Source organism: Oncorhynchus clarkii, chromosome 4, assembly GCF_045791955.1.
Source record: "Oncorhynchus clarkii lewisi isolate Uvic-CL-2024 chromosome 4, UVic_Ocla_1.0, whole genome shotgun sequence".
Classification (NCBI taxonomy): domain Eukaryota; kingdom Metazoa; phylum Chordata; class Actinopteri; order Salmoniformes; family Salmonidae; genus Oncorhynchus; species Oncorhynchus clarkii.
Genome location: NC_092150.1, coordinates 83459180 through 83603358, shown reverse-complemented (window position 1 = coordinate 83603358; position 144179 = coordinate 83459180). Strand labels below are relative to the sequence as shown.

Below are 144179 nucleotides of genomic sequence, written 5' to 3'. Positions count from 1 at the left end.
CTAAAGTTTCACTTCATTAATAAATTATGTAGAACTCAAAGTACGCTGCGCCTTGGTCTCATCCTTCATCCGATGACAACCTTTACAACTGTGGGACCTTATTTACATAGACAGGCGTGTGCCTAAAAGGGGAAAAAAAGTATGTGTGTGTGTGTAGGTAAGTAAAGAAATAAAACAACAGTAAAAAGGCATTTGAAAATAAGAATAGCAAGGCTATATACAGACACCGGTTAGTCAGGCTTATTGAGGTAGTATGTACATGTAGGTATCGTTAAAGTGACTATGCATATATGATGAACAGAGAGTAGCAGACACGTAAAAAGAGGGGTTGGTGGGTGGTGGGACACAATGCAGATAGCCCGGTTAGCCAATGTGCGGGAGCACTGGTTGGTTGGGCAAATTGAGGTAGTATGTACATGAATGTATAGTTAAAGTGACTATGCATATAAGATAAACAGAGAGTAGCAGCAGCGTAAAAGAGGGGTTGGGGCGGCAGACAATGCAAATAGTCCGGGTAGCCATTTGATTTTCTGTTCAGGAGTCTTATGGCTAGGGGTAAAACTGTTGAGAAGCCTTTTTGTCCTAGACTTGATACTCGCTACCGCTGCCATGCGGTAGTAGAGAGAACAGTCTATGACTGGGGTGGCTGGGGTCTTTGACAATTTTCAGGGCCTTCCTCTGACACCACCTGGTGTAGAGGTCCTGGATGGCAGGCAGCTTAGCACCAGTGATGTACTGGGCCGTACGCACTACCCTCTGAAGTGCCTTGCGGTCGGAGGCCAAGCAATTGCCGTACCAGGCAGAGATGCAACCGGTCAGGATGCTCTCGATGTTGCAACTGTAGAACCTTTTGAGGATCTCAGGATCCATGCCAAATCTTTTTAGTTTCCTGAGGGGAAATAGGCTTTGTTGTGCCCTCTTCACGGCTGTCTTGGTGTGTTTGGACCATTCTAGTTTGTTGTTGATGTGGACACCAAGGAATTTGAAGCTCTCAACCTGCTCCACTACAGCCCGTCGATGAGAATGGGGACGTGCTCGGTCTCCCTTTTGCTGTAGTCCACAATCATCTCCTTAGTCTTGGTTACGTTGAGGGATAGGTTGTTATTCTGGCACCACCCGGCCAGGTCTCTGACCTCCTCCCTATAGGCTGTCTCATCGTTGTCCAATAGGGGCAGGCAAAAGACAGGTCAAGGGAAGGCAGGGTTCAGTAATCCAGATAGGTGGGGCAAAGGTACATGACGACAGGCAGGCTCAGGGTAGACAGAAAAGGTCAAAACCAGGAAAACTAGAAAACAGGAACACTCAAGAGACAGGAACAGAGGGAGAAACGCTGATAGGCTTGACGAAACAAAATGAACTGGCAACAGACAAACAGAGATCACAGGGGATAATGGGGAAGAATGGTGACACCTGGAGGGGGATGGAGACAATCACAAAGACAGGTGTAATAGATCAGGGTGTGACATAGACAGAATATCAGCTGACTGCTTCATCCCTAAATAGTTCTTGCATATTTTGGAGCTGTGCTTTGAGTCATTGTCCTGTTGTAGGAAGAAATTGGCTCCAATTAAGCGGCTTCCACAGGGTATGGCACGGCAGTGCAAGATGGAGTGATAGCCTTCCTTCTTCAAGATCCCCTTTACCCTGTACAAATCTCCCACTTTACCACCACCAAAGCACCCCCAGACCATCACATTGCCTCTGTAACAGTATAAGTTTAGACCGTCCACTCGCCCATACCCGGGTGCGAACCAGGGACCATCTGCACACATCAACAACAGTCACCCACGAAGCATCATTACCCATCGCTCCACAAAAGTCGCGGCCCTTGCAGAGCAAGGGGAACTACTACTTCAAGGTTTCAGAGAAAGTGACGTCACTGATTGAAACGCTATTTAGCGTGCACCACCGCTAACTAGCTAGCCGTTTCACATCCATTACACCTCCAGCATCTTTTTTATTTTTTCTGCGTCTCACAAATGTTCTTCTTTGTAATCCGAACACCTCAAACTTAGATTCGTCTGTCCTTAACACTTTTTCCAATATTCCTCTGTCCAGTGTCTATTTTCTTTTGCCCATCTTAATCTTTTTTTTTTATTCACCATCTGATTAATGGCTTTTTCTTTGCAACTCTGCCTAGAAGGCCAGCATCCTGGAGTTTCATCTTCACTGTTGACGTTGAGATTGGTGTTTTGGGGGTACTTATTTCATGAAGCTGCCAGTTGAGGACTTATGAGGCGTCTGATTCTCAAACTAGACACTCTAATGTACTTGTTCTCTTGCTCAGTTGTGCATCGGAGCCTCCCACTCCTCTTTCTATTCTGGTTAGGGCCAGTTTGTGCTGTTCTGTGAAGGGAGTAGTACACAGCGTTGGATGAGATCTTCAGTTTCTTGGCAGTTTCTCGCATGGGATAGCCTTCATTTCTCAGAACAAGAATGAACTGACGAGTTTCCGAAGAACGGTCTTTGTTTCTGGCCATTTTGAGCCTGCAATCGAACCCACAAATGCTGATGCTCCAGATACTCAACTAGTCTAAAGAAGGCTAGTTTTGTTGCTTCTTTAATCAGAACAGCAGTTTTCAGCTGTGCTAACATAATTGCAAAAGGGTTTTCTAATGATCAATTAGCCTTTTAAAATGATAAACTTGGATTAGCTAACACAACATGCCATTGGAACGCAGGAGTGATGGTTACTGATAATGGGCCTCTGTACGCCTATGTAGATATTCCATTAAAAGAATCTGACGTTTTCAGCTACAATAGTCATCAACAACATTAACAATGTCTACACTGTATTTCTAATCAATTTGATGTTATTTTAATAGACAAAAAAAGTGCTTTTCTTTAAAAAAACAAGGACATTTCTAATTGCCCCCAAACTTTTTAATGGTGTTATATATGCCACAGGGCTCCACCATAGGCAAACTGCTATGTATCACAGGTCTCCACCACAGGCATACTGCTATACAGGGCGGCAGGTAGCCTAGTGGTTAGAGCGTTGGGCCAGTAACCAAAAGGTTGCTGGATCAAATCCCCTAGCTGACAAAGTAAAAATCTGTTCTTCTGCCCCTGAACAAGGCAGTTACACTGTCATTGTAAATAAGAATTTGTTCTTAACTGACTTGCCAAGTTACACGTACCACAGGTTTCCTGCAACACATGATTAGTCTCCACAACAAGGAAAGTGCTTATTTTGTACTTTGGGGTACTGTGTTCTTGGGGACCTTTAATCCTGTCTCAGAGAACTACAGACAATTAGCTTTTTATTTTGCTCTGACACAAAGCATATCCAATCAATTGAATTTACCACAGGTGAACTCCAATCAAGTTGTATAAACATCTCAAGGATGATCAATGGAAACAGGATGCACCTGAGATCAAATTTCAAGTTTCATAGCAAAGCGTCTGAATATTTTTATAAATAAGGTATTTCTGTTTATTATTTTTTATAAATTGACAAACATTTCCAAAAATCTGTTTTCGCTTTGTCATTATGGGGTATTGTGTGTAGATTGATGGGGGGTTTTAATTTAATCCATTTTCGAATAATATAATATAACAAAATGTGGAAAAGGGTAAGGAGTAACTTTAAAAATGTTTCACTATTTTTATTTTTAGGAAATTCACTGAGGATGGTCCTCCTCTTCATCCTCTTCCTCCTCTGAGGATCATTCACTGCTGTAGACAGATAAAATAGTTAACAGTTTATTGTAGAATGACCAGAATAATATATGCGTGACTGTATTAGTGAGTGAAATAATGTCCAAGGACTAAACCACTAAGCAGTGAGTGAGTCAGAACAGCAGAATTGACAAAGTCAGAGTCAGTGAAATGATGAGTGATTCAATAAACGAGCAACAGGGCACTGAAGAGAACATGCTCCTCTCTCTCATCCCTCTCTTCTCCTCCCTCTCTCATCTCTCTCCTCTCCTCCCTCTCTCATCCCTCTGCTCTCATCTATTCCCTCTCTCATCCCTCACTCAACTGACTGCTGAGTGATGTTGATTTTCTGATGATGCATCAGTGACACGATGCGTCGTATGGCCCGTCACTCATCCATCCACACACCTGCTAGATTACCCTCCCATCTCCACTCCTCCCTCTCTCCCCCCAACTGGCTGTTGTTACGTTGTGTTGCATGGTGGTGGTGTGTGTGTGTGTGTGTGTGTGTGTGTGTGTGTGTGTGTGTGTGTGTGTGTGTGTGTGTGTGTGTGTGTCTCAACTCGCCTGCTCATTCCTCTTAATTAAAGGGCCGGCTGGGTCTGAGGGAACTCATTAATTATAGCAGGTGCAGACGCATGGACACAGATGGGCCCCAGTGCACACACACACATACCATACATACAGTGTGGTCGGAAAGTATTCAGACCCCTTGACTTTTTCCACATTTTGTTACCTTACAGCCATATTCAAAAATGTATTTTTATTCCTCAGCAATCTACACACAACACCCCATAATTTCAAAGCAAAAACAGAGTTTTATACATGTTTGCAAATGTATACAAAATTACAAACAGAAATAGCTTATTTTCATTCGTTTTCAGACGCTTTGCTATGAGACTTGAAATTGAGCTCAGGTGCATCCTGTTTCCATTGATCATCCTTGAGATGTTTCTACAACTTTATTGGAGTCCACCTGTGGTAAATTATATTTATTGGAAATTATTTTTGAAAGGCACACACCTGTCTATATTCATAAGGTCCCACAGTTGACAGTGCATGTCAGAGCAAAAACCAAGCCATGAGGTCAAAGGAATTGTCCACAGAGCTACGAGATAGGATTGTGTCGAGGCACAGATCTGTGGAAGGGTACCAAGACCCTTCCTAGAGTCGGCCACCCGGCCAAACTGAGTAATCAGGGGAGAAGGGCCTTGGTCAGGGAGGTGACCAAGAACCCAATGATCACTCTGACAGAGCTCTAAAGTCCTTCGGTGGAGATGGGAGAACCTTCCAGAAGGACAATCATCTCTTCAGCACTCCACCAATCAGGTCTTAATGGGAGAGTGGCCAGATGGAAGCCACTCCTCAATAAAAGGCACATGACAGCCCGCTAAGACTCTCAAACCACGAGAAACAGGATTCTCTGGTCTGATGAAACCAAGATTGAACTCTTTGGCCTGAATGCCAAGCATCACGTCTGGAGGAAACCTGCCACATCCCTACGGTGAAGCATAGTGGTGTTAGAATCATGCTGTGAGGATGTTTTTCAGCGTCAGGGACCGGGAGACTAGTCAGGATCGAGGCAAAGATGAACAGAGTACAGTACAGAGATCTTTGATGAAAACCTGCTCCAGCGTTACCTTCCAACAGGACAACAACCCTAAGCACACAGCCAAGACAACGCAGGAGTGGCTTCAGGACATATCTCTGAATGTCTTTCAGTGGCCCAGCTAGAACCCAGACTTAAACCTGATCGAACATCACTGGAGAGACCTGAAAATAGCAGTGCAGCGACGCTCCCCATCCAACCTGACAGAGCTTGATACGATCTGCAGAGAAGAATGGGAGAAACTCCCCGAATACAGATATGCCAAGCTTGTAGCGTCATTCCCAAGAAGACTTGAGGATGTAATCACTGCCAAAGGTTCTTCAACAAAGTACTGAGTAAAGTTTCTGAATAGTTATGTAAATGTAATATTTCAGTTTTGAATCTTTTATAAATTAGCAAACATTTCTAAAAACCTTTTTTGCTTTGGCATTATGGGGTATTGTGTGAAGATTGATGAGGATTTTTAGTTGTTTTAATCCATTTTAGAATAAGGCTGTAACCTAACAAAAAAAGGAAAATGTCAAGGGGTCTGAATACCTTCTGAAGGTACTGTACATACATACACAAATGCATACACACACCACTTTGAGGAGAAAATGGAAAACATCCACTCCATGGAATGTCTGACAGGACTATCATGGGGTTGGGGAAGTTGATTGGGGATGTTGTGTGTTGATGTTCAATAGACGAGAGAGAGTCTATTTGTGTTAAATCTCTGCTGTCTCACCTGAATACTTCTCATCTTCCTTCCTCTGAGACTTCTCCAGGAGATCAGTGAGTGTCTGAGAAACTTTGCCCATTCTGAACTACCTGGTCCCAAATACAGCTCTAAGTCTCACCAACACTGTACACTTGGTGAAATCAAATAGATTGTTGTGATTGCTGCTCCGTTTGTCTCCCTGCTTCATCAGTGCTGCCTGTTGTCTAGCCGAGCTGAGAGCTTGGGAGGCTGGCTGGGCTGGGAGGCTGAAAGGTTGGCTGGTCTGGGAGGCTGGCTGGTCTGGGAGGCTGGCTGGGAGGGAGGGAGAGAGCTAGCGCCAGACATACTCTGGCAGTCTAAATGGGCCTAAAAGACAACGGGCTATGACTGAAAGTCACCCTCTGTTTAATCTAAATCTGTAGAAGTCAGTTACTGAGGCAATAACTATAATCCAATGGCTATCTACCACAGACACTAGCCTATGTTTTAGTGAAGATGGGAAAGCTATGCCGAAAAAGAAAGTATGCCGAAAACTTCCTCAGATCAGTACTGCGGTAGTGTTTTAGTTAGAGAGAAATGTTCACCAGGCCAGATAACTTCAGCAACCGAAAACTTCCACAGAAAAGTACCACAGCAAAGTTTTAGTAAGAGGAAAAAAGTACACCGGCAACAACCTTCAGGAACCTTCAGCAAATGAAAACTTTGAAAATAACTTAGGATGATCAAAGACTGGATGGGAGTGGACCCAGTGACACTAGGTAGAAGAAATACTCATATCTAATGTATTGCAGTTCGTTCCTAATGAGAGAGCATATTTTCCAGATGGGCCAAATTTGTTTTCTGTTGTTTTGTGCCAAATCCCTCCAAAGATAGACCACAGACAGTTACCAGCTTCTTTCCCAAGAGTGGGGTTAGACAGCGTCATTATTAGGGTGTCTGGGCTCCACAATGCCCCGCTGTTACAGCCTCTGTGTGTGTGTGTGTGTGTGTGTGTGTGTGTGTGTGTGTGTGTGTGTGTGTGTGTGTGTGTGTGTGTGTGTGTGTGTGTGTGTGTGTGTGTGTGTGTGAATGTGAAAGTTCCAGGCACACACAACACATCTGAATGAGACTACAGGCTGATTAGGCCCCTGTCTTTCTGTCTGTCTGCCTGCCTGCCTGTCTCTGTGTGAAGACATTCCGGAGGGAGACAGAATTAGACTGAGATTCATGGCTGCTTGTTGTGATGAACCATGGTGAACCCTGAACTAACTCATTATCACAAGTTTAGTTTAGAAACTAAGAGAGAGAAGACAGCTTTCCTGTGTGGATGTGATTATGAGTAGAACTTACAGAAAAGTGAAATTACACTTGCATCACGAGACACAAATTAACATACAATCATAGACACACACACAGAGACAGAGAGACAAAAGAGAGAGAGAGAGAGAGAGAGAGAGAGAAATATCACTCCCATAATGATCCAGGCTTTATCACATCTGTCCGTGTTCCTAGGCCGTCATTGTAAATAAGAATTTGTTCTTATCTAACTTGCATGTCAGGCAAACAAAAGTGATTTATACTGTTCCGGAACAGAACCATTATTATAAAAGCATGGGAAACGGTTAATAACATTCTTTTAAGTTCCAGGCATTTTTTACAGTCCCACAAAAAAATGCAACAAAGTGACTATGCAAAGCCCTCACCGTCACTCAGAAACGTATTCTAGAAAAGATGGCACCGACAGATATGGCAGCTCTGCTTCTAGGTCCTAAAAATTCTAGTCTGACTCAGGAGGCATGCACGCCATCCATCACTTCCTGGTATATGACTGGATAATGTTTAGTCTCTGGACAATAAAGTAGACAAGCTCAGGGTGAGGATCTCCTTCCAGAGAGACATCAGAGATTGTAATATACTCTGTTTCACAGAAAAATGGCTCTTTCGCGATATACTGTCCCCATCCATACAACCAGCTGGGTTCTCAGTACATTGCGGAGACAGAAATAAAGAACCTTCCAGGAAGAAGAAAGGCGGGCGTGTATGTTTTATGATTAACTACTCATGGTGTGATTTTGGTGACATACAGAAACTAAAGGCCTTTTGTTCACTCGACTTAGAGTACCTCAAAATCAAATGCCGACCGCTAGTCACAGCCGTGTATATTCCCTCTCAATCCAATACCACGACGGCCCTCAAAGGACAGCACTGGACTTTATGCAAACTGGAAACTACACATCTTGAGGCCGCATTTATTGTAGCTGGGGATTTTAACAAAGCAAACATGAGAAAAAATGCTACCGAAGTTCTATTAACACATTGGCTTGTAGCACTCATGCTGAGAAAACACTGGACCATTGCTACTCAACTTTTCAAAATGCCTACAAGGCCCTCTCCCACCAAATCTGATCACGACTACATTTAGCTCTTCCCTTCCTATAGGCAGAAACTCAAACAGGAAGTACCTGTACTAAGGTCAATTCAACGCTGGTGTGACCAATCGGAACCCATGCCTCAAGATTGTTTTGATCACGCGGACTGGGATATTTTCCATCTAAGAATAACATGGACGAATACACGGATACGGTGAGTGAGTTCATCGGGAAGTGTATAGGATCTGTGGTACCCACTGTGACTATTAAAACATACCCAAACCAGAAACCATGGATACAGTATATGGCAGCATCCGCGCAAAACTGAAAGCGCGAACTACCGTATGTTAACCATGGCAAGGTGACCGGGAACATGGCCGAATACAAACAGTGTAGTTATTCCCTTTATAAGGCAATCACACAGGAAAAACATCAACACAGAAACAAAGTGCAGGTGCAATTCAATAGCTCAGACACAAAATGTATGTGGTCTACAGACAATCATGGTCTACAAAGGGAAAACCAGCAACGTCGTGGACATCAACGTCTTGCTTCCGGACAAGCTAAACTCCTTCGCCCGCTTTGAGGATAACACAGCGCCACTGATGCAGCCCACTACCAAGGTCTGTGGGCTCTCCTTCTCCGTGGCCGACGTGAGTTAGACATTTAAGCATGTTAACCCTCGCAAGGCTACCGGCCCCGATTAATCAGTCCCCATGTTTGTCTCAGAGCAGTGCAAAACGGTGCTGAAATAGTTGACTACACCCGGGTAGGCTATTGCTTCAAATCCTAATGTAACAATTGGATGATGGTGGGCCAGAACATAATAAGTATATAATATTAGCAAAATGATTTGGCCAACACTACAAATTTAACATGTTTAACACATATGATTAGGACATAATAAATTCAGTGACAATAAGATAATAACTTTGATCTGATTATAAAATCACTATGTCTCTATTAAATTATTATTTTTGTCTATTTCTCTGGGCGTTGATTGGTGGTCTCCATAACCTACTGTAGTCTATACTACTTTTGTTATTGTCAACATTCGTTCAGAACAATTTGATTGAAAACAAGATAAAATGTCGCTCTCAAAATGTATCAAGAAGAAAGGTGGAAAATCAAAATCAAAGATTCAGAGAATTTACAGAGATATGCATTCATCTCTCCATATTTTCCCAATGACAAGCAAGTATGTATTATTTACAATGAAAATATTGCTGTTTACAAATAATTCAATCTCAGACTAATTATGAATCTAAGCATAGAACTTTCAGTGGCCTTCCCGCCCTATATAGAGGCCCGATGCAGGAACATTGAATCGTTAACTGCAAGCTGCACACACAGCTTTTTTCGCAGACATATTCTGTAACTTAAACGAGTTAAATTTGCAGTTACAAGGTTTTGATTTTGACTTGTCATCTGGATGGCTACTGCACTTCATCACATTGAAGAAACGACGGGCAGAGGTACCAGGCTGCAGCATTGTCACAGAGGTGATGGAAGATTTCATCAAGCAGCTGAGGGACATCTTCTCCACCAGATTTGAAGACAACAGCATGCCCAAGGATATCATTGCATTTGTACATGATCCTCTCACAGTCTGCACAGGTGGAGAATTCTCTTCCCCTGCTAAGAAAACAATACCTTCCCTGGATTAGGTTTTTTCAATTTCAACAATTTTAACAAAATGCCTCCAGCTGTCCATCACTACTGTGAATAAAAACAGGGACTTTTATAAGGGACTTTTATATAATTATAATGCAGGGTTAATAATAATAATAATTTTTCCCCCTTCCGCTTGTTAAAGGTATCAATTGATAAAGTTTTTTTTAAATCAATTAGTATATCTGAGTTTAACCACAAAATGTGTTGTATTATTTGTTCTGTCTTTTCTGGTGGATTAAACTGGAATTGCAACCAGCGTTCTATGGCTTGTTAAAAAATAACCATATTTTGGAAATGATTTTGTTTTCAAATAACCGAAATTGAGTAAGAAAAAGACCATTCTTGAACATGGGGTGAGACATTGTTACTCATTTGTAAATAAAGAGTTTGTTATTACTGGAGCGACGAACCACCCTTGCAGTCTCTGCCTGGCCCGTTCCCCTCTCTCTACTAGGATTCTCTGCCTCTAACCCTATTACGTAGGCTGAGTCACTGGCTTTCATGCCATCCCTAGGAGGGGTGCATCACTTGAGTGGGTTGAGTCACTGATGTGATCTTCCTGTCCGGGTTGGCGCCTCCCTCAGATTTGTGCCGTGGGGGAGATCTTCGTGGGCTATACTCCAACGTTGTCTCAGGGTAGTAAGTTGGTGGTTGAAGATATCCCTCTTGTGGTGTTGGGGCTGTGCTTTGGCAAAGTGGGTGGGGTTATATCCTGCAGGTTGGCCATGTCCGGGGCCACAGTGTCTCCCGACCCTTCCTGTCTCAGCCTCCAGTAACTATGCTGCAATAGTTTATGTGTCGGGGGGCTAGGGTTAGTCTGTTATATGTGGAGTATTTCTCCTGTCTTATCCGGTGTCCTGTGTGAATTTAAATATGCTCCATCTAATTCTTTCTCTCTCTTTCTCTCATACTTTCTCGCTCTCTCTTTCTCTTCACTCGGAGGACCTGAGCCCTAGGACCATGCCTCAGGACTACCTCGCCTGATGACTCCTTGCTGTCCCCAGTCCACCTAGCCGTGCTACTGCTTCAGTTTCAACTGTTCTGCCTGCGGCTATGGAATGCTGACCTGTTCACTGGACATGCTACCTTGTCCAGGACCTTCTGTTTTCAACTCTCTCTCTCTACCGTACCTGCTGTCTCTAACTCTGAATGATGAGCTATGAAAAGCCAACTGACATTTACTCCAGAGGTGCTGACCTGTTGCACCCTCTACAACCACTCTGATTTTTTATTATTTGGTCATCTATGAACATTTTAACATCTTGGCCATGTACTGTTATAATCTCCACCCAGCACAACCAGAAGAGGACTGGCCACCCCTCAGAGCCTGGTTCCTCTCTTGGTTTCTTCCTGCCTTTCTGGGGAGTTTTCCCTAGCCACCGTGCTTCTACATCTGCATTGCTTGCTGTTTGGGGTTTTAGGCTGGGTTTCTGTATAGCACTTTGTGACATTTGATATAAAAAAGTGCTTTTTAAATAAATTTGATTGATTGATTTATTTCTGTTTTTAGAGGGAGAGGAACCAAAAGCCCACCGTCGCCTCATGGGTCTTCCGTTCGCGGCAGGCACGGGTATCGAACCAGCATCTGTAGCAACACAGTTTGCACTGCGATGCAGTGTCTTAGACCACTGCACCACTCAGGAGGCCCCAGCCACAAAGTTTTTAATGTTTATCAATTGGCTTGCACAAATTATCTACAGTAGTGGCCAAAAGTTTTTAGAATGACACAGATATTAATTTTCACAAAGTCTGCTGCCTCAGTTTGTATGATGGCAATTTGCTTATACTCCAGAATGTTATGAAGAGTGATCAGATGATTTGCAATTAATTGCGAAGTCCCTCTTTGCCATGCAAATGAACTGAATCTCAATAAAACATTTCCACTCCATTTCAGCTCAGGACCAGCTGACATCATGTCCGTGATTCTCTCATTAACACAGGTGTGAGTGTTGATGAGGACAAAACTGGAGATCACTCTGTCATGCTGATTGAGTTCCAATAACAGACTGGAAGCTTCAAAAGGAGGGTGGTGCTTGCTCTTCCTCTGTAAACCTTGGTTACCTAGAAGGAAACACGTGCCGTCATCATTGCTTTGCACAAAAAGGGCTTCACGGGCAAGGATATTGCTGCCAATAAGATTGCACCTAAATCAACCATTTATCGGATCATCAAGAACTTCAAGGAGAGTGGTTCAATTGTTGTGAAGAAGACTTCAGGGCGCCCAAGAAAGTCCAGCAAGCTCCAGGACCATCTCCTAAAGTTGATTCAGCTGCGGGATGGGGGCACCACTAGTACAGAGCTTGCTCAGGAATGGCAGCAGGCAGGTGTGAGTGCATCTGCACGCACAGTGAGGCAAAGACTTTTGGAGGATGGCCTGGTGTCAAGAAGGGCAGCAAAGAAGCCACTTCTATCCAGGAAAAACATCAGGGACAGACTCATATTCTGCAAAAGGTCCAGGGATTGGACTGCTGAGGACTGGGGTAATGTTATTTTCTCTGATGAGTCCCCTTTCCGATTGTTTGGGGCATCCGGAAAAAAAGCTTGACCGGAGAAGACAAGGTGAGCGCTACCATCAGTCTTGTGTCATGCCAACAGTAAAGCATCCTGAGACCATTCATGTGTGGTGTTGCTTCTCAGCCAAGGGAGTGGGCTCACTCACAATTTTGCCTAAGAACATAGCCATGAATAAAGAATGGTACCAACACATCCTCCGAGAGCAACTTCTCCCAAACATCCAGGAACAGTTTGGTGATGAACAATGCCTTTTCCAGCATGATGAAGCACCTTGCCTTAAGGCAAACGTGACTAAGTGTCTAGGGGAATAAAACATCGATATTTTGGGTCCGTGGCCAGGAAACTCCTCAGACCTTAATCCCATTGAGAACTTGTGGTCAAGAGGAAAATGGCGCCGGAGGAGATGGCCGCCGTTTTACGGTCTTCTAACCAATTGTGCTATTACGTGTTTTTTTTCGCGATATTTGTAAATTATTTTGCACATAATGTTTCTGAAACCGTATTTTACGGTAGAAAAGAGCTTCTAGAAATCAGAACAGGGATCACTCACCTCGGATTAGACAAAGAGCTTCTAGATATCAGAACAGCGATCACTCACCTCGGATTAGACAAAGAGCTTCTAGATATCAGAACAGCGATCACTCACCTCGGATTAGACAAAGAGCTTCTAGAAATCAGAACAGCGATAACTCACCTCGGATTAGACAAAGAGCTTCTAGAAATCAGAACAGCGATCACTCACCTCGGATTAGACAAAGAGCTTCTAGATATCAGAACACCGATCACTCACCTCGGATTAGACAAAGAGCTTCTAGATATCAGAACAGCGATCACTCACCTCGGATTAGACAAAGAGCTTCTAGATATCAGAACAGCGATCACTCACCTCAGATTAGACAAAGATTTTTTCAACAACAACAACAAACAGCAGCAAGCAGGACTAGCCACTTTAAACAATGCCACTTAATATAATGTTTACATTCCCTACATTACTCATCTCATATGTATGTAACTGTACTCTATATCATCTACTGCATCTTGCCATCTTTATGTAATACATGTATCACTAGCCACTTTAAACTATGCCACTTTTATGTTTACATACCCTACATTACTCATCTCATATGAGATCTTGCCTGTGCCGTTCTGTACCATCACTCATTCATATATCTTTATGTACTGTATGATGAACAGAGAGTAGCAGTAGCGTAAAAAGAGGGGTTGGCGGGTGGTGGGACACAATGCAGATAGCCCGGTTAGCCAATGTGCGGGAGCACTGGTTGGTCGGGCCAATTTAGATAGTATGTACATGAATGTATAGTTAAAGTGACTATGCATATAAGATAAACAGAGAGTAGCAGCAGCGTAAAAGAGGGGTTGGGGGGGGACACAATGCAAATAGTCCGAGTAGTCATTTGATTACCTGTTCAGGAGTCTTATGGCCTTTTTGTCCTAGACTTGGCACTCCGGTACAGCTGACATGCGGTAGTAGAGAGAACAGTCTATGACTGGGGTGACTGGGGTCTTTGACAATTTTCAGTGCCTTCCTCTGACACCACCTGGTGTAGAAGTCCTGGATGGCAGGCAGCTTTGCCCCAGTGATGTACTGGGCTGTATGCACTACCCTCTGAAGTGCCTTGCGGTCGGAGGCCGAGCAATTGCCGTACCAGGCAGTGATGCAACCGGTCAGGATGTTCTCGATATTGCAGCTGTAGAACCTTTTCGGGATCTCAGGACCCATGCCAAATCTTTTTAGTTTCCTGAGGGGGAATAGGCTTTGTCGTGCCCTCTTCACAACTGTCTTGGTGTGTTTGGACCATTCTAGTTTGTTGGTGATGTGGACACCAAGGAATTTGAAGCTCTCAACCTGCTCCACTACAGCCCCGTCAATGAGAATGGGGACGTGCTCGGTGCTCCTTTTCCTGTAGTCCACAATCATCTCCTTAGTCTTGGTTATGTTGAGAGATAGGTTGTTATTCTGGCACCACCCGGCCAGGTCTCTGACCTCCTCCCTATAGGCTGTCCCGTCGTTGTTGGTGATCAGGCCAACCACTGTTGTGTCGTCTGAAAACTTAATGATGGTGTTGGAGTTATGCCTGGCCATGCAGTCGTGGGTGAACAGGGAGTACATGAGGAGACTGAGCACACACCCCTGGGGAGCTCCAGTGTTGAGGATCAGCATGGCAGATGTGTTGCTACCTACCCTCACCATCTGGGGGCGGCCCGTCAGGAAGTCCAGGATCCAGTTGCAGAGGGAGGTGTTTACTCCCCGGTTCCTTAGCTTAGTGATGAGCTTTGAGGGTACTATGGTGTTGAACACTGAGCTGTAGTCAATGAATAGCATTCTCACATAGGTGTTACTTTTGTCCAGGTGGGAAAGGGCAGTGTGGAGTGCAATAGAGATTGCATCATCTGTGGATCTGTTTTGGCGGTATGCAAATTGGAATGGGTTTAGGGTTTCTGGGATAATGGTGTTGATGTGAGCCATTACCAGCCTTTCAAAGCACTTCATGGCTACGGACGTGAGTGCCATGGGTCTGTAGTAATTTAGGCAGGTTGCCTTTGTGTTCTTGGGCACAGGGACTATGGTGGTCTGCTTGAAGCATGTTGGTATTACAGACTCAATCAGGGACATGTTGAAAATGTCAGTGAAGACACCTGCCAGTTGGTCAGCACATGCCCGGAGCACACGTCCTGGTAATCCGTCTGGCCCCACAGCCTTGTGTATGTTGACCTGTTTAAAGGTCTTACTCACGTCGGCTACGGAGAGCATGATCACACAGTCATCTGGAACAGCTGATGCTCTCAAGCATGCCTCAGTGTTGCTTGCCTCGAAGCAAGCATAGAAGTGATTTAGCTCGTCTGGTAGGCTCGTGTCACTGAGCAGCTCGCGGCTGTGCTTCCCTTTGTAGTCTGTAATAGTTTGCAAGCCCTGCCACACCAGAAGAGTGTCGAAGTCGGTGTAGTATGATTCAATCTTAGCCCTGTATTGACGCTTTGCCTGTTTGATGGTTCGTCGCAGGGCATAGCGGGATTTCTCGTAAGCTTCCGGGTTAGAGTCCCGCACCTTGGAAGCGGTAGCTCTACCCTTTAGCTCAGTGCGAATGTTGCCTGTAATCCATGGCTTCTGGTTGGGTTATGTACGTACAGGTACTGTGGGGACAACGTCCTCAATGCACTTATTGATAAAGCCAGTGACAGATGTGGTGTATTCCTCAATGTCATCGGAAGAATCCCGGAACATGTTCCAGTCTGTGATAACAAAATAGTCCTGCTTCATCTGACCATTTTTTTATAGACCGAGTCACTGGTGCTTCCTGCTTTAATTTTTGCTTGTAAGCAGTAATCAGGAGGATAGAGTTGTGGTCGGATTTACCAAATGGAGGGCGAGGGAGAGCTCTTTACCCATCTCTGTGTGTGGAGTACAGGTGATCTAGAATTTTTTTTCCCTCTGGTTGCACATTTAACATGTTGATAGAGATTTGGTAGAACTGATTTTAGTTTCCCTGCATTAAAGTCCCCTGTCACTAGGAGCGCCGCCTCTGGGTGAGAGGTTTCCTGTTTGCTTATTTCCTTATACAGCTGGCTGAGTGCGGTCTTAGTGCCGGCATCTGTCTGCGGTGGTAAATAAACAGCCACAAAAAGTATAGCTGAGAACTCTCTAGGCAAGTAGTGTGGCCTGCAATTTATCATAATATACTCTACTTCAGGCGAGCAAAATCTAGAGACTTCCTTAGATTTCGTGCACCGGCTGTTGTTTACAAATATGCACAGACCTCCTTGTCTTACCGGAGTGTGCAGTTCTATCCTGCCGGTGCAGCGTGTATCCCGCTAGCTGAATATCCATGTCGTCATTCAGCCCCGATTCCGTGAAACATAGGATATTACAGTTTTTGATGTCCCGTTGGTAGGATATTCATGGTCGTACCTCATCTAGTTTATTGTCCAATGATTGCACGTTGGCGAGTAGTATTGATGGTAACAGCAGATTTCCTAGTTGTCTTCTGCAGGTCTGGACGAGGCATCCGGCTCTTCCTCCTCTGTGTCGCTTCCTTTTGAGAATAATTGGGATGTCTGACCTGTGTGGTGTTTGGAGAATATCGTTTGAGTCAAATCAAATCAAATTCTATTTGTCACATACACATGGTTAGCAGATGTTAATGCGAGTGTAGCGAAATGCTTGTGCTTCTAGTTTTGGCAATGCAGTAATAACCAACGAGTAATCTAACCTAACAATTCCACAACTACTACCTTATAGACACAAGTGTAAAGGGATAAAGAATATGTACATGTATATGCATAGTCACTTTAACCATACCTACATGTACATACTACCTCAATAGTATAAAGACTTTTCTTCCTATTGTGTTATTGACTGTACGTTTGTTTATTCCATGTGTAACTCTGTGTTGTTGTTTGTGTCTAACTGCTTTGCTTTATTTTGGCCAGGTCACAGTTGTAAATGAGAACTTGTTCTCAACTGGCCTACCTGGTTAAGATAAATAATCAAAAAAACGAATCCCAAAACATCTCAATTGGGTTGAGGTCTGGTGATTGTGATTGTGGAGGCCAGGTCATCTGATGCAGTACTCCATCACTCTCCTTCTTGGTCAAATAGCCCTTACTCAGCCTGGAGGTTAGGTCATTGTCCTGTTGAAAAACAAATTATTGTCCCACTAAGCACAAACCAGATGGGATGGCGTATGGCGGCAGAATGCTATGGTAGCCTTGAACTAAAAACAAATCATAGACAATGTCACCAGCAAAGCACCCCTACACCATCATAGCATCACACCTCATCAATCTGGCGTTGTTCACAAAACATCTTAGTTAGATCTTAGTAAAATTGCACGACTATGATCTCCTCAGCAAAAACGTACAAATTAATGACAGATTTCTTGAGTTATCTATTTTGAGGAAGTGGCTACGGCGTCTCAAAATGGGCAAACGGTGTTATTGGAATATAATATTGGTATAGGTAAAGTGTGTGTACGGAATAGGTAAAGGTTCAAATGTATGTTTGGAATAGGTATGTGTGTGTGTGTGTGTGTGTGTGTGTGTGTGTGTGTGTGTGTGTGTGTGTGTGTGTGTGTGTGTGTGTGTGTGTGTGTTTTTGTGCATTACCTTGAGTTTGTCCTGTGAGTCCTTGGGGAGTGCTCTATGTCCTATCCTACAGAGGTGAGGATGGACTCCTGTTCTGTTTTTAGATGAGACTGTCTGTCCTCTAGGCCAGCTACAGCCTCCTCAGACCCTCTACTACACTACTCTCTCGCAGCCACACACTTCACCTGGAGAGAAGAGAGAAAGAGTGAAAATGTGCACCCCTTTGGGACCCCAGGACCAGGATTGAGAAACACTGTTCTAGACCAGCCACAACTTTCTCTGACCCCCTCCTTTAGTCCTCTCCTCTGACCCCCTCCTTTGGTCCTCTATTCTGACCAACTCCTTTGGTCCTCTCCTCTGACCCCCTCCTTTGGTCCTCTCCTCTGACCCCCTCCTTTGGTCCTCTCCTCTGACCCCCTCCTTTGGTCCTCTATTCTGACCCCCTCCTTTGGTCCTCTCCTCTGACCCCCTCCTTTGGTCCTCTCCTCTGACCCCCTATTTTGATCCTCTCCTCTGACCCCCTCCTTTGGTCCTCTCCTCTGACCCCCTATTTTGGTCCTCTCCTCTGACTCCCTCCTTCGGTCCTCTGATCTCACCCCCTCCTTTGGTCCTCTCCTCTGACCCCCTATTTTGGTCCTCTCCTCTGACCCCCTCCTTTGGTCCTCTCTCTGACCCCCTATTTTGGTCCTCTCCTCTGACCCCCTCCTTCGGTCCTCTCCTTCGTTCTCTTATAGAGCCATGCACTTCACATGGAAGGAGGAGACAACAGCATTATCAGTCAGAACAACTCTATGGCAACAGCATTATCAGCCAGAACAACTCTATGGCAACAGCATTATCAGCTGCTGTTCATTATCTAAAGCTACTAATCCAAGGCTTTGTGACTATTTCATTGTGTTCAATATCTCTATCGGTTCAAAACTGTGAAAGACAATTCAAGAAGAGGTTAGGCTATGCTCACACTTACACTAATGTTCCAGTCATAATAGACTCCAGGGACTGACCATCTTACCGAGAGCTAGACACACAACCTTAAACGTCTGACCTCTCTCTCTTTTTCCATTTAACCCCCTTCTGAACCGTTCTACTGTCAACTCTTCCTCCCCTCCATAGTGAATGGAGTCGATACTCTCAGGGTCTCTATGGGGACACATGAATCAATACAGCCATGTGTGTGAATCTATCTGGGACAATACATGGAGTGTGGTAAGGGCTAATAAGGTCTGGAGCACTCAGTCAATACATTGACCTTGAGTTAGTTCAGTCAGATAAATAAACTGAGGCCCTGACAGAGGGGTTATTTTGTACACTGTATAAAACAGAGGTCATCAAGGGTGTGCAACCCAGCACGGACACACCTGATTCAGCCACTCAGCTGATGGTGTCAGGTGTGTTAGTGCTGGGCTGGAAGAAATGACTGCACACCATGTGGTTCTCTAGGGTCCTCATTTAGAAACATTTTGCTACGTACAAAATGTGCCCCCAAAAACATGCGTGCGCCAGTTCACGCAAAAGTTGTCATCTATTAAAACTGAACTTGACGTGAGGATGTACTTATCCTCCCGCTAACCTTAGACCATGCATGCACACCGCTTCCAGTGGTTGAACTATTGCATTGCAAGATGTGCAAAATCAGCCCAAAAGCCTTGAGCAGGACTATATGGTGACACTCTACATATATACAGAACAAAAGGACAGGAATCCTAACTAAATATAATAACAAGATGCAGTCATTTGCCGTTATCGAGAAGAGCAAGCGTTCTAAAATAACTAAAAACATGCATCTATTTCCTATCGTTTATTTAATTCACATGATCATTGCAGAATAAATTCCGTTTCTGACTGTGATGGTTCAATCCTGGGTGAAATAGCCTATAGCGACCATTCATCCCACCTGTCGTTTATTTAATTCACATGATCATTGCAGAATAAATTCCTCACCGTTTCTGACTGTGATGGTTCCATCCTGGGTGAAATAGCCTATAGCGACCATTCATCCCACCTGTCGTTTAGTTGGACCCACTTCTCAGATCTCAGATAGATCGACTATTTCAAGCAGCCTATTTTGCTCGGTGCGATTCGATCCGAAGTACCGTTTGAAGGTAGAACAGACGGTTCAGCTTTTCCATAGACGTTTGTAGGCTACATCTGAATACAGAAGTAGTCACACGAGAAATCACCATCAGCATCTCTCCTTTAATTGGGGCGGCAGGGTAGCCTAGTGGTTAGAGCGTTGGACTAGAAACCGGAAGGTTGCAAGTTCAAATCCCTGAGCTGACAAGGTACAAAGGCAGCTCAGCTTCCTAGGCTGTCATTGAAAATAAGAATTTGTTCTTAGCCTAGTTCTATAAAGATAATTGGGCCCATTATAATATCAAGCTTTTTCTCTTTGCAGATGACAGGGTGAGCAGTTTATAACACACAGTAGAATTTAACAGGTGAACAGAGTTGATCTTTTGCATTGAGTTGTGTAGGCTACCACTACAAGCAGACCTACTGTCGTACAACATTTTCAGAGTAGACAATGTTTCGGAATTCATGCGCAGTTCATGCGCAGTTCTCATTCTCATCGACGGGGTTGTAGTGGAGCAGGTTGAGAGCTTCAAGTTCCTTGGCATCCACATCACCAACAAACTAACATAGACCAAGCACACCAAGACAGTCTTGAAGAGGGCACGACAAAACCTATTCCCCATCAGGAGACTGAAAGGATTTTGCATGGATCCTCAGATCCTCAAAAGGTTTTACAGCTGCACCATCGAGAGCATCCTGACGGGTTGCATCACAGCATGGTATGGCAAATCGCAAGGCGCTACAGAGGGTAGTGCGTACAGCCCAGTACATCACCGGGGCCAAGCTTCCTGCCATCCAGGACCTCTATACCAGACGGTGTCAGAGGAAGGCCCTAAAAATTGTCAAAGACTCCAGCCACCCTAGTCATAGACTGTTCTCTCTGCTACCACACGGCAAGCGGTACCGGAGCGCCAAGTCTAGGTCCAAGAGGCTTCTAAACAGCTTCTACCCCCAAACTATAAGACTCCTGAACAGCTAATCAAATGGCTGAATGCAAAACATTGCATTAAACAATCTGTTTACTGGTCCACAACAATTTGTCTTGGCCTAATTCCAATATTTCCAAGTATTCAGCAAATAAGGGCGTACGGTACGTGTGGAAAAGGGCGTGTGTGTTCTGTGCTGTCCATACATGTATACATACCTTGTCTTCCATTTCCTGTTAGAGCAGTGTGTACTTCCTGTTGAGGTGTGAGTGTTATTCCTGTCCTCCGCTCAGTTCCACTGTCCAGCTGTCCAGCTTCCCACGCAGAGCCCTCACCAGCTCCTTGTCCCCCTGAGAGAGGACAGCGCAGGGCCATACCATAGATGGAGGATGGGAGAACACTATGTCCAGATAGTGTTTGATAACCCTGGCTAATGTTGGCTGAAGGGGGGTCCATTAATTCACAGAGATGTGTTCACATTTAACCACTTAGGATGTGAACATGAACCAATTTAAACAGAATAAAAGGAAGGAGTTCTCTTACAGCTAAGAGATTGAAGAGATTGAATGAGGCTCATTGGACAATAGAGAGATGTGTTTAAATTGGATGAGGTGGGCCACTGCGTCTGGAGTGGACCATGAAGATGGAATTGTTTTATCTCTATGGTCTGGAAATCTGTCTTCTAAGGCGTGTTCTATGGAAGATTTCAGACTCATTCTAGGGGAGATTTCAACCTTGCCCTGAGGGAGATTTTAGCCTTTTTGTAAGGGACATTTCAGCCCTGTTCTAAGGGACATTCCAGCCTTATTCTAAGGGACATTCCAGCCTTGTTCTAAGGGACATTACAGCCTTATTCTAAGGGACATTCCAGCTTTACCCTACAGGAGATTTAAGCTTTGCTCTAAGGGAGATTTAAGCTTTGGTCTAAGGGAGATTTCAGCCTTGCTCTGTGTGTGTGTGTGTGTGTGTGTGTGTGTGTGTGTGTGTGTGTGTGTGTGTGTGTGTGTGTGTGTGTGTGTGTGTTCAGGGTACCCAAGCCCCTATCTGAGCAGCCTTGCCCTGATAAGCCAGTCACACTGAAGGGAAGGGAGATAGAAGTAGTGTTTAAATATTCAGGCCTGGAGGGAGCCCCCTGTCCATCTCTAGCCTGTAGGAGCCTACTGGGTTAGCTAACCACATTAGGAGAGAGGGGAGGCTGTCCTAGATTCACCCTAGCTAAAAGCACTTTGAGGTCTGGGACTGCATGGGTAGAGGAGTAAATTGAAATGACAATAAAGGAAAAGGGAGCTGAACATTTTACTTGAGAAATTCCCACTTCCACCTCATGGAACCAATGCCAGATAATTATTAAAAACGTTATAGTTACTGACCTTTACTTTTTCATTAAAAAAATGTGAAACATCAAGTTCCACCAAGGTTAATTACATGGACTCTTAGATGTTAAAGACAAATAGTGTTGCATACAACCCAAATCCCAATGTACTTGAAAATTTATCAATTAACCAATTAGGCACATTTAGGCACATTTAGGCACATTTAGGCACATTTAGGCAGACTTGATACAAAATATTGTCCAGTATTGCCATGCTTCACTGGATCGAGCTGAAACTTTGCACACACACTGCTTCCATCTAGTGGCCAACATCTATATTGCGCCTAAACTGAAATATATTATGGCCTTTCTCTTGCATTTCAAAGATGATGGAACAAAACATGTTTTGTTTGTATTATCTTTTACCAGATCTAATGTGTTATATTCTCCTACATTCATTTCACATTTCCACAATCTTCAAATGGTACAAAGAATATGCATATCCTTGCTTCAGGTCCAGAGCTACAGGCAGTTACATTTGGGTCATTTCAGGCGAAAATTGAAAAAAAGGGTCCGAACCTTAAGCCTAATTTCTGCTCTGAAAATTGACCCCTGAGCATAAGCTCTCAGAAATATCCACAGCTATTATAATCTAAAAAGGAGAAATGGAGAGTAAAGTATACATGAACTATGAGATTAACCCCTACCTCTATCACATTCCTCTCCTTGTTACAGAGCCGTAGAGTCTTCTGTATCTCTCTGTCCAATTTTGGCCCTGCTATCCTGCATCCTGGCTCTGAGACTGGCCAGTTCTCTCTGGTGCACCTCCCACTCCTATGCAGCTCCCTATAGGTCAGTTGGGCGCAGGCCGTAGTTGAAAATGGGGGGAAAATGCAGAGGCAGGGAGAAAGGACTTGGGATCTTCTCTTCCAATGCGATTTTAGAAATTGTATAAGAGATGGGCGCAATGAATCGAGGAAAGATGAATTGAGAAAAAGCAAGTACCTCCTCGTGCCATGGCCTCAGCTGTCTCCTCCCGCGATGAAGAGAGGAATGTGAAGAGGATAAACACCAGATTGAACATAGATAGTAAAAAGCCAGGGCTCAGTTCAGCTCAGTATTAAGGATATAGTCCAGGTTTGTTTAAGGCAGATTGGTTCTCATTGCCTTTGCTGATACCACTCTAAGCTCATGCTGTCTAGCCTACGAGGGACTGATTTCGCAAGGCTTTGTCCCAGCTCAGAGCTCTACACCTAATCAGTTAATTGAGCACTTAATTCTTTGCATCCTAATTTATTATTTTAGAGGATACATTTTGGGGGGTATTAATTCACATCACATAGTCAGAGAGCCAGGTGTGAGTCAGTCAGTCAGCTGCTGCTGATGGGAAGAGAGTTTGGAGGTGACAGACTCATTTAGCAGAAACAACAGGGAGGTGACTTTCACACTAATAATGACTGGATGACTGACTACAGCTAATCACTTGTTAACCTTTTTATCAGTCACCGAGAGGAGTACATTTTATCACTTTTCAACTCGGCAACAAGTCACCTCCACAGTACATCTCTCCATCATCTTACACTCTTCCCTCCACTGTCTGACTGCTTCCTGGTCTTCCTTCAGTTCCTCTCTCCTCCTGGTGCTGTCTTGGAGCTGGGCTTCTGTGTCCTCAGCCCTGAGTAGGGCATGGGCCCTCTCCGCAGCACCCTTAGCAGGGCATAGGCCCTCTCCGCAGCACCCTGATCAGGACATGGGCCCTCTCCACAGCACCCTGATCAGGACATGGGCCCTCTCCGCAGCACCCTGATCAGGACATGGGCCCTCTCCGCAGCACCCTGATCAGATCATGGGCCCTCTCTGCCTCCGAGCGACCCTGGGTCTCCTTCAACTGCTCCAACATCCTCAAATGCTGCTGCTCGCAACTCGCCAGGTCTGATGATAATGCCTGGGGGAGAGGAGGGAGTGAGGGGGAGAGGAGGGAGTGAGGGGGAGAGGAGAGAATGAGGGGGAAAGAAGGGAGTGAGGGGGAGAGGAGAGAATGAGGGGGAGAGGAGGGAGTGAGGGGGAGGGGGAAGGAGCGAGAGGAGGGGAGTAAGAGAACTTATAAACTGATCTTCAGTGAAAGTACTATCAGAGCACAGATATTTCACTACAACTTATTTAAACAGTATACAGTGTATTCGTAAAGTATTCAGACCCCTAGACTTTTTCCACATTTTGTTAGGTTCCAGCCTAATTCTAAAATTTGATTAAATTGTTTTTTTCCCTCATCAATCTACACAGAATAAAATATTGTTTTTCCAATGTTTGTAAGCAAAATAAATGTAAACAAACACTGTAAACTATAACTTTCATATCATGATGGTCAGTCCCTGCATCCATAGCTCTGTCTATGAATTTGAGTTTGGTTACATTTCTCAAGCCCCATCCCTCAGCTTCTTACTGAAACCGTGGCGGCGATGGTCCTTTGTTATCAATTTCAACAGCAGACTGCTGCTTTACAGCCTCAGGTTTTTCAATCTGGCTCTAAATGTATTTGTGTGCTCTTAGATTTTTCAATTTAGGAGCACGTATGCTCATTGTAAAAAATGCCACTGTAGAGCTCTGCATTTGCAAATACACACACACACACACACACACACACACACACACACACACACACACACACACACACACACACACACACACACACACACACACACACACACACACACACACACACCTTAATCTTCTCAGTCTCTGATCTCAGCAGTTTGTTCTTGAGGGCCTCCTCAGTTTCCGGGGCCTGAGCATCCTGTCTCATCAGGGAACACACAAAGACACACACATACAGAGTAATGACTGATACATACACACACCCCAGCCTGCAGCCCTCTACATGTAGTATGTACCACATTCAAACTACATGAGTCTTTAGGTTAGTTTATAAGCGAACACAGGAGGAGAATATGACTAATGGTGTGACAGTAGCTAGCGGCAGATAGCCTAGTGGGTAGAGGGGGGCGGCAGATAGCCTAGTGGTTAGAGGGGGGCGGCAGATAGCCTAGTGGTTAGAGGGGGGCGGCAGATAGCCTAGTGGTTAGAGGGGGGCGGCAGATAGCCTAGTGGTTAGAGGGGGGCGGCAGATAGCCTAGTGGTTAGAGGGGGCGGCAGATAGCCTAGTGGTTAGAGGGGGGCGGCAGATAGCCTAGTGGTTAGAGGGGGGCGGCAGATAGCCTAGTGGTTAGAGGGGGGCGGCAGATAGCCTAGTGGTTAGAGGGGGGCGGCAGATAGCCTAGTGGTTAGAGGGGGCAGATAGCTTAGTGGTTAGAGCATTGGGCCAGTCATCAAAAGGTTGCTGGATCGGTTCCCCGAGCTGACAAGGTAAAAATCTGTCGTTCTGCCCGTGAACACAGCAGTAAACACACTGTTCCCTGGTAGGCCGTAATTGTATATAAGAATGTGTTCTTAACTGACTTGCCTAGTTAAATAAAGGTTACATTCCATCTCCCCTGGATGCTAAACCGCTATTAGGGTTTAGAATCCAATCCCACACACTCCTGTTACTGGTCCTATTAGGGTTTAGCATCCAATCCCATACACTCCTGTTACTGGTCCTATTAGGGTTTAGCATTCAATCCCACACACTCCTGGTCCTATTAGGGTTTAGCATCCAATCCCACACACTCCTGTTACTGGTCCTATTAGGGTTTAGCATCCAATCCCACACACTCCTGTTACTGGTCCTATTAGGGTTTAGCATCCAATCCCATACACTCCTGTTACTGGTCCTAATAGGGTTTAGCATCCAATCCCACACACTCCTGTTACTGGTCCTATTAGGGGTTTAGCATCCAATCCCACACACTCCTGGTCCTATTAGGGTTTAGCATCCAATCCCACACACTCCTGGTCCTGGTCCTATTAGGGGTTTAGCATCCAATCCCACAAACTCCTGTTACTGGTCCTATTAGGGTTTAGCATCCAATCCCATACACTCCTGTTACTGGCCCTATTAGGGTTTAGCATCCAATCCCACACACTCCTGTTACTGACCCTATTAGGGCTTCGCATCCAATCCCACACACTCCTGTTACTGGTCCTATTAGGGGCTTAGCATCCAATCCCATACACTCCTGTTACTGGCCCTAATAGGGGTTTAGCATCCAATCCCACACACTCCTGTTACTGGCCCTAATAGGGCTTAGCATCCAATCCCACACACTCCTGTTACTGGCCCTAATAGGGCTTAGCATTCAATCCCACACACTCCTGTTACTGGCCCTAATAGGGCTTAGCATCCAATCCCACACACTCCTGTTACTGGCCCTATTAGGGCTTAACATCCAATCCCACACACTCCTGTTACTGGCCCTAATAGGGCTTAGCATCCAATCCCACACACTCCTGTTAATGGCCATAATAGGGCTTAGCATCCAATCCCACACACTCCTGTTACTGGCCCTAATAGGGCTTAGCATCCAATCCCACACACTCCTGTTACTGGCCATAATAGGGCTTAACATCCAATCCCACACACTCCTGTTACTGGCCCTAATAGGGTTTAGCATCCAATCCCACACACTCCTGTTACTGGCCCTAACAGGGGCTTAGCATCCAATCCCACACACTCCTGTTACTGGCCCTAATAGGGTTTAGCATCCAATCCCACACACTCCTGTTACTGGCCATAATAGGGCTTAACATCCAATCCCACACACTCCTGTTACTGGCCCTAATAGGGCTTAGCATCCAATCCCACATACTCCTGTTACTGGTCCTATTAGGGGTTTAGCATCCAATCCCACACACTCCTGTTACTGGCCCTAATAGGGTTTAGCATCCAATCCCACACACTCCTGTTACTGGCCATAATAGGGCTTAACATCCAATCCCACACACTCCTGTTACTGGCCCTAATAGGGCTTAGCATCCAATCCCACATACTCCTGTTACTGGTCCTATTAGGGGTTTAGCATCCAATCCCACACACTCCTGTTACTGGCCCTAACAGGGGCTTAGCATCCAATCCCACACACTCCTGTTACTGGCCCTAAAAGGGCTTAGCATCCAATCCCACACACTCCTGTTACTGGCCCTAATAGGGCTTAGCATCCAATCCCACACACTCCTGTTACTGGCTCTAATAGGGCTTAGCATCCAATCCCACACACTCCTGTTACTGGCCCTATTAGGGGTTTAGCATCCAATCCCACATACTCCTGTTACTGGTCTGTCCTGTAAAGGCTTGGTGATGTATTGCCAGCCTGCAAGACGCCGTCCGTCATTTCCACCCATTCATATCATCACTCTGAGTAGAGTAGACCCACTGGATTGTAGCATCAGAATCAAACTAACCAGGACCTCTCCCTTCAGTAGTAAAAGAGGTGATTTCCTTCTTCATTTCCTCTCCCTTTTTTTATTTAGCCTTAATTTGGGAACAAATTACATTATTTCCCAGAACCCCGAGGGCAGCCTGGATTCTTAATAGAAGAAGAAGCTCCCTGCACAGTGGATAAAGATACAAATGACTTAAACACCTCTCGTGTCACTCCTTCTCTCTGTGGAGAGGAGAGAGGAGGGGATGGCTAGGAAGGAACCTCAGCTAAACGCTGCACCCCGGTGGTAGCATTCTGAACTAGTCCTATAGAACAAAATAATTTGTTGATGTGAGAACAGCTAACGGGTTTGTGTTAATGATAAGAGCAGTGGTGGAAAAAGTACTTCATTGTAATACTTGAGTAAAAGTAAAGATGCCTTAAAAGAAAATGACTCAAGTAACAGTGAAAGTCACCCAGTGAGTACTTGAGTAAAAGTCTAAAAGTATTTGGTTTTAAATTAATTTAAGTATCAAAAGTAAATGTAATTGCTAAAATGTACTTAAGTATCAAAAGTAAAAGTATAAATAATTTCAAATTCCTTGTATAAAGCAAACCAGACTGCACAATTTCTTGTATTTTTTGTTGACAGATAGCCAGGGGCACACTCCAACACTCAGACATAATTTACAAAACCAAGCATTTGTGTTTTAATGAGTCAGCCAGATCAGAGGCAGTAGGGATGACCAGGGATGTTCTCCTGATAAGTGTGTGAATTGGACCATTTTCCTGTCAAAATGTAACGAGTACTTTCGGGTGTCATGGAAAATGTATGGAGTAGAAAGTACATTATTGTCTTTAGGAATGTAGTGAAGTAAAAGTAGTCAAATATATAAATAGTAAAGTTAAGTACAGATTCCCCCAAAAAACGACTTAAGTGATGCTTTCAATGATTTTTTACTTAAGTACCTTGATAAGAGGGTGAGATGGGTGATTATTTCAGAATGGTGGAGGTGGAGTTGGTGGGACGGTGCGATGTGGGAGGAATGAGGGTTATGTCAGGGAAAGTTAGCAGAGGTTTACTGTGTGTGTGGGTATGTACCAGCTAGCGAGTAGGTGGAGGTGGTGTGAGGGTGATAACTACGATGAAGGTTACGTTAGAGAAGAGTAGAAGAGGTGGGGTGTGTGTGTGGGCATGTATTAACCAGAGAGAGAGGGATGGGACTGGAAGTAGTGTCACCTCCTGCAGTTTGTCAGACATGATCCCACACTGTTCTGGTCGTCTCGCTGACACGCTCTGTCGCTCCGAACTCATCTCCCTCTTAATCTCCTGCAGACACTTCTCCACATGAGGCGACACCTGGGGGGGAGTCACTGTAGGTTACAGCACTAAGCTGCCATCTTCAGAGTGCAGCAGCTAAGGTTAGAGTCATGTTTTTATGGAAACTTATGAACTGTAATGTGGAAGTAAAGTATTTCAAGTGATGTAAATAACTCACTGAGTGCTGTCTCTGAAGTCGACAGGTGCTTTGAGTGATTCTCCATGACTCAGACCTTAGAAAGAGAAAAATAGAAATGAGTGAATGAGTGAATACACACACAACATATTTGCACATAGTCTACCTGTTCCTCCTGATGATCTCTGTCCATGTCATCTCCCAGTCTCAGCTGGTCACTGAGGTCTCTGAATGACTGGTGCAGGACGTGGACCTGAGAAGGAGGTGAGGGGCACAGGTAGTACAATCACTACTTGAAACATCAACAAGGACTGAATAACGCTGTTATAAAACAGGCATTACTGTTTTAAACTGTCACTGTGGAAATGGACCCAAAGGGCCCTCTACTGGTTAAAGTCTCTAACTGCACTACAATGGTGAGTTGAACATTTTAAAGATAGCATCGCTTTGACAAGTCTTACATCCTGGTCTGGCAGGCTGGGGTCTCTGAAGCGGACTGTAGCCGATCTGGCCCTCCTCCTATCTCCTCCTCCAGCTGACTCAGAACTCCCACAGACCTTCAGGAGAGACGTGGGGTCTCTATACACAAACCTACACAGATATGTAATAAACTAATGTAGCTGTTTTATAAGTGTAGCCCACCACCATCTCTTGACCATCTGACAGAGGAGCAAGGTGTATGGGTACAGTTGCTTATAGTGTTGAACAACTGACTCTATGCTTTTTATAGTGGAGATCAAGTGTATAACTGCCTGCCTGGGCTGATGAGACAGAGGATTCAGCAGTCAGATGGAACAGAATAAATAGGCATTTAAACTTCATAGATTTAGCCGGTGGTAACTTGTGGATTAGACACCAGCAGGAATGTGCTTTTAACCAATCAGCATTCAGGATTAGACCCACCCGTTGTATAAAGCTTCCAAGACATTACACATTGTATAGGACAGACATGATTACTCTCACCTGATCCATAGCCAGCCTCCAGGTCGCTGGTGTGCAGGGAGGAGGCTGACACCCTATGGGCTCCAGAGGACCAGCCTCTGGCCTCTTAGCTGCGAGGGAGAGAGACGGAGAGGGAAGACGAGCTTGAAATGGGTCTAATTGACTCAACAACCAAAAACACATATCTAAGTGTAGCTTTCTTAATGAACCAGAACATTTCTAGTCATTTCTTCTTCTTTGTTTCTCAAAGTTAGCTGGCTAACTCATTGATTCTGCTTTGTAGTATACCCCTCTGGGAAGAGAACACTAGCCTACCTGTAGTGCTTCCCAGTGGGTTCATTTTCTCTGAGATGCCTGCAGCATCAGGACCTCACAGTTTGAGGGTTGCATCCCTTCCCCATGACCTTGATCTTGATTTCAGCTCGAAACAGAGGCATGCGCTGAAGAAGAATTGTGCAGTTATCATTTATTTATTTTTTTCTACACTCAAACAATTCCTCTCTGGTAAGTCAACTTGAACTGGCCGCCACGAACAGGAAAATACATTACCGCCGTATTAATGACGTTGGGAGTTGTAGTTTTTAAACTGACAGCAGTGATGGAATTATTTGTGAATAAAATGCTTGAGCACTACATTTTCCAAAACTTGCTTCGGGGACATGCATTTCGCGACACTGGGACTACTCTTTGGATTAGAGCGCAGGTGTAAAACTCATTCCACAGAGGACAGAGTGTCTGCGGGTTTTTCGCTCTTCCCTTGCACTTTATTGATGAATGAACTAATTAGTAAGGACCTCCCCGCACCTGGTTTTCTAGGGCTTAATTGAAAGGAGGCCCTCCATGGAATGAGTTTGACACCCCTGGATTAAAGCCAGGCTGTCTAGGGGGTTACTGATAATAAAGAATATAAGAAATACAATTTTGACTTAGTTTATTTTATGTGGGGTATTAGGGCTGATATCTATAGCCTAAAACATGATTATAACTTGACAATATACTAGTTTAATTGAATAATAATACTGATTAGCAACACATTTTATTTAGCTTTATGATGTTAGGAAGTTGGATTTATAGGATACATTTCATAAAATAGCCTACATTTCGTAAACGAGTTAAAGAAAATCCAAAATCTTTAATTCTCCACAAGAGTGCCTCAGAAGTCCACCGTGAATCTCTACTCCTGAAGAAAGACCACCGCCACACCCCAAGCATCTCCTCTCACCACTCTCTCAAACGGTCAGTATAATTGCGCTAGGACGAGTTCATGTGCTGAAGTTTATGACATAAACAAAGTAGCGGGCTTCAACTTCAATTTGCCACGGGCGTCCGTCCGGTGAGAAGGAAGCCGTCAGAATCTCAGCGTTAACAATAGGCGCATCACTGGGGATAGTTTAAAAAAAAAGAGAGATGACTGAAAACGACAGACACAGTTTGCAGGTGATAACATGTGCGCTGTTTACCCTCGTCACGTTACCGATCGAAACCTTGGTTGACTTCGACTCCTGCCCCACAGTTTGTGATTGCTCAGAACGGAAGACCTACACGATCTCCTGCTTTGACATTGATGTCATTCCCACATTTCCTGCAAGCACAGATACACTGTAAGTATATGTTTACTTTAATGACCCTTTGTTGTATGGATTGACATCTGATTAATGTGTGTGTGCGTGCGTGTGATAATTTTTTTTTTCTATAGGCATTCATTCAGTCGATTGTGATGGCTCTTGTAGGCTATGGGTGATGCAAAGAAAACTCCTTGGAACATTTCTCTGTAATGAGTTGATACTGTAACGAATCTTGTCTGAGTGAGGCAAGGGCCCCTTTTTTCTGCCTGTTTATCAGATAGTCTTGGAGCTTTGAGTGTGTTTGTTTTGATGGAACATTATGAGAATGTATGCAGATGCTCTGCTAAATGAATAAGATGGACAAATGGAAATATGTCTACATACATGATGATGAGAACAGGAAAGGCTATGAAAATGACAGTGTAAAACGTTTTGAAACAGAGGCATCCATTGAAAAATTATGAAGTTATCTATTTTTTATGTTCTATACTCAAACAATTCTACAAATGCGTATAGACAAAATTAAGACATTGTTAATTAACAATATTAGGCTAAATATTGCAAGTGCACAATTCAGGTTCTCTGAATAAGCATTATAAAATGGTATTGTTTGTCATCAGAGCAAACATCTCCTAAATGCTGTGACAGTGAACGTCTATCTGAGAGAGAGAGCGAGAGAGAGAGAGACACACACAGACACAGAGAGAGAGACACACAGACACAGAGAGAGAGAGACACACAGACACACAGAGAGAGACACACAGACACAGAGAGAGAGAGACACACAGACACAGAGAGAGAGAGACACACAGACACAGAGAGAGAGAGACACACAGACACAGAGAGAGAGAGAGACACAGACACAGAGAGAGAGAGACACACAGACACAGAGAGAGACACACACAGACACACAGAAAGAGAGACACACACAGACACAGAGAGAGAGACACACACAGACACACAGAGAGAGAGACACACACAGACACACAGAGAGAGAGACACACACAGACAGAGAGAGTGAGACACACAGACACAGAGAGAGAGACAGACACACAGATCTCTGGCTCTGGGCCCCGTTTTTAAATGGCACCCTATTTCCTATAGTGTGTTACTGTTGACCATATGGATTTCTGCCAAAAGTAGTGGACTAGACTTATATAAGGAACAGGGTCCATTTCGGACACAACCCTGGTCCTGACCCAGGTGAGAACCAAATGGCGAACAGTAAGAATGTCCAATTGTCATATTTGAGTAAAAGTAAAGATACCTTAATAGAAAATGACTCAACTAAAAGTTCAAGTTACCCAGTAAAACACTATTTTAGTCAAAGTTTTAAAAAAAATCTAATTCTAATTCCGCAAACCAGAAAACACGATTTTCTTGTTATTTTTAAATTACGCATAGTCAGGGACACACTTCAACACTCAGACATAATTTACAAATGAAGCATGTGTGTTTAGATAAGAGGCAGTAGGGATGACCAATGATGTTATCTTAATAAGTGAGTGAAATGGATGATTTTCCTGCCCTTGAACAAGTACTCATTCAATTTTGAATGCTTAGCAGGACAGAACGACAGATTTTCACCTTGTCGGCTTGGGGATTCAATCTAGCAACATTTCAGGTAATGGCCCAATGCTCTAACCACTAGGCTACCTGCAGCCCCAAAATGATGGAGAGACTATCATCAGGTTCTGAGAGTGGTGGATGTTTCAAGACTTCCACTAAAGGACCCAGAGGGTTTTCTGGTTATAAAATAAACAATACATAAAATAATGTCACGTGATCAGGTTAAATTCATCATAAATTACTGCTGCATTCTGTACTCTCTGTTGGCCGTTAGGGACTGGGCCATCTGTGTATGGGCACGGGTAGGCTTCAGAGAGGGCATGGTGGGTCTACAGCCCTCCTCCAGCTGTAGAGGTTTAACACGTGTGATAATGCACATTCTCCTTCTGTTTGTTCAACCTACTGGGAACATTCCATTACCCTCCCTACCATTGGACATCCCCCCTCCCTCATCCACCGTCTCTTCTCCCAGGACACCCATCACATGGAATTAGCCCCCAATCAGTGCCCCAATTCATCTGCCCAGACGCATCCGCGATGACACCGCATTCTTCAGCCTCACATAGTTTGCCCGGCGCCCACCAAGAAACAAAAGAAAAGGAAAAATATCTCCCCAAAATATCTCAAGTCCAAAACAACCCAGCTCGAAATAGCCATCTGGCATCCTGTATTTTAGGGATGTTCTGATAGTTGAGGTGTGAAGGTGTTGTGCTGTACTGACTGGGGACCAACAGTGGAGCTGAACCCAGCTGACCTGACCTGAGCCTAGGGGCAAGATCCCTGTCTCTTTGTATTAACACAGTGGCTAGATATCTCTCTCTCTGTCTCTTTGTCTATTTCTCTGTGTGTGTGTATGTTTCATAAGCAGACTACCATAGTCCCTGTGCCCAAGAAGTCCAAGGTAACCTAAATGACACTCACTCATCTTTGAAGGGCCGGTCATGCCTCACATCAACACCATTATTTCCAGAAACCCTAGACCCACTCCAATTTGCTTACCGCCCCAGCAGATCCACAGACGATGCAATCTCTATTACACTGCACACTGCCCTTTCCTACCTGGAGAAGAGGAAGTACATCTCTGGATCCGAGCTCCCTGCCATCCAGGACCTCAGAGAAAGGCCCTAAAAATGGTCAAAGACTCCAGCTACCCAAGTCCTAGACTCTTCTCTCTGCTTGCGCAAGGCAAGTCTGGATCTACAGGACCCTGGACTGCTTCCACCCCCAAGACATAAGACTTCTAAATAGTTAGTCTGGGTAGCTATTTGGTTAATTATTTAACTATCTACATTGGCTCTTTTTGAACTAACTTTTTTTTGTCTCATCACATACGCTGCTGCTACTGTTTATCTATCACTTTATTCCTAGTTTTTTGTATGTATCCACACTACCAGTCAAAAGTTTTAGAACACCTACTCATTCAAGGGTTTTTGCAGCAATTCGACCATGAAGGCCTGATTCACGCAGTCTCCTCTGAACAGTTGATGTCGAGATGTGTCTGTTACTTGAACTCTGTGAAGCATTTATTTGGGCTGCAATTTCTGAGGCTGGTAACTATACCTCTGCAGCAGAAATAACTCTGGGTCTTCCATTCCTGTGGCGGTCCTCATGAGAGCCAGTTTCATCATAGCGTTTGATGGTTTTTGCGACTGCACTTGAAGAAACTTCTTATTGACATTTTCTGTGTTGACTGACCTTCATGTCTTAAACGAATGATGGACTGTCATGATGGACTTTGAAGAATCTCAAATATAAAATATATAAAACACTTTTTTTTGGTTACTACATGATTCCATATGTGTTATTTCATAGTTTTGATGTCTTCATTATTATTCTATGTAGAACATAGTAAAAATGAAGAAAAACCCTTTAATGAGTCTGTTCTATCTATCGTTGTCTCTGATTGGGGATCATATATAAGTTGTCATTTTCCTTTTGGGTTTTGTGGGATCTTGTTTTCTGTTTAGTATCTGAGCCTGACAGAACTGTGCGCTTTCATTCTTTTTCTTTTGTTATCTTGTTTGGTGTCGTCAATAAAAATACGATGTACGCCTACCACGCTGCGCCTTGGTCTCCTTCTACGAACCAGAGCCGTTACAGGTCTGCTTTTCAACTCTAACATTTGCAGCATGCACAGTTTACCTTACACACTGTAAGGTGGATGAGTGTCTCTAGGGCAGGCATGTAACCCCTGCACACTGACTGAACTAAACCAGCACAAGGAGACCTCAAGACCTCAACATTACATCCAGGGATTAGTACAGTATGCATAACTGGCCAAAATGGGTATATATCTTATCAGTTGTTACAGATATGATAGAGACTCTGGAGGAGGAAGGTACAATGCTTTTCTTATGAATGGAGTTCAAACAACTACATGTTGATCTGTACACTGTACATAAATCTGTAAACTTTATGTTGATCTGTGAACTTAATCCTCTATCTTCTCTTCCAGATGGCTTCTGGAGACGCGTCTGAAATCAGTGCCAGGAGATGTCTTCTCCAACCTAGTAAACATATCAAGGATGTGAGTGAATCACAATCAGCACGATCACATTCACCAGCTTCTCGTTAAAGTCCTAAAGCTTTGTATACAAATTCCTGTGAATCACACAATCATCAGGATGATACACTTGTTTCTCACTGTTATTCCCTACCTTTGCGCTCTCTCTTCTCCTCTTCTCTTTCTCTCCCCCCTCTCTCTTCTCTCTTCTCCTCTTCTCTTTCTCCCCCCCTCTCTCTTCTCTCTTCTCCTCTTCTCTTTCTCTCCCCCCTCTCTCTTCTCTCTTCTCCTCTTCTCTTTCTCTCCCCCCTCTCTCTTCTCTCTTCTCCTCTTCTCTTTCTCTCCCCCCTCTCTCTTCTCTTTCTCTCCCCCTCTCTCTTCTCTCCTCTTTTCTTTCTCTCCCCCTTCTCTCTTCTCTCCTCTTTTCTTTCTCTCCCCCTTATCTCTTCTCTCCTCTTCTCTTTCTCTCCCCCCTCTCTATTCTCTCCTCTTCTCTTTCTCTCCCCCCTCTCTCTTCTATCCTCTTCTCTTTCTCTCCCCCCTCTCTCTTCTCTCCTCTTCTCTTTCTCTCCCCCCTCTCTCTTCTCTCTTCTCTTTCTCTCCCCCTCTCTCTTCTCTCCTCTTTTCTTTCTCTCCCCCTTCTCTCTTCTCTCCTCCTCTTCTCTATCTCGCTCCTCTCTTCCCCTCTCTTTCTTCTGTTTTCACCACTCTATCTCTCTCCTCTCTTCCCCTTCTCTCTCTCTTTTCTCTTCTTTGTCTATCGCTCTCTCCTCTCTATCTCTCTCTTCCCCCCTCTCTCTCGTCTCTTTCCTTTTTCATCTTCAGTATGATCACATGTTTCTTGTTAAAGCCACAAAGCTCTATAAAGCTATATTTAAATTCCAGCGACTTACTAAACCACCTGTTGCATGTCTCTTATTCTCCAAAGAGGGGGAAAAACATCAGATCCAAGCGTCTCTCTCTCGCTCTCTCTCTCTCCGTCTGATCTGTTTTCTGTTTGGTATCACTGCTGTCTGCTAATCACAGTTAATGCCATCCTAGAATAGGAATGTCGGCATTCCCACCGCAAGAGCATAGGCATCCGCAAGGTAATCCAGTAGAACTGTTCTATGGATTGGTGCTTTTTTTGGATTTTAGTTTTTGGTCAAAAAAGACTGTAATATCAACAGAAATTCAGCTGAAAATAATTCTGGACATCTGTTCCCAAGTATGAAAAAAATTATAATAGACAGTGTCTGAATTTAATCAAATATGTATTTGAAAATAACAATAATTTCAATCTCTTTTTTTTTGGCTTAGTTGTGGTCAATTTGCAGTGTACACATTTTTATCATTACAGTATGTCCCGGTCGCGTCTGTATCTAGTTGCCTACCCCTGGTTTAGTTGATGTGGTAAAATATACACTAGGTACATAAAGGTGGAAAGGGGTATCACCAAGCTAAAACGCTTAAACGCAAGATGAAAATGAGAAACCAAGTTATTTTTTAGACACTTATTCTGAAAATAAACATTCTGCCAAACCTTGATCTTAGCCTGTGAGGCCAATGTCCAAGTCAGCTACGAGGAAAGAGAGAGAAAGCAAAGAAGATTATTATTTTCTTCTGCCTCAGCCAGTACATAGCAGCCCGGTGCTTCTATATTGGCAAATAGGATACTGTAATTGAGACACTTTTTAACCTGTAATCAGTTTTTGAGATCAACCCCCTTAATTAGGGAGCAGTGAAATATCATTGATTATCTACTATAGTATAGTCTACTGAACTTTAAATACTAAGCCTGCTTTCTCACAGAGAACAGACTCATTCATTCCATGTATCATATAGATTCAGTCTAAGTCTCTATTGTATATGCCATTAAATCATGTTAACTACACACTAGTTACTCAGTAATAACAAATGAAAGCAGTGATACTGATGACTAAGGTAAAAGTGTTGCATACTGTACATACTTGTTAATTGATTGTATTTAGAGGCTATGTGAGAGGTGGGTAGTTGAGTATATTGGTTATGTGTGGCCATTAGAATGGAGTCAACAGACAGTAGATTGGTTATGTGTGGACAATAGAATGGATTCAACAGACAGTAGATTGGTCATTAGAATGGAGTTAACAGACAGTAGATTGGTCATGTGTGGCCATTAGAATGGAGTTAACAGACAGTAGATTGGTCATGTGTGGTCATTAGAATGGAGTTAACAGACAGTAGATTGGTCATGTGTGGCCATTAGAATGGAGTCAACAGACAGTAGATTGGTCATGTGTGGCCATTGGAATGGATTCAACAGACAGTAGATTGGTCATTAGAATGGAGTCAACAGACAGTAGATTGGTCATGTGTGGCCATTAGAATCGAGCCAACAGACAGTAGATTGGTCATGTGTGGCCATTAGAATCGAGCCAACAGACAGTAGATTGGACATTAGAATGGAGTCGACAGACATTAGATTGGACATTAGAATGGAGTCAACAGACAGTAGACTGGACATTAGAATCGAGTCGACAGACAGTAGATTGGACATTAGAATGGAGTCAACAGACAGTAGACTGGACATTAGAATGGAGTCAACAGACAGTAGACTGGACATTAGAATGGAGTCAACAGACAGTAGACTGGACATTAGAATGGAGTCAACAGACAGTAGATTGGACATTAGAATGGAGTCGACAGACAGTAGATTGGACATTAGAATGGAGTCAACAGACAGTAGATTGGACATTAGAATGGAGTCAACAGACAGTAGATTGGACATTAGAATGGAGTCGACAGACAGTAGATTGGACATTAGAATGGAGTCGACAGACAGTAGATTGGACATTAGAATGAAGTCGACAGACAGTAGATTGGACATTAGAATGGAGTCGACAGACAGTAGATTGGTCATGTGTGGACATTAGAATGGAGTCGACAGACAGTAGATTGGACATTAGAATGAAGTCGACAGACAGTAGATTGGACATTAGAATGGAGTCGACAGACAGTAGATTGGACATTAGAATGGAGTCGACAGACAGTAGATTGGTCATGTGTGGACATTAGAATGGAGTCGACAGACAGTAGATTGGACATTAGAATGGAGTCGACAGACAGTAGATTGGTCATGTGTGGACATTAGAATGGAGTCGACAGACAGTAGATTGGACATTAGAATGGAGTCGACAGACAGTAGATTGGACATTAGAATGGAGTCGACAGACAGTAGATTGGTCATGTGTGGACATTAGAATGGAGTCGACAGACAGTAGATTGGACATTAGAATGAAGTCGACAGACAGTAGATTGGACATTAGAATGGAGTCAACAGACAGTAGATTGGACATTAGAATGGAGTCGACAGACAGTAGATTGGTCATGTGTGGACATTAGAATGGAGTCGACAGACAGTAGATTGGACATTAGAATGGAGTCGACAGACAGTAGATTGGTCATGTGTGGACATTAGAATGGAGTCGACAGACAGTAGATTGGACATTAGAATGGAGTCGACAGACAGTAGATTGGTCATGTGTGGACATTAGAATGAAGTCGACAGACAGTAGATTGGACATTAGAATGGAGTCGACAGACAGTAGATTGGTCATGTGTGGACATTAGAATGAAGTCGACAGACAGTAGATTGGACATTAGAATGGAGTCGACAGACAGTAGATTGGTCATGTGTGGACATTAGAATGAAGTCGACAGACAGTAGATTGGACATTAGAATGGAGTCGACAGACAGTAGATTGGACATTAGAATGAAGTCGACAGACAGTAGATTGGACATTAGAATGGAGTCGACAGACAGTAGATTGGTCATGTGTGGACATTAGAATGGAGTCGACAGACAGTAGATTGGACATTAGAATGGAGTCGACAGACAGTAGATTGGTCATGTGTGGACATTAGAATGGAGTCAACAGACAGTAGATTGGTCATGTGTGGACATTAGAATGGAGTCGACAGACAGTAGATTGGACATTAGAATGGAGTCGACAGACAGTAGATTGGTCATGTGTGGACATTAGAATGAAGTCGACAGACAGTAGATTGGTCATGTGTGGACATTAGAATGAAGTCGACAGAGAGTAGATTGGACATTAGAATGGAGTCGACAGACAGTAGATTGGACATTAGAATGAAGTCGACAGACAGTAGATTGGACATTAGAATGGAGTCGACAGACAGTAGATTGGTCATGTGTGGACATTAGAATGGAGTCGACAGACAGTCGATTGGACATTAGAATGGAGTCGACAGACAGTAGATTGGTCATGTGTGGACATTAGAATGGAGTCAACAGACAGTAGATTGGTCATGTGTGGACATTAGAATGGAGTCGACAGACAGTAGATTGGCCATGTGTGGACATTAGAATGGAGTCGACAGACAGTAGATTGGCCATGTGTGGACATTAGAATGGAGTCGACAGACAGTAGATTGGACATTAGAATGGAGTCGACAGACAGTAGATTGGTCATGTGTGGACATTAGAATGGAGTCAACAGACAGTAGATTGGACATTAGAATGGAGTCGACAGACAGTAGATTGGACATTAGAATGGAGTCAACAGACAGTAGATTGGACATTAGAATGGAGTCGACAGACAGTAGATTGGACATTAGAATGGAGTCGACAGACAGTAGATTGGTCATGTGTGGACATTAGAATGGAGTCAACAGACAGTAGATTGGACATTAGAATGGAGTCGACAGACAGTAGATTGGACATTAGAATGGAGTCAACAGACAGTAGATTGGACATTAGAATGGAGTCGACAGACAGTAGATTGGACATTAGAATGGAGTCAACAGACAGTAGATTGGACATTAGAATGGAGTCGACAGACAGTAGATTGGTCATGTGTGGACATTAGAATGGAGTCGACAGACAGTAGATTGGTCATGTGTGGACATTAGAATGGAGTCAACAGACAGTAGATTGGTTATGTGTGGACATTAGAATGGAGTCAACAGACAGTAGATTGGTTATGTGTGGACATTAGAATGGAGTCAACAGACAGTAGATTGGACATTAGAATGGAGTCAACAGACAGTAGATTGGTCATGTGTGGACATTAGAATGGAGTCGACAGACAGTAGATTGGTCATGTGTGGACATTAGAATGGAGTCAACAGACAGTAGATTGGTCATGTGTGGACATTAGAATGGAGCCAACAGACAGTAGATTGGACATTAGAATGGAGTCGACAGACAGTAGATTGGTCATGTGTGGACATTAGAATGAAGTCGACAGACAGTAGATTGGACATTAGAATGGAGTCGACAGACAGTAGATTGGTCATGTGTGGACATTAGAATGAAGTCGACAGACAGTAGATTGGACATTAGAATGGAGTCGACAGACAGTAGATTGGTCATGTGTGGACATTAGAATGAAGTCGACAGACAGTAGATTGGACATTAGAATGGAGTCGACAGACAGTAGATTGGACATTAGAATGAAGTCGACAGACAGTAGATTGGACATTAGAATGGAGTCGACAGACAGTAGATTGGTCATGTGTGGACATTAGAATGGAGTCGACAGACAGTAGATTGGTCATGTGTGGACATTAGAATGAAGTCGACAGACAGTAGATTGGACATTAGAATGGAGTCGACAGACAGTAGATTGGTCATGTGTGGACATTAGAATGAAGTCGACAGACAGTAGATTGGACATTAGAATGGAGTCGACAGACAGTAGATTGGACATTAGAATGAAGTCGACAGACAGTAGATTGGACATTAGAATGGAGTCGACAGACAGTAGATTGGTCATGTGTGGACATTAGAATGGAGTCGACAGACAGTAGATTGGACATTAGAATGGAGTCGACAGACAGTAGATTGGTCATGTGTGGACATTAGAATGGAGTCAACAGACAGTAGATTGGTCATGTGTGGACATTAGAATGGAGTCGACAGACAGTAGATTGGACATTAGAATGGAGTCGACAGACAGTAGATTGGTCATGTGTGGACATTAGAATGAAGTCGACAGACAGTAGATTGGTCATGTGTGGACATTAGAATGAAGTCGACAGAGAGTAGATTGGACATTAGAATGGAGTCGACAGACAGTAGATTGGACATTAGAATGAAGTCGACAGACAGTAGATTGGACATTAGAATGGAGTCGACAGACAGTAGATTGGTCATGTGTGGACATTAGAATGAAGTCGACAGACAGTAGATTGGACTTTAGAATGGAGTCGACAGACAGTAGATTGGTCATGTGTGGACATTAGAATGGAGTCAACAGACAGTAGATTGGTCATGTGTGGACATTAGAATGGAGTCGACAGACAGTAGATTGGCCATGTGTGGACATTAGAATGGAGTCGACAGACAGTAGATTGGCCATGTGTGGACATTAGAATGGAGTCGACAGACAGTAGATTGGACATTAGAATGGAGTCGACAGACAGTAGATTGGTCATGTGTGGACATTAGAATGGAGTCAACAGACAGTAGATTGGACATTAGAATGGAGTCGACAGACAGTAGATTGGACATTAGAATGGAGTCAACAGACAGTAGATTGGACATTAGAATGGAGTCGACAGACAGTAGATTGGACATTAGAATGGAGTCAACAGACAGTAGATTGGACATTAGAATGGAGTCGACAGACAGTAGATTGGTCATGTGTGGACATTAGAATGGAGTCGACAGACAGTAGATTGGTCATGTGTGGACATTAGAATGGAGTCAACAGACAGTAGATTGGTTATGTGTGGACATTAGAATGGAGTCAACAGACAGTAGATTGGTTATGTGTGGACATTAGAATGGAGTCAACAGACAGTAGATTGGACATTAGAATGGAGTCAACAGACAGTAGATTGGTCATGTGTGGACATTAGAATGGAGTCGACAGACAGTAGATTGGTCATGTGTGGACATTAGAATGGAGTCAACAGACAGTAGATTGGTCATGTGTGGACATTAGAATGGAGCCAACAGACAGTAGATTGGTCATGTGTGGACATTAGAATGGAGTCGACAGACAGTAGATTGGACATTAGAATGGAGTCAACAGACAGTAGATTGGTCATGTGTGGCCATTAGAATGAAGTCGACAGACAGTAGATTGGACATTAGAATGGAGTCAACAGACAGTAGATTGGTCATGTGTGGACATTAGAATGGAGTCGACAGACAGTAGATTGGTCATGTGTGGACATTAGAATGGAGTCGACAGACAGTAGATTGGACATTAGAATGGAGTCGACAGACAGTAGATTGGCCATATTGGAGTATTGTTTGTTTTTTCCAGATATATATCCGTGGATCTGACGCTGAAGAGGCTGGAGAAGCATTCATTCTATAACCTGAAGAAAATCACCCACATGTGAGTGACTTACTAATATAATATATGCCATTTAGCAGACACTACAGTCACGCCTACATGCATGTTTACGTATTGGTTGCCCTAGGAAACGAACGCACATTCCTGACGTTGCAAGCACCATGTTCTACCAACTATGCTGTACCAACTGAGTCACACAGGACCATCATTACTGACTTGTAAATTCCCTTGATTTCCATTACTGGCTATAACATGAAGCCAATTTCCCCTAGACGAACTAGCAGTTTAAAGGCATTTGAGTATGGCTGTGTCAACTAAATTATTATTAAGTAACTGGTTCCACAGACTTGTTTAATTTTACTTTTTCGGTCAAAGTTTTACCAGAACTTTACATTTTTAGTTGTCCCTAAAAATAAAAGTCTGTGGAACTAATTACACACGCACAGCACTTTTTAACATACCATTTTTTTAACTTACAACTTGATTACATTGTGCATGTTAATTTATTCAGTTATTATTATTATTATTATTATTATTATTAGTACCCACAACCTCTTTATTGATGTCGTTGTGATCTTCCTGCCATGCCACCATGTCTGTGTTAGTTATCAGTTTATTATTATTATTATTATTATTATTTGTACCCACAACCTCTTTATTGATGTCGTTGTGATCTTCCTGCCATGCCACCATGTCTGTGTTAGTGATCAGTTTATTATTATTATTATTATTATTATTAGTACCCACAACCTCTTTATTGATGTCGTTGTGATCTTCCTGCTATGCCACCATGTCTGTGTTAGTTATCAGTTTATTATTATTATTATTATTATTATTTGTACCCACAACCTCTTTATTGATGTCGTTGTGATCTTCCTGCCATGCCACCATGTCTGTGTTAGTTATCAGTTTATTATTATTATTATTATTATTATTAGTACCCACAACCTCTTTATTGATGTCGTTGTGATCTTCCTGCCATGCCACCATGTCTGTGTTAGTTATCAGTTTATTATTATTATTATTATTATTATTAGTACCCACAACCTCTTTATTGATGTCGTTGTGATCTTCCTGCCATGCCACCATGTCTGTGTTAGTTATCAGTTTATTATTATTATTATTATTATTATTAGTACCCACAACCTCTTTATTGATGTCGTTGTGATCTTCCTGCTATGCCACCATGTCTGTGTTAGTTATCAGTTTATTATTATTATTATTATTATTATTAGTACCCACAACCTCTTTATTGATGTCGTTGTGATCTTCCTGCCATGCCACCATGTCTGTGTTAGTTATCAGTTTATTATTATTATTATTATTATTATTTGTACCCACAACCTCTTTATTGATGTCGTTGTGATCTTCCTGCCATGCCACCATGTCTGTGTTAGTTATCAGTTTATTATTATTATTATTATTATTATTTGTACCCACAACCTCTTTATTGATGTCGTGCTGATCTTCCTGCCATGCCACCATGTCTGTGTTAGTTATCAGTTTATTATTATTATTATTATTATTATTAGTACCCACAACCTCTTTATTGATGTCGTTGTGATCTTCCTGCCATGCCACCATGTCTGTGTTAGTTATCAGTTTATTATTATTATTATTATTATTATTATTATTATTATTATTATTATTTGTACCCACAACCTCTTTATTGATGTCGTTGTGATCTTCCTGCCATGCCACCATGTCTGTGTTAGTTATCAGTTCATCTTTATTGATGTCGTTGTGATCTTCCTGCCATGCCACCATGTCTGTGTTAGTTATCAGTTTATTATTATTATTATTATTATTATTAGTACCCACAACCTCTTTATTGATGTCGTTCTGATCTTCCTGCTATGCCACCATGTCTGTGTTAGTTATCAGTTTATTATTATTATTATTATTATTATTTGTACCCACAACCTCTTTATTGATGTCGTTCTGATCTTCCTGCTATGCCACCATGTCTGTGTTAGTTATCAGTTTATTATTATTATTATTATTATTATTTGTACCCACAACCTCTTTATTGATGTCGTTCTGATCTTCCTGCTATGCCACCATGTCTGTGTTAGTTATCAGTTTATTATTATTATTATTATTATTATTAGTACCCACAACCTCTTTATTGATGTCGTTGTGATCTTCCTGCCATGCCCCATGTCTGTGTTAGTTATCAGTTTATTATTATTATTATTATTATTATTAGTACCCACAACCTCTTTATTGATGTCGTTGTGATCTTCCTGCCATGCCACCATGTCTGTGTTAGTTATCAGTTCATCTTTATTGATGTCGTTGTGATCTTCCTGCCATGCCACCATGTCTGTGTTAGTTATCAGTTTATTATTATTATTATTATTATTATTTGTACCCACAACCTCTTTATTGATGTCGTTCTGATCTTCCTGCTATGCCACCATGTCTGTGTTAGTTATCAGTTTATTATTATTATTATTATTATTATTAGTACCCACAACCTCTTTATTGATGTCGTTGTGATCTTCCTGCTATGCCACCATGTCTGTGTTAGTTATCAGTTTATTATTATTATTATTATTATTATTAGTACCCACAACCTCTTTATTGATGTCGTGCTGATCTTCCTGCCATGCCACCATGTCTGTGTTAGTTATCAGTTTATTATTATTATTATTATTATTATTATTATTATTATTATTATTATTTGTACCCACAACCTCTTTATTGATGTCGTTGTGATCTTCCTGCCATGCCACCATGTCTGTGTTAGTTATCAGTTCATCTTTATTGATGTCGTTGTGATCTTCCTGCCATGCCACCATGTCTGTGTTAGTTATCAGTTTATTATTATTATTATTATTATTATTAGTACCCACAACCTCTTTATTGATGTCGTTCTGATCTTCCTGCTATGCCACCATGTCTGTGTTAGTTATCAGTTTATTATTATTATTATTATTATTATTTGTACCCACAACCTCTTTATTGATGTCGTTCTGATCTTCCTGCTATGCCACCATGTCTGTGTTAGTTATCAGTTTATTATTATTATTATTATTATTATTTGTACCCACAACCTCTTTATTGATGTCGTTCTGATCTTCCTGCTATGCCACCATGTCTGTGTTAGTTATCAGTTTATTATTATTATTATTATTATTATTAGTACCCACAACCTCTTTATTGATGTCGTTGTGATCTTCCTGCCATGCCCCATGTCTGTGTTAGTTATCAGTTTATTATTATTATTATTATTATTATTAGTACCCACAACCTCTTTATTGATGTCGTTCTGATCTTCCTGCTATGCCACCATGTCTGTGTTAGTTATCAGTTTATTATTATTATTATTATTATTATTTGTACCCACAACCTCTTTATTGATGTCGTTCTGATCTTCCTGCTATGCCACCATGTCTGTGTTAGTTATCAGTTTATTATTATTATTATTATTATTATTTGTACCCACAACCTCTTTATTGATGTCGTTCTGATCTTCCTGCTATGCCACCATGTCTGTGTTAGTTATCAGTTTATTATTATTATTATTATTATTATTATTAGTACCCACAACCTCTTTATTGATGTCGTTGTGATCTTCCTGCCATGCCCCATGTCTGTGTTAGTTATCAGTTTATTATTATTATTATTATTATTATTAGTACCCACAACCTCTTTATTGATGTCGTTGTGATCTTCCTGCCATGCCACCATGTCTGTGTTAGTTATCAGTTCATCTTTATTGATGTCGTTGTGATCTTCCTGCCATGCCACCATGTCTGTGTTAGTTATCAGTTTATTATTATTATTATTATTATTATTAGTACCCACAACCTCTTTATTGATGTCGTTGTGATCTTCCTGCCATGCCACCATGTCTGTGTTAGTTATCAGTTTATTATTATTATTATTATTATTATTATTATTATTATTATTATTATTTGTACCCACAACCTCTTTATTGATGTCGTTGTGATCTTCTTGCCATGCCACCATGTCTGTGTTAGTTATCAGTTCATCTTTATTGATGTCGTTGTGATCTTCCTGCCATGCCACCATGTCTGTGTTAGTTATCAGTTTATTATTATTATTATTATTATTATTAGTACCCACAACCTCTTTATTGATGTCGTTCTGATCTTCCTGCTATGCCACCATGTCTGTGTTAGTTATCAGTTTATTATTATTATTATTATTATTATTTGTACCCACAACCTCTTTATTGATGTCGTTCTGATCTTCCTGCTATGCCACCATGTCTGTGTTAGTTATCAGTTTATTATTATTATTATTATTATTATTTGTACCCACAACCTCTTTATTGATGTCGTTCTGATCTTCCTGCTATGCCACCATGTCTGTGTTAGTTATCAGTTTATTATTATTATTATTATTATTATTAGTACCCACAACCTCTTTATTGATGTCGTTGTGATCTTCCTGCCATGCCCCATGTCTGTGTTAGTTATCAGTTTATTATTATTATTATTATTATTATTAGTACCCACAACCTCTTTATTGATGTCGTTGTGATCTTCCTGCCATGCCACCATGTCTGTGTTAGTTATCAGTTCATCTTTATTGATGTCGTTGTGATCTTCCTGCCATGCCACCATGTCTGTGTTAGTTATCAGTTTATTATTATTATTATTATTATTATTTGTACCCACAACCTCTTTATTGATGTCGTTCTGATCTTCCTGCTATGCCACCATGTCTGTGTTAGTTATCAGTTTATTATTATTATTATTATTATTATTAGTACCCACAACCTCTTTATTGATGTCGTTGTGATCTTCCTGCCATGCCACCATGTCTGTGTTAGTTATCAGTTCATCTTTATTGATGTCGTTGTGATCTTCCTGCCATGCCACCATGTCTGTGTTAGTTATCAGTTTATTATTATTATTATTATTATTATTTGTACCCACAACCTCTTTATTGATGTCGTTGTGATCTTCCTGCTATGCCACCATGTCTGTGTTAGTTATCAGTTTATTATTATTATTATTATTATTATTAGTACCCACAACCTCTTTATTGATGTCGTGCTGATCTTCCTGCCATGCCACCATGTCTGTGTTAGTTATCAGTTTATTATTATTATTATTATTATTATTATTATTATTATTATTATTATTTGTACCCACAACCTCTTTATTGATGTCGTTGTGATCTTCCTGCCATGCCACCATGTCTGTGTTAGTTATCAGTTCATCTTTATTGATGTCGTTGTGATCTTCCTGCCATGCCACCATGTCTGTGTTAGTTATCAGTTTATTATTATTATTATTATTATTATTAGTACCCACAACCTCTTTATTGATGTCGTTCTGATCTTCCTGCTATGCCACCATGTCTGTGTTAGTTATCAGTTTATTATTATTATTATTATTATTATTTGTACCCACAACCTCTTTATTGATGTCGTTCTGATCTTCCTGCTATGCCACCATGTCTGTGTTAGTTATCAGTTTATTATTATTATTATTATTATTATTTGTACCCACAACCTCTTTATTGATGTCGTTCTGATCTTCCTGCTATGCCACCATGTCTGTGTTAGTTATCAGTTTATTATTATTATTATTATTATTATTAGTACCCACAACCTCTTTATTGATGTCGTTGTGATCTTCCTGCCATGCCCCATGTCTGTGTTAGTTATCAGTTTATTATTATTATTATTATTATTATTAGTACCCACAACCTCTTTATTGATGTCGTTGTGATCTTCCTGCCATGCCACCATGTCTGTGTTAGTTATCAGTTCATCTTTATTGATGTCGTTGTGATCTTCCTGCCATGCCACCATGTCTGTGTTAGTTATCAGTTTATTATTATTATTATTATTATTATTTGTACCCACAACCTCTTTATTGATGTCGTTCTGATCTTCCTGCTATGCCACCATGTCTGTGTTAGTTATCAGTTTATTATTATTATTATTATTATTATTAGTACCCACAACCTCTTTATTGATGTCGTTGTGATCTTCCTGCTATGCCACCATGTCTGTGTTAGTTATCAGTTTATTATTATTATTATTATTATTATTAGTACCCACAACCTCTTTATTGATGTCGTTGTGATCTTCCTGCCATGCCACCATGTCTGTGTTAGTTATCAGTTTATTATTATTATTATTATTATTATTAGTACCCACAACCTCTTTATTGATGTCGTTGTGATCTTCCTGCTATGCCACCATGTCTGTGTTAGTTATCAGTTCATCTTTATTGATGTCGTTGTGATCTTCCTGCCATGCCACCATGTCTGTGTTAGTTATCAGTTCATCTTTATTGATGTCGTTGTGATCTTCCTGCCATGCCACCATGTCTGTGTTAGTTATCAGTTTATTATTATTATTATTATTATTATTTGTACCCACAACCTCTTTATTGATGTCGTTCTGATCTTCCTGCTATGCCACCATGTCTGTGTTAGTTATCAGTTTATTATTATTATTATTATTATTATTAGTACCCACAACCTCTTTATTGATGTCGTTGTGATCTTCCTGCTATGCCACCATGTCTGTGTTAGTTATCAGTTCATCTTTATAAATGTCGTTGTGATCTTCCTGCCATGCCACCATGTCTGTGTTAGTTATCAGTTCATCTTTATTGATGTCGTTGTGATCTTCCTGCTATGCCACCATGTCTGTGTTAGTTATCAGTTCATCTTTATTGATGTCGTTGTGATCTTCCTGCCATGCCACCATGTCTGTGTTAGTGATCAGTTCATCTTTATTGATGTCGTTGTGATCTTCCTGCCATGCCACCATGTCTGTGTTAGTTATCAGTTTATTATTATTATTATTATTATTATTTGTACCCACAACCTCTTTATTGATGTCGTTGTGATCTTCCTGCCATGCCCCATGTCTGTGTTAGTTATCAGTTCATCTTTATTGATGTCGTTCTGATCTTCCTGCCATGCCACCATGTCTGTGTTAGTTATCAGTTCATCTTTATTGATGTCGTTGTGATCTTCCTGCTATGCCACCATGTCTGTGTTAGTTATCAGTTCATCTTTATTGATGTCGTTGTGATCTTCCTGCCACCATGTCTGTGTTAGTTATCAGTTCATCTTTATTGATGTCGTTGTGATCTTCCTGCCACCATGTCTGTGTTAGTTATCAGTTCATCTTTATTGATGTCGTTCTGATCTTCCTGCCATGCCACCATGTCTGTGTTAGTTATCAGTTCATCTTTATTGATGTCGTTGTGATCTTCCTGCCACCATGTCTGTGTTAGTTATCAGTTCATCTTTATTGATGTCGTTGTGATCTTCCTGCCACCATGTCTGTGTTAGTTATCAGTTCATCTTTATTGATGTCGTTGTGATCTTCCTGCCACCATGTCTGTGTCAGTTATCAGTTCATCTTTATTGATGTCGTTGTGATCTTCCTGCCACCATGTCTGTGTTAGTGATCAGTTCATCTTTATTGATGTCGTTGTGATCTTCCTGCTATGCCACCATGTCTGTGTTAGTTATCAGTTCATCTTTATTGATGTCGTTGTGATCTTCCTGCCACCATGTCTGTGTTAGTTATCAGTTCATCTTTATTGATGTCGTTGTGATCTTCCTGCCATGCCACCATGTCTGTGTTAGTTATCAGTTCATCTTTATTGATGTCGTTGTGATCTTCCTGCCACCATGTCTGTGTTAGTTATCAGTTCATCTTTATTGATGTCGTTGTGATCTTCCATGCCACCATGTCTGTGTTAGTTATCAGTTCATCTTTATTGATGTCGTTGTGATCTTCCTGCCACCATGTCTGTGTTAGTTATCAGTTCATCTTTATTGATGTCGTTGTGATCTTCCTGCCACCATGTCTGTGTTAGTTATCAGTTCATCTTTATTGATGTCGTTGTGATCTTCCTGCCACCATGTCTGTGTTAGTTATCAGTTCATCTTTATTGATGTCGTTGTGATCTTCCTGCCACCATGTCTGTGTTAGTTATCAGTTCATCTTTATTGATGTCGTTGTGATCTTCCTGCCACCATGTCTGTGTTAGTTATCAGTTCATCTTTATTGATGTCGTTGTGATCTTCCTGCCACCATGTCTGTGTTAGTTATCAGTTCATCTTTATTGATGTCGTTGTGATCTTCCTGCCACCATGTCTGTGTTAGTTATCAGTTCATCTTTATTGATGTCGTTGTGATCTTCCTGCCACCATGTCTGTGTTAGTTATCAGTTCATCTTTATTGATGTCGTTGTGATCTTCCTGCCACCATGTCTGTGTTAGTTATCAGTTCATCTTTATTGATGTCGTTGTGATCTTCCTGCCACCATGTCTGTGTTAGTTATCAGTTCATCTTTATTGATGTCGTTGTGATCTTCCTGCCATGCCACCATGTCTGTGTTAGTTATCAGTTCATCTTTATTGATGTCGTTGTGATCTTCCTGCCACCATGTCTGTGTTAGTTATCAGTTCATCTTTATTGATGTCGTTGTGATCTTCCTGCCACCATGTCTGTGTTAGTTATCAGTTCATCTTTATTGATGTCGTTGTGATCTTCCTGCCACCATGTCTGTGTTAGTTATCAGTTCATCTTTATTGATGTCGTTGTGATCTTCCTGCCACCATGTCTGTGTTAGTTATCAGTTCATCTTTATTGATGTCGTTGTGATCTTCCTGCCACCATGTCTGTGTTAGTTATCAGTTCATCTTTATTGATGTCGTTGTGATCTTCCTGCCACCATGTCTGTGTTAGTTATCAGTTCATCTTTATTGATGTCGTTGTGATCTTCCTGCCACCATGTCTGTGTTAGTTATCAGTTCATCTTTATTGATGTCGTTGTGATCTTCCTGCCACCATGTCTGTGTTAGTTATCAGTTCATCTTTATTGATGTCGTTGTGATCTTCCTGCCACCATGTCTGTGTTAGTTATCAGTTCATCTTTATTGATGTCGTTGTGATCTTCCTGCCACCATGTCTGTGTTAGTTATCAGTTCATCTTTATTGATGTCGTTGTGATCTTCCTGCCACCATGTCTGTGTTAGTTATCAGTTCATCTTTATTGATGTCGTTGTGATCTTCCTGCCACCATGTCTGTGTTAGTTATCAGTTCATCTTTATTGATGTCGTTGTGATCTTCCTGCCACCATGTCTGTGTTAGTTATCAGTTCATCTTTATTGATGTCGTTGTGATCTTCCTGCCACCATGTCTGTGTTAGTTATCAGTTCATCTTTATTGATGTCGTTGTGATCTTCCTGCCATGCCACCATGTCTGTGTTAGTTATCAGTTCATCTTTATTGATGTCGTTGTGATCTTCCTGCCACCATGTCTGTGTTAGTTATCAGTTCATCTTTATTGATGTCGTTGTGATCTTCCTGCCATGCCACCATGTCTGTGTTAGTTATCAGTTCATCTTTATTGATGTCGTTGTGATCTTCCTGCCACCATGTCTGTGTTAGTTATCAGTTCATCTTTATTGATGTCGTGCTGATCTTCCTGCCACCATGTCTGTGTTAGTTATCAGTTCATCTTTATTGATGTCGTGCTGATCTTCCTGCCACCATGTCTGTGTTAGTTATCAGTTCATCTTTATTGATGTCGTTGTGATCTTCCTGCCACCATGTCTGTGTTAGTTATCAGTTCATCTTTATTGATGTCGTTGTGATCTTCCTGCCACCATGTCTGTGTTAGTTATCAGTTCATCTTTATTGATGTCGTTGTGATCTTCCTGCCACCATGTCTGTGTTAGTTATCAGTTCATCTTTATTGATGTCGTTGTGATCTTCCTGCCACCATGTCTGTGTTAGTGATCAGTTCATCTTTATTGATGTCGTTCGTTGTGATCTTCCTGCCACCATGTCTGTGTTAGTTATCAGTTCATCTTTATTGATGTCGTTGTGATCTTGCCATGCCACCATGTCTGTGTTAGTGATCAGTTCATCTTTATTGATGTCGTTGTGATCTTCCTGCCACCATGTCTGTGTTAGTTATCAGTTCATCTTTATTGATGTCGTTGTGATCTTCCTGCCATGCCACCATGTCTGTGTTAGTTATCAGTTCATCTTTATTGATGTCGTTGTGATCTTCCATGCCACCATGTCTGTGTTAGTTATCAGTTTATCTATTATTATTATTATTATTGCCACCATGTCTGTGTTACCCATCAGTTCATCTTTATTGATGTCGTTCTGATCTTCCTGCCACCATGTCTGTGTTAGTTATCAGTTCATCTTTATTGATGTATTATGATCTTCCTGCCACCATGTCTGTGTTAGATATCAGTTCTGATCTTCCTGCTATGCCACCATGTCTGTGTTAGTTATCAGTTTATTGCCACCATGTCTGTGTTAGTTATCAGTTCATCTTTATTGATGTCGTTGTGATCTTCCTGCCACCATGTCTGTGTTAGTTATCAGTTTATTATTATTATTATTCATTATTATTAGTATCTTCCTGCCACCATGTCAACCTCTTTATTGATGTCGTTGTGATCTTCCTGCCACCATGTCTGTGTTAGTTATCAGTTCATCTTTATTGATGTCGTTGTGATCTTCCTGCCACCATGTCTGTGTTAGTTATCAGTTTATTATTATTATTATTATTATTTTTGTGCCACCATGTCAACCTCTTTATTGATGTCGTTGTGATCTTCCTGCTATGCCACCATGTCTGTGTTAGTTATCAGTTTATTATTATTATTATTATTATTATTTGTACCCACAACCTCTTTATTGATGTCGTTGTGATCTTCCTGCCATGCCACCATGTCTGTGTTAGTTATCAGTTCATCTTTATTGATGTCGTTGTGATCTTCCTGCCATGCCACCATGTCTGTGTTAGTTATCAGTTTATTATTATTATTATTATTATTATTAGTACCCACAACCTCTTTATTGATGTCGTTGTGATCTTCCTGCCATGCCACCATGTCTGTGTTAGTTATCAGTTTATTATTATTATTATTATTATTATTATTTGTACCCACAACCTCTTTATTGATGTCGTTGTGATCTTCCTGCCATGCCACCATGTCTGTGTTAGTTATCAGTTCATCTTTATTGATGTCGTTGTGATCTTCCTGCCATGCCACCATGTCTGTGTTAGTTATCAGTTTATTATTATTATTATTATTATTATTAGTACCCACAACCTCTTTATTGATGTCGTTCTGATCTTCCTGCTATGCCACCATGTCTGTGTTAGTTATCAGTTTATTATTATTATTATTATTATTATTTGTACCCACAACCTCTTTATTGATGTCGTTGTGATCTTCCTGCCATGCCACCATGTCTGTGTTAGTTATCAGTTTATTATTATTATTATTATTATTATTTGTACCCACAACCTCTTTATTGATGTCGTTGTGATCTTCCTGCCATGCCACCATGTCTGTGTTAGTTATCAGTTTATTATTATTATTATTATTATTATTAGTACCCACAACCTCTTTATTGATGTCGTTGTGATCTTCCTGCCATGCCACCATGTCTGTGTTAGTTATCAGTTTATTATTATTATTATTATTATTATTAGTACCCACAACCTCTTTATTGATGTCGTTGTGATCTTCCTGCCATGCCACCATGTCTGTGTTAGTTATCAGTTCATCTTTATTGATGTCGTTGTGATCTTCCTGCCATGCCACCATGTCTGTGTTAGTTATCAGTTTATTATTATTATTATTATTATTATTAGTACCCACAACCTCTTTATTGATGTCGTTCTGATCTTCCTGCTATGCCACCATGTCTGTGTTAGTTATCAGTTTATTATTATTATTATTATTATTATTTGTACCCACAACCTCTTTATTGATGTCGTTGTGATCTTCCTGCTATGCCACCATGTCTGTGTTAGTTATCAGTTTATTATTATTATTATTATTATTATTAGTACCCACAACCTCTTTATTGATGTCGTTGTGATCTTCCTGCCATGCCACCATGTCTGTGTTAGTTATCAGTTTATTATTATTATTATTATTATTATTAGTACCCACAACCTCTTTATTGATGTCGTTGTGATCTTCCTGCCATGCCACCATGTCTGTGTTAGTTATCAGTTTATTATTATTATTATTATTATTATTAGTACCCACAACCTCTTTATTGATGTCGTTGTGATCTTCCTGCCATGCCACCATGTCTGTGTTAGTTATCAGTTCATCTTTATTGATGTCGTTGTGATCTTCCTGCCATGCCACCATGTCTGTGTTAGTTATCAGTTTATTATTATTATTATTATTATTATTTGTACCCACAACCTCTTTATTGATGTCGTTCTGATCTTCCTGCTATGCCACCATGTCTGTGTTAGTTATCAGTTTATTATTATTATTATTATTATTATTAGTACCCACAACCTCTTTATTGATGTCGTTGTGATCTTCCTGCTATGCCACCATGTCTGTGTTAGTTATCAGTTCATCTTTTATGTATGCCATGCCACCATGTCTGTGTTAGTTATCAGTTCATCTTTATTGATGTCGTTGTGATCTTCCTGCTATGCCACCATGTCTGTGTTAGTTATCAGTTCATCTTTATTGATGTCGTTGTGATCTTCCTGCCATGCCACCATGTCTGTGTTAGTGATCAGTTCATCTTTATTGATGTCGTTGTGATCTTCCTGCCATGCCACCATGTCTGTGTTAGTTATCAGTTTATTATTATTATTATTATTATTATTTGTACCCACAACCTCTTTATTGATGTCGTTGTGATCTTCCTGCCATGCCACCATGTCTGTGTTAGTTATCAGTTCATCTTTATTGATGTCGTTGTGATCTTCCTGCCATGCCACCATGTCTGTGTTAGTTATCAGTTCATCTTTATTGATGTCGTTGTGATCTTCCTGCCATGCCACCATGTCTGTGTTAGTTATCAGTTCATCTTTATTGATGTCGTTGTGATCTTCCTGCTATGCCACCATGTCTGTGTTAGTTATCAGTTCATCTTTATTGATGTCGTTGTGATCTTCCTGCTATGCCACCATGTCTGTGTTAGTTATCAGTTCATCTTTATTGATGTCGTTGTGATCTTCCTGCCATGCCACCATGTCTGTGTTAGTTATCAGTTCATCTTTATTGATGTCGTTGTGATCTTCCTGCTATGCCACCATGTCTGTGTTAGTTATCAGTTCATCTTTATTGATGTCGTTGTGATCTTCCTGCCACCATGTCTGTGTTAGTTATCAGTTCATCTTTATTGATGTCGTTGTGATCTTCCTGCCATGCCACCATGTCTGTGTTAGTTATCAGTTCATCTTTATTGATGTCGTTGTGATCTTCCTGCCATGCCCCATGTCTGTGTTAGTTATCAGTTCATCTTTATTGATGTCGTTGTGATCTTCCTGCTATGCCACCATGTCTGTGTTAGTTATCAGTTCATCTTTATTGATGTCGTTGTGATCTTCCTGCCACCATGTCTGTGTTAGTTATCAGTTCATCTTTATTGATGTCGTTGTGATCTTCCTGCCACCATGTCTGTGTTAGTTATCAGTTCATCTTTATTGATGTCGTTGTGATCTTCCTGCCATGCCACCATGTCTGTGTTAGTTATCAGTTCATCTTTATTGATGTCGTTGTGATCTTCCTGCCACCATGTCTGTGTTAGTTATCAGTTCATCTTTATTGATGTCGTTGTGATCTTCCTGCCACCATGTCTGTGTTAGTTATCAGTTCATCTTTATTGATGTCGTTGTGATCTTCCTGCCACCATGTCTGTGTTAGTTATCAGTTCATCTTTATTGATGTCGTTGTGATCTTCCTGCCACCATGTCTGTGTTAGTTATCAGTTCATCTTTATTGATGTCGTTGTGATCTTCCTGCCACCATGTCTGTGTTAGTTATCAGTTCATCTTTATTGATGTCGTTGTGATCTTCCTGCCACCATGTCTGTGTTAGTTATCAGTTCATCTTTATTGATGTCGTTGTGATCTTCCTGCCACCATGTCTGTGTTAGTTATCAGTTCATCTTTATTGATGTCGTTGTGATCTTCCTGCCACCATGTCTGTGTTAGTTATCAGTTCATCTTTATTGATGTCGTTGTGATCTTCCTGCCACCATGTCTGTGTTAGTTATCAGTTCATCTTTATTGATGTCGTTGTGATCTTCCTGCCACCATGTCTGTGTTAGTTATCAGTTCATCTTTATTGATGTCGTTGTGATCTTCCTGCCACCATGTCTGTGTTAGTTATCAGTTCATCTTTATTGATGTCGTTGTGATCTTCCTGCCACCATGTCTGTGTTAGTTATCAGTTCATCTTTATTGATGTCGTTGTGATCTTCCTGCCACCATGTCTGTGTTAGTTATCAGTTCATCTTTATTGATGTCGTTGTGATCTTCCTGCCACCATGCCACCATGTCTGTGTTAGTTATCAGTTCATCTTTATTGATGTCGTTGTGATCTTCCTGCCACCATGTCTGTGTTAGTTATCAGTTCATCTTTATTGATGTCGTTGTGATCTTCCTGCCACCATGTCTGTGTTAGTTATCAGTTCATCTTTATTGATGTCGTTGTGATCTTCCTGCCACCATGTCTGTGTTAGTTATCAGTTCATCTTTATTGATGTCGTTGTGATCTTCCTGCCACCATGTCTGTGTTAGTTATCAGTTCATCTTTATTGATGTCGTTGTGATCTTCCTGCCACCATGTCTGTGTTAGTTATCAGTTCATCTTTATTGATGTCGTTGTGATCTTCCTGCCACCATGTCTGTGTTAGTTATCAGTTCATCTTTATTGATGTCGTTGTGATCTTCCTGCCATGCCACCATGTCTGTGTTAGTTATCAGTTCATCTTTATTGATGTCGTTGTGATCTTCCTGCCACCATGTCTGTGTTAGTTATCAGTTCATCTTTATTGATGTCGTTGTGATCTTCCTGCCACCATGTCTGTGTTAGTTATCAGTTCATCTTTATTGATGTCGTTGTGATCTTCCTGCCACCATGTCTGTGTTAGTTATCAGTTCATCTTTAGATGTCATCTTTGCCACCATGTCTGTGTTGATGTCGTTGTGATCTTCCTGCCACCATGTCTGTGTTAGTTATCAGTTCATCTTTATTGATGTCGTTGTGATCTTTTGCCACCATGTCTGTGTTAGTTATCAGTTCATCTTTATTGATGTTGTGATCTTCCTGCCACCATGTCTGTGTTAGTTATCAGTTCATCTTTATTGATGTCGTTGTGATCTTCCTGCCATGCCACCATGTCTGTGTTAGTTATCAGTTCATCTTTATTGATGTCGTTGTGATCTTCCTGCCACCATGTCTGTGTTAGTTATCAGTTCATCTTTATTGATGTCGTTGTGATCTTCCTGCCACCATGCCACCATGTCTGTGTTAGTTATCAGTTCATCTTTATTGATGTCGTTGTGATCTTCCTGCCACCATGTCTGTGTTAGTTATCAGTTCATCTTTATTGATGTCGTTGTGATCTTCCTGCCACCATGTCTGTGTTAGTTATCAGTTCATCTTTATTGATGTCTGTGTTAGTTATCAGTTCATCTTTATTGATGTCGTTGTGATCTTCCTGCCATGCCACCATGTCTGTGTTAGTTATCAGTTCATCTTTATTGATGTCGTTGTGATTCCTGCCACCATGTCTGTGTTAGTGATCAGTTCATCTTTATTGATGTCGTTGTGATCTTCCTGCCACCATGTCTGTGTTAGTTATCAGTTCATCTTTATTGATGTCGTTGTGATCTTCCTGCCACCATGTCTGTGTTAGTTATCAGTTCATCTTTATTGATGTCGTTGTGATCTTCCTGCCACCATGTCTGTGTTAGTTATCAGTTCATCTTTATTGATGTCGTTGTGATCTTCCTGCCACCATGTCTGTGTTAGTGATCAGTTCATCTTTATTGATGTCGTTGTGATCTTCCTGCCACCATGTCTGTGTTAGTTATCAGTTCATCTTTATTGATGTCGTTGTGATCTTCCTGCCACCATGTCTGTGTTAGTGATCAGTTCATCTTTATTGATGTCGTTGTGATCTTCCTGCCACCATGTCTGTGTTAGTTATCAGTTCATCTTTATTGATGTCGTTGTGATCTTCCTGCCACCATGTCTGTGTTAGTTATCAGTTCATCCGTTGTGATCTTCCTGCCACCATGTCTGTGTTAGTTGTCAGTTCATCTTTATTGATGTCGTTGTGATCTTCCTGCCACCATGTCTGTGTTAGTGATCAGTTCATCTTTATAAATGTCGTTGTGATCTTCCTGCCACCATGTCTGTGTTAGTTATCAGTTCATCTTTATTGATGTCGTTGTGATCTTCCTGCCACCATGTCTGTGTTAGTTATCAGTTCATCTTTATAAATGTCGTTGTGATCTTCCTGCCACCATGTCTGTGTTAGTGATCAGTTCATCTTTATTGATGTCGTTGTGATCTTCCTGCCACCATGTCTGTGTTAGTTATCAGTTCATCTTTATTGATGTCGTTGTGATCTTCCTGCCACCATGTCTGTGTTAGTTATCAGTTCATCTTTATTGATGTCGTTGTGATCTTCCTGCCATGCCACCATGTCTGTGTTAGTTATCAGTTCATCTTTATTGATGTCGTTGTGATCTTCCTGCCACCATGTCTGTGTTAGTTATCAGTTCATCTTTATTGATGTCGTTGTGATCTTCCTGCCACCATGTCTGTGTTAGTTATCAGTTCATCTTTATTGATGTCGTTGTGATCTTCCTGCCACCATGTCTGTGTTAGTTATCAGTTCATCTTTATTGATGTCGTTGTGATCTTCCTGCCACCATGTCTGTGTTAGTTATCAGTTCATCTTTATTGATGTCGTTGTGATCTTCCTGCCACCATGTCTGTGTTAGTTATCAGTTCATCTTTATTGATGTCGTTGTGATCTTCCTGCCACCATGTCTGTGTTAGTTATCAGTTCATCTTTATTGATGTCGTTGTGATCTTCCTGCCACCATGTCTGTGTTAGTTATCAGTTCATCTTTATTGATGTCGTTGTGATCTTCCTGCCACCATGTCTGTGTTAGTTATCAGTTCATCTTTATTGATGTCGTTGTGATCTTCCTGCCACCATGTCTGTGTTAGTTATCAGTTCATCTTTATTGATGTCGTTGTGATCTTCCTGCCACCATGTCTGTGTTAGTTATCAGTTCATCTTTATTGATGTCGTTGTGATCTTCCTGCCACCATGTCTGTGTTAGTTATCAGTTCATCTTTATTGATGTCGTTGTGATCTTCCTGCCACCATGTCTGTGTTAGTGATCAGTTCATCTTTATTGATGTCGTTGTGATCTTCCTGCCACCATGTCTGTGTTAGTGATCAGTTCATCTTTATTGATGTCGTTGTGATCTTCCTGCCACCATGTCTGTGTTAGTTATCAGTTCATCTTTATTGATGTCGTTGTGATCTTCCTGCCACCATGTCTGTGTTAGTTATCAGTTCATCTTTATTGATGTCGTTGTGATCTTCCTGCCACCATGTCTGTGTTAGTTATCAGTTCATCTTTATTGATGTCGTTGTGATCTTCCTGCCACCATGTCTGTGTTAGTTATCAGTTCATCTTTATTGATGTCGTTGTGATCTTCCTGCCACCATGTCTGTGTTAGTGATCAGTTCATCTTTATTGATGTCGTTGTGATCTTCCTGCCACCATGTCTGTGTTAGTTATCAGTTCATCTTTATTGATGTCGTTGTGATCTTCCTGCCATGCCACCATGTCTGTGTTAGTGATCAGTTCATCTTTATTGATGTCGTTGTGATCTTCCTGCCATGCCACCATGTCTGTGTTAGTTATCAGTTCATCTTTATTGATGTCGTTGTGATCTTCCTGCCACCATGTCTGTGTTAGTTATCAGTTCATCTTTATTGATGTCGTTGTGATCTTCCTGCCACCATGTCTGTGTTAGTTATCAGTTCATCTTTATTGATGTCGTTGTGATCTTCCTGCCACCATGTCTGTGTTAGTTATCAGTTCATCTGACAATTCTCACATCTTTGCTTTTGTTTATTTATTTAAGCAATTTTAGGTTTTTCTGTATAATTGTCAAAAGTTGGCAGGAAATATTACTCTGCTTTAATGTTACTCCTTGATAAATGAAAGAGTTTTTCTTGACTACTTTTAACAAATTTATTTCAAAATGCAAAGTGTAGCAATACGGCTGAAATCAGTTATTGAGACTGACATGGTGGCATAGCAGGAAGATCACAACGCTGTGAGCCAAGAGGTTGTGGGTTCAAATCCCAGGTGAGGACATGTTGAATACTAATTACTGTATAAATGAACATGCACAATGTCAATGTGTGTCTAATATGTATGTTAAAAGCAGTGTGTGTTTAACTAGTTCCACAGCCATTTGGGGGGGGGTGTAAAATGCCCAAATAATAATTTCTAGTTGAATGAACATATCATACAAATTGAGCAAAAACAAGTTTGAGCCAACACATGTTTGTTATTTTATTTATTTTTATATTATTTTATTCACTGACCGAAAAGTTGAGTAAAAAAAGAAAAGGATGTGGAACCAGTTACTTCAAACTTCCTGGCATTGACAATGTCACGGATCCCTCCGGAACATGCGCACACCTGGTCCCCATTCCCACTGATTGTATTTGTATAAATGTGCCCTTTGTTTCACCATTGGGCTGTCGGTTATTGTTACATTGTCCGTTGGTCGTGTGAGTACCTGTGCTGTGTTTTGGCTTTCGTGCCACTGTGGAGTGCACAGAAGATTACGGGTCTCATCCCGTGTGATAATCATTGTGCGCTAGAGTTATTTATTCGAGGTACTCCTCGCTCTTTTGTTTGGGTTTCAACCCTGTGTTTTGTATTGTGTTTGGTCTTTGTCCTCGTGCCATTACATGGAACGTTGTCATTTGGGAAAATAAAAACCCCTATTACACATTCCTGCACCTGTCGCCCGATCCCTTCATACCAGCATGACAGACAACTTAGATAGAAAGCTACTGAGGATGGGAGCTGACACTATAGCCACTCCTATATGTCATATCTTTCATCTGAGCCTAGAGGAAAGTATTTGTCCTCAGGCCTGGAGGGAAGCCAAAGTTATTCCGCTACCCAAGAGAGATAAAGCCGCCTTTACTGGTTCTAACAACAGGCCTATAAGCTTGCTGCCAGCTCATAGAAAACAGTTGGAAATAATTGTGTTTGAGCAAATACAATGCTATTTCTCTGTAAACAAATTAACAATTTGATATTAAGCCTTTGCCATATTGTGGATTCAGAGCTACCTATCTAATAGAACTCAAATAGTTTTCTTTAATGGAAGCTTCTCATGTTAAACAAGTGTGGTGTACCGCAGGGCAGCTCTGTAGGCCCTCTACTCTTTTATATTTTTTACCAATGACCTGCCTCTGGCATTAAACAAAGCATGTGTGTTCTAGTATTCTGAAGATTCAACCATATATACGTCAGCAACCGCAGCTAATGAAGTCACTGAAACCCTTTACAAATAGTTGCTGTCTATTTTGGAATGGGTGGCCATTAATAAACGGGTCCTAAAAATCTCTAAAACTAAGAGCATTGCATTTGGTACAAATCATTCCTTAAATTCTAGACCTCAGCTGAATCTGGTAAGGAATGGTGTGGCTGTTGAACAAGTTGAAGAGACTAAATTACTTGGTGTTACCTTAGATTGTAAACTGTAATGGTAAAAAAAAAGAGATTTAATGGATGTAAAGATGGGGAGAGGTCTGTCTTTAAAAAAAGAGCTTCTCTGCCTTTTTGACACCACATTCCAAAAAGCAGGCTCTAGCTTAGTCTTATCTTGATTATTGTCCAGTCGTGTGGTCGAGTGCTGCAAGGAAAGATCTAGTTAAGATGTAGCTCTCCCAGAACAGAGCAGCACGTCTTGCTCTAAATTTGTAATCAGAGGGCTGATATAAATACTATGCAGCCAGTCTCTCTTGACTTGGAGTTGAGAAGAGACTGACTCTCTTGGCTTGGAGTTGAGAAGAGACCGACTCTCTTGGCTTGGAGTTGAGAAGAGACCGGCTCTCTACGCTTGGAGTTGAGAAGAGACCGGCTCTCTTGGCTTGGAGTTGAGAAGAGACCGGCTCTCTTGGCTTGGAGTTGAGAAGAGACCGGCTCTCTTGGCTTGGAGTTGAGAAGAGACCGACTCTCTTGGCTTGGAGTTGAGAAGAGACCGACTCTCTTGGCTTGGAGTTGAGAAGAGACCGACTCTCTTGGCTTGGAGTTGAGAAGCGTCCGACTCTCTTGGCTTGGAGTTGAGAAGAGACCGACTCTCTTGGCTTGGAGTTGAGAAGAGACCGACTCTCTTGGCTTGGAGTTGAGAAGAGACCGACTCTCTTGGCTTGGAGTTGAGAAGAGACCGGCTCTCTTGGCTTGGAGTTGAGAAGAGACCGACTCTCTTGGCTTGGAGTTGAGAAGAGACCGACTCTCTTGGCTTGGAGTTGAGAAGAGACCGACTCTCTTGGCTTGGAGTTGAGAAGAGACCGACTCTCTTGGCTTGGAGTTGAGAAGCGTCCGACTCTCTTGGCTTGGAGTTGAGAAGAGACCGACTCTCTTGGCTTGGAGTTGAGAAGAGACCGACTCTCTTGGCTTGGAGTTGAGAAGAGACCGACTCTCTTGGCTTGGAGTTGAGAAGAGACCGGCTCTCTTGGCTTGGAGTTGAGAAGAGACCGACTCTCTTGGCTTGGAGTTGAGAAGAGACCGACTCTCTTGGCTTGGAGTTGAGAAGAGACCGACTCTCTTGGCTTGGAGTTGAGAAGAGACCGACTCTCTTGGCTTGGAGTTGAGAAGAGACCGACTCTCTTGGCTTGGAGTTGAGAAGAGACCGGCTGCATCATTTATTTTTATAAGAAACATGAATGTGTTGAAAATCCCAAAAAGTTTGCATACTCAACTTACACAAAGCTCTGACAGACACATTTACCCCACCAGACATGTCACCAGGGGTCTTTTCACAGTCCCCAAATCCAGAAGAAATTCAAGAAAGCGTACAGTATTATATAGAACCATTATTGCATGGAACTGTTCCATCTCATATTGCTCAAATGAACAGCAAACCTGGTTTCAACACCTCTCCCCTATTTGACCTAGATAGTTTGTGAATGTATTGGAATTGATGTAGGCTGTGTCCCCTTTTTGTAAAAAAAAAAAAAAACAGCAACATTTTAGTTGATGTAGTTCAGTCCTTTAGCTGTTCTTGTCTATTAATGTTCTGTATTATGTCATGTTTTGTGTGGACCCCAGGAAGAGTAGCTGCTGCTTTTGCTGCAGCTAATGGGGATCCTAATAAAATACCAATACTAAATAATATTTAGGTGAAACAACTCATTTTTTTAAAAATATTTTATTACAGTGCATCCTCAACAGACTTTCTGTTACCCAACATCGTTTCCATAACCAGTTTGTGGTTGACAACAACATTTCATAAGGTCTGAAGATTGTCACTCTGCCATCCCATGTCACTCTAGAGAAGCATATTAGCTAAGTGGCTTTTGAGATGACATCTGCTATATATATATATATATATATATATATATATATATATATATGTATATATATATGTATATATATATGTATATATATATGTGTATATATATATGTATATATATGTGTATATATATATATATATATATGTGTATATGTGTATATATGTATATATATACGTATATATATATACATATATGTATATATATGTGTATATATATGTATATATATGTGTATATATATATATATATATATATATATATATATATATATATATATATATATATATATATATATATATATATATATATATATATATATATATATATATATATATATATATATATACAGTATCTGTCTCCCATCCATCATTGCTAGGTCTGGGTCTAATCAGACAGCGATAATAACATGTTAAGGGAGAGGGCAGGCTAAAAGTCTATATTTGTGTTTCCTGTCCATATTTGCATCTCATAAAGTCCCAGAGGAAAGCTGGAGAGAGCTTATGGGCTCCTAGAGATGTGATTGTCTGTCCCCTCTGTGATAGGCTCTCTTTGTGGCCAATCCCTGTCACGGATTTAGTCTTCCACAAATCTCCAGCTCTGACACACCTTCCACTCCTGAGAATATTGAGCCCCTAGCCAGTTATTTGAATTGGATCTACAGCTGATTGGTCCAGTGGTTGTACCACACCACATAATAATGGCATCTCTCCGTTTCCTCCAGGGATCAGAAACAAATTAATGTTGGGCTTCCTGTCAGCTTCTTGTGGCCAGTAAAGGGTGGCAACTGTTAGGGGTCGGGGGACCAAGAGGAGGGGGAGAGGTAGGGTGGAGGGATTGGGTGGAGAGGTAGGGTTCAGGGGAGAGGTAGGGTTGAGGGCAAGGGGCTGGGGGCTGGGGGGGACCAAGGGGCTGGGGAGAGGTAGGGTGGAGGAGGTTGGAGAGAGTAGTGTAGAGGATGGGATGGGCTGGAAGGGTGGAAGGAAATGTTTAATTGAACAAAGGCATGCAAACCTTGGGGCTGAAATCAGGGGGGAGCAGGTTGAGTGTGGTGAGTGGGCGGTGGTTCACTGCACATTGCACACACACTGGGTCAGACAGAGGGCTCCCAGTGGTCAGAGCACGTTGGCCAGGGTACTGTGTGGTTATCCAGGTGTGTGAAGGAGGGCCAGGATAGCACGTTAGTCCCCAGTGTTCCTCCACACCGCATGGGTTAGACAAGCAAAGAGGAGAGCCCCTCTCCTGGCCCTCTCTGGTGCACAAGAGTTAACCACAGTAAGGAGACATTAATTGAACCTTGACTTCTGGAGTTAGATGTATGTGGAGATTTGGAAGATTTTACTCCTGGTCTTTCCCACAGACAGACATGTACCTTTCCCTGTTCTGTCAGCACTCAGCAGGTTTAAGCCACACGGATGTAATCGGTATCCCTGGGTTAGGGTGTGTGCGTGCGCGTGAACTTAAAGCACGGTCCTGACCTTTAGACAACATGAAGGGAAGTTGTGATGGACTGTTGGAAATTAATCAAACCCTTGTATCACCTCGATGTATGTGATATACAGTATGTTCTGTGATGCAAAGGTATGCTAAATTACTGAGCAATGCAAAGAATGTATTAGCACTTAAAGGGATACTTCAGGATTCCATCTACTTCCCCAGAGTCAGATGAACTTGTGGAAACCATTTCATGTCTCTGTGTCCAGTATGAAGGAAATTAGAGGTAGTTTTGAGAGCCAATGCTAACTAGCATTTGCGCAATGGCTAGACGTCTATGAGTATCTTGCTAGCTTTAGCGCAACTACCTCTAACTTATTTCTTACTGGACACATGGACATAAAAATGGTATCCACAAGTTCATCTGACTCTTTGCCAGAATCCCAAAGTATCTCTGTAATCCTAAAATACACAGAAATACATCTCACATTGGAAAACATTACGTTTATCTTGTCGTTCACTTACAAGTGTGTGTGTAGCTATCCCTTTCCTGCAGTCAAATGATCTGGTGGCCTCATGGGTGGAATATTACAAGCATTTCGCTACACACGCAATAACATCTGCTAAATATGTGTATGTGACTAATAACATCTGCTAAATATGTGTATGTGCCCAATAACATCTGCTAAATATGTGTATGTGCCCAATAACATTTGATTCATTAATAGTTTTCATAATTAATGAACATTTATTTATTTTACGCTGAAAACCTGGTGACAAATGTTTTTTATATTTTTCAGTCTTCTGTGATGTATATAAAGTGTAATATTGGGATGCAAAATTCAAATTGAATACATTTTAACTCTATATCTGACATGGTACAGGTGTCTTCTTTTTTTAAAGCCCATAACCATGTGTGTGAGGTGTATACTTTTGTTTCACAGTAGATTCGTTTTAGACGACCAAGAAACACTCTGTGTGACCCTGATTCAGCCCACTGCAGTAAAAGGTTAAGCATGTTGTTTTTTCCATTTCAGAGAGATCCGGAATGCGAGGAGTCTGTCATACATAGATCCAGAAGCATTTAAAAAACTTCCAAACCTGAAATACCTGTGAGCACCTTTAGACATCATATACAATGTATTAAAAGCATCATTCTGACAGCATTGAAAACTCTATTGTGAGTCCTCCTAACCACTGATAATGCTACTTTAACACAAGATGCAAGAGATGAGACTTGTCTCCAAATATTTGGCTTGGACAAAGGACCCATAATTGATCAATTATATTTATTTAAGTCTTTTTTTTTTTTGGTTCCTTCTAGGGGTATTTTCAATACTGGCCTCACCATCTTCCCTGATCTCACCAACATTCACTCAGATGACATGAACTTCATACTGTAAGAACTTTTTGTTATTTGTCACTCAGGTCTTACAAATATATTACAATCCACCGACCATAGTATTCTATATATAAAATCCCACACTCAAAACCTCCTTTCTTCAGTAGTAGGGAGGTTTTTCAACCCAATATGCCTTAGTTAGTCTTGTGTCAGTGGTTACTATAGTGCCAGGAGATGTACGTAGCTATTTCCCACTCTGACGAGGTTTTCTATATTTCCTCTTGTTTCTCCTGACAGTGAGATCACTGATCATCCTTATATCTCTGAGGTCCCAGCCAACTCATTCCGCGGTATTACCAACCAAGTGCTGACAGTGTGAGTACACAGCCCTGGTTCTAGTGTTTCACTGGTGCTGTCACTATAAGGGATAGGCCATTACATTACCCTCACTTGCAGTCTCAGAGTGTGCTGTGGCCAGCCCAGAGAGGGTTTCCGGAGAGAAACTACCATTACATTAGATGTCAAAGCTATGAGCACATTGGTCACATTGGAAAAGAGATACAGGAGACAACAAGCTCCTACAGCTAAGTAGTTCGGTTTTGAAGGGGAGAAAATAATATTGAAAATGTTGTGGTGATTTTGGTCACTAAATTGCATATACAGGCAAATCCCTCAGCACAAAAGTACGCATGTTGTTCACCACCTACTGTATCACTGATATTACTGATTTTAATGTGACTTGTACAACCAGAAACAGATTGAAAGTTAGTCAGTGGGTTAGTGCCTAATAAGTCAATTACCCAGTGATTACGTCAGTTAAAAATTCACCTTTATGAATGTTTTCTAATGTTGTTCTCTTACAGGATGCTGTACAGTAATGGCTTCACAGACATCCAACATCATGCTTTCAACGGGACCAAACTAGATGCTGTGTAAGTCATTTAGCTTATCATTAAAACAGTAGAATAGAATAGAATAGAATGGAATAGAATAGAATATACAATATGGAATAGAATAGTCCCAGTCAGTAGTAGATAGAACGTTGCGGCCCTGCCTGCCTGTGGGGAAAACAACCTGTTGTTACCTAGGTTACCCATTGGCTCACAGCAAATACTTGACCATGCAGTTTTCTTGATGTCTGCTTGTTTTAGTCAATTACAAAACTTAATTTAATAAAAGTACAACATGTCTAAAGATGCTCCAGAGTTTTCTCACTACTTAGAAAAACATAATATTGTAGGGCTTCCCTCATGCCCCTTTTTTATAACGTGCTAGCAGCCAGGTGAATAAATGAGGGCTAGCTAGCTACCAACCAGAACATTAAGCTAGCCAAGACCAACAACGCAAACAAATGGACTATAGAAGTAGTGAGTGGAGTTACTAACGGACTCTACTAAACAAGTTCAATGTCTTACCTGTGATAAAATGTTTTCCAGACATATATAGCTAATGTGTAGCCTATTTGGACATCCCACTCTCCCACATCGAATATCCTGAAGACACAGGGCTCTTCTCGCAGGCTCTATTTCCCTACATGGGAGCGTTGGGAACCTTCCCTGTAGGTCTGGATTTTTGACCAGGTTATTTGTACCTTATTAAACAACACAGCAGCTTTTCGGCAAGTTTTGTTATCTCTGTATAACAAAATTATGTTATTTAATATTTTGACATGAGTAAACAATTTGTTATTTCTGGCATGTATATTTCCTTACTCAAAATTACACTATTACCCTACACAAGTAGTAGGATCATTGCCACATCTGAACTAGTTCTCTCAGATCACGGCCACATCTGAACTAGTTCTCTCAGATCACAGCTACATCTGAACTAGTTCTCTTAGATCACGGCCACACCTGAACTAGTTCTCTCAGATCACGGCTACATCTGAACTAGTTCTCTCAGATCACAGCTACATCTGAACTAGTTCTCTCAGATCACGGCCACACCTGAACTAGTTCTCTCAGATCACGGCTACATCTGAACTAGTTCTCTCAGATCACGGCTACACCTGAACTAGTTCTCTCAGATCACGGCTACACCTGAACTAGTTCTCTCAGATCACGGCTACACCTGAACTAGTTCTCTCAGATCACGGCTACATCTGAACTAGTTCTCTCAGATCACGGCTACACCTGAACTAGTTCTCTCAGATCACGGCTACACCTGAACTAGTTCTCTCAGATCACGGCTACATCTGAACTAGTTCTCTCAGATCACGGCTACATCTGAACTAGTTCTCTCAGACGTGTTTAGAGTGAGATTATTCCCAGCCTTGATTAGGAAGCTCTAGTTCTCATGGGATAAATAGGATATTTTAGGAAGGTGATTTCAGGAAGTCCGCATCAAATCATCAAATGACCTCTATTTCCCTAGCCTGGGTACCAGTCTCTTTAGAACAGGGGCGTCAAACGCATTCCACGGAGGGCCTAGTGTCTGCAGGTTTTAGTTTTTTAGTTTCAATTATTAATTAGGGAACTTAATTCATCAACCAAGTACAAGGGAGGAGACACCCACAGACACTTGGCCTTCTGTGGAATAAGTTTGACACCTGTGCTTTAGATAATCCACTCCATGTACTCCTTTGCCAAAGATACTGGCCTTTCTGCCATCTTCAAATATTAACAGTCTATCATTAATGAGCTCGAGGAGAACAGTGGATCCTGATTTGATCACCCTCACAGCTATCCTCCAAATATTGGAACTCTCACAATTTTCTCTCTCCACAGAACACTGTTGGTATCCAGTTGCTAAGCAACCAGTTTTTGTTAGTCCAGAGGAAACCAGTATGACAAAAGTCGCTAGTTTAAGGTTACATTCCCAAACTAAATACATACTACAATTCCAACCACAGATTGTCTTAGTTTTAAGCCTGAAAATACAACAACTTGCCTAGCTAAGGAGTGTAATGTTAGCTGAAGAGGCTGATACTCAGACTACTATTTTACCAAGGGAGAAAACACTATATAGGGTCTCATTTTTACATGTAGATTTCATTTTACTGGGGACTGACCTGGATTTGCATTGAATGAAGTTTTAATAATACCTTGTTTTATATAGAGAGCACTTCTCATTAAGTGTGGAAATCACAAAGTACTGAAATGGGGATTAAACCAAGCACTGCTTTCTGTCACAATTTCAACTCCCCTCTTCCTTTTGGTCACCTCTCTGTCCCCTTTCCAGTCAGGATATGAAACATTAATATGTCTCTGACCCTCTCATCCCTCTATCCCTCCATTTACCCCAAGTCAACCCTAGCTGGTCCTTATGGAGTTGTAATTAAACCAATGGGCAGTCACTTTAGTCTTACCACACTGCTGTTTGTGTTGGCAGGAGTGCGCTCAGAGAGAGAAATGATCCTGGAGTGTGTGTTTGATCCCTGTTATACCAAGACAAACACTCCCCCCACACGTTTATTATCATGTAGGGATTCTACAGTATGTTTCTGAAGTATCTTCTCCGATGGCTAATTTAAAACAACACTCAGGATAAGATCTGATCCATCCGAAGTCAGTGTTGCTTTAGAAAGCGGTGAAAATATTAGGTGTTTTTGAGCTATCAGGATGATTACAGTGATTGAAGAGTGTCGGTTATATTCTTGCGCGTGTCTGCTTGTGCGTGCGTGCCCATGTGTGTGTGTTCTCTCTCCAGGTACCTCCATAGAAACAGGCGTCTGACCAGGATGGATGAAAATATGTTTTCTGGCACTGTCAGTGGCCCAATTCTTCTGTGAGTATGAATTAGTCCTTTATTTAACCGAGGAAATCCCATTCCTTTTTATTTAACCAGGGATGTCCCCTTACTTTATTTAACCATTATGGACATCTGGACATCCCAAGATGGCATAGCAGTTCAGACGTATTTTTGTCCTCGTCCTGTCGTGTATATAAATACATAGATATATTTACAACTTTTTTTTTCACATACATTTTTAATTTTCCAAAAACTCATCTTCAGAACACTCTCCTGCAATCCGCTTCACCAATTTATATTTATATAAAAAAGTATTATTTACCTCAGATCCTCCGAGAGGCTAGCCAGAAATTAGCCAGAAGCTAGCCGGGAGCTAGCCAGAAGCTGGTCCAGAAGCTACTCTGAAGCTGGTTCAGAAGCTAGTTAGCTTATTTACTGGCTAATCGTTAGTACTCAGCTAACCACGATTTGTGGTCATCGGCTGTCCTTTGGCTCGAGAATCTATCGCCAGTTTTGTACGGCGCGGTGCAGCGCAGCGCGGCTCGGAACAGAACATACCGGATTTCGGCCGCTGGCTCTGGACATCCATGCCTGGATCTCACAGCTAGTTAGCTGCTATCCGTGTGACTATCGGCTTCCGTCGATTCCGGAGCTAACATCAATTGTTCCGGAGCTAGACAGCTGAAGAGTTCCATCAATCACTCCTGGGCTGCAGTCACCTATCCGGACCCGTTTTGCTGCCTACGCGAAGCCCCACCGGGCCTTCACAGTTGGACTGCCGACGTTGTCTACCCGAGGGAATTGTCCGGCTGGCTCCTCCGGCGCAACGTTGCCTGGGCGCCCATCTGCGGCCTGCTAGCCGTTGGCTATCTTATCGGCTGCTATCTGAATAGACAATCGGACAATTTTTATTTTATTTTATTTTTATTTATTTATTTATTTATTTTTCTTCTTGGGCCTCTATAACTATATCTATTGTTTTTATTTTTGTTGTTGTTGTGTGATTTGGATTAATCCCCTCTACCACACGGAAACCCACTAATCTACTGACGGAACGCAAGAGTTGGCTAATAACAGACCTCCATTCTATGCTAGCTTGCTCCTATGCTAGCTTGCTACCGATTTAGCTGTCTAAATCGCCGTGACCCCCAACCAACCTCTCCACTCACTGGACCCTTTTGATCACTCGACTGAGCATGCCTCTCCTTAATGTCAATATGCCTTGTCCATTGCTGTTCTGGTTAGTGTTTATTGGCTTATTTCACTGTAGAGCCTCTAGTCCTGCTCATTATACCTTATCCAACCTATTAGTTCCACCACCCACACATGCAATGACATCTCCTGGTTTCAATGATGTTTCTAGAGACAAAATCTCTCTATTCATCACTCAATACCTAGGTTTACCTCCACTGTATTCACATCCTACCTTACCTTTGTCTGTACATTATACCTTGATGCTATTTTATCGCCCACAGAAACCTCCTTTTACTCTCTGTTCCAGACGTTCTAAACGACCAACTCTTATTGCTTTTAGCCGCACCCTTATTCTACTCCTACTCTGTTCCTCTGGCGATGTAGAGGTGAATCCAGGCCCTGCAGTGCCTAGCTCCACTCCTATTCCCCAGGCGCTCTCTTTTGACGACTTCTGTAACCGTAATAGCCTTGGTTTCATGCATGTTAACATTAGAAGTCTCCTCCCTAAGTTTGTTCTATTTACTGCTTTAGCACACTCTGCCAACCCGGATGTTCTAGCTGTGTCTGAATCCTGGCTTAGGAAGACCACCAAAAATTCAGACATTTTAATTCCAAACTACAACATTTTCAGACAAGATAGAACTGCCAAAGGGGGAGGTGTTGCAATCTACTGAAAAGATAGCCTGCAGAGTTCTGTCCTACTATCCAGGTCTGTACCCAAACAATTTGAACTTCTACTTTTAAAAATCCACCTCTCTAAAAACAAGTCTCTCACCGTTGCCGCCTGCTATAGACCACCCTCTGCCCCCGGCTGTGCTCTGGACACCATATGTGAACTGATTGCCCCCCATCTATCTTCAGAGCTTGTGCTGCTAGGCGACCTAACCTGGAACATGCTTAACACCCCAGCCATCCTACAATCTAAACTTGATGCCCTCAACCTCACACAAATTATCAATGAACCTACCAGGTACCTCCCCAAAGCCTTAAACACGGGCACCCTCATAGATATCATCCTAACCAACTTGCCCTCCCTGAAACACTTCAGCGAGCAGGCCTTTCTAATCGACCTGGCCGGGGTATCCTGGAAGGATATTGATCTCATCCCGTTAGTAGAGGATGCCTGGATATTTTTTTTAAATGCCTTCCTAACCATCTTAAATAAACATGCCCCATTCAAGAAATTTAGAACCAGGAACAGATTGGTTCTCCCCAGACCTGACTGCCCTTAACCAACACAAAAACATCCTATGGCGTTCTGCATTAGCATCAAACAGCCCCTGTGATATGCAGCTGTTCAGGGAAGCTAGAAACCATTATACACAGGCAGTTAGAAAAGCCAAGGCTAGCTTTTTCAAGCAGAAATTTGCTTCCTGCAACACTAACTCAAAAAAGTTCTGGGACACTGTAAAGTCCATGGAGAATAAGAACACCTCCTCCCAGCTGCCCACTGCACTGAAGATAGGAAACACTGTCACCACTGATAAATCCACCATAATTGAGAATTTCAATAAGCATTTTTCTACGGCTGGCCATGCTTTCCACCTGGCTACTCCTACCCCGGTCAACTGCACTGCACCCCCCACAACAACTCGCCCAAGCCTTCCCCATTTCTCCTTCTCCCAAATCTGCTCAGCTGATGTTCTGAATGAGCTGCAAAATCTGGACCCCTACAATTCAGCCGGGCTAGACAATCTGGACCCTTTCTTTCTAAAATGATCTGCCAAAATTGTTGCCACCCCTATTACTAGCCTGTTCAACCTCTCTTTCGTGTCGTCTGAGATTCCCAAAGATTGGAAAGCAGCTGCGGTCATCCCCCTCTTCAAAGGGGGTGACACTCTTGACCCAAACTGCTACAGACCTATATCTATCCTACCATGCCTTTCTCTGCTATGCAATCTGGTTTCAGAGCTGGTCATGGGTGCACCTCACCCACGCTCAAGGTCCTAAATGATATCTTAACCGCCATCGATAAGAAACATTACTGTGCAGCCGTATTCATTGATCTGGCCAAGGCTTTCGACTCTGTCAATCACCACATCCTCATCGGCAGACTCGACAGCCTTGGTTTCTCAAATGATTGCCTCGCCTGGTTCACCAACTACTTCTCTGATAGAGTTCAGTGTGTCAAATCGGAGGGTCTGCTGTCCGGACCTCTGGCAGTCTCTATGGGAGTGTCACAGGGTTCAATTATTGGACCGACTCTCTTCTCTGTATACATCAATAAGGTCGCTCTTGCTGCTGGTGAGTCTCTGATCCACCTCTACGCAGACGACACCATTCTGTATACTTCTGGCCCTTCTTTGGACACTGTGTTAACAACCCTCCAGGCAAGCTTCAATGCCATACAACTCTCCTTCCGTGGCCTCCAATTGCTCTTAAATACAAGTAAAACTAAATGCATGCTCTTCAACCGATCGCTACCTGTACCTACCCGCCTGTCCAACATTACTACTCTGGACGGCTCTGACTTAGAATACGTGGACAACTACAAATACTTAGGTGTCTGGTTAGACTGTAAACTCTCCTTCCAGACCCATATCAAACATCTCCAATCCAAAGTTAAATCTAGAATTGGCTTCCTATTTCGCAACAAAGCATCCTTCACTCATGCTGCCAAACATACCCTTGTAAAACTGACCATCCTACCAATCCTCGACTTTGGCGATGTCATTTACAAAATAGCCTCCAATACCCTACTCAACAAATTGGATGCAGTCTATCACAGTGCAATCCGTTTTGTCACCAAAGCCCCATATACTACCCACCATTGCGACCTGTAAGCTCTCGTTGGCTGGCCCTCGCTTCATACTCGTCGCCAAACCCACTGGCTCCATGTCATCTACAAGACCCTGCTAGGTAAAGTCCCCCCTTATCTCAGCTCGCTGGTCACCATTGCATCTCCCACCTGTAGCACACGCTCCAGCAGGTATATCTCTCTAGTCACCCCCAAAACCAATTATTTCTTTGGCCGCCTCTCCTTCCAGTTCTCTGCTGCCAATGACTGGAACGAACTACAAAAATCTCTGAAACTGGAAACACTTATCTCCCTCACTAGCTTTAAGCACCAACTGTCAGAGCAGCTCACAGATTACTGCACCTGTACATAGCCCACCTATAATTTAGCCCAAACAACTACCTCTTTCCCTACTGTATTTTATTTATTTATTTATTTTGCTCCTTTGCACCCCATTATTTTTATTTCTACTTTGCACATTCTCCCATTGCAAATCTACCATTCCAGTGTTTTACTTGCTATATTGTATTTACTTTGCCACCATGGCCTTTTTGCCTTTACCTCCCTTATCTCACCTAATTTGCTCACATCGTATATAGACTTGTTTATACTGTATTATTGACTGTATGTTTGTTTTACTCCATGTGTAACTCTGTGTCGTTGTATGTGTCGAACTGCTTTGCTTTATCTTGGCCAGTTCGCAATTGTAAATGAGAACTTGTTCTCAACTTGCCTACCTGGTTAAATAAAGGTGAAATAAAAAAATAAAAGAAATAAATAAAAACCAGGGATGTACCCTTACTTTATTTAACCAGGGATGTACCCTTACTTTATTTAACCAGGGATGTACCCTTACTTTATTTAACCAGGGATGTACCCTTACTTTATTTAACCAGGGATGTACCCTTACTTTATTTAACCAGGGATGTACCCTTACTTTATTTAACCAGGGATGTACCCTTACTTTATTTAACCAGGGATGTACCCTTACTTTATTTAACCAGGGATGTACCCTTACTTTATTTAACCAGGGATGTACCTTTCCTTTCCTTTCCAGTTCATTCATTCTTTTTCAGGTGAGCGCTGGACAGAAATGTATCTCTCACTGCATTGCCCAACACTTTCAGTTAAAAATCTGATGTTAATCGCTCAAACGCCTTTGACAGATTGGTGGACTGGTACAAATGTCATGTACAGTTGAAGTCGGAAGTTTACATACACCTTAGCCAAATACATTTAAACTCAGTTTTTCACAATTCCTGACATTTAAACCTAGTAAAAATTCCCTGTCTTAGGTCAGTTAGGATCACCACTTTATTTTAAGAATGTGCAATAATAGTAGAGAGAATGATTTATTTCAGCTTTTATTTCTTTCATCACATTGCCAGTGGGTCAGAAGTTTACTCAATTAGTATTTGGTAGCATTGCCTTTAAATTGTTTAACTTGGGTCAAATGTTTCGGGTAGCCTTCCACAAGCTTCCCACAATAAGTTGGGTGAATTTTGGCCCATTCCTCCTGACAGAGCTGGTGTAACTGAGTCAGGTTTATAGGCCTCCTTGCTCACACACACTTTTTCAGTTCTGCCCACAAATTGTCTGTAGGATTGAGGTCAGGGCTTTGTGATGGCCACTCCAATACCTTGACTTTGTTGTCCTTTAGCCCTCATGATGCCATCTATTTTATGAAGTGCACCAGTCCCTCCTGCAGCAAAGCACCCCCACAACATGATGCTGCCACCCACGTGCTTCATGATTGGGATGGTATTCTTCAGCTTGCAAGCCTCCCCTTTTTCCTCCAAACATTACGATGGTCATTATGGCCAAACAGTTATATTTTTGTTTCATCAGACCAGAGGACATTTCTCCAAAAAGTACAATCTTTGTTCCCATGTGCAGTTTCAAACCGTAATCTGGCGTTTTTATAGCGGCTTTGGAGCAGTGGCTTCTTCCTTGCTGAGCGGCCTTTCAGGGTATGTCAATATAGGACACGTTTTACTGTGGATATAGATACTTTTGTACTGGTTTCCTCCAATATCTTCACAAGGTCCCTTGCTGTTGTTCTGGGATTGATTTGCACTTTTCGCACCAAAGTACGTTCATCTCTAGGAGACAGAACGTGTCTCCTTCCTGAGCGGTATGACGGCTGCGTGGTCCCATGGTGTTTAAACTTGCGTACTATTGTTTGTACAGATGAACGTGGTACCTTCAGGTGTTTGGAAATTGCTCCCAAGGATGAACCAGACTTGTGGAGGTCTACAATTGTTTTTCTGAGGTCTTGGCTGATTTTTTTGATTTTCCCATGATGTAAAGCAAAGAGGCACTGAGTTTTAAGGTAGGCCTTGAAATACATCCACAGGTACACGTCCAATTGACTCAAATGATGTCAATTAGCCTATCAGAAGCTTCTAAAGCCATGACATCCTTTTCTGGAATTTTTCAAGCTGTTTAAAGGCACAGTCAACTTATCGTATGCACAATTCTGACCCACTGGAATTGTGAAACAGTGAATTATAAGTGAAATAATCTGTTTGTAAACAATTGTTGGAAAAATTACCTTTGTCATGCACAGAGTAGATGTCCTAACCGACTTGCCAAAACTATAGTTTGATTAACAATACATTAGTGGAGTGGTTGAAAAATGAGTTTTAATGACTCCAACCTAAGTATATGTGAACTTCCGACTTTAAACTGTATCCAATGTTCCAGTTTTAAATGTCAACCATTTGTCATTTTTTGTTAAAGGGAATCAAGATCCAATAATGTTGGATCAATCAAAAGAGTTATACAATGATATGTGGTTTATGCTTTGAACTTTTACAGAAAAAGTTTATATTGGAGTATAATATTATCAGATTATTATTAGTCAATATCTAAATTAGTAAATAAATAAAAAACATGATTGTCCTGATTTACAATGTAATTTCCTAACTGCCATGAATAATTAATGGTTACGTTTAATTTGTTGTCCATTTTCCTATTCATAAATACGGAGGAGGAGGAGAAACATGTCAGTGAGAAACACGATAGATCAGCTTAAAACCTCTTAAGTCTACCCCTTCCTTTTTCGAACATTCTGTTAAAAATCGCGCAACTTTTCAGCGTCCTGCTACTCATGCCAGGAATATAGTATATGCATATGATTAGTATGTGTGGATAGAAAACACTCTGAAGTTTCTAAAACTGGTTAAATCACGGCTGTGACTATAACAGATCGTGTGTTTCATCGAAAAACGCAAGAAAAACTGCTCTCTGAAAGCTAAAAATAATTTCCATGCGTCACTTTCATGGGTTGTTAAAAGGGCACAAAATTAATTATGGATCTGCATGCAATTCTTACAGATTCCACACGATGTCGCCATTGTCGTCATTTTCCAGGGAGTTTTTTCTTGGTAAATCCAACTAACTGGATTCAATTTCTTCCGGTCTCCACCAGGATGTTTTGAATGTGCACATTGGCAGCCATTGATGTGAAGACGAGGAGCTATTGAATACACATCGCCCTGTAATCATTTTGATAGATTATAAACGTTTACTAATACCTAAAGTTGGATTACAAAAGTATTTCGAAGTGTTTTGTGAAAGTTTATCGTCAACTTTTTTAATTTTAAAAAATGACGCAGCGTTTAATTAAAGGCCCAGTGGAGTCAAAAATGTGACTTTTTTTCCTGTGTTTTATATATATTTCCACACTATGAGGTTGGAATAATATTGTGAAAATTATGATAATCAAATTAAAATGTATTAGTCACATGCGCCGAATAAAACATTGCACCTTAGAGTGAAATAATCAACAATGCAGTTTAAAAATACAAAATATAATAATTGAGTTAATATGTACATGTAGGTGGAGTTACTAATAAAGTGACTATGCATAGATAATAACAGAGTAGCAGCAATGTAGAAGGGGGGGGGGGGCAATGCAAATAGTCTGGGAAGCCATTTGATTAGATGTTCAGGAGTCCTATGGCTTGGGGGAAGAAGCTGTTTAGAAGCCACTTGGACTTGGTGCTCCAGTACCGCTTGCCGTGCGGTAGCAGAGAGAACAGTCTATGACTAGGGTGGCTGGAGTCTTTGACAATTTTTAGGGCCTTCCTCTGACACCGCCTGGTATAGAGGTCCTGGATGGCAGGAAGCTTGGCCCCAGCACTGGGCCGTACACACTACCATCTGTAGTGCCTTGCAGCCGAAGGCCGAGCAGTTGCCATACCATGCAGTGATGCACCTGTAGAACCTTTTGAGGACCCATGCCAAATCTTTTCAGTCTTCTGAGGGGGAATAGGTTTTGTCGTGCCCTCTTCACGACTGTCTTGGTGTTTGGACCATGTTAGTTTGTTGGTGATGTGGACACCAAGGAACTTGAAGCTCTCAACCTGCTCTAATACAGCCCCGTCGATGAGAATGGGAGCGTGCTCGGTCCTCCTTTTCCTGTAGTCCACAATAATTTCCTTTGTCTTGATCACGTTGAGGGAAAGGTTGTTGTCCTGGCACCACACGGCCAGGTCTCTGATCTCCTCCCTACAGGCTGTCTAGTCGTTGTTGGTGATCAGGCCAACCACTGTTATGTCATCGGCAAACGTAATGATGGTGTTGGAGTCAGCCTGACTGTGCAGTCATGAGTGAACAGGGAGTACAGGAGGGGACTGAGCACGCACCTCTGAGGGGCCCCTGTGTTGAGGATCAGTGTGGCGGATGTGTTTTTACCCACCCTTACCACCTTTGGGGCGGCCCGTTAGGAATTCCAGGATCCAGTTGCAGAGGGAGGTGTTTAGACCCTTAGCTTATTGATGAGCTTTGAGGGCACTATGGTGTTGAACGCTGAGCTGTAGTCAATGAATAGCATTCTCACATAGGAGTTCCTTTTGTCCAGGTGGGAAAGGGCAGTGTGGAGTGCAATAGAGATTGCATCATCTGTGGATCTGTTGGGGTGGTATGCAAATTGGAGTGGGTCTAGGGTTTCTGGGATAATGGTGTTGATGTGAGCCATGACCAGCCTTTCAAAGCATTTAATGGCTACAGATGTGAGTGCAACGGGTCGGAAGTCATTTAGGCAGGTTAACTTAGTGTTCTTGGGACAGGGACTATGCTGACTGCTTAAAACATGATGGTATTACAGACTTGGACAGGGAGAGGTTGAAATTGTCAGTGAAGACACTTTCCAATTGGTCAGCGCATTCTCGCAGTGCACGTCCTGTTGATCCGTCTGGCCCTACGGTCTTGTGAATGTTGACCTGTATAAATATCTTACTCACATCGGGTGGGAAGAGTGTGATCACACAGTAACCCGGAACAGCTGGTGCTCTCATGCATGTTTCAGTGTTATTTGCCTCGAAGCGAGCATAGAATTAGTTTAGCTCATCTGGTAGGCTCGTGTCGCTGGGCAGCTCTCGGCTGTGCTTCCTTTTATAGTCTATAATGGTTTGCAAACCCTGCCACATCCGACGAGCATCAGAGCTGGTGTAATACGATTTTATCTTAGTCCTGTATTGAAACGTTGACTGTTTGATGGTTCGTCGACAGGCATAGCGGGATTTCTTATTTATTATTATTCTTATTATTATTCTTAAGTCCTGCTCCTTGAACGCTCAGCTCTAGCCTTTAGCTCAGTGCGGATGTTGCCTGTAATCCATGGTTTCTGGTTGGAGTATGTACGTACGGTCACTGTGGGGACGACGTCATCGATGCACTTATTGATGAAGCCAATGACCGATGTGGTGTACTCCTCAATGCCATAGGAAGAATCGCGGAACATATTCCAGTCTGTGCTAGCAAAACAGTCCTGTAGCTTAGCATCTGCTTCAGTTGACCACTTTTTTATTGACCGAGTCACTGGTGCTTCCTGCTTTAATTTTTGCTTGTAAGCAGGAATCAGGAGGATATAATTGTTGTCAGATTTTCCAAATTTACGTTTCCCTGCATTAAAGTCCCCGGCCACTAGGAGCACCGCCTCTGGATGAGCTTTTTCCTGTTTACTTATGGCTGAATACAGCTCATTGAGTGCGGTGTTAGTGACAGCATCAGTCTGTGGTGATATGTAGACAGCTACGACAAACACAGATGAAAACTCTCTATGTAGATAGTATGGTCTACAGCTTATCATGACATACTCTACCTCAGCCGAGCAAAACCTTGAGACTTCCTTAGATATCGTGGACCAGCTGCTGTTTACATACAGTGGGGCAAAAAAGTATTTAGTCAGCCACCAATTGTGCAAGTTCTCCCACTTAAAGAGAGGCCTGTAACCCGGCTTATAACGTTAACTTGGGGCAACAGTGTCACGTTCTGACCTTTTTATTTCCTTTGTTTTGTCGTTATTTAGTATGGTCAGGGCGTGAGTTTGCGGTGGGCAGTCTGTTTGTTTTTCTATGATTTGGGGATTTGTATGTTTCGGCCTAGTAATGTTCTCAATCAGAGGCAGGTGTCATTAGTTGTCTCTGATTGAGAATCATACTTAGGTAGCCTGGGTTTCACTGTTTGTTTGTGGGTGATTGTCTATGTTGATTGCTTGTGTCAGCACACTTCTCATTAGCTTCACGGTCTTTATTTTGTTTATTGTTTTTGTATAGTGTGTTTCAGTGTTCAGTGTTTTCTTTATTAAAATTCAAGATGAACACAAACCACGCCGCATATTGGTCCTCCGATCCTTCTCGCCTCTCCTCTTCAGATGCAGAGGAGGAAGACCGTGACAAACAGGGTTAGGTAGCTGGCTAGCTTGTTTAGTTCTTTATCTAGCTAGCTGGCTAGTTCATGATCTGAAGTTCGATTTCAGTAGCATAACAACAAGTGGTTGCCTAGCTAAGAATATTACAAATGATTGTCAGGTATACGCAGGGAGTCAGGGAGCAGGTGCAGAAGTAGAGTTTTATAACAATGATGCAAGGCAGATGAACAAAACAGGGGATGCTACTGAACATGAAAACAAACCAATACTGCCTGATGACTGAGGCTACTGAGGGATAAATAAAGGGATGGTAATCAAGGTGATGATGAGATCCAGGTGTGCGTAATGATGGGGAGCAGGTGTACGTAATAAAGGTTGCCAGGGCCGGTGGTTAGTAGACCGGCGACATGGAGCTCTGGAGAGAGGGAGCAGGAGTAGGCATGGCAATGATCGCAGTTAATTTTTTTCTTGACACCAGCCCGCTTAGTCCGGAAGCCAGCCGCACCAATGTGTCGGAGGAAGCACTGTTCAACTGACGATCAAGGTCAGCCTGCAGGCGCCTGGACCGCCACAAGGAGTCGCTTGAGTGCGATGAGCCAAGTAAAGCCCCCCAGGCCAAGCCCTCCCCAAACCCGGGCGACATTGGGCCAATTGGGTGCCGCCCTATGGGACTCCGGATCACGGCCGGTTGTGATACAGCCCGGGATCGAACCCGGATCTGTAGTGATGCCTCAAGCACTGTGATGCAGTGCCTTAGACCGCTGCGCCACTCGGGAAGCCCCATGATTGCAGTTTCTGGTATTTTGGACGTAGTATTTGCAGCAAACTGCAGTCATATTGAAGTACACTCTAGTATGACTGTAGTTAGAGTGCAGTATAACTGCAGTATGCTGCAAATACTGGGTCCAAAATACCACTTTTCTTTACTGCAGAAATGTTGCAGTGTAACTGCAGTTACAGTGCAGGATAACTGCAGATCAAATGCAGCACACTGCAGTTACTGCATCCAAAATACCACAGTCGACTGCAGTTACTGCATCCAAAATACCACAGTCGACTGCAGTTACCCCACTTTCACTGCGCTATCAAAACTGCAATAGCTACCACAGAAGTTGCTAAAAACATCTGTATCGAAGATGTTTGTGAGTGACTTTATCATACAGCAAACCAAAGTCAATGTAGTAGGGAGAAAGCCTAACTCCAGTTTCCATACTGTCATCACTGTTGACAAAATGCTTGATTGTTATTCTGTATTTTGCCAAGCTAGGATAAAACAAGTGCAACTGCGTGGGGAGTTGGGATGTGGCTGGCTGGCAGACAGCAGCAGCAGGATTGCCATCCTTTTTCTGCCTCTGAGACGGTTGCATGTCGGGGAGAATGGTGGACTACATAGCCCTCTCAGGACTAAGGCCTTGTTTCAAATACTTCAGAAATCCTTCTTCCCTTCCTTCCATGACATAATCACTGACCTGGATTGGTGAAAGTAATAATTATACCCATCCAAATCACTTCTCTATGTTTACTTAAGAAAGGAAGGACAGATTAATATTTCTATTCTATAAATATTGGAGCAGGGCCCATGTCCTGGCTGAGTGGTGAGGTCAACCACATGAGGTCATGGCCTAAACATCTCTGATTGACAATCGGCCAGTCTTCGACCCACACTGTTATTCTCCAGTGTTGCTCAGTGTGTGTGTGTGTGTTTGTGTGTGAGCGAGAGAGTCTAATGATTTATTTAATGCATTGTTTGGCTTATCTTTTAAGTTATTTAACTAGTATGCTAGACGAGGAAACATCTTGTTAATGTTTTGTCCCTCACCCACGTTACAGCCTTATTCTAAAATCGATTAAATTAATACAAAAATACCATCACTCAATACCCCATAACTACAAAACGAAAGCAGGTTTTTAAAAATATTTGCAAATGTATTACAAATAAAAAAAACATGAATATCTTATTTACATAAGTCTTCAGAGCCTTTGCTATGAGTCTCAGGTGCATCTCAGTTTCCATTGATCATCCTTGAGATGTATCTACAACTTGATTGAAGTCCACCTGTGGTTAATTCAATTGATTGGACATGATTTGGAAAGGCACACACCTGTCTATATAAAGGTCCCACAGTTGACCGTGCATGTCAGAACTAAAAACAAGCTATGAGGTTGAAGGAATTGTCCATAGAGCTCTGAGACAGGATTGTATTGAAGCACAGATCTGGTGAAGGATACCAAAACATGTCTGCAGCATTGAAGGTCCCCAAGATCACAGTGGCCTCCATCATTTTTAAACCACCAAGACTCTTCCTAACTGAGCAGTTTGGCCTGGCCAACTTGAGCAGTCGGGGGAGAAGGGCTTTGGTCAGGGAGGTGATCAAGAACCTGATGGTCACTCTGACAGAGCTCCAGAGGTCCTCTATGGAGATGGGAGAACCTTCCAGAAGGACAACCATCTCTACAGCACTCCACCAATCAGGTCTTTGTGGTAGAGTGGCCAGATGGAAGCCACTCCTCAGTAAAAGACACATGACAGCCCGCTTAGAGTTTGTGAAAGGGCACCTACAGGACTATGGCCATGAGAAACAAGATTCTCTGGTCTGATGAAACCAAGATTGAACTCTTTGGCCTGAATACCAAGCGTCACATCTGGAGGAAACCTTGCACCATCCCTACGGTGAAGCATGGTGGTGAAAGTATCATGCTGTGGGGATGTTTTTCAGCAGTAAGGACTGGGAGACTAGTCAAGCTCATGGGAAAGATGAATGGAGCAAAGTACAGAGAGCTCCTTGATTAAAACCTGTTCAAGAGAGCTCAGGACCTTAAACTGTGGTGAAGGTTCACCTTCCAAAAGGACAACAACCCTAAGCACACAGCCAAAACAACGCAGGAATGGCTTCGGGACAAGTCTGTGAATGTCCTTGAGTTGCCCAGCCGGACCCCAGACTTGAACCGGATCGAACATCTCTGGAGAGACCTGAAAAAAAGCTGTGCAGCGACGCTCCCCATCCAAACTGACAGAGCTTGAGAGGATCTGCAGAGAATAATGGGAAAGACTCCCCAAATACAGGTGTGCCAAGCTTGTAGCGTGATACCCAAGAATACTTGAGGCTGTAAACGCTGCCGAAGGTGCTTCAACAAAGTACTGAGCACTTAAAGTATGTAAATGTGATATTTCAGTTTCATTATGGGGTATTGTGTAGAGTGATGAGGGGGAAAAACCATGTAATCAATTTTAGAATAAGGCTGTAACATAACAAAATATGGAAAAAGTCAAGGGGTCTGAATACTTTCTGAATGCACTGTATGTAGTGGTAATCACACGGGATGCTTTAGGAGAAATGGATGTAACGTAGTTGTGAATATCCTGGCGAGATTCTGTCTTTGTCATGGCGACAATGTGGACAATGTTTAATTAGTTAAAGACGATGGAAGAGTGGTGGACACTATTGCGGGAACCAGATGTAGGTTTGGTATTTTGCATTCCATTTCAGAAATGTCACGAGACTAACAATTGGCGAATAAATAAGCATTTGGCAAAAATGTTTATCCCAGATTTGGAGGATGGGCAAAACATATAGCCATGCATATCAAAACAACAAGGAGGTGTTGCTGTCATAAACAGGGAAAACATAAACTATGACTAGGCGTAATCTGCTTTAGTGAAGTTTATGAACCATCTTGGCCTATGATTCCGAATACCATTCCAGCACTTCTACGCACACGCACACACACACACACACACACACAAACTGACAGACACAAACTGACTCAAGCACACACACTGACACACACACTGCACACACGCATCCACACTGACACACACATGTGACACACACATGTGAGACACACGTGCGTGACACACACACACTCTCCCATGTTAGAGGGAACGAAATATGTGTGACCCCAGCTATAAAAACTCTATGACCCTGTGTGACCTCCAGCTGTCGTCTCCATTTCCTGGCAGTGGTGTGAACTGTTATTTACTGTTAGTGAACTCTGTATGAACTCTACTTGTCCTCTGTGTATGAACTATTGTGAACTGTTATGACCTCTTATTAACTCTCTATGAACCCTGCATGTTAGGAGTAGAGGTTGACCGATTAATTAGGGCAGATTTTAAGTTTTCATAACAATCGGTAATCAGCATTTTTGGACACCGATCATGACTGATTACATTGTACTCCACGAGGAGACTGCGTGACAGGCTGACTACCTGATATGTGAGTATAGAAAGGAGCCAAGGTAAGGTGCTAGCTAGCAGTAAACGTATCTTATAAAAAAACAATCCATCTTAACATAATCACTAGTTAACTACACATGGTTGATGATATTACTAGTTTATCTAGCTTGTCCTGCGTTGCATATAATTGATAAGGTGCCTGTTAATTTATCATCGAATCACAGCCTACTTCGCCAAACGGGTGATGATTTAACAAGCACATTCGCGCAAAAAGCACTGTCGTTTAACCAATGTGTACCTAACCATAAACACCAATGCCTTTCTTAAAATCAATACACAACTATATATTTTTAAACTTCCATATTTAGTTAACATTGCCTGCTAACATGAATTTATTTTAACTAGGGAAATTGTGTCACTTCTCTTGCGTTCTGTGCAACAGAGTCAGGGTATATGCAGCAGTTTGGGCCGCCTGGCTCGTTGCGAACTGTGTGAAGACCATTTCTTCCTAACAAAGACCGTAATTAATTTACCAGAATTGTACATAATTATGACATACCATTGAAGGTTGTGCAATGTAACAGCAATATTTAGACTTAAGGATGCCACCTGTTAGATAAAATACGGAACGGTTCTATATTTTACTGAAAGAATAAACGTTTTGTTTTCGAAATGATAGTTTCCGGATTTGACCATATTAATGCCCTAAGGCTCCTTTTCTGTGTGTTTATTATAATTAAGTCTATGATTTGATATTTTATAGAGCAGTCTGACTGAGCGGTGGTAGGCAGCAGCAGGCTCGTAAGCATTAACTCAAACAGCACTTTCCTGCATTTGCCAGCAGCTCTTCGCTGTGCTTCAAGCATTGCGCTGTTTATGACTTCAAGCCTATCAACTCCCGAGATTAGACTGGCAATACTATAGTGCCTATAAAAACATCCAATAGTCAAAGGTATATGAAATACAAATGGTATAGAGAGAGATAGTCCTATAATAACTACAACCTAAAACTTCTTACCTGGGAATATTGAAGACTCATGTTAAAAGGAACCACCAGCCTTCATATATTCTCATGTTCTGAGCAGGGAACTTATTAAACATTCGATTTTTTACATGGCACATATTGCACTTCTACAACACTGTGTTTCTGCATTATTTAATCCAAATTGAACATGTTTCATTATTTATTTGAGACTAGATAGGTTTTATTATGTATTATATTAAGTTAAAATAAGTGTTCATTCAGTATTGTTGTAATTGTCATTATTACAATAATATATATATATATATATATATATATATATATATATATATATATATACATACATACATACATACACTGCTCAAAAAAATAAAGGGAACACTTAAACAACCCAATGTAACTCCAAGTCAATCACACTTCTGTGAAATCAAACTGACCACTTAGGAAGCAACACTGATTGACAATAAATTTCACATGCTGTTGTGCAAATGTTATAGACAACAGGTGGAAATGATAGGCAATTAGCAAGACACCCCCAATAAAGGAGTGGTTCTGTTTTGGTCACTTTTGAATGCTGGCGGCGCTTTCACTCTAGTGGTAGCATGAGACGGAGTCTACAACCCACACAAGTGGCTCAGGTAGTGCAGCTCATCCAGGATGGAACATCAATGCGAGCTGTGGCAAGAAGGTTTGCTGTGTCTGTCAGCGTAGTGTCCAGAGCATGGAGGTGCTACCAGGAGACAGTCCAGTACATCAGGAGACGTGGAGGAGGCCGTAGGAGGGCAACAACCCAGCAGCAGGACTGCTACCTCCGTCTTTGTGCATGGAGGAGCAGGAGGAGCACTTCCAGAGCCCTGCAAAAATGACCTCGAGCAGGCCACAAATGTGCATGTGTCTGCTCAAACAGTCAGAAATAGACTCCATGAGGGTGATATGAGGGCCCGACGTCCACAGGTGGGGGTTGTGCTTACAGCCCAATACCGTGCAGGACGTTTGGCATTTGCCAGAGAACACCAAGATTGGCAAATTCGCCACTGGCGCCCTGTGCTCTTCACAGATGAAAGCAGGTTCACACTGAGCACATGTGACAGACGTGACAGTGGCCCTGGGTTCCTCCTAATGCAAGACAATGCTAGACCTCATGTGGCTGGAGTGTGTCAGCAGTTCCTGCAAGAGGAAGGCATTGATGCTATGGACTGGCCCGCCCGTTCCCCAGACCTGAATCCAATTGAGCACATCTGGGACATCATGTCTCGCTCCATCCACCAACGCCACGTTGCACCACAGACTGTCCAGGAGTTGGCGGATGCTTTAGTCCAGGTCTGGGAGGAGATCCCTCAGGAGACCATCCGCCACCTCATCAGGAGCATGCCCAGGCGTTGTAGGGAGGTCATACAGGCACGTGGAGGCCACACACACTACCGAGCCTCATTTTGACTTGTTTTAAGGACATTACATCAAAGTTGGATCAGCCTGTAATGTGGTTTTCCACTTTAATTTTGAGTGTGACTCCAAATCCAGACCTCCATGGGTTGATAAATTTGATTTCCATTGATCATTTTTGTGTGATTTTGTTGTCAGCACATTCAACTATGTAAAGAAAAAAGTATTTCATAAGAATATTTCATTCATTCAGATCTAGGATGTGTTATTTTAGTGTTCCCTTTATTTTTTTGAGCAGTGTATAAACATTGGCCGATTAATCGGTAGCGGCTTTTTTTGGTCCTCCAATAGTCGGTATCGGCGTTGAAAAATCATAGTCGGTCGACCTCTAGTCAGGACCCCCTTTATGAGCCCTCAGTAACCTCCAGCTGTCATGTCTGTCTTCCCTAACAGTGACGTGTCCCTGACGGCGGTGTCGTCCCTCCCCACGGCAGGGCTGGAGTCTCTCAGGGAGCTGATGGCCCGCAGCGCCTGGAACCTCAAGAAGCTTCCGCCAATCAAAACCTTCAAACACCTGACCAGCGCTGACCTCACCTACCCCTCTCACTGCTGCGGCTTCAAGAACCTCAAGAAGAAACGAGGGTGAGTTAGAATAGAGTTTCTATTAAATTACTAGAGGCTATGTCGTACATTTTAGAGGCTATTTATACAGAACATTTGTATTCGGCGCATGTAAAAAATACAATTTTATTTGAATAGCTTCTAAAATATATTATACGGATTATACATTTTAGTCTGAAATATTTATAATCCATATAATCTATTTTAGAGGCTATTCATACAGAACATTTGTATTTAACCTGTATAAACTATATAGTTTTTACATATGTTAACAGACCATAAATGTCTACATTTTAGTTTTCTTGGGAAGAGTTATTATATGATACAAGATCAGTACTTGTTGCATTTACAACTTGTCTAAGTCCTGTCGTCTGTGGCTCGACTGCATTGTATGGAATGTTGGCATATTGGCAGTTAATCTGAAAATTTACAGAATCATTGCAGTACAACTGGCTGGCTGGCTAGCTAGCTAATGAACTTTAGATCATCTTCAATTTCATTGTTTTACACAATATTTTACCACAACACTGGCTGACTTTTCACTTACAATAATTATTGCTCACAAAAAACACATTCATCTATCAATCACATTTTGATCTCAATCAAACTGTATTCAGAAAGACCTTCGTCAAAGTCACGCGTGTCACAAAAGGCTTTTCCAGTAACCCGGCCTGGATATTGCAGATACCTGGAGTACATCATCTGTAACCTGACAGCATTCTACGAGCAGCAGCAGAAGAGTTCCGTAGGTCCTCTCACAGTCCCATCCCTCCAGGGAGACCCCACTGCAGACACAGCTGACCAGGAGCCCAGTGAGGAGGGCTTCAGAGATGGTGTATTCAAAGAAACCCAGGGAGACCCCTGGAGAGACTTCCACAGCAGCCTCAACTACCATGCCTACTTCGGTGGGCAGCCGGACGATGACGTGGGCTTCGGGGAGATGCTGAAGGTAAGAGACCTGTTTCAATCTCAGCACTGACTGGGGGAAATCTGGTGGAGAGTGGGCCGGAAACCGGAGCATTGCTAGTATTGATATCATTAGTATCTTTAATACTTAAAAGTTACATATCACAACATTTCGATTTAAATCTTTGACATCAGCGCGACCTCGAGGGAATCATATTTGAGTCTGAAGATAATGTTCATATGATAGGACAGACAGTTGGAGCATATCTAACCAAATTACAGTTAAGGAAAATGTACGCTTAATCTAGTATAAACTAATGTTTAGAATGTATTATACAAGAGACTAAATGTAAAAAATGTCGTAAGTGTAAAACTAGTATGATCCATGCTTTCTGGGAATGCGATAGGGGCTGTACGTTGTGGGTGGAGCTATAAAGTTGTCTGTCAGAAGTATTACAACGTAAACCTTTATTCTGTCAGAAGTATTACAACGTGAACTTTTATGCTGTCAGAAGTATTACAACGTGAACTTTTATTCTGTCAGAAGTATTACAACGTGAACTTTTATTCTGTCAGAAGTATTACAACGTGAACTTTTATTCTGTCAGAAGTATTACAACGTGAACTTTTTTGCTGTCAGAAGTATTACAACGTCAACTTTTATTCTGTCAGAAGTATTACAACGTGAACCTTTATTCTGTCAGAAGTATTACAACGTGAACCTTTATTCTGTCAGAAGTATTACAACGTGAACCTTTATTCTGTCAGAAGTATTACAACGTGAACCTTTATTCTGTCAGAAGTATTACTACGTGAACTTTTTTGCTGTCAGAAGTATTACAACGTGAACTTTTTTGCTGTCAGAAGTATTACAACGTGAACTTTTATTCTGTCAGAAGTATTACAACGTGAACTTTTATTCTGTCAGAAGTATTACAACGTGAACTTTTTTGCTGTCAGAAGTATTACAACGTGAACTTTTATTCTGTCAGAAGTATTACAACGTGAACTTTTATTCTGTCAGAAGTATTACAACGTGAACTTTTATTCTGTCAGAAGTATTACAACGTCAACTTTTATTCTGTCAGAAGTATTACAACGTCAACTTTCATGCTGTCAGAAGTATTACAACGTGAACCTTTATTCTGTCAGAAGTATTACAACGTCAACTTTTATTCTGTCAGAAGTATTACAACGTGAACTTTTATTCTGTCAGAAGTATTACAACGTCAACTTTCATGCTGTCAGAAGTATTACAACGTGAACTTTTATTCTGTCAGAAGTATTACAACGTGAACTTTTATTCTGTCAGAAGTATTACAACGTGAACTTTTATTCTGTCAGAAGTATTACAACGTGAACTTTTATGTTGACTGTCTACAAATTTCAAGACATGGCACATGGAGGTGTAGTGAGATACGTAAACTTAACTTGGAAAGCAATCAATCCGCCATCATTAACACAATTTAAGGCCAAATGGCAAACAATAATGCAGGCACAAGGGATGGGAATGTGACCAGGCACTAGGGATGGGAATATGACCAGGCACTAGGGATGGGAGTGTTACCAGGCACAAGAGATGGGAGTGTGACCAGGCACAAGGGATGGGAGTGTGACCAGGCACAAGGGATGGGAATGTGACCAGGCACTAGGGATGGGAATGTGACCCGGCACTAGGGATGGGAATGTGACCAGGCACACGGGATGGGAGTGTGACCAGGCACTAGGGATGGGAGTGTGACCAGGCACTAGGGATGGGAGTGTGACCAGGCACTAGGGATGGGAGTGTGACCAGGCACTGGGGACGGGAGTGTGAGCAGGCACTGGGGACGGGAGTGTGAGCAGGCACTGGGGACGGGAGTGTGAGCAGGCACTGGGGACGGGAGTGTGAGCAGGCACTGGGGACGGGAGTGTGAGCAGGCACTAGGGACTGGAGTGTGACCAGGCACAAGGGATGGGAATGTGACCAGGCCCCGGGGACGGGAGTGTGACCAGGCACTAGGGACTGGAGTATGACCAGGCACTAGGGACGGGAGTGTGACCAGGCACAAGGGACTGGAGTGTGACCAGGCACTAGGGACTGGAGTGTGACCAGGCACTAGGGACGGGAGTGTGACCAGGCACTAGGGACGGGAGTGTGACCAGGCACTAAGGACGGGAGTGTGACCAGGCAGTAGGGACGGGAGTGTGACCAGGCACTAGGGACGGGAGTGTGACCAGGCACTAGGGACGGGAGTGTGACCAGGCACTAGGGACGGGAGTGTGACCAGGCACTAGGGACTGGAGTGTGACCAGGCACTAGGGACTGGAGTGTGACCAGGCACTAGGGACGGGAGTGTGACCAGGCACTAGGGACGGGAGTGTGACCAGGCACTAGGGACTGGAGTGTGACCAGGCACTAGGGACTGGAGTGTGACCAGGCACTAAGGACTGGAGTGTGACCAGGCACTAGGGATGGGAATGTGACCAGGCACTAGGGATGGGAATGTGACCAGGCACTAGGGATGGGAATGTGACCAGGCACTAGGGATGGGAGTGTGACCAGGCACAAGGGATGGGAGTGTGACCAGGCACAAGGGATGGGAGTGTGACCAGGCACAAGGGATGGGAGTGTGACCAGGCACAAGGGATGGGAGTGTGACCAGGCACAAGGGATGGGAGTGTGACCAGGCACAAGGGATGGGAGTGTGACCAGGCACAAGGGATGGGAGTGTGACCAGGCACAAGGGATGGGAGTGTGACCAGGCACAAGGGATGGGAGTGTGACCAGGCACAAGGGATGGGAGTGTGACCAGGCACTAGGGATGGAAGTGTGACCAGGCACTAGGGATGGGAATGTGACCAGGCACTAGGGATGGGAATGTGACCAGGCACTAGGGATGGGAATGTGACCAGGCACTAGGGATGGGAATGTGACCAGGCACTGGGGACGGGAATGTGACCAGGCCCTGGGGACGGGAGTGTGAGCAGGCACTGGGGACGGGAGTGTGAGCAGGCACTGGGGACGGGAGTGTGACCAGGCACTAGGGACTGGAGTGTGACCAGGCACTAGGGACGGGAGTGTGACCAGGCACTAGGGACGGGAGTGTGACCAGGCACTAGGGACTGGAGTGTGACCAGGCACAAGGGACGGGAATGTGACCAGGCCCTGGGGACGGGAGTGTGACCAGGCACTAGGGACTGGAGTGTGACCAGGCACTAGGGACTGGAGTGTGACCAGTCACTAGGGACTGGAGTCTGACCAGGCACTAGGGACTGGAGTGTGACCAGGCACTAGGGACTGGAGTGTGACCAGGCACTAGGGACTGGAGTGTGACCAGGCACTAGGGACGGGAGTGTGACCAGGCACTAGGGACGGGAGTGTGACCAGGCACTAGGGACGGGAATGTGACCAGGCACTAGGGACGGGAGTCTGAGCAGGTAGACACTGGGGACGGGAGTGTAGACACTGGGGACGGGAGTGTAGACACTGGGGACGGGAGTCTGAGCAGGTAGACACTGGGGACAGGAGTATAGACACTGGGGACGGGAGTATAGACACTGGGGACGGGAGTGTAGACACTGGGGACGGGAGTGTAGACACTGGGGACGGGAGTGTGAGCAGGTAGACACTGGGGACGGAAGTGTAGACACTGGGGACGGGAGTGTGAGCAGGTAGACACTGGGGACGGAAGTGTAGACACTGGGGACGGGAGTGTGAGCAGGTAGACACTGGGGACGGAAGTGTAGACACTGGGGACGGGAGTGTGAGCAGGTAGACACTGGGGACGGAAGTGTGAGCATGCGTGTCTGGGCAGATGAGATGAAGCCATTGTGTGCATCTGAAAGTCGTTTTGTCACGAACCGGCTCAAAGCCCATAACAAAAGGGAGACAACGTGGAGATAGGGAGTAACAAAATATATATTTATTAAATAAACTAAGTACAATATACAATGTTGTGTGTAATCAGTAGTGTAAGTGTTTTGCATGCATGAATGTGATAATGCAGGGTGTTGAAAAGTGCCAAAGCAAACAACCAAAAACCATCAAGATACACAACAAAATCTATAAAGGTGTCTGCATGGAGAGAGTCTCCTCCATGAATGGGGTAGTGGTGGATTTATCCTGGGACACACCGGGCCCAGGTGTTTCCCATGTAGCTGACGACCCTCCCAACTCCGCCCACCGGCATTCTAATTAGGAAACAAGAACAAAGAGAGAATACGGCAGACAGTGGGAGGGTCGTCACATTTGTATGTATAACTTTGTATGTGGAGTGGAAAGGAATGAAATGTAAAATATATATTTTTTTAACGTTTCTTTGATACCATGTCCTGCCGTTGTGCACTTGAGCAAGGCAATTGACAATACAATACAATATGTCTTGTCTTATCTCATCTTACAGAACCCACAGGAGGACACCAGCCAGAACTTTGACAATCGCTACGACTACGTGGTCTGTGAGGAGGGCGAGGAGGTGACCTGCGCCCCTGCACCCGACGAGTTCAACCCGTGTGAGGACATCATGGGCTTCAGCTTCCTGCGTGTGTCTGTGTGGTTTGTGTCTCTGCTGGCTGTAGTAGGTAACGTGGTGGTGCTACTGGTCCTCCTCACCTCCCACTACAAGCTCTCCGTCTCACGCTTCCTCATGTGTCACCTGGCCTTCGCTGACCTCTGCATGGGGATATATCTCCTCCTCATCGCCTCAGTGGACCTTCACACCAAGATGGAGTACTACAACCACGCCATCGACTGGCAGACGGGGCCGGGTTGCGGGTTGGCGGGGTTCCTCACGGTGTTCGCCAGCGAGCTGTCGGTTTATACGCTGACAGTGATTACGCTAGAGAGGTGGTACGCAATAACGTTCGCCATGAGGCTGGACAGGAAGTTGCGTCTGCCCCACGCCACTGCTGTGATGCTGGCTGGATGGTTTTTCTGCCTCCTCCTAGCGATGCTCCCCCTAGTGGGGGTTAGCAGCTACCAGAAGGTCAGTATTGATTAATTGATTGGTTGATTCAGGGATCCATCCCCCCAAAAATCTTTATTTTCTTTCTGTATGTATTTATTGATTGATTGATGTATTGATTGGTGATTTATTTGATCTTTATCTATCAGGTCAGTATCTGCCTGCCCATGGATACCAAGTCCACCATGGCCCAGGTCTACATCATCTCAGTCTTGATCCTAAACATCCTGGCATTCCTGGTGATCTGTACCTGTTACATGAAGATCTACTGCGCTGTGCACAACCCTTACTACTGCCCAGGGTCTAAAGACACCAACATTGCCAAACGCATGGCCATCCTCATCTTCACTGACTTCCTGTGTATGGCGCCCATCTCCTTTTATGCCATGTCAGCCGTTGTGGACCGGCCGCTTATCACCGTGTCCAACTCTAAGATCCTACTGGTGCTCTTCTACCCTCTCAACTCCTGTGCCAACCCCTTCCTGTACGCCATCTTCACCAAGGCTTTCAGGGGGGATATCTTTATCCTGCTCAGTAAGGTGGGGCTGTGCCAGCGTCGGGCGCAGCTCTTCAGAGGGCAAGCAGTCAGTTCGAAGGGTAGCAGTAGGGTGTGCCAGCAGGTCCAGGGGGGTAAAAAGAGAGACACTAACAGGAAGAGGACAGGAGGACCAGAGGAGGTACCCATTCACCTGCAGGAGTATTCTGGGTCTGGTCACACCTACATTCAGCTGGCCTCACAACAGACCAGTCCTGAGGAAAGCCGTAGCCTGGAAACTTGAGCCCTAACTCAGCCAAGGGGAGATCAGAGAGGACCATGGTGGTCCCAGTGGCGGTTTGTTGGTTAGGGGAGAGGAGCCACAGTGAAATGACTGGAAGTGTTGGAGCCAAAGGTTAGAAGTGAACTGCTGGGATACTTTACTCTGCACTTTTACACGTGTTTGAATGTTTTCATCATTTCAGCTGTGATATTGTTTTTGCAATTAATATACAATCTGTTGCAGAATATTATGTGTCGTTGATGTAACGGGTTTCGTCTTCATACGAAGGAGAGTCGGACCAAAATGCAGCGTGTGGTTTACGATCCATGTTTATTAATAATACGAAACACGAATCTCCAATACAATACTACAAAAACAAAACGTAACGGACGTAACGAAAACCTAAACAGCCTATCTGGTGAAAAACACATAGACAGGAACAATCACCCACAAACACACAGTGAAACCCAGGCTACCTAAATATGGTTCCCAATCAGAGACAATGACGAACACCTGCCTCTGACTGAGAACCATATCAGGCTGAACATAGAAATAGACAAACCAGACATGAAACATAGAATACCCACTCAGATCACACCCTGACCAATCAAAACATAGAAAATACAAAGTAAACTATGGTCAGGGCGTGACAGTACCCCCCCCCCCCAAGGTGCGGACTCCGGCCGCAAAACCTGAACCTATAGGGGAGGGTCTGGGTGGGCATCTGTCCGCGGTGGCGGCTCTGGCGCTGGACGTGGACCCCACTCCATGACAGTTTTAATCCCCCTCCTAAACGTCCCTAAATAGGTTACCCACCACAATGATAACATGGGACAGAGGGACAGCTCGGGACAGAGGTAACTCGAGACAGATGGGTAGCTCAGCACTGAGAGGAAGCTCAGCACTGAGAAGAAGCTCAGCACTGAGAGGAAGCCCAGGCAGGTAGTAGAAACTACCAGAACCTGGCTGGCTGGCGGTTTCAGCAGATCCTGGTCGACTGGCGGATCTGGGAGAATCTGGTCGACTGGCGGATCTGGGAGAATCTGGTCGACTGGCGGATCTGGGAGAATCTGGTCGACTGGCGGATCTGGGAGAATCTGGTCGACTGGCGGATCTGGGAGAATCTGGTCGACTGGCGGATCTGGGAGAATCTGGTCGACTGGCGGATCTGGGAGAATCTGGTCGACTGGCGGATCTGGGAGAATCTGGTCGACTGGCGGATCTGGGAGAATCTGGTCGACTGGCGGATCTGGGAGAATCTGGTCGACTGGCGGATCTGGGAGAATCTGGTCGACTGGCGGATCTGGAAGAGTCTGGTCGACTGGCAGATCTGGAAGAGTCTGGTCGACTGGCAGATCTGGAAGAGTCTGGTCGACTGGCAGATCTGGAAGAGTCTGGTCGACTGGCAGATCTGGAAGAGTCTGGACGACTGGCAGATCTGGAAGAGTCTGGACGACTGGCAGATCTGGAAGAGTCTGGACGACTGGCAGATCTGGAAGAGTCTGGACGACTGGCAGATCTGGAAGAGTCTGGACGACTGGCAGATCTGGAAGAGTCTGGACGACTGGCAGATCTGGAAGAGTCTGGACGACTGGCAGATCTGGAAGAGTCTGGTCGACTGGCAGCTCTGGCTGCTCCATGCTGACTGGCTGCTCCATGATGACTGGTAGCTTTGGCTGCTCCATGCTGACTGGCTGCTCCATGCTGACTGGCAGCTCTGGCTGCTCCATGCTGACTGGCTGCTCCATGATGACTGGTAGCTCTGGCTGCTCCATGCTGACTGGCAGCTCTATGCTAACTGGCTGCTCCATGCTGACTGGCTGCTCCATGATGACTGGTAGCTCTGGCTGCTCCATGCTGACTGGCTGCTCCATGCTGACTGGCAGCTCTGGCTGCTCCATGCTGACTGGCTGCTCTGGCTGCTCCATGCTGACTGGCTGCTCTGGCTGCTCCATGCTGACTGGCGGCCCTGGCTGCTCCATGCTGACTGGCGGCCCTGGCTGCTCCATGCTGACTGGCGGCCCTGGCTGCTCCATGCTGACTGGCGGCCCTGGCTGCTCCATGCTAACTGGCAGCTCTGGCGGCTCCTTGCAGACTGGCAGCTCTGGCGGCTCCTTGCAGACTGGCAGCTTTGGCGGCATCCTGCAGACAGGCAGCTCTGGCGGCTCCTTGCAGACTGGCAGCTCCATGCAGACTGGCAGCTCCTTGCAGACTGGCAGCTCCTTGCAGACTGGCAGCTCCTTGCAGACTGGCAGCTCTAAGCTAACTGGCAGCTCTATGCTAACTGGCAGCTCTATGCAAACTGGCAGTTCTGAACAGGCGGGAGACTCCGGCAGCGCTGTAGAGGCGGAAAGCTCTGACAGCGCTAAACAGGCGGGAGACTCCGACAGCGCTGGAGAGGAGGAAGGCTCCGACAGCGCTGGACAGGCGAGGCGCACTGTAGGCCTGATGCGTGGTGCTGGCACTGGTGGTACTGGGCCGAGGACACGCACAGGAAGCCTGGTGCGGGGAGCTGCTACCGGAGGGCTGGGGTGTGGAGGTGGTACTGGAAAAACCGGACCGTGCAGGCGCACTGGAGCTCTTGAGCACCGAGCCTGCCCAACCTTACCTGGTTGAATGCTCACGGTCGCCCTGCCAGTGCGGCGAGGTGGAATAGCCCGCACTGGGCTATGCAGGCGAACTGGAGACACCGAGCGCAAGGCTGGTGCCATGTAAGCCGGCCCAAGGAGACGCACTGGGGACCAGCTGCGTAGAGCCGGCTTCATGGCATTAGGCTCGACGCTCAATCTAGCCCGGCAGACACGCGGAGCTGGAATATACCGCACCGGGCTATGCACCCGCACTGGAGACACCGTGCGCACCACTGCATAACACGGTGCCTGTCCGGTCTCTCTAGCCCCCCGGTAAGCACAGGGAGTTTGCGCAGGTCTCCTACCTGGCGTAGCCATACTCCCTGTTAGCCCCCCCCCAAGAAATTTTTGGGGCTGCCTCTCGGGCTTCCTTGCCAGTCGTGTTCCCTCATATCGCCGGCTCCTCTCTCCGGCTGCCTCTGCTCTCCTAAGTGCCTCCACCTGTTCCCATGGGAGGCGATCTCTTCCAGCCAGTATCTCCTCCCAAGTGTAACAGCCCTTGCCATCCAAAACGTCCTCCCATGTCCATTCCTCTTTACGCTGCTGTTGCTGCCTGTTGACACGCTGCTTGGTCCGTTGGTGGTGGGTGATTCTGTAACGGTTTTCTTGTTGAGAAGGAGAGTCGGACCAAAATGCAGCGTGTGGTTTACGATCCATGTTTATTAATAATACGAAACACGAATCTCCAATACAATACTACAAAAACAAAACGTAACGGACGTAACGAAAACCTAAACAGCCTATCTGGTGAAAAACACATAGACAGGAACAATCACCCACAAACACACAGTGAAACCCAGGCTACCTAAATATGGTTCCCAATCAGAGACAATGACGAACACCTGCCTCTGACTGAGAACCATATCAGGCTGAACATAGAAATAGACAAACCAGACATGAAACATAGAATACCCACTCAGATCACACCCTGACCAATCAAAACATAGAAAATACAAAGTAAACTATGGTCAGGGCGTGACAGTTGAGATATTCTTGTCAATTGCACCGGAACTTCTTTAGGATATGATATCCTATTTTGGCACTTCTGTTGTTGTTAATTCTAAAGATTATAATTCTAAAGATTATAATTCTAAAGATTCTAATTCTAAAGATGAAGTGGGTGTTGAAACTGTTGCTAAATATCAGTTTCATCAGAAAGCAAAGTTTACACGTTTGGTTAAACTTGAGATGAACCAAAGTTGGGTCCAAAAACTAATAATCTCTGGTGGATTATGGTTACAATTGATATATCACATTTATTCAATTGATTATTCATACATACCATACCAAAAATGATATATTTATTTTACAGTAACTGGGACTCTAAAATAGCTTCACTACTTACAGAGCTAAAGAAACAGGAGAACTTTGACATGGGTCTGAAATGTGATATTTTAATCCTCAAACTTCACACCTTTGAAAGTGAAAAGTACCGGAGATTCCTGTGAGACTCCTGGATATTATCCTGGTACTGTATTACAGATCAGCCCCAGTGCGATTTAAAAACTACACCCGACTTCAGACAGGGAAATACTGCATTTCTAAATGCTCCACAATAGCTGTGTACACTGAGTTTATGAAACATTAGGAACCGAATATTGAGTTGCATCCCCCACCCCCTTTTGCCTTCAGAACAGCCTGAATTCATCGGGGCATTGGACTCTACAAGATGTTGAAAGCGTTCTACAGCGATGCTGGCCCACGTTGACTCCAATGCTTCTCACAGTTGTGTCAAGTTGGCTGGATGTCCTTTGGGTGGTGGACCATTCTTGATACACACGGGAAACTTAGTATAAAAAGCTCAGCAGCGTTGCAGTTCTTGACACACTCAAACAGGTGTGCCTGGCACCTACTATCGTACCCTGTTCAAAGGCACATAAATATTTTGTCTTGCCCATTCACCCTCTGAATGGCACACATACACAATCCAGGTCTCAATTGTCTCCATGTTTAAAAATCATCTACACTGATTTGAAGGGGATATAACAAGTGACATCAATAAGGGATCATAGCTTTCACCTGGATTCACCTGGTCAGTCTATGTCATGGAAAGAGCAGGTGTTCTTAATGTTTTGTGCACAGTGTGTGTATACTGTATATAAATTAGAAGTGTAATTAATGTTTAAAGACATCAAACTGGGATATATTTGTAGTGTGCCTTCAAAATGTTGATAACAAACCAGCCCCCCCCCAATATTGTTGATCCATCTTCAGTTTTCTCCTATCCCAGCCATTAAACTCTGTAACTTTTAAAGTCACCATTGGCCTCATGGTGAAATCCCTGAGCATTTTCCTTCCTCTCCGGCAAATAAGTTAGGACGCCTGTATCTTTGTAGCGACTGGGTGTATTGATACACCATCCAAAGTGTAATTAATAACTTCACCATGCGCACCACCACGGGATATTCAATGTCTGTTTTTTTTTTTTTTTTTTTACACATCTACCTATAGTAGCCCTTTTTTGCGAGGCATTGGAAAAAGTCCCTGGTCTTTGTAATTGAATCTGTTTGAAATGCACTGCTCGACTGGGGGACCTTACTGATAATTGCATGCGTGGGGTACAGAGATGAGGTAGTCATTCAGAAATCATGTAAAAAAACTATTATTGCACACATCGTGAGTCCATGCAACTTCTCATAAGCAACATTTTACACCTCAACTAATTTAGGCTTGCCATAACAAAAGGGTTGAATACTTATTGATTCAAGACATTTCAGCTTTTCATTTTTAATTCATTTGTAAAAATGCTGAAAAAAATTATTCAATTTTTACATTATGGGGTGTTTGTGTGTAGGCCAGTGACAAAATATCTCAATTGAATCCATTTTTAATTCAGGCTGTAACCCAACAAAATGTAGAAAAAGACAAGGGGCGTGAATAACAAATGTATACTTACATGTATGTCAACCTTTTCTTGTGTGGTGGTGATATTTTCCCATACTCAAGACATAATGTGACTTTCAGAGAATAACAGACAAGTTATAGTTGTGCCTTGCTGGAAAGGTCTAGGAAAAAAGTTAGTAGATAAAAAAAAAGAAATAGGAAAAATACCAAACCAAACATTGACGTGTAAAGCAAGCTGTAGCTATAGAGAGAGACTTAGCGATTATTAATTAAGGGACACCTTCTGCCAATGAACGCCCGCTTGCCATCTGTACAGCATTTGAACTGCACTGCGAACATTTTCAGAGAAACGCTAGAGAATAAACTTTGCTTCGAAAGAGGATAATTTCGTATTTTTATCTTTCTTCGAGGAGGCCAAAGTCATTTGCAACTCTTCAATTGAGGTTATTGGCCTTTTTTTTGATGGATTTTCAAATATTCTGTTTTTGTCCTTCATAGAAAGAGAAACATAATTGATTGATACAATAAGGTTACTAGTCTATGATACGGACTGACTGTGGTATAAATAAAACAAAATACAGCCATCATTACAGGGGTGAGATAGATCTTTGAATTCACCAGAGTACATAATGATATAACACAATTACAGTATGTCCTCCCATGGCACAAACTAATCAAATATTCATCAAACTGAAAAAAGACAGTCATGGTCTACTGACAGGGTCAAACAAACTGACTTGTGTTTCATTGAATCAATTTAATTCCATCCTTCTCTCTAGCTCTAGTTGGTTCCCAGCCCTATCCTGGTATAAACCTCTCATCTCCCAGCCCTATCCTGGCCTGTTCCCTTCCTCTCCTGGTATAAACTCTCATCTCCCAGCCCTATCCTGGCCTGGTCCCTTCCTCTCCTGGTATAAACTCTCATCTCCCAGCCCTATCCTGGCCTGTTCCCTTCCTCTCCTGGTATAACCTCTCATCTCCCAGCCCTATCCTGGACTGGTCCCTTCCTCTCCTGGTATAAACTCTCATCTCCCAGCCCTATCCTGGCCTGTTCCCTTCCTCTCCTGGTATAAACTCTCATCTCCCAGCCCTATCCTGGCCTGTTCCCTTCCTCTCCTGGTATAACCTCTCATCTCCCAGCCCTATCCTGGACTGGTCCCTTCCTCTCCTGGTATAAACTCTCATCTCCCAGCCCTATCCTGGACTGGTCCCTTCCTCTCCTGGTATAACCTCTCATCTCCCAGCCCTATCCTGGCCTGTTCCCTTCCTCTCCTGGTATAAACTCTCATCTCCCAGCCCTATCCTGGACTGGTCCCTTCCTCTCCTGGTATAAACTCTCATCTCCCAGCCCTATCCTGGCCTGGTCCCTTCCTCTCCTGGTATAAACCTCTCATCTCCCAGCCCTATCCTGGACTGGTCCCTTCCTCTCCTGGTATAAACTCTCATCTCCCAGCCCTATCCTGGCCTGGTCCCTTCCTCTCCTGGTATGAACTCTCATCTCCCAGCCCTATCCTGGCCTGGTCCCTTCCTCTCCTGGTATAACCTCTCATCTCCCAGCCCTATCCTGGACTGGTCCCTTCCTCTCCTGGTATAAACTCTCATCTCCCAGCCCTATCCTGGCCTGTTCCCTTCCTCTCCTGGTATAAACTCTCATCTCCCAGCCCTATCCTGGCCTGTTCCCTTCCTCTCCTGGTATAACCTCTCATCTCCCAGCCCTATCCTGGACTGGTCCCTTCCTCTCCTGGTATAAACTCTCATCTCCCAGCCCTATCCTGGACTGGTCCCTTCCTCTCCTGGTATAACCTCTCATCTCCCAGCCCTATCCTGGCCTGTTCCCTTCCTCTCCTGGTATAAACTCTCATCTCCCAGCCCTATCCTGGACTGGTCCCTTCCTCTCCTGGTATAAACTCTCATCTCCCAGCCCTATCCTGGCCTGGTCCCTTCCTCTCCTGGTATAAACCTCTCATCTCCCAGCCCTATCCTGGACTGGTCCCTTCCTCTCCTGGTATAAACTCTCATCTCCCAGCCCTATCCTGGCCTGGTCCCTTCCTCTCCTGGTATAAACTCTCATCTCCCAGCCCTATCCTGGACTGGTCCCTTCCTCTCCTGGTATAACCTCTCATCTCCCAGCCCTATCCTGGACTGGTCCCTTCCTCTCCTGGTATAAACTCTCATCTCCCAGCCCTATCCTGGCCTGTTCCCTTCCTCTCCTGGTATAAACTCTCATCTCCCAGCCCTATCCTGGTATAAACCTCTCATCTCCCAGCCCTATCCTGGCCTGTTCCCTTCCTCTCCTGGTATAAACTCTCATCTCCCAGCCCTATCCTGGCCTGGTCCCTTCCTCTCCTGGTATAAACCTCTCATCTCCCAGCCCTATCCTGGACTGGTCCCTTCCTCTCCTGGTATAAACTCTCATCTCCCAGCCCTATCCTGGCCTGTTCCCTTCCTCTCCTGGTATAAACCTCTCATCTCCCAGCCCTATCCTGGCCTGTTCCCTTCCTCTCCTGGTATAAACCTCTCATCTCCCAGCCCTATCCTGGACTGGTCCCTTCCTATCCTGGTATAAACCTCTCATCTCCCAGCCCTATCCTGGCCTGTTCCCTTCCTCTCCTGGTATAAACCTCTCATCTCCCAGCCCTATCCTGGACTGGTCCCTTCCTCTCCTGGTATAAACCTCTCATCTCCCAGCCCTATCCTGGACTGGTCCCTTCCTCTCCTGGTATAAACCTCTCATCTCCCAGCCCTATCCTGGACTGGTCCCTTCCTCTCCTGGTATAAACTCTCATCTCCCAGCCCTATCCTGGCCTGTTCCCTTCCTCTCCTGGTATAAACTCTCATCTCCCAGCCCTATCCTGGACTGGTCCCTTCCTCTCCTGGTATAAACCTCTCATCTCCCAGCCCTATCCTGGCCTGGTCCCTTCCTCTCCTGGTATAAACTCTCATCTCCCAGCCCTATCCTGGCCTGGTCCCTTCCTCTCCTGGTATAAACCTCTCATCTCCCAGCCCTATCCTGGACTGGTCCCTTCCTCTCCTGGTATAAACCTCTCATCTCCCAGCCCTATCCTGGCCTGTTCCCTTCCTCTCCTGGTATAAACCTCTCATCTCCCAGCCCTATCCTGGCCTGTTCCCTTCCTCTCCTGGTATAAACTCTCATCTCCCAGCCCTATCCTGGACTGGTCCCTTCCTCTCCTGGTATAAACCTCTCATCTCCCAGCCCTATCCTGGCCTGTTCCCTTCCTCTCCTGGTATAAACTCTCATCTCCCAGCCGCTCCTCAACTAAGCAGCAGGGCAGGGCTCTTTGGATGGACAACATGCACCATGCTGCCATATTATTGGGTTTCTTTACTCAAATATGGTAGAGAGAGATGAGAGATGATGTGAAAGAGCGTGTTGACTTTTCACTTCTCGTACGCTCGTCTCTACGGGTCAGTAGGTGGAGTCAGTGAGCTGCTCTTGAAAGGTCAAGTAGTAGTCAATATGCTGCTGTTAAAAGGTCAAGGGCCATCTCATATAACTACTGGAGTGTTACACCACGCTCTGCCAGCCTACGCAGAGACAAAATGAAGGGAATGATGAAGTGGAAGACAAGAAAAAACACTCCCTCCTCCCTTTCTGATTCATCAAGTGCCTCCGGATTCTCCAAACTGACCGCCTGCCGTCATGCCAGTGAACCACACACACAAACACATTAGCATGAGAGAAAGTCAATGAACTACATCACACGTCCCAAGCCTTTTAATAACAGCCAGACATTCATGATAATTGGATGGACTGCAATGTCCACCATCAAGCCTGCCGTCCTGGGTCATATACGTTATATACATTCAAACATCAACCCTGTTCACCCGGTAGATTATGCTCGTCAGACCTGGGATTTGAAACTAACAACCTTTTGGTCACTGACATGCCTCTAACCTACCTCTATCTCACTGCACCTTCTGTTAAAATTGTACAGCCCAAAAGACCCCACCTGACGTCGGGCAGACCCTTCAGTACGTCAGCTCTAACTGTGCTCCAGTGCTCACTGAAGAACAGGCTGCTTCCTGCCTATTCCATTGGGAGTATTTAGGGTCCATTATTCCTCCTCCGCTCCGAGAGATTAACTAGGACTAGACGCCACTCTCCGTTTTCCATTTCCAATCAGTGGCAGAATCCACATGACATCTTAGTCATTTAGCAGACACCCTTATCCAGAGTGACCAACAGTCAACTACAGTAGGTAGAACTAGCTCTCTATATCAACTGGATTCCAGTCCCATTACTACCGTTAGGTTCTAATTTTCAGAGTAAAAACTCAACGGACAATATGAAAGCTTAAACCAAGTTTATTCTTCCCAGAGGGTCAACGCATTAGACAAAAACATTTCCACACAAACACTCGTATTTAACCCTTTCTCCAAGGCTGAGTCTCCTCCTACACATCTGTACAAACACTGTATCTTCACTGCTAGGCAGGAAACAAAGTAATACAGCCATAAACGTTTATTTTCTCCCTTAACATGACCTCGACCCCCTTCATCACTAATCCATGGATCTCTCCCTTTATCAATCCCTGCCACAAGTGATCGCTTCCCTGCACTTCAAATATTCCAAGCTTAACTACACACACTATATATCTTCCTCCTATAACCATTCACTTCTGGTGTAGACCCTCTAAACCTCAGCACTCCCTCAGTGACATGAGTATATTTCCTATTCTCAGAACCCAACACTACCACATGTTGTATCTCATCGTTACCCATATTAAAACACAGGGCCTGTATATCAGCCAGGTTGGAATTAGGGCAACACCCACGTAACCCGGCAGACTGACATCAATTATGCAGATTATCCCATCCAAATGTGGAAAATGGGGATTAAACTAAAGTGATTCTGGGTCATTTTCATCGCAGTAGTATAAGGAATGTATCTGATCATATTTTCAGATGTAAAACATTTCAGATCTGAAATCTGAAAACGACAGGAAGTGTGTGAAATACCTTTCACCTTCATTATTATTATTTATTATTATTATTATTATTTTATTTTCTGAAGTAAGAAAATCAGGAATTCTTAAAACTTCTACCCCTGAAATGTCCCGATTATACTATCCCAGTAAAGAATGCCATACACAAACCAGTTTTCATATTACTTTAATACATTTTTTAGCAAAGGCAAAAAACTCAATGGGTCTGTTCAATAAAATACTACTTTCTCTAATTAGTTGTATTCAAAGCACAGCCTTCCAAGTTATGGTCATTTACAAAGATCTTTGATTTAAAATAAAAAAACAACAGTATGATTTATAAAACAAACAATACATTTCCCTCACATACAGTTATTTGAACAGCAGTTGAAACACATGGTACATGAAAAAAGACTTTCCAGAGACATCCTCTTTTGAAATGCTTATTTTATCATTATATATTTGGATAGCTGCAAGCCAAATTAAAATCCAAAAGGCACGTGTATGATATGACGGGGCGGCAGGGTAGCCTAGTGGTTCGAGCGGACTAGTAACCGAAAGGTTGCAAGTTCAAGTCCCCGAGCTGACAAGGTACAAATCTGTCGTTCTGCCCCTGAACAGGCAGTTAACCCACTGTTCCAAGGCCGTCATTGAAAATAAGACTTTGTTCTTAACTGACTTGCCTAGTTAAATAAAGGTTAAACAAAAAATAAAACATCAGGGAATTGGAACACATGGAATTAAATAAAATAATTTTGGAATACATGGCCAAAACCACTTGAGCAGGAGCCATTTATTCCAAAACCACTTGAGCAGAAAAGTGGCTCTGGCTTATATCATATGCTACTGCATGTCTAATCCAAGAGTTCCAGAACTAGACACCAACCTGTTCTAGAACTAGGCGCCACTCTGTTCTAGAACTAGGCGCCACTCTGTTCTAGAACTAGGCGCCACTCTGTTCTAGACCCAGGACATACTCTGTTCTAAACCCAGGACATACTCTGTTCTAGAACTAGAATCTACTCTGTTCTAGAACTAGAAGATACTGAGTTCTAGACCCAGAACATACTCTGTTCTAGAACTAGAACCTACTCTGTTCTAGAACTAGAATCTACTCTGTTCTAGAACTAGAATCTACTCTGTTCTAGAACTAGAATCTACTCTGTTCTAGAACTAGAATCTACTCTGTTCTAGAACTAGAATCTACTCTGTTCTAGAACTAGAAGCCACTGAGTTCTAGACCCAGAATATACTCTGTTCTAGAACTAGACGCCACTGTTCTAGAACGAGAAGCCACTCTGTTCTAGAACTAGAATCTACTCTGTTCTAGAACTAGAATATACTCTGTTCTAGAACTAGACGCCACTCTGTTCTAGAACGAGAAGCCACTCTGTTCTAGACCCAGAACATACTCTGAAATGTTCCGTTATGGGTTCATCAACAGAATGACTTCATTTTAGTCGGGAGTTGGGCCATTGTGTCAGACTGCATAGCCATGTGTAAATACACTAAACCCAAACAGAATGAAAGACACTAAGAAAAGCTGAAAACTGACTTTTTTCAGAGAAAAAAAATATGCAAAGGGTACTGTTAAATTATTTGTAAAAACTGCAGAGAACACACGCCAAGTATCCCCCCAGTTGAACCTGGCGTGAAGAGGACTTTTATAAAATCATCATCATGATTAAAAGTGCACGACAGACAGACAGACAGAGCTATACATACACACAGCAGTCATGACGTGGAGCACAGCGCATGATGGAGCCTAGTCCAGCAAACAGAAAAACATAGGGAGAAAAGCAACACATGGTTACGGTCATAAGAGCACAGTTTGGTGCGGCTTCCTGTCTTCTTTTTACTCTCAGAAATAGAACATGGCCTGAGCTTTCAGGAATAAATACAACAAAAACAGAAACGTAATGAATCATAAAAATCTGATCCATTTGTACTGTCACGTCAGAAAGAGAATGTGGGTCACCATTCCAACAACATTCAACTGATGACAAGATCAATCAGTGAACTCAAACAAGACCTCAAACGAGTAACACTCAAATAATAAGCCAGAAGGATTGGGCATGTTGTGTCTGTGGACAAATTCCACTGACTGACTGAACGATACACTGACAGTGCAAATCTCCCACTGGCTGTACTGATCGATACATTGACACTGACAGTGCAGATCTCCCACTGGCTGTACTGATCGATACATTGACACTGACAGTGCAGATCTCCCACTGGCTGTACTGATCGATACATTGACACTGACAGTGCAGATCTCCCACTGGCTGTACTGATCGATACATTGACACTGACAGTGCAGATCTCCCACTGGCTGTACTGATCGATACATTGACACTGACAGTGCAGATCTCCCACTGGCTGTACTGATCGATACATTGAGACTGACAGTGCAGATCTCCCACTGGCTGTACTGACCGGGTACTGAATCAGAAGACCGGATCCACAAAATAGTAAAACTCTCAGATAAGCGTTTTGAAGATGTTTTTACAATAATTGTATCTGTCCATTCATTGGTAGATTCTTTACAAAGGTGAAGGTCAACAATAGGATGATTCAGGATTAGGGCATGAAGCAGACAGATTGAAATCAGAGACATAGACTCGGCACTCTCAAGAGAAAATAAAAACATCCTTTTGCCTTTAGTGTTCGTTCTTCATCATGATAAAACAATATTAAAACAGAGACAGGAGGGGAGCTGGACTGCTGAACACAGTGGATATCACTATCAACTAGATAAACAGGAGGGGAGCTGGACTGCTGAACACAGTGGCTATCACTATCAACTAGATAAACAGGAGGGGAGCTCGACTGCTGAACACAGTGGATAACACTATCAACTAGATAAACAGGAGGGGAGCTGGACTGCTGAACACAGTGGATATCACTATCAACTAGATAAACAGGAGGGGAGCTGGACTGCTGAACACAGTGGATATCACTATCAACTAGATAGACAGGAGGGGAGCTGGACTGCTGAACACAGTGGATATCACTATCAACTAGATAAACAGGAGGGGAGCTCGACTGCTGAACACAGTGGCTATCACTATCAACTAGATAAACTGGAGGGGATCTCGACTGCTGAACACAGTGGCCATCACTATCAACTAGATAAACAGGAGGGCACTTTTAGTATGGACCCTCCAGAACATGTGGCAGGAATATCATATCAGTGACATGGACCCAGATCTACAAGCAGATGAAGGTAATAACGTCAACCTTTTTCAAACAGCCATCTCAACTCAATACACTGGTGTCAACTTCACTGTGTGGTGCCCAGTCACTGAAAAAAACTGGGATTGATTGACGTGTTTCCTAGCCAATCACTAGGCACACAACTGGGATCGAAAGACTCCCTGTCCAATCACTGGATATTTTATCTGACCTTTGACCTGGATTCAAACCTATTGGCATAAAGTGTTTAGGGTGGGTCAACTCAAGTCAGTGGTCATATCTGGTCCACTAGAAGTGGGAGAAAACAGTCAGGTCAAAATGGAGGTGAATTCAGTCAAACAAAGAAACTAAGAAGATTTCTCCTTCGATCCCTCGGCCGTGCTGCATGGAATCCTCAGTGTCTTGTCTTGGGAGGCTTGAAGGGTATTCGGTGTTAATACAGATATACCAGTGCATCAGTCAGTATCACAGTTTTGGGTGGTGTGTTACGTTTATTTCCTTCCCAAACCAGCCCATCCCAGGTCCTCTGGCTGAAATATGATTCCCTGGGTCATAGTTATTGATGAGTCTCTTTCTCAAACTTGACAGAAAGTTCCAGAGTTCCTTCGTGGTGTTTTTGTTGTTGTTGTGTGTTCCTTTTTCTGTGTTCCAAATGGCACCCTATTCCCTATGTATTGACACCCTATTCCCTATGTAGTGCACTATATAGGTAATAGAGTGCTATTTGGGACGCATTCTTTGTGCTGTGTGTTTTACCACTCTGCGTCCCCGATGGCTTTGGAGAAGACGTAGTCTCGGCCGTTCAGGTTCATGATCCCATCCTTCAGGTGGAACTTCCATTTGTTCTTACTTCTGTGTATCTGAGGGGGAGCCAATGGGCATTAGGAATGTGGGAGAGGGCAGCAGACTGGGTTATCTCTCTCACTACAGTGTGTGTGTGTACTTCTGTGTATCTGAGGGGGAGCCAATGGGCATTAGGAATGTGGGCGAGGGCAGCAGACTGGGTTATCTCTCTCACTACAGTGTGTGTGTGTACTTCTGTGTATCTGAGGGGGAGCCAATGGGCATTACGAATGTGGGCGAGGGCAGCAGACTGGGTTATCTCTCTCACTACAGTGTGTGTGTGTACTTCTGTGTATCTGAGGGGGAGCCAATGGGCATTAGGAATGTGGGCGAGGGCAGCAGACTGGGTTATCTCTCTCACTACAGTGTGTGTGTGTACTTCTGTGGCTCTAAGGAAAGGAACCAACGGGACAGTGTCAGTGTGGAGGTTAGGAGGGGAGCAGATGGGGATACCAGTCACACATTCACTAAACACACACACACACAAAGTCTGGGGTTTCCTCACTGTGGTTTCTCCTTTACAGGAAGTCTGGGGTTTCCTCACTGTGGTTTCTCCTTTACAGGAAGTCTGGGGTCACACACACAATAAGGTAATCCGGAGATATCTTACCTTGTCGTACTGGCACACCACCACATTCTCTGTATCAAACAGTTCTTGGTCCTCCTCGTCACTCACATCATCTTCACTATTCAGAGGCTCCTGAGAGAGAGTGAGGGATGGTTAATAATGTATCTATCAAATCAAATCAAATGTATTTATATAGCCCTTCGTACATCAGCTGATATCTCAAAGTGCTGTACAGAAACCCAGCCTAAAACCCCAAACAGCAAGCAATGCAGGTGTAGAAGCACTCTCAATCCAGTGTTTCCCCTATATTCATTTAGCCCCTCTACTACTACTACTACTACTACTACTATTAATAATTATTATTCATATTTTTATTTATTATCATCATCAGCCGAGACGCACTTTTAAGTTAAGAGTGACAAGTTACAAGTTACATAGCTTCCTCAGATTCTCATCAGATCGCCCGAGAAACATCCCATGTACACTAGTATGTGGACTGCTCCTTGAACATCTCTTTCCAATATCATGGGCATTAATATGCAGTTGGTCCCCCCCTTTGTTGCTACAACAGCCTCCACTCTTCTGGGAAGGCTTTCCACTAGATGTTGGAACATTGCTGCTACAACAGCCTCCACTCTTCTGGGAAGGCTTTCCACTAGATGTTGGAACATTGCTGCAGGGACTTGTTTCCATTCAGCCACGAAGGCGTTAGTGAGGTTGGGAACTGATGTTGGGCGATTAGTCCTGACTCACAGTCAAGAGTTCCAATTCATCCCAAAGGTGTTTGATGGGGTTGAGGTCAGGGCTCTGTGCAGGCCAGTCAAGTTCTTTCTGTATGCATCTCGCTTTGTGCACGGGGGGCATTGCCATGCTGAAACAGGAAAGGGCCTTCTCCAAACTGCTGGCACAAAGTTGGAAGCACAGGATCGTCTAGAATGTAATTGTACGCTGTAGCGTTAAGGAACTCAGCGACCCGAACCATTAAAAACAGCCCCAGACCACTATTCCTCCTCCACTAAACTACAGTTGTCACTATGCACTGGGGCAGGTTGTGTTCTCCTGGCATCCACCAAGCCCAGATTCATCTGTCGGACAGCCAGATGGTGAAACGTGATTCATCACTCCAGAGCACGTGTTTCCACAGCTCCAGAGTCCAATGGCGGTGAGCTTTACACCACTCCAGCCCACGCTTGGCATTGTGCATGTTGTTGTTAGGCTTGTCTACGGCTGCTCGGCTAAGGAAACCCATTTCAGGAAGTTCCCGACAACAGTTATTGTGCTGACGTTGCTTCCAGAGGCCATTTGGAACTCGGTAGTGAATGTTGCAACCGAGAACAGACGATTTTTACACGCTACACGCTTCAGAACTCGGCCGTCCCGTTCTATGAGCTTGTGTGGCCTACCACTTCACGGCTGAGCCGTTGTTACTCCTAGACGTTTCCTCTTCACAATAACAGCACTTACAGACCAGGGCAGCTCTAGCAGGGCAGAAATTTGACAAACTTGTTGGAAAGGTTGCATGCTATGACGGTGCCACGTTAAAAGTCACTGAGCTCTTCAGTAAGGCCATTCTACTGTCAATGTTGGTGCTTGGAGATTGCATGGCTGTGTGTTCAATTTTATACACCGGTCACCAATGGGTGTAGCTGGAATAGCCGAATCCACTAATTTGAAGGGGTGTCCACATACTTTTGGCCATGTAGTGTAACTAGCTTGTAATCTTGGAAGTGTAGCCAACCTTATTAATAGATGCATGTAATAATTGTTATGTAAAGCTAAACTACGCTAGCACAACTATTTGTCGGGATAATATAGACTTGGCTGGTGATGTCATGAGATCAAGATCAAATTAAACTGTCCTCGGTTTACAGATGAGGTTAAAAGATTCATACAAACATTCTACGGTAAAAGGTTTCAGAAACGTTGGCGTCTTTCTCTCGTCTCATTGAGAGTCCTACCCACCTCCTCCACCTGGCCGTCCTCGCCATCTTTTTCCTTTTCTTCATCTTCCTCCTCGTCATACTCTTCCTCCTCATCTTCTTCCTCTGAGGACGTGTCCCCCGCTCCGTCCACCTGCAGCATCATAGGAGGCTGCTGCTGCTGTTGTTGTGGGACTCCTGGTGCAGCTCCGCCCTGGACCTGTTGAACTTGTTGGACCTGCTGCTGGATCTGCTGCTGTTGCTGTGGGCCTCCTGGTGCAGCTCCGCCCTGGACCTGTTGAACTTGTTGGACCTGCTGCTGGATCTGCTGCACCTGACCGGGCTGGCCTGTCATCTGCATTACCTGAAGAAAGGGATAGGTTGAGAAGGGTGGGTTAGTGAGAGATGGTTGAATGTGGGATGGGGTGCTCAGCAGAGTAATCATGATCGTCTGTACAATAACATCAAACATTCCCTTTTTGAATCTGCATATCTATAGCTTGTCAAGAGCTGAATGTAAAAATATATTGAATATAGCTATACTAAAGCATATTTTATCAAAATAAACACTGTATAATACGCTGTGTGTAGTGACTAGTGAGTAAGGTCTGACCTGTGCATTCTGCTGGACCTTGTTCCCAGTGAGGATGACCTGTTGAGGCTGGATGATGACTCCTGTCTGCTGGGGGAGGCCTCCCTGTAGAGGAGCCAGCACCTGGGGGAGTCCTCCCTGGAGAGGAGCCAGTACCTGAGGGGGAGGAGTACAGCAACATGGCATTACACCCCACACAGTAATGACCATTTGAATCCACCATTCAGTTTTCAAAGGCACTTGTTAAATTGAAAACTGAATGAACCCCAAATCAGATCTACCACAGCTCTGACACAGGACCAAGGGTTCTGGACGTGGTTAGTGAGCAAGTGGCCTCAGAAAATACTATTAACTGCATGTTGTTGTTTAACTGTGAGTACCTGCACCAGGGGTCTAACTCCAGGGAGCCTATACCTGCTCCAGGGGGTCTATACCTGCATCAGGAGGCCTATACCTGCACCAGGAGGCCTATACCTGCACCAGGAGGCCTATACCTAGACCAGGAGACCTATACCTAGACCAGGAGGCCTATACCTGCACCAGGGGGTCTAGCTCCAGGGAGCCTATACCTGTATCAGGAGGCCTCTAGCTGCATCTGCATCAGGAGACCTATACCTGCACAAGGGGGTCTAACTCCAGGGAGCCTCCACCTGCACCAGGAGGCCTCTACCTCAGGAGGCCTATACCTGCAACAGGGGGTCTTTACATGCATCAGGAGGCCTATACCTCCAACAGGGGGACTATACCTGCACAAGGGGGTCTATACCTGCACCAGGGGGTCTATACCTGCACCAGGAGGTCTAGGTCCAGGGAGCCTATACCTGTATCAGGAGGCCTCCAGCTGCATCAGGAGACCTATACCTGCACCAGGGGGTCTAACTCCAGGGAGCCTCCACCTGCACCAGGAGGCCTCTACCTCAGGAGGCCTATACCTGCACCAGGGGGTCTATACCTGCACCAGGGGGTGTATACCTGCACCAGGGGCCCTATACCTGCACCAGGAGGCCTATACCTGCACCAGGAGGCCTAGCTCCAGGAAGCCTATACCTGTATCAGGAGGCCTCCACCTGCATCAGGAGACCTATACCTGCACCAGGGGTCTAACTCCAGGGAGCCTCCACCTGCACCAGGAGGCCTCCACCTGTACCAGGCAGCTCAAACTTTTACACACACACACACACTGGGAGGACAGTGATAGGACCTACCTGTGTGATGGGGCGTACCTGCTGTATAACGGGGGCCTGCCCACCGCCAGGCTGCATCTGAGGAAGGACCTGCTGCTGAAGGACCATCTGCTGCTGAGGCTGGATAATGTACTGGGTCCCGTTAGCCGCACGCAGCACCTGGATGATCTGACCTGGGGTCAGGGACAGGGTAGAGGTGCCGTTTTAGAGCTATGAAGAGTATGTTCAGGATCTGACCCGAGATCAGAGGAGAGAGATGGAGACCAGAGCCCCCAAGACCCAGACCCAACCTCGTGAGACTAAACCGAAGACCCAGAGTAGCGAAACCATGACCAGATCAAGAACATTTTGAATGTTGAGAAACAAGTATATTAACAAGTCTGAAAAATTGTTTGTCATTCCTAAATGTTGCGGGGAGTATAAGTTGTACACACCGTCCACTGTTTTAAGATATATAGTCTGGGGCAAATTGCCGCCTGATGTGCACCACCCGGGAAGGACAGAAGAAATTCAGGGCAGAACAAAAAACAAAACAAATTGGTATTTGGTGAGGTAATCTTTCTGCATTTTATAATCAATCAATATGTACTGTTGTAATATATTATCAAGACTGGAGCTGGTGGGATGTTAAACGCTATACCTTGGCTAGTGATGAGTTGTTGGTAGGGACTGATTCCTGTTGGTAAGGCCAAGGTTGCTGCTGTGGTTGCTGCACTCTAGAGGTCAGTCAGAGAAAACACATCACAAACCAGGCAAATAACAGGAGAGATGAGTACCCCTGGTCACTCATGAACTCACACACACACAAATAACAGGAGAGATGACTACCCCTAGTCACTCATGAACTCAGACAGACAGACAGACAGACAGACAGACAGACAGACAGACAGACAGACAGACAGACAGACAGACAGACAGACAGACAGGTTGTTTCAGATGGAGTCTCCTCAGATTTAAATGCCTGGAGAAGCTTGTCAAATGTAACCTAGCAATTTGCTATAATAATCCTATATTCTGTGCGCAGAAGACAGGTGTCAGTTGAGAAGACAACACCAGATGGTGGGTGGGGGAGAGGTTGGAGAGGAAACTGGGAATAAACTAGAGACAACTTCCTATTTAGTCTGAAAAAAACACAGTGTGAGAGAGAGAGAGAGAGACAGAGAGAGAAAGACACACACACAGAGAAATAGAGACAGAGAGAGAAAGAGAGAGAGACACAGAGAGAGACAAAGAGAGAGAAAGAGAGAGAGACAGAGAGGAGGGGGTGAGGGAACAGACGAGTGCAAAGCTCTTCAAGGTTTATCTGCTCTGTAATCTAGTCTGAAATCCTTAGCTCTCAGTAAACTATTTCCTGCGTGGCCTCTCCTCCTCTCTCTCTTCCATCTGTCCTCCAGCTGGCCTGGTCAATCATGCTCAGGGCCAGCTCTCATGTTTACACTGTATGTGAGTGTGTGTGTGGACAGGGGTCAGTGTGTGTGTGTGTGTAGAGGGGTCTGTGTGTCTCAGCTATTCTATAATCCATGGGAGTGAGTTCAAATGGAAGCCATTCATAATGGTAAGGCTCTCATCATTGACACATGCATTAGGTCAGCCGGTGGGAATCTGTCTGCAGTGGTTTCATCGTGGATAACTTTACAGATGCCATTGAAATGTGACATCAATGAAAAACTGCCACTAGTAATGTCTTTATAATTGATTTGAATTCATTCTTCAAGGGTCCTATGGTGGGAAACTCTGGTCCTATACCTGTGGTCCAGCTACAGACAAACCCACTACTCCACTCACCATCCCTGTTGCACTCATATGCTGCAGAATTTTAGGATCCTGCACAATGACTTGCTGCTGGGGTGCTGTGGAGAGAAAGTATACAAATGTATTCAGTATTTATTACATTTTGTCAGTAATTATACATTTATGATACAGTTCCTTATAAATACTGTGTGTGTGTGTGTGTGTGTGTGTGTGTGTGTGTGTGTGCGTGCGTGCGTGCGTGCGGTGTGTGTGTATGTGTGTGTGTGTGTGTGTGTGTGTGTAATAATCATGTTATAATATTACCGCTGGTGACAGTAGGCCGGGTCGATTGCCAGCTCGTCACTGTGTGTGTGTGTGTGTGTGTGTGTGTGTGTGTGTGTGTGTGTGTGTGTGTGTGTGTGTGTGTGTGTGTGTGTGTGTGTGTGATAATCATGTTATAATATTACCGCTGGTGACAGTAGGCCGGGTCGATTGCCAGCTCGTCACTGTGTGTGTGTGTGTGTGTGTGTGATAATCATGTTATAATATTACCGCTGGTGACAGTAGGCCGGGTCGATTGCCAGCTCGTCACTGTGAATGAGAAAGGATTCTCTTTTCAATGCCTTCATTGTTCAATCATATAGTTTGCAGATACGATAGCCATTTTAAGTAGTTATTGAAATGGATTTTGCATTGGGCAACCTTAAAGGACCTGTTGTACCTGGGTTAATGGACATAACATGTTATATAATACATTGTGAGTATGGGAAGTATTATAGAAGGTCCTATAAATTAGAGTGTGGACAGAGTTAGCCAGCAGGCATGGGCTAAGGTAGGTAGGTGGCTTTAAATGGGCTAAGGTAGGTAGGTGGCTTTAAATGGGCTAAGGTAGGTAGGTGGCTTTAAATGGGCTAAGGTAGGCGGCTTTAAATGGGCTAAGGTAGGCGGCTTTAAATGGGCTAAGGTAGGTGGCTTTAAATGGGCTGAGGTAGGTGGCTTTAAATGGGCTAAGGTAGGTGGCTTTAAATGGGCTACGGTAGGTGGCTTTAAATGGGCTAAGGTAGGTGGCTTTAAATGGGCTAAGGTAGGTAGGTGGCTTTAAATGGGCTAAGGTAGGTAGGTGGCTTTAAATGGGCTGAGGTAGGTGGCTTTAAATGGGCTAAGGTAGGTGGCTTTAAATGGGCTACGGTAGGTGGCTTTAAATGGGCTAAGGTAGGTGGCTTTAAATGGGCTAAGGTAGGTGGCTTTAAATGGGCTAAGGTAGGTGGCTTTAAATGGGCTAAGGTAGGTAGGTGGCTTTAAATGGGCTAAGGTAGGTGGCTTTAAATGGGCTAAGGTAGGTGGCTTTAAATGGGCTAAGGTAGGTGGCTTTAAATGGGCTAAGGTAGGTGGCTTTAAATGGGCTAAGGTAGGTGGCTTTAAATGGGCTAAGAGGTGGCTTTAAATGGGCTACGGTAGGTGGCTTTAAATGGGCTAAGGTAGGTGGCTTTAAATGGGCTAAGGTAGGTGGCTTTAAATGGGCTAAGGTAGGTAGGTGGCTTTAAATGGGCTAAGGTAGGTGGCTTTAAATGGGCTAAGGTAGGTGGCTTTAAATGGGCTAAGGTAGGTGGCTTTAAAGGGGTGTAGGTAGGTGGCTTTAAAGGGGTGTAGGTAGGTGTTTCAGGGAACTGTGGGTTTTTGTATAGCGCTTTTCATGGCCCAAAGATTCTCATACACAGGAGGTAGACCCAGTAGGGATGAAATAGGATAATTAGAGGTGTTAAAGGCTTCATCCGTACTATAACGGTGGACTTCGCTCGTCCGCCTGACGCTCAACTCTAGCAGGCTTGTAACTGTGCTGTAACTGTGCATGCAAGTCGCACATGGCTAGTAGAACGACCATGCCCCAGGAATACCTGACATGATGACTCCTTGCTGTCCCCAGTCCACCTGGCCGTGCTGCTGCTCCAGTTTCAACTGACCTGAGCCCTAGGACCATGCCCCAGGAATACCTGACATGATGACTCCTTGCTGTCCCCAGTCCACCTGACTGTGCTGCTGCTCCAGTTTCAACTGTTCTGCCTTATTATTATTCGACCATGCTGGTCATTTATGAACATTTGAACATCTTGACCATGTTCTGTTATAATCTCCACCCGGCACAGCCAGAAGAGGACTGGCCACCCCACATAGCCTGGTTCCTCTCTAGGTTTCTTCCTAGGTTTTGGCCTTTCTAGGGAGTTTTTCCTAGCCACCGTGCTTCTACACCTGCATTGCTTGCTGTTTGGGGTTTTAGGCTGGGTTTCTGTACAGCACTTTGAGATATCAGCTGATGTACGAAGGGCTATATAAATACATTTGATTTGATTTGGATTTGATTTGATACTCGTCATTGAAACAATGCTGAAACATCAATCTATGGGTGAGTCCATTGAAATGAAAGAAAAATGATATTGTAAATTCCAGCAGGCGATGGGGTGATATAGACTCTTAGAAGTACACATCTTTATGTTATTAACTATCGTTAATGCCATCTTTGGTGGGCTTATCAATGATTATCAATAATTGTATTAAGTCATACTGTGTGAAGCTGTGTGTGAAGCTCAAAAAGGCATTTCTCATGAATATTTTAACGTGACTATTTTAAAACACAAAAAAAACATCTGATTAATAAAATATTTAAAAGTCGTCTTCCTCAAATGAAGGGGATGATGACGCAATCTTTGCAAGAGGGAGGGAATCTGATTTCATCGGTCCTCAACCGGTGGCTCAGTCATTTCATTCAGGGTAAGTGGAGTTAGCCGTGAGTTAGCCTGCCCCGGAGCAGGTTAGTTCTGAAGGATTCGTTGCCATAGAAATTTACCTGGCTTAAAAGGTGAGCCACTTTTGTTTGAACGGTTAACCCGAGTTGAACTCAGAGTTGACCAAAGTTACCTCGCTAACTCCTCAAACCTGCTTGGTAAAATACCCCTCTGGACACAGATTAAGCCAAATCCTAGTATTACAAGCATAATCAATTGAGAATCTCCATTAGACATTATATATTTTTTGGGCTAGGACTAGGCTTAATCTATGTCTGGGAAACCAGCCCATTATGGCTGCGTTTAGACAGGCAGCCCAATTCTGATCTTTTTCCCACTAATATTTTCCCACTGGTCTTTTGAACAATCAGATCAGCTCTGAAAAAGATCTGATGTGATTGATCAAAATACAAATGAGTGAAAAATAAAATAATTGGACTGCCTGTCGAACACATCAAATGTAGTCTCCCGGGAACAACAGAGGTGGTGTGTCAGGGCCGATGCCTGGGACTCACCTTGCTGCTGCGGGGGCAGGAGGACCTGCTGTGTCTGGGCTTGCTGGGTGGCCTGCTGGGCCTGCTGCTGGGCTGCTGCCTGGAGGGCAGCCTGCTCCTCTGTGTTGAAGCCCTCCACTGCCTTACTCTGCATTAGCTTGTTCTCCCACAGCTAAAGGACAGGGGAGGAGAGGGAACTTTAAAATGGAGGGTAGACTGTTGACCACCATTTTGACATTTGTATTGTCTATTCTACTTTTTACAAAACTACAGGGACAGAGAGGTTATCAGTGGAAACCACATCAAATGGGAGCTACAAAAGGGAAACTAACACTAGCGCAGACAAGAGAGAACGACATTCTAGAATGGAATGTCACTAGAAGGAAGAGTTCTGTGTTCTGTACCGTTTTGAGTTCCATGAGGACCTGCTCGTCCACCCCCTCATCCAGGAAGAGCTCCCGGACCTCGTTGATAACATCTTCAATCACAGACCTGTACAGTTTAGGCTGAGAAAACATACAGAGTACTGTTAGAAGGGCTCTAATGTATATTATAAACGGGGTGGTTTGAGCCCTGAATGCACGGGTATGACAAAAAATATCCACTATATACAGTGCATTTGGAAAGTATTCAGACCCTCTGACTTTATCCACATGTTTACGTTACAGCCTTATTTTAAAACCGATTAAATAAAAAATATAAAAAATCTATCCACACACAATACCCTAAGTGAAAATAAGTTTAGATGTTTGTGCAGAAATATCTTATTTATATAAGTATTCACACCCTTTGCAATTGAGCTCAGGTGCATCCAATCAAGTTGTAGATGTTTCTACAACTTGATTGGAGTCCACCTGTGGTAAATTCAATTGATTGGACATGATTTGAAAAGGCACACACCTGTCTATATAAAAGGTCCCACAGTTGACAGTGCATGTCAGAGCAAAAACCAAGCCATGAGGTCGAAGGAATTGTCCGTAGAGCTCAGAGACAGGATTGTGTCGAGGCACAGATCTGGGGAAGGGTAGCAAAACATTTCTGCAGCATTGACAGTCCCCAACAACACAGCGGCCGCCATCACTCTTAAATGGAAGAAGTTTGGAATCACCTTCCTAGAGCTGGCTGCCCATCCAAACTGAGCAATCGGGGGAGAAAAGCCTTGGTTAAAGGTGACCAAGGACCCGATGGTCACTGACAGAGCTCCAGAGTTCCTCTGTGGAGATGGGAGAACCTTCCAGAAGGTCAACCATCTCTGCAGCACTCCACCAACCAGGCCCTGATGGTAGATTGACCAGACGGAAGCCACTCCTCAGTAAAAGGCACATGACAGCCCGCTCGGAGTTTGCCAAAAGGCACCTAAAGACTCTCAGACCATAAGAAACCAGATTCTCTGGTCTGATGAAACCAAGATTGAACTCTTTGGCCTGAATGCCAAGCGTCACATCTGGAGGAAACCTGGCAACATCCCTACGGTGAAGCATGGTGGTGGCAGCATCATGCTGTGGGGATGTCTTTCAGAGGCAGGGACTGGGAAACTAGTCAGCATCAAGGGAAAGATGAACAGAGCAAAGTACAGAGAGATCCTTGATGAAAACCTGCTCCAGAGCGCTCAGGACCTCAGACTGGGGTGAAGGTTCATCTTCCAACAAGTCAAGACCTTAAGCACACAGCCAAGACAACGCAGGAGTGGCTTAAGGACAAGACTCTGAATGTTCTTGAGTGGCCCAGCCAGAGCCCGGACTTGAACCCAATCAGACATCTCTGGAGAGACCTGAAAATAGCTATGCAGCGACACTCCCCATCCAACCTGACAGAGCTGGAGAGGATCTGCAGAGAAGAATGGGAGAAACTCCCCAAATACAGGTGTGCCAAGCTTGTAGTGTCATACCCAAGAAGGCTTGAGGCTGTAATCACTGCCAAAGGTTCTTCAACAAAGTACTGAGTAAAGGGTCTGAATACTTATGTAAATGTGATTTATTTATTTTTACCTATTTTTGCTTTGTCATTACAGGGGTATTGTGTAGATTGATGAGGGGGAAAAACAATGTAATCCATTTTAGAATAAGGCTGTAATGTAACAAAATGTGGAAAAAGGGAAGGGGTCTGAATACTTTCTGAATGCACTGTTTACAAAAGTATGTGGACATCCCTTCAAATTAGTGGATTTGGCTATTTCATCCACACCCGTTGCTGACAGGTGCATACAATCGAGCACACAACCATGCAATCTCCATAGACAAACAATGGCAGTAGAATGGCCTTACTGAAGAGCTCAGTGACTTTCAATGTGGCACCGTCATAGGATGCAACCTTTCTAACAAGTCAGTTTGTCAAATGTCTGCCCTGCTAGAGGTGCTATGGTCAACTGGAAGTGCTGTTTTTGTGAAGTGGAAACATCTAGGAGCAACAACGACTCAGCCACAAACTGGTAGGCCACACAAGCTCACAGAATGGGACCGCTGAGTGCTGAAGCGCGTAAAAATGGTATGTCCTCGGTTGCAACACTCAATACCAAGTTCCAAAATTGCCTCTGGAAGGAATGTCAGCACAAGAACTGTTCATCATGTGATGTACTTTTCACTGTTCTACTCACCTTGGTGACCAGTTTATAGCAGCAGTAAGGCACCTCAGGGGTTTGTAGTATATTGCCAATATACCACCGCTAATGGCTGCATCCAAGCACTCGTGCGTAAAAACAGCCCTTAGCCGTGGTATATCAACAGCATATTATTGCCTAATGTTAGCTGGGTGCTGCATTATTTAACATTAACTGCATTATTGCTTAAGTATATTTATTTCACATGGTGACAACTGAAATGTACCACGGTAAAGAATGATGGCTAACAAATTATCCAATATGTTTTATTTTTTTAAATGTACATTTTGAGCTTGACTACCTTTGAACTTCAGTCGCACGTATTCAAACTGCCTACCATAACATATTCAAAACGAACTTAATTCAGAAAGCCCAAAACTGCAACAGAATAAATGTGCCATTCTTAACTATGTTAAATCAGTTAGAAACGATTAAATTATGCAAGTAAAACATTTCAGCCCCCCGTGACAGCAAAAAAAAAACGTTTTAAAGTTATCTTCCTGCAATTCTGCACATTTAGCCAAGGGGAGTAGAGAAAATGCTGCCGTTCTAAAGCAAGTCTGCTGCAATTCAATACGTTTTACAATGGGGCAGAGAGATTTAGCTATTTTATAACTAATTTCATGCCATGGGGCAGAGATAAAATGTGCAGTTGTACAGCTTAATTTCCTGCAATTATACACATTTTTCCATGGGATGGAGGCAAATGTTTGCAGTTTTTAATATGACAACTGATGATCAATGGGCCCCACCCCAGTTGGTAATTCGACCATGCTTACTACACGTTTAGATACCTGGACGCTAGACTAATTGTCCGATCTAATTTGGGATGATTGAGTGACTGCTGATGCACAACCAACATTTCAAAATTGCATCTTGTTAATTCTAACTCAACAGTAAATTGAGACCCTGACTGATTCATGTGGATGTTTTATTGGGCCGCCCGCCAGTTACCCATCCCTGGGACACAGATCTATTTAACGCTGATGTTTCATGATAGCCATGGCATTGGCAGCACCTAGCTAACAGATCATCGAAAGACCAGCCCGGAAACGTGCATACGGGAGCTTTCACACCATACATCAATCGTTTCGCAATCAATCGGCATTTATGGTATACTCAAAACGTAAACAACCGAAAGACACTGATCAGTTGTAGCTAGTTAAACTCAATCGGCCATGCACAAAATACACTAACATTTCAATCGACCATTATTGCCCCAAACTAAAATGGTCGCATGGACAGAGGTCAGTGTCCTTATTCGTCGGTGTCCGTTGTGGTGGACCTCAGTCTCCCTCCCTACTATAAAAAGCTCTGATGTTTATATGTAGAGCCGGTGACGTGGCGTTGAGAAGCGCCTTCCCATCCCGGCCAGTCTATATTAGAGAGACAATATGGCGGTATAAAACCGAGCTGCGGAAAGGAGGAGGGTCACAACCGTAGAGAGGAGACATGGACGCGGTTTTTACCGAGCGGGGGTCAGCGACCATTGCCTGGTGCTCGGAATGGCTATTCAAATGATGGATGTAAATTGAATTGCTGGTATCTAGATTGTGTTATTTTAGTGAGTTAATGTAATTTTAGAGATGGGGGCCAGCGAAAGAAAAATGTTTAATAGGAAAGAGGACATTTGGCTTGGGACGGCTTGCTGACGTTAGCAGCCTTGTTCGTGGGCTGAGGCATTGAACATGATTTGAAATGATCAAGCAATACTTTCTGGCTGACAGTTGAATTGTGATAAAATTGGAATTTAACATCCGCATTGGATGAGAAGGTGCTTCCAACTGTAACCTTACGTCGAGGCAAACTACTAGCTCTCATTGAATTGGAGGAACAATACCCCAACGCAAATCTTACTCGTTAGGTATTAACACTAGACCCATTTCTAAACTAGGAAACACATTCCTCGAAACGCACCAGGTAATGTAGGCTGATGCATGCTAGTTAGCTGGCAGCCAAGATTGCAAATCAGTCTACATTGCAAATAAAAAAGGCTCAAATCACATTCTACTATTTAGCTAGCTATGTCGTTAATTTAACCAAAGACTTGTCTTCTGGTTTAGATTAGCCCAGATTAGCAACGCCATTCACCAGCTGTATTCAGGAAAAATGCAGAGGATTCAAATGGTTTCGAAAAGGGGTTAAAATGGCCGATTGTTGTACTTATGGCTATCATTTTTATTAAGGAGAACATCCACTGTTTGCCAACAACACTCCCTAAAGTCCCTTTTAATATGCTTCCACTCAAAATGCCATCCTTTTCCTGGCAGCTAGCAGTTTGCCATCATCAGTTCTTACTGACTACCCTCTGACAATGATCCTTACCACTTGATTCGAGTTAGCCGAGCTCGCCATTACGCGTAGTGTAAAACCACACAAATCAAGCGAGGAATAACAGCAAAAAAATAAATTAAAAAACGATCTAAAACAACTGGGCACGACACTTAAAAATAGCCGGCATAACTTTTGTAAATAAAACACAGATTTTAACGGTCTTATTTACAAACACGGACTCTGCCTTCCCAGCCGTCCTTCACCCGCCGTTGTCCTCCTTTATATACCGAGCATGGAGCTGCGAGTGCGCGAGACATAGGGCAGGGTCAACCCGGTCATTACCGCGAGATTCCGCGGGAATATCGTCCAGGAGAAAACAGGGAGGAGTTCAGCAGGACACAACGCGTTGGAACTTTCAGATAGAAATGTATTATGTAGAATCATTCAAATGCATTTCTGACAAAAAGAACAAGGAATCAGGTGTAGGCTCTATTCATGGAATTTCTATCTGCAACGTTCGACAACGTTTGGCAAATGAACGTGGTTCAACTTCAGCTTTGACAGTACTGGGAAATATATTATTACATTGTGTACTGGAAATTGCATGATTGAGAATGCTCACAAAATCAAATTGCTTTGTTTTACAATTTCTGAATTGCTTTGACGTTGAACTGACGTCTGAGCCCAGCGGACATTACCACACATGTACACATACAGTGCACCCACGGTATAGACCCATTACCCCTGCCTACTTGTACATTCTGTATCTACCTCAGTCACCACGTATCCCTGCACAATGATATGGTAGAAGTTCACACGGTATATAACTTAATTCGTGTGTGTTTTATTTCTCATGTGTTTAAACATTTTGTTATTTAACTCAGCATCGTTGGGAATGAGCTTGTAAATTATTTTCACCGTATTCGGTGCATGTAACAAATACCATTGGTCACATGATACCATGCTGTGTTTCCATGTGTTGCTGCCATGCTATGTAGTCGTTTTAGGTCTCTCTTTATGTAGTGTTGTGGTGTCTCTCTTGTCATGATGTGTGTTTTGTTGTATTTTTTAAAATTCATTATTCTTTATTTTTTTTAAATATTTATTTTATATATATATATTTGTATTTTTTTATATATTTTTTATTTACCCCTTTTTCTCCCCAATTTCGTGGTATCCAATTGTTTAGTAGCTACTATCTTGTCTCAATCGCTACAACTCCCGTACAGGCTCGGGAGAGACGAAGGTTGAAAGTAAATTATAAATTGTTCTTAACTTGCCTAGTTAAATAATGGTTAAATAAAACATTTGATTTGATTTACTCATTAAAAACTTTTGTGTACCCTCTCCCTTTGTAACTGGGAATTCCTTTATTCTTAGTGTTCTATTTGTCACATGGTAGGTACCGCCCAAACTTTGCAAAGCACTTTGTCATTCAATACTGTTTGCAATCAAAGGTGATACATTATAATAGATAATACTAATATATTATTCGCCTCTTCCTCTCAGATGTCATCCATTTCTCCCCCAAGTGTTTTTTGCCAGTGACAGATTCAGGAGACACTTGGATGTAGTAACTTATTGCCACCACTAGAGGGTGATCACACACCAGGACAAACACACAGAGGATCAGTTTCCAAACCGTATGAATACCAACATTCAATTAATGCAAGGTGAAAGGCATACCCTACTAGTTTTTTTTGTCCCAAAAACTAAAAGCATCGTTTTTGGGACAAATCACTCGCTCAAAGCTAAATTATATATTTATTATTGAATAATTTGGCCAATTGAGCAAGTTGAGGTGACTAAACAGCTGGGCACTAGATAGCAAGCAAGCTGTCATGGTCAAAACATTTTGACTCAATTATTGCTAAAATGGAAGAGGTCTGGCCTTGATAAGGCTTTCTTGACATCTCAGTCAATGAGACAGGTCCTACAGCCCTAGTTTTGTCACACCTGGAATACTGCCCAGTTGTGTGGTCATGTGTGGCAAAGAGGGACATACAGTACCAGACAACAGTTTGTACACACATAATTATTCAACGCTTGTTCTTTATTTTTCCCATTTTCTACATTGTAAAATAATAGTGAAGACATCAACACTATGAAATAACACATACGAAATCATGTAGTTTTTTCGACTCTTCAAAGTAGTCACCCTTTGCACACTCTTGGCATTCTCTCAACCAGCTTCACCTGGAATTTTTTTCCAACAGTCTTTAAGGATTTCTCACATATGATGAACACTTGTTGGCTGCTTTTCTTTCACTCTGCAGTCCAACTCATCCCAAACCATCTCAATTGGGTTGAGGTCAGATGACTGTGGAGGCCAGATCATCTGATGCAGCAGTCTGTCACTCTCCTTCTTTGTCAAATAGCCCTTACACAGCCTGGAGGTGTGTTGGGTCATTGTCCTGTTGAAAAACAAATTATATAACCACTAAGCGCAAACCAGATGGGATGGCTAATCGCTGCATAATGCTGTGGTAGCCATGCTGGTTAAGTGTGCCTTGAATTCTAAATAAAACAAAGACGGTGTCATCAGCAAAGCACCCCCACACCATCACACCACCTCCTCCATGCTTTATGGTGGGAACCACACACACAGATATCATCCGTTTACCTACTCTGCGTCTCACAAAAACACGGTGGTTGGAACCAAAGAACAGATTTCCAACTGTCTAATGTCCATTGCTCGTGTTTCTTGGCCCAAGCAAGTCTCTTTTTCCTATTGGTGTCGATTAGTAGTGGTTTCTTTGCAGCAATTCGACCGTGAAGACCTGAACAGTTGATGTTGAGATGCGTCTGTTACTTGAACTCTGTGAAGCATTTATTTGGGCTGCAATTTCTGAGGCTGGTGACTCTAATGAACTTATCCTCTGCAGCAGAGGTAACTCTGGGTCTTCCTTTTCTGTGGCTGACCTCATGAGAGCCAGTTTCATCTTAGTGTTTGATGGTTTCTGTGGTGGTCCTCATGAGAGCCAGTTTCATCATAGTGTTTGATGGTTTCTGTGGCGGACCTCATGAGAGCCAGTTTCATCATAGTGTTTGATGGTTTCTGTGGTGGTCCTCATGAGAGCCAGTTTCATCATAGTGTTTGATGGTTTCTGTGGCGGTCCTCATGAGAGCCTGTTTAATCATAGTGTTTATGGTTTCTGTAGCGGTCCTCATGAGAGCCAGTTTCATCATAGTGTTTGATGGTTTCTGTGGTGGTCCTCATGAGAGCCAGTTTCATCATATTGTTTGATGGTTTCTGTGGCGGACCTCATGAGAGCCAGTTTCATCATAGTGTTTGATGGTTTCTGTGGTGGTCCTCATGAGAGCCAGTTTCATCATAGTGTTTGATGGTTTCTGTGGCGGTCCTCATGAGAGCCAGTTTCATCATAGTGTTTGATGGTTTCTGTGGTGGTCCTCATGAGAGCCAGTTTCATCATAGTGTTTGATGGTTTCTGTGGTGGACCTCATGAGAGCATGTTTAATCATAGTGTTTGATGGTTTCTGTGGTGGACCTCATGAGAGCCAGTTTCATCATAGTGTTTGATGGTTTCTGTGGTGGTCCTCATGAGAGCCAGTTTCATCGTAGTGTTTGATGGTTTTTGTGGCGGTCCTCATGAGAGCCAGTTTCATCATAGTGTTTAATGGTTTCTGTGGTGGACCTCATGAGAGCCAGTTTCATCATAGTGTTTGATGGTTTCTGTGGTGGACCTCATGAGAGACAGTTTCATCATAGTGTTCGATGGTTTCTGTGGTGGGTGTTTGATGGTTTCTGTGGTGGACCTCATGAGAGCCAGTTTCATCATAGTGTTTGATGGTTTTTGTGGCGGTCCTCATGAGAGCCAGTTTCATCATAGTGTTTGATGGTTTCTGTGGCGGTCCTCATGAGAGCCAGTTTCATCATAGTGTTTGATGGTTTCTGTGGTGGTCCTCATGAGAGCCAGTTTCATCATAGTGTTTGATGGTTTTTGTGGTGGTCCTCATGAGAGCCTGTTTCATCATAGTGTTTGATGGTTTCTGTGGTGGTCCTCATGAGAGCCAGTTTCATCATAGTGTTTGATTGTTTTTGTGGTGGTCCTCATGAGAGCCTGTTTCATCATAGTGTTTGATGGTTTCTGTGGTGGTCCTCATGAGAGCCAGTTTCATCATAGTGTTTGATGGTTTTTGTGGTGGTCCTCATGAGAGCCAGTTTCATCATAGTGTTTGATGGTTTCTGTGGTGGTCCTCATGAGAGCCAGTTTCATCATAGTGTTTGATGGTTTCTGTGGTGGTCCTCATGAGAGCCAGTTTCATCATAGTGTTTGATGGTTTCTGTGGTGGTCCTCATGAGAGACAGTTTCATCATAGTGTTTGATGGTTTCTGTGGCGGTCCTCATGAGAGCCAGTTTCATCATAGTGTTTGATGGTTCCTGTGGTGGACCTCATGAGAGACAGTTTCATCATAGTGTTTGATGGTTTCTGTGGCGGTCCTCATGAGAGCCAGTTTCATCATAGTGTTTGATGGTTTCTGTGGCGGTCCTCAATAGAGACAGTTTCATCATAGTGTTTGATGGTTTCTGTGGTGGTCCTCATGAGAGCCAGTTTCATCATAGTGTTTGATGGTTTCTGTGGTGGTCCTCATGAGAGCCAGTTTCATCATAGTGTTTGATGGTTTCTGTGGTGGTCCTCATGAGAGCCAGTTTCATCATAGTGTTTGATGGTTTTTGTGGTGGTCCTCATGAGAGCCTGTTTCATCATAGTGTTTGATGGTTTCTGTGGCGGTCCTCATGAGAGCCAGTTTCATCATAGTGTTTGATGGTTTTTGTGGTGGTCCTCATGAGAGCCTGTTTCATCATAGTGTTTGATGGTTTCTGTGGTGGTCCTCATGAGAGCCAGTTTCATCATAGTGTTTAATGGTTTTTGTGGTGGTCCTCATGAGAGCCTGTTTCATCATAGTGTTTGATGGTTTCTGTGGCGGACCTCATGAGAGCCAGTTTCATCATAGTGTTTGATGGTTTCTGTGGCGGACCTCATGAGAGCCAGTTTCATCATAGTGTTTGATGGTTTCTGTGGCGGTCCTCATGAGAGACAGTTTCATCATAGTGTTTGATGGTTTCTGTGGCGGACCTCATGAGAGACAGTTTCATCATAGTGTTTGATGGTTTCTGTGGTGGACCTCATGAGAGCCTGTTTAATCATAGTGTTTGATGGTTTCTGTGGTGGTCCTCATGAGAGCCAGTTTCATCATAGTGTTTGATGGTTTCTGTGGTGGTCCTCATGAGAGACAGTTTCATCATAGTGTTTGATGGTTTCTGTGGCGGTCCTCATGAGAGCCAGTTTCATCATAGTGTTTGATGGTTCCTGTGGTGGACCTCATGAGAGACAGTTTCATCATAGTGTTTGATGGTTTCTGTGGCGGTCCTCATGAGAGCCAGTTTCATCATAGTGTTTGATGGTTTCTGTGGCGGTCCTCAATAGAGACAGTTTCATCATAGTGTTTGATGGTTTCTGTGGTGGTCCTCATGAGAGCCAGTTTCATCATAGTGTTTGATGGTTTCTGTGGTGGTCCTCATGAGAGCCAGTTTCATCATAGTGTTTGATGGTTTCTGTGGTGGTCCTCATGAGAGCCAGTTTCATCATAGTGTTTGATGGTTTTTGTGGTGGTCCTCATGAGAGCCTGTTTCATCATAGTGTTTGATGGTTTCTGTGGCGGTCCTCATGAGAGCCAGTTTCATCATAGTGTTTGATGGTTTTTGTGGTGGTCCTCATGAGAGCCTGTTTCATCATAGTGTTTGATGGTTTCTGTGGTGGTCCTCATGAGAGCCAGTTTCATCATAGTGTTTAATGGTTTTTGTGGTGGTCCTCATGAGAGCCTGTTTCATCATAGTGTTTGATGGTTTCTGTGGCGGACCTCATGAGAGCCAGTTTCATCATAGTGTTTGATGGTTTCTGTGGCGGACCTCATGAGAGCCAGTTTCATCATAGTGTTTGATGGTTTCTGTGGCGGTCCTCATGAGAGACAGTTTCATCGTAGTGTTTGATGGTTTCTGTGGCGGACCTCATGAGAGCCAGTTTCATCATAGTGTTTGATGGTTTTTGTGGCGGTCCTCATGAGAGCCAGTTTCATCATAGTGTTTGATGGTTTCTGTGGCGGACCTCATGAGAGACAGTTTCATCATAGTGTTTGATGGTTTTTGTGGTGGTCCTCATGAGAGCCAGTTTCATCATAGTGTTTGATGGTTTCTGTGGTGGACCTCATGAGAGCCTGTTTAATCATAGCGTTTGATGGTTCCTGTGGTGGACCTCATGAGAGACAGTTTCATCATAGTGTTTGATGGTTTCTGTGGTGGACCTCATGAGAGCCTGTTTAATCATAGTGTTTGATGGTTTCTGTGGTGGACCTCATGAGAGCCAGTTTCATCATAGTGTTTGATGGTTCCTGTGGTGGTCCTCATGAGAACCAGTTTCATCATAGTGTTTGATGGTTTCTGTGGCGGTCCTCATGAGAGACAGTTTCATCATAGTGTTTGATGGTTCCTGTGGTGGTCCTCATGAGAACCAGTTTCATCATAGTGTTTGATGGTTTTTGAAACTTCACTTGAAGAAACGTTCAAAGTTCTTGACATTTTCCACGTGTACTGTCCTTCATGTCTTAAATTAATGATGGACTGTTGTTTCTCTTTGCTTATTTCTTCTTGCCATAATATGGACTTGGTCTTTTACCAAATATGGCTATCTTCTGTATATCACCTCTACCTTGTCACGACACAACTGATTGGCTCAAATGCATTAAGAAGGAAATAAATTCCACAAATCAACCTTCACATTTGTATTTTACAACGATGGCCTACTCCAGCCAAATCCTCCCCTAACCCTGAGAACGCCTATGGGAAAGGGTGGCTACTTTGAAGAATCTCAAATATAACTTATATTTTGGTTTTGTTTAACACTTTTTTGGTTACTACATGATTCCATATGTGTTATTTCATAGTTTTGACGTCTTAATCATTATTCTACAATGTAGACAGTAGTAAAAATAAAGAAAAACACTGGAATGTCCAAACTTTTGACTGATAGTGTATATTATAATTATTATAATTCGTATTTTATTTATTGTTTTGTTTTTTTTAATTTTTTTTTTTTTTTTTTTTTAATTTTACCTTTATTTTACTAGGCAAGTCAGTTAAGAACAAATTCTTATTTTCAATGACGGCCTAGGAACAGTGGGTTAACTGCCTGTTCAGGGGCAGAACGACAGATTTGTACCTTGTCAGCTCGGGGGTTTGAACTTGCAACCTTCCGGTTACTAGTCCAACGCTCTAACCACTAGGCTACCCTGCCGCCCTTTTGGATCCCAGGAAGAGTAGTCACTTATCCGTGCCAGGACGTGTACTCTGAGCACGCGCTGACCAACTGGCAAGTGTCTTCACTGACATTTTCAACCTCTCCCTGTTTGAGTCTGTAATAACAACATGTTTCAAGCAGACCACCATAGTCCCTGTGCCTAAGAACACTAAGGTAACCTGTCTAAATGACTACCGGCACGTAGCACTCACATCTGTAGCCATGAAATGATTTGAAAGGCTGGTCATGGCTCACATCAACACCATTATCCCAGAAACCCTAGACCCACTCCAATGTGCATATTGCCCCAACAGATCCAAAGATGATGCAATCTCTATTGCACTCCACACTGCCCTTTCCAACCTGGACAAAAGGAACACCTATGTGAGAATGCTATTCGTTGACTACAGCTCAGCATTCAACACCATAGTGCCCTCAAAGCTCATTAATAAGCTAAGGACCCTGGGACTAAACACCTCCCTTTGCATCTAGATCCTGGACTTCCTGATGGGCTGCCCTCAGGTGGTAAGGGTAGGTAACAACACATCCGCCACGCTAATTCTCAACACGGGGGCCCCTCAGGGGTGCGTGCTCAGTCCTCTCCTGTAGTCCCTGTTCAATCATGACTGCACGGCCAGGCACGACTCCAACGCCATCATTAAGTTTGCCGATGACACAACAGTGGTAGGGCTGATCACCGTCAACGATGAGACAGCCTGTAGTGAGGAGGTCAGAGACCTGGCCATGTGGTGCAAGGACAACAACCTCTTGCTCAACCTGATCAAGACAAAGGAGATGACTGTGGACTACAGGAAAAGGAGGACCAAGCACGGCCCCATTCTCATCAATGGGGCTGTAGTGGAGCAGGTTGAGAGCTTCAAGTTCCTAGGTGATCCACAAAAGGTTCCATAGCTGCACCATTGAGAGCTGGTTGCATCACTGCCTGGTATGGCAACTGCGCGGCCTCCAACCTCAGGCACTACAGAGGGTGTGCGTATGGCCCAGTACATCACTGGGGCCAAGCTACCTGCCATCCAGGACCTTTATACCAGGCGGTGTCAGAGGAAGGCCCTAAAAATTGTCAAAGACTCCAGCCACCCTAGTCATAGACTGTTCTCTCTGCTACCGCACGGCAAGCAGTACCAGAACGCCAAGTCTAGGTCCAAGAGGATTCTAAAATAGCTTCTACTCCCAAGCCATAAGACTCCTGAACATCTAATCAAATGGCTACCCAGATGCCCCCCCCCCCCCCCCCTTGACGCTGCTGCTATTCTCTGTTTATTATCTATGCATAGTCACTATAACTCTACCTACATAAATATTACCTCAATAACCTAGACTAACCGGTGCCCCAGCACATTGACTCTGCACCGGTACCCCCTGTTTATAGACTCGCTATTGTTATTTTACAGCTGTTTAATTATTTGTTACTTTATTTTATTTTTATGTGGAATTTTTCTTAAAACTGCATTGTTGGTTGAGAGCTTGTAAGTAAGCATTTCACTGTAAGGTAAACACTTTAAACCTGTTGTATTCGGCGCATGTGACAAATAACATTTGATTTGATTTGATCATATAAGATGTGCAATTTTGGTGAAAATAGCTCAGTGATGAACACTTCAGGCAAGCTTTGTCTGTGGTGTCCTACAGACTATGTTAACACTACCCCTCCTCTCCCAGGGGGAAAATTCCCCAAAAGCATAAAGCCATGGAAGGAATGTAGGGTGACAAAGAACCTTACTGCTACTTCCTATTGTCTCCATGGAAACGTGCCTCAATGGACATTCAGTGGGTATGGATGATCTGGACCACAGGACACAGAACTCACCCCCACATCAGTCAAGTTAACACACTCCACACATTAGTCTCTCCTACATTTGAACAGTTTCATTTCAAAACATTATTTCCATTTCCAGAATTGTTGTTAAATTTGCTTGGTGTGTTTTTCCGCTGTCTATTCATGGCAAGGGGTTGTTCAATGACAGACATGTATTTGTTTAGAATCTATAATTTGATGGTTTCATTTCAGAGAGACAAATAATCATGTTTCTTGTTTGCAAAATGCTGTATATCCACTTCACTCTCAGAGAAATGAATGGTACAGCTTGGCTTTACACAGTCAAATGTAACAAATAACAAAACATTTTATAAAGAAATGTACAAATCATACATTTGTGACATCAATATATATATTTTTTACTATAAATAATTCAATACAGTAATATGAGATCTGTATGTAAAGCATTTCCATTTTCCATTTTTGTCATTATCCAGAGCGACAACCAAATATCCCAGTAAAATATATAGGATACAAACATTCCATTCCAGCAAAAAAATATATATATAGGATTTAGCAAAAAAACATATTCATACACATCTAAAATGTATGAATAAAAAATCTGAGAACAGTAATATTTGACACACACATGAAGGAGGCCATAAGCAATAATTTCTGGTGTTATTAAAGCACAAATGTGAAATATTGGTGGATATAGCATTTTAGAAATCAACTCTTCAGTTGTTGCTGTGTAGGCTACCATGTATTTATTTAATCCGTTTCAGTGGAAAGGATACTTCATATTTGTGGATTTTTCTTTTCATTTCCTGTACATAAACTGACTATACCAAACATTAGGAACACCTTCTAATATTGAGTTTGCAGTCCCCCAGTCTAAAGTTCGTCGGGGCATGGACTCTACAAGATGTCGAAAGTGTTCACACGGATGCTGGGCTACAGGTATGCTGGACCATGTTGACTCCAATGCTTCCCACAGTTGTGTAAAGTTGGCTGGATGTTCTTTGGGTGGTGGACCATTCTTGATACACACGGGAAACTGTTGAGCGGGAAAAACCCAGCAGCGTACCCTGTTCATAGGCACTTCAATCTTTTGTCTGGATCATTTACCCTCTAAATGGCACACAGACACAATCCATGTCTCAATTGTCTCAAGGCTTAAAAATTCTGCTTAACCTGTCTCCTTCCCTTCATCTACATTGAAGTGGATCTACATCTACATTGAATCTGATTGAAGTGGATTTAACAAGTGACATCGATAAGGGATCACAGCTTTCATGATCTGTGCTGTGCTGAGCTGTGCTGAGCTATGCTATGCTGAGCCGTATCTGAGCTATGCTGTGCTCAGCTATGCTGAGCCGTATCTGAGCTATGCTGTGCTGAGCTATGCTGAGCCGTATCTGAGCTATGCTGAGATGTATCTGAGCTAAGCTGAGCCGTATCTGAGCTATGCTGTGCTGAGCTATGCTGAGCCGTATCTGAGCTGTGCTGAGACGTATCTGAGCTATGCTGAGACGTATCTGAGCTATGCTGAGCCGTATCTGAGCTATGCTGTCTATGCTGAGATATATCTGAGTTATGCTGAGACGTATCTGAGCTATGCTGAGACGTATCTGAGCTATGCTGTGCTGAGCTATGCTGAGCCGTATCTGAGCTAAACTGTGCTGAGCTATGCTGAGACGTATCTGAGCTATGCTGAGCTGTATCTGAGCTATGCTGAGACGTATCTGAGCTATGCTGAGACATATCTGAGCTATGCTGAGACATATCTGAGCTATGCTGTGCTGAGCTATGCTGAGACATATCTGAGCTATGCTATGCTGAGCCGTATCTGAGCTAAGCTGTGCTCAGCTATGCTGAGACATATCTGAGCTATGCTGAGCTGTATCTGAGCTATGCTAAGACGTATCTGAGCTATGCTGAGACATATCTGAGCTATGCTGAGACATATCTGAGCTATGCTGAGACATATCTGAGCTATGCTGAGACATATCTGAGCTATGCTGAGACATATCTGAGCTATGCTGAGACATATCTGAGCTATGCTGAGACGTATCTGAGCTATGCTGAGACATATCTGAGCTATGCTGAGACGTATCTGAGCTATGCTGAGACATATCTGAGCTATGCTGAGACATATCTGAGCTATGCTGAGACATATCTGAGCTATGCTGAGACATATCTGAGCTATGCTGAGACATATCTGAGCTATGCTGAGACGTATCTGAGCTATGCTGAGACGTATCTGAGCTATGCTGAGACATATCTGAGCTATGCTGAGACGTATCTGAGCTATGCTGTGCTGGAAGTCAGTGGCTTGTGAGTAGCCTTTCCTGCAGTCAAATTACCTAGTAGCCTCAAGGGGTGGAATGTTATTCATATTTTTCTTCATTTCATCATTAATAAACATTATTTTAAAATGCCTGCAGAAAATCCGGTGTTTTTATGTCAAACGTTTTTGTTATATTTGAGACTTCTGTGATATATAGAAAGTGTAATATTGGGATGAAAACTCAAAATTGAATTCATTTTAAATCTAAACCTGACATGGTACAGGTGTCTTCTTCTTTTTAAGCCCATAACCATGTGTGTGAGCTGTATACTTTTGTTTCACAGTAGATTTGTTTAAGACTACCAGGAAAACACTCTGTGTGAGCCAATGACAGGCACTGGCCTCAATAACCTATTGATCAATTTACTTAGTATGTGAAGAGTTCAAAGATGAGTTCAGTCAACTGAGCTTCCAAGTGTTTGCTTTTTTCCGTTGACATTTTAGTCATTCATCCGGAGCGACTTGTGCAGTTTGTGTATTCATCTTAAGGTAGGTAGGTGGGACAAACACATAGCACAATCATAATCAACTGTTGTTGATGCACATGTGGGCTGATTAGGGTAGAGATCAATAACATGGTTATAACATGGTTAATACAATTTGATAACATGCTTATTAATACATGGTTCCTTTCGAGCACAAGAGTTGAGTTCATCTTTTGCAACTTGTATTTTTCATTTATTGCGACTGGAAGACATTACATCACAAACATTATTGTAGGTTTTTAGAAAAATGGAAAGGAGAAAAAAAAAAAAAAAATTTTTTGCCACAGTTATTGGACAGTATGATATTTACATGATTGAATAGATGAATGGATGAAATAGTTTGAAATCAGTCTTTGGCAATATTATTGCACAACAAGGAAAGGATCAAACATGAATTTGAAACAGCCAGGTGTAGCTACGCTGTATTACATTGTCATCTCATAGATACACAGTTTTACATTTGACATCTCTATCTGATGGCAATCTGACACTTCTCAAATAGTCTCCAACATGGCAGTATTGTAACGTATTGTCAGAGAAAACCAAAATGGCAGGCCTTGTGTGAGTCCAAAATGGCACCCCAACGGCACTTCTGACAAACGCAGTGTGCTAGATACGGGAATAGGTTGCCATTTGGGAGGCACACCTTATATTGAGCATGATTAAGTTTGGCGGGTTTTTAGTTAAAACATTTGTTTCTAATTCGAGGGCTTTTCAGGCAGTGAAGCCTATTTCTTCTAATATTTTCCATGGCATGTAATAAGTCAGTCCTAGTTCCAGGTATGGTTGTCTCTGTAAAGCAGAACATTCTAGGGTCATGAGTTCACCGTCCCTGCATGTCACTGCATGCGTCCCAAATTGCACCCGAACCCTATGGGCCCTGGTCAAAAGCAGTCCACTACACTGTAGTGTGTACAAAACATTAAGAACACCTGCTCTCTTCATGATACAGACTGACCAGGTGAATCCAGGTGAAAGCTATGATCCCTTATTGGTGTCACTTGTTAAATCCACTTCAAATCAGTGTAGATGAAGGGGAGGAGGCAGGTTAAATACGGATTGTTGAGCCTTGAGACAATTGAGACATGGATTGTGTATGTGTGTCATTCTTAGGGTGAATAGGCAAGACAAAATATTGAATTGCCTTTGAATGGGGTATGGTAGTAGGTGCCAGTCACACCATTTCTTGTCAAGAACTGTAACGCTGCTGGGTTTTTCACGCTCAACAGTTTCCCGTGTGTATCAATAATGGTCCACCAACCAAAGGACATCCAGCCAACTCGACACAACTGTGGGAAGCATTGGAGTCAACGTGGGCCAGCATCCCTGTAGAACGTTTCTACATCTTGTAGAGTCCAATGCCCTGATGAATTGAGGCTGTTCTGAGGGGAGAGGGTGCAAGTCAATATCAGGAAGGTGTTCCTAATGTTTGGTATACTCAGTGTATAAAGGGAATAGGGTGCAATTTGGGACGCAAACACTGTGTGAGTCACTGGATGAGAAGGTGGTGACTATAAAGCAACACATTGTCCTTGACATGCCAGGGCAGACTCTTCCACACATTGTCCTTGACATGCCAGGGCAGACTCTACAACACATTGTCCTTGACATGCCAGGGCAGACTCTTCAACACATTGTCCTTGACATGCCAGGGCAGACTCTACAACACATTGTCCTTGACATGCCAGGGCAGACTCTTCAACACATTGTCCTTGACATGACAGGGCAGACTCTTCAACACATTGTCCTTGACATGCCAGGGCAGACTCTTCCACACATTGTCCTTGACATGCCAGGGCAGACTCTTCAACACATTGTCCTTGACATGCCAGGGCAGACTCTTCAACACATTGTCCTTGACATGCCAGGGCAAACTTGTCAACACATTGTCCTTGTCATGCCAGGGCAGACTCTTCAACACATTGTCCTTGACATGCCAGGGCAGACTCTTCAACACATTGTCCTTGTCATGCCAGGGCAGACTCTTCAACACATTGTCCTTGTCATGCCAGGGCAGACTCTTCAACACATTGTCCTTGACATGCCAGGGCAGACTCTTCCACACATTGTCCTTGACATGCCAGGGCAGACTCTACAACACATTGTCCTTGACATGCCAGGGCAGACTCTACAACACATTGTCCTTGACATGCCAGGGCAGACTCTTCCACACATTGTCCTTGACATGCCAGGGCAGACTCTTCAACACATTGTCCTTGACATGCCAGGGCAGACTCTACAACACATTGTCCTTGACATGCCAGGGCAGACTCTACAACACATTGTCCTTGACATGCCAGGGCAGACTCTTCAACACATTGTCCTTGACATGCCAGGGCAGACTCTTCAACACATTGTCCTTCACATGCCAGGGCAGACTCTACAACACATTGTCCTTGACATGCCAGGGCAGACTCTTCAACACATTGTCCTTGACATGCCAGGGCAGACTCTTCCATACATTGTCCTTGACATGCCAGGGCAGACTCTACAACACATTGTCCTTGACATGCCAGGGCAGACTCTTCAACACATTGTCCTTGACATGCCAGGGCAGACTCTTCAACACATTGTCCTTGACATGCCAGGGCAGACTCTACAACACATTGTCCTTGACATGCCAGGGCAGACTCTACAACACATTGTCCTTGACATGCCAGGGCAGACTCTTCAACACATTGTCCTTGACATGCCAGGGCAGACTCTTCAACACATTGTCCTTGACATGCCAGGGTAGACTCTTCAACACATTGTCCTTGACATACCAGGGCAGACTCTACAACACATTGTCCTTGACATGCCAGGGCAGACTCTACAGCACATTGTCCTTGACATGCCAGGGCAGACTCTTCAACACATTGTCCTTGTCATGCCAGGGCAGACTCTTCAACACATTCGTCATGATAACACAGAGGGCTTGACTTGTAACGCAAGAACACTCCAACACAGTCAGGACAGGAAGTGGAGTTGGCAGCGAGGTATATAGGGACAGTAAATGTGTGTCTGAAATGCCACCCGATTCCCTATGTAGTGCACTACTTTTGACCAGGGCACTCATCAAAAAAAGTGCACTATAAATGGGGAATATAGAGTCAGACACAACCATGTAGCTTTTTCTTCTTCATGCAAACATTGATAAAAGCACATTGAATTGTATAGAATGTCATTGTTCTCCATCACAGCTGATAGAATACTATGACAACGGAACTCAATGGAACTCAGAACATTTGCTTGTCTGTCTCCCTGTCTAGCAGTCACAGTCACTCTCTGCCTTTCCTCTAAACCACTACTGTAGTCACTCTCTGCCTTTCCTCTAAACCACTACTGTAGTCACTCTCTGCCTTTCCTCTAAACCACTACTGTAGTCACTCTGCCTTTCCTCTAAACCACTACTGTAGTCACTCTCTGCCTTTCCTCTAAACCACTACCATAGTTACTCTCTGCCTTTCCTTTAAACCAGGATTTCCCAAACTCAGTCCAGTGGCCCTGGGTGCACGTTTAGCTTTTTTTTTTCCAGCACTACACAGCTGATTCAAATAACCAACTCATCATCAAGCTGTATTTATTTGAATCAGCTGGGTAGTGTTACGGCAAAAACAAAACATGCACCCAGGGGGACCCCAGGACAGAGTTTGGGAAACCCTGCCCTAAACCACTACTGTAGCCAACTCTGGCTCTATCTGACTCTACTCTGACTCTACTCGGACTTTACTCTGACTCTACTCTGGCTCTATCTGGCTCTACTCTGACTCTACTCTGACTCTACTCTGACACTCTCTGGACCTCTCTGACTCTACTCTGACTCTACTCTGACACTCTCTGGACCTCTCTGACTCTACTCTGACTCTACTCTGGCTCTATCTGGCTCTACTCTGACACTCTCTGGACCTCTCTGACTCTTCTCTGACTCTCTCTGGACCTGTCTGACTCTACTCTGACTCTACTCTGACTCTCTCTGGACCTGTCTGACTCTACTCTGACTCTACTCTGACTCTCTCTGGACCTGTCTGACTCTACTCTGACTCTACTCTGGCTCTATCTGACTCTACTCTGACTCTACTCTGACTCTACTCTGACACTCTCTGGACCTCTCTGACTCTACTCTGACTCTACTCTGACTCTACTCTGACTCTATTCTGACTCTCTCTGGACCTGTCTGACTCTACTCTGACTCTCTCTGGACCTGTCTGACTATACTCTGACTCTAATCTGACTCTACTCTGACTCTCTTTGGACCTCTCTGACTCTACTGTGACTCTACTCTGACTCTCTCTGGACCTCTCTGACTCTACTCTGACTCTACTCTGCACATAACCTCAGTCCAAACCCTATTACCTCTGCTGGTTGTACCAGAAACATGTTCATTATCTCACTCCAATGTATGTATGTATGTATGTATGTACAGTTTTGGGCAGCAGGTAGCCTAGTGGTTAGAGCTTTGAGTCAGTAATTGAAACGTTGCTGAATCAAATCCCCAAGCTGACAAGGTAAAAAATATGTTGTTCTAGGCAGGCCCGTCATTGTAAATAAGAATTTGTTCTTAACTGAATTGCCTAGTTAAATAAAGGTAAACATTTAAATGTATGCATGTATATATGGACATACCAGAGCATGAACTGACTAAGGCTTTAATGTATTCTCATTATAGCTTACACTAATCATCTACGGCAGGGCTAAATGTACTGAATCACTCAAAACTTAAACAATTGGCAGGGTTTAAACATCGCTCATTATATAATACTTTCCCTTTGTACTGTCATTTTTCCAAAGTAAATAATCAATAAAAACAGGCTCTATTGAGTCATACATTAATATATTGTATCTGACATAACTTTGAACAAAAGGTTTGCCTATGCTAATCTGGTGTAGACTAGGGAGCCAATTAGAACAGTGGAACTTGTTCTGAACATTCTGACGAATTCTAAATTCCATGTTAAACAGTTCCTTATACTCCGACAGTTTACACTGAGGTTTCTGCCAGGAGAAAACTCGGACCCAATAGTAACATATTCACAAAATGAGAAAATACTGTGATAAATAAAGAAATATGTGCTGTTCAATATAAAATCATGTCAATCAAAGACATCGGAACACAACGCCTTGAGAACAGGCACAATGTTAAAGGGTGTATGGTTGTTGGACACACACAAACACTCACACACACACACTATTGATAACTTCTGAAAAACACTAGACCATTGACATATTTATCTTTTAAGAGGCAGAAGACTAGAGGCTTTTCAATCTAGCCTTATACCTAACAGACATGGGTTTAAATGCTACAGTATTTGACCTTATTTAAAATACTTGAGCTATGCTTGATAGGGCTTGCCTCAATGGAACAAATAGAAAAGTCCCAAAGTACAAACCCTGCCCATCTGGCACTCAAGGTCATTCAAAGTATTTGAAAGCTTTCAAATAGTATTTAAACCCAGGTCTGTTGTACCTAAAGCCCAGAGTAGAAGAGCCTCATAATTGCAGAGTGATTTCCCCATAACATTTCTCCTTGAAGAAGATTTGTCTTTATAAATCTGCTCATCTGAAGAAATACAATTATCAATTTACAACAAAAAAAATCAAATTAAATTAAACAAAAATCAAGGGTATAAGAATTGTCTGCAAAAACTTTGTTTTCTCTTGTAGGATCTAAGTTTATATGAAAATAAGTCATGCTTCATGCTAAATACATTGTTTATATTACATGATCTTTGAATAAAAAATGATTTACTTTTGTATCTTATTTACAAGCACCCATGCAATATAACTGAGAAAGTCCTGCAGGTCAAATTGCTTCAATTAAGAAAGGAAAAATAAATATTTTCTAACCTTTTTACAGTTGTCCAGACTGGACAAATTGCTTATACTTTCATGAGAGTAGGTAGAGGAAGAATGGGAAACATTTCAAACAGAGATAAAACGACAACGAATCCACAATTTATGTAAATAGTTTTGTGAGTCTGTTAAATGATAGGCAGGTGTCGTAACATGGGGTATATTTAAACTGACATTCACTTTTTAATAGAAGAGAAATACTGGAAGAGTTTGAGGGACATAGTCTAAGTGAATCTGTGTCTGAAATGGCACCCTATTCCCTATATAGTGCACTACTTTTGGCCAGAGCCCATGACGCTCTGGACAAGGTAGTGCACTATAAAGGGAATAGGGTGCCATTTCAGATGCAGATGAGCAACAAGCACAAGATGGAGGAGATATATTGCCTCTGACCCGGCACTAAGTCATCACCATGACAACAAAAAACATTGTAACAGTAAAGTTCTAATTATCCTTAAATATTAAAAAGTGCTCTTAAAGGAATCGTGCACCGTTCTCCATGATGCCTTTACTATTGGTAATAGAAATTGCTGTAATGAATGTCAATTAAGTGCATGCGTGATTCTCTAAGAACAGATTTTTACAATTGTGTAGACATTTACGGTATTCTCCTGTCTCTTCTCTGAAAATCTTCTGATGTAATAATATATTCATTGCCATTGTGCAGATGCTTTTATCCAAAGCAACTTACAGTCGTGCATGAACACAATTTATGCGGGTAGCCACGGGTATTGAATCCACAACCCTAGGTGGTGCAACAGCCGTGCTCCACCAACTGAGCCGTACATGACCATATATGTTGTTGCTATGCCTTTACATTTGTCTTTGTAAGCAGATTGGCTACATCAGGCAACCTGGTCGCTTGTCTTTGGCACAGTCTTACATGTTGTGCTCATGGGCGTAGGAGGTGTGAGCAGCAGGTTTTAACTGTTTTAAAACTGTAAGTATTATTGGCTCAACTTCCTTGCTTACATTACTGGACACTTGCTACAGATTCACAGACGTAACCTCTGACACTTACAGATTACACAAAACGGTCAGCTAGTCTCCTCAAACATGACATTTTCTACTATGTTTTTCCCTAATTAGTGACAAAACATATTTTTCTATGGCTTGCATCCCTTTACACAACATAAAAACATCAACATCAACAGAGACACATGAGAATCAATTACCCATCAGAGTTAGCATTGAAACATATAGGAAACGTATAGGAAACGTATAGGAAACGTATCAGAAACATATAGGAAACGTATCGGAAACATATAGGAAACGTATAGGAAACATATAGGAAACATATAGGAAAACATGGATTTCTGATATTGCCACAAATAAGTAGGATGCTCCTAATGCCCCTGGAGGAGAGAAATAGAGCTAGAGAGAGATAGAGTGAGAGAGATAGATGAAGTAATGTCTATTGAGACTAATGCTTGAATAGAGTTCTATGTCTTGGCCCGTTGGTGGTTGATAGGTCAGTGTGTAGACCTGGTGTGTCGTCCTACTGAAGGACTCTGTGCTCAGGCCTGGCCATATACCCTTTTCACACTATGGAAGCCAAAGTTGACCTGAGCCAAGCCGAGATGTACTGGGGCTTCCTGGCCTGGTTACCCTCATCCACCATAGTTGCTGCTGGAACCATGCTGGAAAGGACACTCTGAAAATCTATGCTCAGAGCCAGGCTTTAGTTTGGGTCAATAGTGGGAATCAGGCATCAGAGACACAACACACCACCAATGGTTAGAAGCAGCTGGTGTCCTTCCTATCTACTCTGACCAGAATATCTGCTGTCCTTTTCTGTTCATTTCACAACGTTTCTACATGTTGAATCTCCACCATTTGTCAACACCCAGCAGGTGATTGCTAACACACCTTGCAACACACCACACCAACCCGCTGCTTTTAGCCGTTGGTCTTTGTGGCGTGTCTCAGCTATTACTTTCTAGGCCATGGCGATATGTGTGTAATCCAGGTGTGCTGGCCAGGTGTGTAGGCCAGGTGTACAGGCCTGATGTGTAGGCCTCTCTATGGCCTGGCATTAGTTAATTTCTGAGGGCCTCTTTCTGCTCCTTCTCTTTCTGAGCAGCCTTGGCTCGGTTTGTGATGTTGTTGAGGCACGCCCTGACGCCCGCCAGGTGGAGCAACGACCCAGCCGCCTCCTTCATCTCCTCATCATCGCTCTCCAACGGCGGCTTCTCTGCCGATGCTGCCGAACGGCGCTTCTTCAGCGGCAGTGTGTCACCCAGGGCCCGCAGGCGGTTTTTGGTCCAGGGCAGTCCCCGTCGCCGGGCATGCTGGGATAGGAAGGAGACGGAGGCAGAGTCCAGTGGGACTTCTTTAGGTTCGGATTTGACCCCTCGGTGGACTCCCACCTCCACTGCAATGATTTCATTGTCTTCATCGGACACGGAGGGCCCCTGGGAAGAACAGGGCATGTTGGGGGATTTGGCATTGCTGTAGTTGTGGTCCTCCTGGAGGTCGTCGCTGGGAGGGTGGGAGGTTTCACATGGGGTCAGGTAGTCTCCCAGAGCTGACCTGGAGAAAGACACACAGGAGAGATAGGAAGGCTATAGTTACTCTTAATGTAAACAGACTTAATTCTTGGTTAGAGTGTCTGCACTGAGATTGGAAGGTAGGGAGTTCAATCCCGGGCCGAGTCATACCTAAGACTGTACAAATTGGACCCGATGCGTCTCTGCTTGGCACTCAGAAACATTAAAGAGATACTGTAGATTGGGGGTAAGGCCCTGCGATAGACTAGCGTCCGGTCCAGGGGGTACACAGGTATACTATCTTAATTTGATCACTCTGTTGTTGCAGATAATTTTCCTTCGCAGAGGAAAATCCTAACTTGTTGGGTATTCAGGGTTAAAAAGCCTTCTAAAGTTTGTATTTTCCACTTAAAAATGTTAGACTTCATTTGCCCTAACGAAAAAGGGGAGGAGCAGGAGTAGATGTGACAGATGGTTCAGGTCAGAGCTCTGTGCAGACCAGTCAAGTTCTTCCACTCTGATCTCAACAAACCCTTTCTTTAGGGACCTCTCTTTGTGCA

General features: G+C 43.2%; 3 protein-coding genes across 10 annotated transcripts in view; 1 reads left to right on the top strand and 2 right to left on the bottom strand.

Annotated features, from left to right (window-relative positions):
- Positions 1–31022: 31022 nt before the first annotated feature.
- On the top strand, positions 31023–94794 carry LOC139407879 (thyrotropin receptor-like). The gene is made up of 12 exons (XM_071151751.1): positions 31023–31216; positions 35205–35276; positions 42515–42589; positions 66417–66491; positions 66704–66778; positions 67019–67096; positions 67585–67653; positions 70370–70447; positions 87996–88184; positions 88848–89112; positions 93455–94036; positions 94165–94794. Exons 1-12 carry the CDS (start codon positions 31023–31025, stop codon positions 94792–94794), a joined length of 2382 nt encoding a protein of 793 aa, XP_071007852.1.
- A 10570-nt stretch (positions 94795–105364) lies between these two features.
- LOC139407381 (transcription initiation factor IIA subunit 1-like) lies at positions 105365–123740 on the bottom strand. Of its 8 annotated transcripts, none has more exons than XM_071151110.1 (12): positions 123421–123740; positions 118904–119005; positions 118521–118671; positions 115778–115816; positions 115280–115344; positions 114135–114210; positions 113929–113970; positions 113516–113667; positions 112332–112466; positions 111762–112082; positions 109842–109931; positions 105365–109248 (listed from the first exon to the last, which is right to left on the bottom strand). In XM_071151110.1, exons 1-12 carry the CDS (start codon positions 123448–123450, stop codon positions 109141–109143), a joined length of 1311 nt encoding a protein of 436 aa, XP_071007211.1. In that variant the 5' UTR covers positions 123451–123740; the 3' UTR covers positions 105365–109140. The 8 variants fall into 8 exon arrangements, with proteins under 8 accessions (XP_071007211.1, XP_071007214.1, XP_071007212.1 ...); XM_071151113.1 differs by having other exon boundaries at positions 113534–113667; XM_071151111.1 differs by lacking the exon at positions 115778–115816 and adding an exon at positions 115693–115731.
- A 16172-nt stretch (positions 123741–139912) lies between these two features.
- The window catches only part of LOC139407380 (forkhead box protein N3-like), an 85346-nt gene continuing 81079 nt past the window's right edge, over positions 139913–144179 (bottom strand). Inside the window, exon 6 of the mRNA XM_071151109.1 lies at positions 139913–143662. Coding sequence (XP_071007210.1) covers positions 143170–143662 — 493 coding nt within the window. The 3' untranslated portion in view covers positions 139913–143169. The remainder of the gene's footprint in view (positions 143663–144179) is intronic.

Excerpts from the sequence above, each read along its gene's own strand:
- LOC139407381 (XM_071151110.1), bottom strand. The coding sequence starts at position 123,450 with ATGGCGAGCTCGGCTAACTCGAATCAAGTG. Across the intron at positions 113,971-114,134 it reads ACAACTCATCACTAGCCAAG|GCGGCAATTTGCCCCAGACT; the intron begins GTATAGCGTTTA and ends GGTGCACATCAG. Across the intron at positions 109,932-111,761 it reads AGGACGGCCAGGTGGAGGAG|GAGCCTCTGAATAGTGAAGA; the intron begins GTGGGTAGGACT and ends ACTCTCTCTCAG.
- LOC139407879 (XM_071151751.1), top strand. The coding sequence starts at position 31,023 with ATGACTGAAAACGACAGACACAGTTTGCAGGTGATAACATGTGCGCTG. Across the intron at positions 89,113-93,454 it reads GCTTCGGGGAGATGCTGAAG|AACCCACAGGAGGACACCAG; the intron begins GTAAGAGACCTG and ends CTCATCTTACAG. Across the intron at positions 94,037-94,164 it reads GGGTTAGCAGCTACCAGAAG|GTCAGTATCTGCCTGCCCAT; the intron begins GTCAGTATTGAT and ends TTTATCTATCAG.